Source organism: Corvus kubaryi, unplaced genomic scaffold, assembly GCF_017639235.1.
Source record: "Corvus kubaryi isolate FWS band 111438036 unplaced genomic scaffold, C.kubaryi_AGA036_p1.0 37383, whole genome shotgun sequence".
NCBI lineage: Eukaryota > Metazoa > Chordata > Aves > Passeriformes > Corvidae > Corvus > Corvus kubaryi.
Genome location: NW_024581125.1, coordinates 4,053,567 through 4,174,589, shown reverse-complemented (window position 1 = coordinate 4,174,589; position 121,023 = coordinate 4,053,567). Strand labels below are relative to the sequence as shown.

Genomic DNA, 121,023 nt, shown 5'->3' with positions numbered 1-121,023 from the left:
CCTGTAGTTTTCATATTCCCAAAATCTTTTGTCAGGCAATCATATTTATAAGGCTTTCCTGTTTCATCTTCCCCAACACCCACCCCTTTGTTTTCTTTATTTGTAATTAAAAGTTGTTGTGGCAAAAACCACAATAAAGTAATTTCTCTCTGGATACTTGATATAATTTGAAACAGCACTGAAAATTTCAAGCTGTCCTGATTGCAGTCCAGCTGTCTGCATAGTTCTGTTGCAGTATGATGTATTTGAGTCAACTTATCCAAATTTTTGGTGACATTTTAAAATGCATGTCCTGAAGGGTGTTGAAGGGTGTCAGTTCTGCATTTTGCTGTCATGTATTTTGGCTTTTTTGTCACAGTGCTTTGCTAGATCATAGAAGCAGTTTATTTCACACCAGGACAAGGTCCAGTTACAACTTTTATGCTGGAAACACTGTGTATTAACAAACAATTTATTAATCACAGGATTAATTCCCTAGTGGAAGCTGGATTCCCCAAACATGTTTTCCTGAGAGCCATTTAAGCTGAAAGAATACATAAATCCCTGCTCCATGTTTGTCAGGTTCCTCATCCTGCAGGGGTTTATGTGTATGTCTTTCTGCACTGTGGCTGTAAAGTCTAATGGAATATTCCAATTTTCAGGCTTGGGCTCTTGGTAAGTGAATGCTGGGTACACCTTTGGCATCCTGTTATCTCTTGACAACTGTCAAGATGCAGGTGGGATTTGGGTGGTTGTTTCCTCTCCTTTCTGTTTTTTTCTCTCTTTCTAGATGACTCCTTGAGCATGCCCAGTGTGGTAAGTGAACAAGAAACATACCTTATGGGTGCCATTGGGAGGAGGCGGTTCTCCAGCCATCTCTCCAGCATGTCTGCACCTCAGGCTGAGGTGGGCATGTTACCTAGCCAAAGGTAACAACATGGGCTTTTCCCCTTTCCCATTATATTAACAAGAGCATAAATGGCACAGGTACATCAGAGATATGGGATAGTGGAATTGGTGCCAACATAGTGATGCTAAATTTATTCATCCTGGAATAGTGTTGGACCAAGGGCGCAGGACTGGAAATAATGATTTTCCAGGATGATCTGTGCTGCGTAGGGTCCATAAGAACAAGCTGTCATCCACAGCAACCTTCCTCTCAAGCAGTTTCAGAAACAGAGTTATTATTTTTCTCTGCTACTACTGAATAGCAAAAGGAAACATGGTTTTGGGGTATTCATTAAACCAGGGGACCACACCCAGTCTGTGTAGGGGAGTGGGGAGGAATCTTGAGAAGCTGGGAGAGGGGAGCAGAGGCAGTTTGATTTACTTTGTTTTCTTCCGTGTGTTCTTTGTCCTTCCTAGAAGAGTAACTAGCTCATCGCAGAAATTAAACTCTATGTTCAAAGATGGGATGTAATACTGTTTTAAACCTGAAATACTTGTTGATACAAATAACATTGAATGCCTTATTCCTGGTTGACACGGAGTGGTGAGAAAGAGCTTGTTGGGAAATGTACATCTTTAGAAGATGTGGAGAGAAGTTTTGCATTTAAACGTGGGGTTTTTTTCTAAGTAAGCAATGTTTATTGTTTTATTTGTCCGTGACATAGTTATCCAAGGATATCTGACAATGGACAGATTAATTTGTGTTATTTCCTTTGAACCTTTAAAGAATATATTCTACATTATGTCTTGACCACCCCTGGAAAATCAAACAATATTGTTCCCTCCCCATTCTTGCTTGGAATTAAAGAAATAACATTGATAGATGAAGGAAAATTAACAGCTGTGGTATCTAACAGCAGAGATAGGAGAAGTGAGTTACAAGAGAGGAGTTACACAGATTTTATCTGTGAGTTTTCACAAAAGGACTTACAGGAACTCATTTGACTTTCAAACTCAGTTGATTCGGTCCCTTTTTTCCTTGAAAAATTAACATGCAAGACTCCATTTTCCTCAATCTTTCACTACCATCTTTAGTGCATAAACTTCATAAGAGTTACAGCTGACTGAGAGCAATGTTTGCTTTGTGCAATCCCAAATCATGGTGATGCTGAGAAAAAAAGACTTTAAGTACCACAGAGCTTCACTCTCTACTTTTTAAGTACATGGTATAGCAGGAGAACCACTTTTCATGTGGGTAGGGGAAGGACCAGCTCAGCAAGCATAATCATAGTCCTCGACGTCATGCCTTTTGAGTTTATGGATGGTCTCTGGGCTTTCAGACTGCCTCACAAATGTAAACTAATTAATGCTAAGTAAAGTTATTACTGCTTTCCTGCTGGTAACCCAGCAGACAGTCTTTCTTTCTTCCTTCCTTTCTTCTTTTCTTCCTTTCTTCCTTTCTTCTTTTCTTCCTTTCTTCCTTTCTTCCTTTCTTTCTTTTCCTATGGCCTGAGCAGGCTGCTCCTGCCTGATGGCTGCATTGCAGAAAAGCATTGGAATTGTGTACTCCTTGGCCAAGACCCTTGCCAGCTGTTTATTTACAGTTTCATTGCACTATGAGGCCTTGTTTTCCCCATGTTTGTCCTTAGAGTTGCACCAGAAGGAGAGTGGTCTATAGCTCATGGGAGATAGATCAGCCCTCCCTCAAGGAAGAAGTGGCTCATGGGGAAGGAAAAAAGCTTTCTATGATGCTGAAAGTAAATAGAACTGAAATAAATCAAAATGCTGCAGGAAAATAGCTTTGAAAACAGTTCCCTGCCTTATTTCCTTTAGAAACACATCCTGTCCAACTTCTCAGCTCCCCAAATCTCAGCAGAGACGTAGAAGGCTTCATGCAGTGTAAACTCCCTCTAAAGACTGCTCCTGTTATCAGATGTTCTTTCACCTCCTCTGAGTCATATATGTGCTGTTGAGCATGTAAGTCCGATTAATGTTACCGTCCTTTTTTTACTTTTTTATTCCATTGATATTTTCTTCCCTTGAAAACAGAGACAAGCGCATGCTTTTTGCATTTTCTTTCCCTAAATTCTTAATCTCCCTGCCCCTCCTGCAGTGAACCTAATGTCCTCGATGACTCCCCGAGCCTGGCCACTGAGGGCAGCCTCTCTAGGTACAGTGTTAACACTACCTGTCTGTCAGTGTGTGTGCTGGGAAACAAGCTGTTTCCGACCTTTTGTCTCTTCCCCTCACCTTTTGTCACTCTCTCCATCTCTGTCTCTTGTGGCTCATCAATATTCAGGCCTGCAAGTCAAAGGTGTAGTAACCCACCTTCAGTTTTCAGCTTTGATTGCCAATAACTTTGAGAAGGCTAAGGAGAAGGGGAAAGAAAAAGCTGTAGTGAATGAAGCAGCAGGCTGGCCTTTCCCCCTTGTTTAACAATTGCTTGAAAGGCATGAGAAAGATGATCCATGAGGCATTAGCTGTATCCTGTTATAAGCATTAGTCTGGAGGCCTATGTAAAATGGAGACATCTGTTTTTTCATTCATCTCACAATGCTGTCACCACAAAAGACTTAATATCAAGCTGAGTTCTTTACCATTCGCTGATAAAACTAATTATGGTAAGTCCTGTGGAATATAGTGTTTTGTGGGTGCTTTACAATAATTCTCATTAGTCTTGCAAAGCATTTTCAATTCTCAAATGACAACTTAGAAATCTTGCAGGTGGATGCCATAAATACATCTCTAAAATGGCTCTGTTAGTGCTGCAGTTCAGGTCTAGTTGTTCCCCATTACCCACAGACGGGAACAAACACAAATGGGTCAGGAGGGAACTTACAAGGGAAGCCTGCACCTTTAACACCCAGATCAGTCATGTTAATCATTCTCCCTGCTCTGCTGCTGTGCTTCCACCTCTCAACCTATCCTCTTGAGGCTGGAGAGTTGTTGTTAGTCCCAAGAGCATCTGTTTCCTCCCAGGAGAACACAGCCCCATACATTGGCAACACGGAGGGTAACTCACTATTTCATTCCTGCACCAGTGGAAGCAGTGGATATGTTGAGAGGCGTTTGTGTGAATGGTTTCTGTTTCATTAGCTTGGGTTTCAATGTTGGTAGTGGCTTTTTGGGATGGGGACAGGCTGCTGTGTTCGTTTGTTCACTCTCTTCAGTTGACAAAAGGAGTTTATTGTCGGTGCTATCACTGAGCTCATTCCATGCAACATGGTGTCCTTCATGTGTGTGAACCCTTCTCTGGCAGACCAGTCTCTGATCAGTTAGGAAAAGACACCAGCTTCTTGGCAGAGGCAGGGGTATTGTTACCTGGTTTTGTGACAATGTAAGATTGCATGGTCATCTGGGCTAAAGAGCTGAAGAGAAATCATTCAACCAAAGAACTTCCATGTTGTCCCTTTAGCAGCACTAAAAACTCACCACAGTTGAGGAAGAGGACAAAGGGGAAGGTCTGTGTCTGAGTTAAGGCCATAATGACCTGATACTCAGTTACATCAGTGTTGATTCTGAAATATTTTGATCTTGTTAAGTAGGGGCTAGCCACTCCTAATTACAGTGGTGAGGCTGAGCACTATGAGACACCTAAGTCAATGAACGTGTTCAAACACAATAATTTATTTTGAACCCTGAAATGTAATCAGCTGCACAACGGGTTCCTACTAATTCCTGTCACAAAAATTTTCTCCAGGGACCAGGACACTATCCTCCACCCTGCTCTAGGGTACAGAGCAAATGGGTGAGCAGATGTACTTGGGAATCAGTTCTGCTGAGGTTTATTATCCTTTTCAAGGAGCGGGCACATGTCTTAAGGACAGGCTGCAAAACCTTAAGAAGCCTTAAGAAGGAATGAAGACACTGCAAATGTGTCTAAAAAATTAGGTTAGATCTCTGTGAGGAGAAAAAGATGTTTCAACTGCATTGTTAAATGTAAAAATTGGATTCCTCCTCTAAAGGACAGCAGTAGTAAAGCAGATGTTGTAGAAGCTTATTGTGCTGTGGGGATTATAGGGCAGAGTTAATTTGTTTTTACATTCAGGAACATTAGTTTTGAATAAAGCAGGCTTCAGTTTTTCTTATGTAACTTTGATTTTGGCTGCCGCACAATGATAACTTTTTAGGATCACCTTCTGAATTCAAAAGCTGGTATTTAATCATAACCAAGATAAAGAAGTAAACAGTATTTACTAGGGACTAGACCCTTTTGGAAGGTAGGAGTCTTAAATAAACAAATTGTGACAAATACAAAAAAGAATAAAGTCTGTTTCCCTTTGTTCTATAGCAATTAGACCCAGCCTTGAAAAAAAGCAGGGAAGGCAGGAAGGGGAGAGCACTGAAGTGCTCAGACAGCTTGGAGTACAGGGCTGAGGAGCATCGTGATCTGTTGTGGTTATAATCTGAGAGGACAGGATATTTTCCCAAATCAGAAAGGAAGAAGGTGAAACCATTGTAATGGAAATCTATTGCACAAACACATTTCCCTGTAATGTTTGTGCCTATCCTAGCTTAATGGTTCCTAATAGGAAAAATCAGATTGAATCCATATTGCCAGGGCAATTGCAGCAGCAGGTTTAATGCTAACTGGGCTGGGATGTGTCTGGAAATACAATATATTTAACCCATTTCCTGCTGCCTTTGTCCACCAACCATCTCATTCATATGTCTAGGGACACAAAGTGTATGTGCTGTACCATGATGGTGTGGCAAGCATGTACATCTTTATAATAGACATTTAAACTCGTTGCTTCCTTTGTCTCTGTTTTGTTTTCTTCTTTCTTCATTACCTTTTTTGGGGTTTTTTTTGGCTGCGTGATTTGGTTTTCTTTTAATTCTTGAGCATTACTTATTTTACTTGCCAACCCGACAAAGTTTGTTTTGGCCCCCACTGTGTGACTGCACTGTCATTCCTTGTAGCACTGGTAACATGCATCCATAAACTTGGGTTGGTTTGATCTTTGGCTCACCTCTGCCCTACATAATGGGAGTAACATTATTGTGTAAATAAATCCCTGACAGAGATACTCAGGGAGCGACAGAGAGTGTTGGGCAGGAAAAAAATCTTGTTTCTTATTCCCAAATAAATCTAGATTATGTCCTTTAGAAAAACTATTCTTATAGATCACATTGCCATGGGGAGGAAATGTACTGTCAGCTGAAATGGCATCTGATTCAGTGTTCCTTTGCTGGGTCCCACGGGCTGTCAGAAAAACAGTATATTCCTGGTCAGGTCTGGTAAACAAGGAGAGACAGAAAAGGAGGGAGGGCAGGCTGCACAGAGCCAACCCTCTGCCTGCCATGCTCGTTTTCACAGAAACAAGATTGGTAGTTCTGTTCTTTGATGTGAAAAAAACCCCTCACAAACCCTCATGAAGAGAAAGCTTGTATCTGAAAATTCAGTCACTTGTCTGAAATTTGTGGTCTTTATGATTCTCTCTCTCTTGCTTTCCTTCTTCAAAATGTGGGGATACAGAGCAAAAAGACAGCCACAGCAGGACTGTGTTGTGCACAGGCAGCTCTGCAAAACGCAGCTGCTCTCAGGTCCACCATTTCCCTGCAATAGGTATCTGCAATTTCAGCTTGTAAGATCATCCCAGATTATACCAGTTTGTGTAATGATTCAGTACTGGAAGTAAACGTCCACCAGCTCACTTAATTCATTTCACGTATGTTATTAAGCCAGGCTGAAAATCCCAGACTCCAACCAGGAAGACACGAAGTCCAGCCTTTTTTTGCTCACCTATTGTTTGTCTTCAGTGCATGGGAATAGTTTTTACCTCGTGTATAGCCTATGTGCCCTCACGCAGTCCATGTATACCCTTTATCTAATGACTTTTTCAAGTGTTTTCATATCACATGTGAAGTGAGTTTGTTTCAGCACTGTAAACAGTTTTGTACTAAATATAATTGCAGTCTTTCTGCTGCAGACATTAATGTCTCCTTACTCACAGAACTAAGAGTTACCTTTCCTTCCTCAGAAATTGTAACAGTGTTCTCAAAGCTACTCTAGTAGAATTTTTTTTCCCAAGAACTTCTCCAGCTAATTCCTACTTCATTCACACATTGGTAACCACTGTAAAAACTTCTGGAAATTCAGAAGAATAAGTTTTATGTAATCCTAGAAGCAGAAGATTAAGGAAATTCTCCAAGCTGTAACTTCAGGTTGTCTGGATCACAAATATAAAGACTAATTTAAGTGCAGTCTCTTTGCTTTAATAAGGAATGATGTGATGCTTTTGGACTTACCAGTCATAGGTGCTGTAGTCAATGTCTGGGTCAAGAACATAGTCTTACTAACTTGGAGGTAACTCTGAGGTCTCTGCTTATCCCTAGGCAGGTGTTTGTGTGGTGTTTAGGATGCATGGTATGTAAAGCATGTCAATATCCTATGGAAAAACTGGGATATATGTTCCAGGGACTGGTGATTTCATTTGGAAGACCTGTCTGAGGAAGAAAGGGACTCAAATATATCTTGTTTGTTCTGGCTTTGAGCTTGCTGAAGCTTTTTCTCTTTTTCCAAGGCAGTGCAGCTGTGGTGAAATTGCTGAGGGCATGCCCAGCATTATTAGGCTGTAGTCTGTCAATCAAAAGATAAAGAGCTTCAGGGTCCCAAGATGTCTCTCTTCTTGAAGTTGCCTACTCTCTCCTCCCAAGATGTCTCTCTTCTTGAAGTTGCCCAGTCTCCCCTGCAGGAGTGACAGAAACATGGATATGGTTCAGTGCAAAGTCTGGCTTTAGCTTAAATGAACAGGAGGAAGGAATAAGACTTTCAGATCAGGTAACCAAACTTGGCCCCTGTCTTGGTTTGAAAGACAGGTGTCTGCCAAGGGAGGCGGGAACCTCCTTTGGAATGGAGAATACGACCCCCTTCCCTCCAAATTATAATAATTTTGAAATTAAGGGGCTTCCAGAAAAAGATATGGGAAAATGAATAACAGTTCTTTACTAGTATGTATGTATGTATAGCAAGGCAGACAAACAACCACAACGGCAGCGACAACAAACAAACCCACAAACCCAGTGCCAGCCTCTCTCGGCTGTCAGGCAGTTCTGGTGCAGTTCTGGTGACAGCCGGCAGGGGCGCTGGTGGCTCCCGGCCGGGCGGCGGGGGTGCAATGGTTCCCCCGCGCCTGCAGGGGGCGCTGTGGCGCGGGCTCGGCTGCATCTCCTGTCACGTGGTGATGGCGGACAGGTTGGATGGCAAACATGGGCTGCAGCAGGAACCTTGGAGCAGCGGCTGGAATAGCAGGGCAGGCTCACCCGGAGTAGCAAGCAAGAGGTAGCAGACACTCTGCAGGTGTAGCAGGGGCCATGGGGTGTCCCAGCAGGCAGGGGGGGTGTGTTACAGTGCAGCAAAAAAAGCCCGAGGCAGTGGCAGCAGCAGAGCTGGGCAGTGGCAGCTGGGCTCCTCCACAGCAGCTGCCACAGGCAGCTGGGAAGACGTGCCCTCCGGGAAGGGGGAGGGGGGTCAGGGTCCCGGTCTTCCCCTGAGGCACCTGAGCAGATGGCAAGGGTCCTTTCCAGTGAGACAGTGTTCCAATAAGGTCCCAGTTAAATGGCTGCTCTCACGAGCAAAGGCTTACCCGGGGTAGGAGAAAACAGGACAGGGCTGGGCTCTGGCAGCAGCAGCGAATCCCCGCCGCCTCCCCCCACCCCCACTAGCAGCAGCTCGGCCGTCCTCCTCTGAAGCCTAGAGAGCAAGAAAGCAAGGAGCTGTGCCTAGCCCCTTTTCCCCCAGCCCAATTCTCATGGTATCTCTGCCCCTCCAAGAGAAACCCCCAGTTAAGAGAGTGGCCAGCCGCACCTTTCTAGTGGAAACTTTTGTCTCTCCTAAGTATCGGTCCTTATGGTTTCTTAGCGACAGATGGGACAAAATTCCATGAGAGAAAGAAACAAAAGGAAAAATCCTAAACTCCAAGAGCCCCAAAGCAGAGCAGGAAACTCTCCATGTTCTGTTCCGCCAAACCTTCTAAGAACAATCGGTAACTTCTGCCAAAGTGAAGAATGAGCTGCTCAGGAGACAGAGCTTTTTAAGCCTCTCCACAGACATCCTCCATGTCTTGTCTGACCATGTTCCTAGGTTTGTCTTCTTCTTCCACCCCTGTGTGGTCAGGTGATTAACCTTCATTCTGTTGGTGGTACTGACAAACTCCAGGGAACTCCAAGAGAAGTATCTAGAAAAAGAATGTTGTTTTCCTTTAGATTAATGCAAACCAAAGACAAAATGGATTGCAATACTGAATCTTCAGCAGTGTGTATGCGAGATATAGCTGGAAGTTGCTTAAATAGGACATGTTGCTCAGTGGATTCCAGTCTGGCCTAAAAAAGCAGCTGCCTGAGTTAAAAGAAGTCTATCTTAAATGTGACTTAGTGACTATTGTAGTCATAAGTCTCTCAGACACAGTTTGTTCAGCTAAAGTGTTTTATGACTGCTAAATGTCCAGTGTTCAGAGTAATACAGTGCTTTGATAAAAATGAGGGGAGGATGGTATTTCTATATTAAGTAGATTGAATGGTCAGTTGAATGGTAGTATGAGGTGGTACATAGTAGAGTATGTTTTATTGCTAAAGTTTCTTCTACTGCAGGTTTTCAGATATTTTGTGCCAATATATTAAAAACCAAAAAGCAGTATTTATCTAGCTATCTAGCTATCTAGCGATCTATCTGTCTATCTACCTCTAATTTTCATTTACTTGTCTCTTTTGTTAGCCACAAAAATACTTAAGGCTGTAAGTGTTGAGTGTGGGGCCTTGTTCACATAACTCATGCATCCATTATGTGAATGGATCCTTTGTCACTTTGTGTTTGCTTTTTGTTTGTTGACTTAAATTGAAATTAAAACCAGATGACAAAATTGTGATGAGGCCATGGAGTCTTATTTGGGAAGAAAAACAATAGCTTTTACGACATTGTCCTTGAAAAAAGGAAAAGCAAACAAGAAGGCTTTTGAGCTAGGAAGCTGATGTTCCTGCCTTCACTGATGTGGCAAAGGATGCAGAGAAGTGAGTGCTGCCCAGTGGGATGCATCAATCAATGACTGAAAACTGAAATCTGCAGTTATTTATATTTGGATACTGTGGAAGGTATCTTTTCAGCTTTATACCGGCTAGTGCTTGTACTTCAATGCCTTAGAAAGCCTCGAGCAGCCTTGAGAGGTAGCAAGGGCGATCTAGCACTTAAGTAGCTCTAAAATCGGTACCTGTATCAGCTGCAGAGCAAATACCATCAGCCAGAAGCAAAGAGGGAGAAATATAGCTCCCTGCTCGCTCAATTTCCTGCGGTTAGAAGCTTTCAAATGAGACAGACAACCAGAGATGTTCACAGGAAGATAGCTGAGAGAGAGCGGAGCCTCCCCTCAAGCATCTCTTTTATTCGGAGAAGGGGAAAAGGGGAGGACTGGGGGCGGACCCGGGGTGACCGGCCAATCAGACACTGCTAAAGAGCTTGAGTTACATTTGGTTTTCCCCGCACTTAGAACAAAGGAGCTCAGAGCACATGCAGGAGCACGTATCTTTGGGAGGGGGAGGGGAAGCTCAGAGCAGGCAGCAACAGGATGCTACCTGTGTGTGGCCAAGTCCTGAATGCCATGACTCCACCTCCCACCCTTTCCTAAGCCCCGGAAGCCACAACCCAGCAGACATGTCTCCTCCCGTCCTTCAAAGATAGTGCTGCTCTTTGAAGTGACTGTGCCATTAGTGGTTGGTCAATCTATTATTTATTTATTTATTTTAGTCCCAATTGCCAGGAAACGTACTAGTTATGCAGTGTGCTTCTGTGCTTGGCCTAATGCTGTCAACATCTAACAGGGTGGGAAGTGTGCAGAGCGAGCCAGGACAACAGAACCTCCTTCTGCAGCAGCCCCTGGGGCGGAAGAGAGGCCTACGGCAGGTGAGGACACAGACAGTAAACAAAACTTCTCTCTTGCTGTGTGATTTGGTTTGGCTTTTCTCGTATGTGGCTGTTTGCACACGGTATGTGGATGTGATGTGTCCCTTCTACCTAATTTTTGCTATACTAGTGCAGTCTCTTGACTTAGCAGGAACCATAGCACAAATCATAGCTGTGAAGCCAGACAAATCCCTAAGAGAGGAGGTACCCTTTGTTTTAAATTCCTCAATCTTGTCCTCTGCAGGCTTTTTTCTTATTATTAAATGATGGTTATGCAACCTGCACTGCATTACATTCAGTGTTGAAACTGAAAAGGCACAAAGCCCAGAGGTTCATATGAAGGAGATGTCTGATCCATGGAAACCTTAAAACACATATCTGCTAAAAGTAGAGTGAATGGACATCTAGAGGTACAGACAGTGATGATCTGTTCTCCTTTCAGAGAAGAAGCTGTGCAATATGTGAACATACATTAACCTAACTCTCTCTTCCAATGTTTAGCTTCGACGACCGCTGCTGTCACGTCAGAAAACTCAAACTGAACCTCGGAGCCGTCACGGAGCTCGACTTTCAACCACGCGACGGAGCATCCAGCCAAAGCCAAAACCTTGTGGTAGGGCAATGCTGCATTTCCGAAACCAGCACTCCACACTGGAAAGTAGAAAAGGCTGTGGTTTTAGCTTAAAGGAATAGCAGGTTGTTACTAGCTTATATTAAAGTGAAATTCCGGGAGCTCTATACTTTTTCCTAGTACGTGGATATCCTATCAGAAATCCACCCCCTCAAAACACTTTAATGGTTTCTCCAGAAGTTTTCAAGGTCAAACAGGATATGGACAATGAATTACTTTGTTTCCAGGAGTTGTGGAGAATTTAGGGGATGGGTTTCCTCTAGTCAGGATGCCTTATCCAAAACCTCCAGATGTGCAAGTTTGAAAGATGCTATTGAGAGTAGTAGAAAGAAGAAAATGTCCCATCATAAGCTTAGCAGTGCAGAGCTTTAAGGATTGTATATGGAAGTGAATGTAGGACTGCTTCAGTCTGTGCTGTATGTTTCCAGGAGTCAGCACTGCCAAGCTGAGCAGGTGGCTGTATTCTGTACCATTTGGAGTGAGCTTTGGAGGAAACATCTGGAAGAGCAAAGGTTACTTGTGAACTTCCTGGGTTTCTAACTGCTCAGCAGGACTATGCTGGGGCAACAGCACTGCTGGAGATGTTTGAAACATAAAAGTTAGCCAAAAATAATTAAGAGCAGGAACAGGAATACCAGTTTTACTGTTAGGATTTTAGTCTAACTGTCTTTACTCTGTGCTCTTCTGTTACTCCTGGCTAGTGGACTTAGTCTGCAGGAATGAGGGGCTATCTGCTGCACTTTCTTTTCTCAGATGTTCTGCAAAACCTTGGGCAATTCTATCTTTTTGCATGCCAGTTTTTCTTTTTTATTTGAGGGCAGAAGTGCCTAACTCACATGGGATTCAACTCAGTGTATTCTTTTGGAATGGATAGATGTTATGGGTGGTATTTTTCTCACCAAACCATGACAAGGACAGGTGTGCTGGCTAGACTTCAGGTGATCCCAGAGTCTTGCTGTGGCTGTAGTGGAAGCCCAGGGTAAAAGGCTTTTAGATTAGATGCCAATTAGACAGCTTATATAAAAATTGGATGAATCCTGTCTTAGTTGTAAAAACTCCAGGGATTGTCTCTCTTCTTTTCTTGTGTTTTTTCCCCAAATTTTAACCCTCAGTTTTCTGGGCTTTGTACCCTCAGTGGAGCAGAAGCGGTCGGTGACATTCACGGAAGTCCAGCCTGAGGCACCCCCAACCTGTGCTGTGGACCCGCCGGTACAGCAGCCGGGCTGCAGCCACAGCAGCCCCCAGGCCACCAGCCAGCAGGAGCCCCTCAGCAAACCTGTGCTGACTTCCTCACCTGCCACCATTGTAGCTGATCTCCACAGCCAGGTAACGTGACTGGTGGGTTTGTAGCCTGTGTTCCTCCACTGCTCCATCCCAGGCACGGGGAAGCACCAGATTCATTACAGCACTGTAATGAAAGCTGGCAGGAGAGTGAAGACAGCAAACCCTCCTGTGTGTCTGTTTTTTAGGCTGTTTGCTGTCCAGCCCCCTGCTTCTGTAAAGCCATTCCCTTCCAGATCTGTGCAACAATTCTTAATTTGAAAATATATTTTCTGCATCTTCCCTTTCCATCTTCCCATTTCATACAGTGTACTTCTGGACCTAATCACCAAGGCAAGCTGTCCTTAACAGGTTTTCACAGCTTGCTCCTGAGAGATGCCTCCTTAAAGAAGGAATCCATCAAAGCCTCAGGACTGTTTTAGCAAAAGCATCACATTGCAAAAGAAATTGCTTGTCCAACATTTTTCTGTGTTGGACCCCACCGAGGGTGGTGTAGGGACAATCCCAGTCATCCATTTAACACATCAGTGACATTGAGATCACTTTTATATGCCCAGATATCCATTGTGTTTTGAGGTTATGTCCTTTGCCAAATGAACAAATGAATGATCTCTGACTTCAGAATCATAGAATGAATCACAGAATGGTTTGGACTCATTCCACCCCCTGCCATGTGCAGGGACACCTTCCACTAGACCAGGTTGCTCCAAGCCCCATCCAGCCTGGCCTTGAACACTTCCAGGGATGGGGCATCCACAGCTTCTCTGGGAAAGCTTTTCTAGTGCCTCACTATCCTCACAGTAAAGAATTTTTTCCTAATATCTAATCTAAGCCTACACTCAGTTTGAAGACATACGCTAAAAAAGATGAAATGAGAAAGTGTTAATGACTCAAATCAGATAACCTTTCTGATCATTGTTGTAAATTTGATTCACCAGCAAAAATATATAATTGTTAAGGTATAATTTTAAGGTATTTATAATCTGCAAGTGCCTAGTTCTTTGTGGTAAAATGTGTATCTGAATGAGAAAATACTTTATAGACCTTCCTCTCCTTTTTTTGCCCCTCTCCCTCCTGCTTTCTCTGAGCCTGACCACCAGCTCTCCTCAACTGCAGAGTGAGGCACTCTCTGCTGAGAAGGAGAAGGAAAAAGAGGAGGGCTTGGAGTCCTGGCCAACAACAGCACAGAGCACCCCACCCACCCAGCTCTCTGACACCGAGGACTACACTGGCCTCGAGACCACCAGCTTGCTGCAGCATGGGGACACTGTCCTGCACATCAGTGAGGACAACGGGATGGAAAATCCTTTGCTGGCCACTCACTTCAGCTTCACACGTGGAGCTCGGGGAGACGGATGTCGATCTAGATGAATCTCATGTTTAACTCTTGGGGAAGTTCAGTAATGGGAAGAGGAAGGAAACGTGTACCTTTCCTTAGAGTTCCCTGCTAAATAGTAACTAATTAAAACAAGAGCACTTTATGATCCAAAAGCAGGAAATAGCTATCAGCCAGTTGCTCTATATAGACTGGCAAATTTCTGTTTGTGAGATCTGTTTCAGTTTAGGACAGGACTACAGGAACCGAGAATTTGTACAGAATTCTCAGGAGAGGGGTGTGTAGGCAAACGTGGTCCCTAGAGCCCTTATCTGACAGCCATCTACTGTGATCAGCAGCCTCACTGGGTAATGGACTGTTGGACTGTGCGAGACAGAGAACTCTCTTCTGAGACTGTGCCCAAGATTTAATTTTGTAGTGTTTTGGAGAGGACAGCTATGTAGCTGAATCCAAGGCTCTTAAACCTTGAAAACAGTGAAAACACTGACAGAAAGTACCATTCTAAAGCTTGATTTTCTCAAGCCTGGGACCATTGTTTCTAACTTGCAGAGCAATGATAAGCACCATAAAGCAAGTAGACTTTTTTTTTTTTTGGCACTGCAGACTTCAGTTGAGTTTACTTTTGTATGTTAGCTCCATTCCACTCTGTAAAATACTGCTCTTGTGCTACAGAAATATTTGCTCTGTAAAACTAAATACAGTAAGCAGGAATGCATGTGCTATGCACAGACACAGATGGGCAGGGGCTGAGTGGTCTGCAGGTGGTACAAATAGCCCACACTGTCCTGCTTTAATGTACTGAGCTATTCATCTCCGCAGCTTAAAAAAACCCCTGAGAAACCACATCCGGAATGGGTGGACCCAAGCAACTGCTCCACTGATGTCATTGGATGTACTTAGAGGGATTTAAAGTAAATATTTATATACGGTATTTTTGTGTTCCTATATATATAAATACATATGTACATTGTAAACAAAAGATGGATATTGCAGGGCAGAAACTTGATGAAATCTATTTTTGGCATGCTGAGATTGTATTTAAAAGCTTCCATTTTATGTATATAATGTTCATGGCTGCAAGTATTAGATAAATGTATGTAACACAGAAGGTGAAGGTCCCTGGAGAGGGATCAGCTGAAGTCACAGCTGAGTTACAGGTTTTGCTGCAGCGTCATGGAATTACACTGAAATGGGAATTTAGCCATTAGCTGCTGATGGGCAAACTGCAAAACAGCTGTGAAACCATGAAATCATCAGCAATGCCCAAAGATACCCTTGGGAATCACACACTGCCTTTTTTGGCTCATGTTAGACTAACTGGAGTTCATAATTGTGTCCTTATTGTGCAGAGGAAGGTGTTTTGGATCATCCTGAAAGTATCTAAAATGCACTAATTACTACTATGGCTCCTGAGAGATTGCAGTTTGGACACACACATCATAAACCAGCCTTACTAAGGAGGGAAATTATATCCTTCTAGCCATCTCCAAAGAAAGGACTCCTCACTGGCTCTGAAATAGCTGAAGTACTACCCTATGAACAGCTGCCTTGCTGCTGTAGTGCAGCACACAGGTTTTCCTAGGGCTTTGACAATTAACCACACACCTGACAGCAGGTTTCAGCCTGCGAAGCCCATGGAGCCTTAGGCTGCACTGCCTGGCATTTGCCAAATGCTCACATTTGACAGGAGCTGTGCACACCAGTCTGGGCAGGGAACTCACTCACGTTAAACCTCTGAAGAGAGCAAAGGCCATCTTTCTCCCAGGTGCTGAGCATGTTCTGCTACCACTCTGTTGGTGAGAGATGGAGAATCTCAGCATATCTTGGGAAAAAGCAGGCCTGAAAAGGCAACTATTTTTATAGTACACCACCTATAGCCCCCACATATATGGGGCTATATAATGTACAGGTGGTGCTCTAATGCATCTCCAAAGGGTACCTGGTCTTGTATGACGGGTGTTCAGGTGGAGGTGACAGTGTCCCCATGGATATCCTGGATGACAAACTGTTTCCTCTGCTGACCAAAACATGCTGTACTGCTTCTTATCTCCTTAGTGCACTGGAGCCTGTGCCAGCTACCTGTAGGATGCTGCTTTAGATTAGCTCCTAGCTCAGATGTCACTCCAAGAATTGCTAAATTCCAGATATTAAGTTTTATTATTAACACTGATGCACAAATGAGAAAAAACCCCACAGCTTCATTTTCATGTCCCAAGGTAGGCTTGGTCACTGGCAGTCTGAGGGGCAGGAAAGCCTCAGACATGAGCTGAGTAAACAGCTGGGACACAACACATACAGAATTCATGGTGCAGTTTATAGTGACCTTTTCTGCTGAAAATGAGGAAGCATCTTCCTTAATGAAAAGTAGAGGCCTTCCCACAGTACTCTACTCTAGAGATGACAAAATAACTTGATTTACTTCATTTAATTCAGTGTATATAATAACTTTCAAGTTTCCACTGTCACAGCTGAATCCACAATAGAAAGCCATAGCAAGGACCAAAATGCCTCTTTTTAATGTCTACCCTACTAGAAATCAATGCATCTTATAAATGATGTAATCTGTAATTTAGTTTTATCCAGGTGGCTGGGCAGCTGGCTTTGGTTCTGTGGGATGATTGCTGAGAAATGGCACAGACAAGTCAGCCCATCAGCCTAACTTCCCATGTGTTTGTTCTACTGTAGTACCAGTTGCATTTAATGCCGTCCTGATGAGTGGCATACAAAGTACTTTAGCTGGTCTGTGCTTTCCTCCAGTATCTCTGTACCAGAACTGGTGTATTTCTGCTGTGGAGACAAACGATGCTGCTTTACATAGTGTTAGACGCCTTAAGTGCATGTCGTGTTCAGCAACGTCCGGCTGTGCCCGTCTTGTCCATGTGTCAGTCAGTCACGTTGCCTCAGCATTTTATGCAAACGTTGTGCCGGGGATTAAATACAAAGGAACGACGGCAAAGGACAGAGTTCTTCTGTGTTTGAATCTCTTGTGTAACACGGTCGGTCTCTTGGGCTCCGAAGGACTTCGATGTGTGGTTTTGTTCTGGGATACCGACAGCGCTTGTTAGAAGTTTACCCATCTGCTCCCAGGCCTGGCGTGGGGGGTGCCGCGGGAACGGGCTGTGGCAGTGGCTCTACCCGGCGTGAGGCTGGAGCTGTTCTTTGGGGGGGACAAAATACACTTCGTTGGAAACTTAAGATCACTTACAGAAGAGTTATTACTATTATAATTATTATTTCCTCCAGTTTGGGCCCGAGGGCACGGGCAGGCCAGCGCTGCCGGAGCCGTTTGTGCTGCGTCAGCGCAGGCGGAGCAGCGGCCCCAAGATGGCGAGGGCACCGCCCTGGCCCTCCCCCTGCCCGGCCGGCCCTCCCTCTGTCCCAGCAGGAGCCGCGGCGGCAGCGATGGCGTCGGGTTGTCGGATCGGTCCTTCCATCCTTAATAGCGACCTGGCGGCGCTGGGCGCTGAGTGCAGCCGCATGCTGGACTGCGGGGCCGACTACCTGCACCTGGATGTAATGGACGGGTAACGCCGGGGGCGGGCGGGAGCGGCCGGGCCGGGGGCGCGGGGGGCGGCCGGAACGGCCTGCCTCTCCCCTCCCGGCCGGCCCGGGGTGTAACCTGCGGGCGGGCGCGTCTCTCTCTTCGGCCCCAAGACACTTCGTCCCGAACATCACCTTTGGCCACCCCGTCGTGGAGTGCCTGCGCAAGCGGCTGGGCCAGGAGCCCTTCTTCGGTAAGGGCCGGGGGCTGCAGGGCACTGCCCCTCCGGCAGCGGAACTCAGCCCCACTGCCCGCTCGCTCTCCTCTTCCAGATATGCACATGATGGTGGCCACGCCAGAGCAGTGGGTGAAGCCCATGGCAGTCGCTGGAGCAAACCAGTACACTTTCCATCTAGAAGCGACGGGCAATCCCGGGGCACTGATAAAGGACATTCGGGAGAATGGGATGAAGGTGAGGGGAGTACACACTGTGCCCTGCTTAACTAACAGCTGCCTTGCTGGCAGGTTCTCTGTGGTGACCACTGACAGGACCCAAGGGAACGACCTGTTAACTGTGTCAGGGGAGGTTTGGGCAAGATATAAGGAAAAGGTTCTTCCCCCAGAGGGTGGTTGGGCACTGGACAGGCTCCCCAGGGAATGGTCACGCCCCAAGGCTGCCAGAGCTCCAGGAACGTTTTGACACCGCTGTCACGTACAGGGTGGGATTGGTGGGATGTCTGTGCAAGGCCGGGGAGTTGGCCTTGATGTGCCTTGTAGGTCCCTTCCAACTCAAGATATCTTGATTCCATGATTTTATGAAAAACTCATTGTTTCCACTTCAGGTGGTCAGGGATTGGCATATGCAGCCCTAACACACTGTGCATGAAGTTAGTCTTCAATTTTAGTGAAGAAAATCTGGAATTTTTAAATAAAGAGGCCTGTTCTTCCTGCCATTACACAGACATGTAATTATTTTCTTAGGAATCCACACTGAGCTCAGGCCAGTCTTGCCCTGAGGTGCATGAATCCTAAGGTGCACTTGGATTTGGCTTCCCTTCCTGCAGGTTGGCTTGGCCATCAAGCCTGGCACTACAGTTGAACACTTAGCACCTTGGGCCAATCAGATAGACATGGCTTTGGTGATGACAGTAGAACCTGGGTTCGGAGGACAGAAATTTATGGAAGACATGATGCCAAAGGTAAACTATGTTTCTCTTTCATTATTTATTGAGCTAAAAGCTAATTAACAGTAGGGAGTATAGTGGTGAAGTAGATAAACCTTGTCTAGATCTGTAAGAAGCTGTAGGGTGGCAGCTCATGTGGATCTCAGTGCCTGCCTTTTTATCTGGTTCCTCAGGTTCAGTGGCTGAGGACACAGTTTCCCTCCTTGGATATAGAAGTGGATGGAGGAGTTGGGCCTGACACCATCCATAAGTGTGCAGAGGTAAGAGGTTGCAACAGAGCAGCATTCTCAGTCACTGTGCTGAGAGACTTATCAACACCCAGAAAATAAAGCTTAGGAGAAATTTCTAGTTTTCAGAGGAAACTGTAAAACACATTTAATATCAAAATCTGTTTGAGATCTAATCTTTTTTAATAGTGGCTATTGTAGCCTGCCCTAAGATAGAGAACTTTGTTTCTTTTATGTTGGTGTAAATAGAAGCAATGTGATGAAGAAATTACTTATTTGGGGAAGAGCTGTGTTTTCTGAACTTGACTTGGGATTGTAGTTAGAGGTGTGTCATGTGTGTCCCACTTGTTTGCACACCAGCCCAGAATTCACAACCACCTCCAGTGTTTTACAAGCAAGCTGTAGGCAGTGGCTCTGTTCCATGTGACTAAGCGGGTGTTTGATGTCTTCCAGGCAGGTGCCAATATGATTGTGTCTGGCAGTGCTATTATGAAGAGCGCAGACCCGAGGTCTGTGATCAACCTCCTCAGGAATGTGTGTTCAGAAGCAGCCCAGAAACGCAGTCTGGATCGATGAGACCTGCCCAAGCCGTGTTCCAGAAGGCTCTGGGCACGCAGGAGAACCCTTTTCTCCTGCATAAGGGAGGGCTGGATGAACACCAACTACAGAAACTTCTTGCTGCTGAACAGAGGAATCATTCCTTCACTGCAATGAAGCAAGCAGCAGTGGGAAACATTCTTGCTGTCTTTCAGTGGTTTGAACCTGTCTCTTGATTTTGTGGAGGCTGATTTTGTGGCACAACCTCCAACAATGCTGACTGGATTGAACTACAGTCAGTTTGTTGCTTGCTAGAAGAGTGTAGCATCACCACAAGAATCTCTCTTGTGGAAGACTCTTAATCAAACTGCCTTCTGCTGCCTGTATTTGTCATTTGATCTGTGCATTCCTACAAAACTTTTCCACTACTGCATTAAACACCCCTTCCTTGGTGTGGTAAGTTCTTTTAAGCTGACTGTCACAAATGAGTGGCTTTGGGAGTAAGTTCGAGGAAAATGCAGCTTAAGAGGGCTAAAAAAAAAATCCCAGTGATGGTAGAAGTGTTCCTGTCCTTTGTCTCTATTGCATTGGAAGTATTTGGCCTACAGAAGTCAAGCATCAAATCAGTCAGTGCAGCATCTTTACCAGATCACAGAGTGGGGAATATCTTCTCATTTACCTTTCAAACAGCCAGTTAAGACAGCTGTGTCTGAAATTCCTGGAAGTGATGGAATTCCTCAGAAGAATGTTGCTTTAATACTCTTCAGATAACAAAACCTTAATCTTGCCTCTCAGTCTCCTTGGTTTGTACATATGTCTGAGTAAGTGATGGTATCTGCTGAAGAGATACGTAGGTTGAAATGCCTGGAGATGGGTCTGTAAAACAGCTTGTGGAACCAAATAGTTATCAGTCCTTCAATTTGCTGTGTCCACAGGCCTGGCCTGTTTGGGCATGTGAAAGGTGAGTTACAATGCACTAGAGAAGACCAAGCAGGCTATTATTAGGTCTCCCATGGCTACAATTAGGATTGTTGACTCTTTAATATTTCATGGTATTCTGTGTGGTATTTTTCCTTTTAAGTTGCAATTACAGAAGGGTTGCAAACAGTCTGCTGCCCTGGGGGGCCAGGCCAGGAGGCTCAGCAGCTGCAGCTAGGCAGGTGTCACCTGGCAGCTGCTGAGGCAGTGCTAGAGCTGGTGCAGCCCTTCTGAGCCTGGGACCTGTGAGGTGCCCCAGAGTGAGAGCCACTGCCCTTGCTAAGCAGGAGGAGCTAAGGCTAGTTCAGACACTAGACAAGTGTCTGAAATGGCTGAACTGCCACTTTTTTCTGCATGGTTAATTGTGGTTTAGGTGAACAAACGTTGCTTCCTGTTTCCACTTGCAACGCCATTTGGGAACTAGCAAAAGAAAAATGGAGCTGTCTGGACCTGTTGTACTGAGAGATACTTCAGAAGAGGTTTGCCAAAACAAGCTTGGCCATGAAAGGCTATAGTCCCAAGAGCTGTTCGGTGTGTGTTAGAGTAGCTTATCCATGCTTCTGGAAAGAACCAGCATAGAGTTTAATGTATGCATGGAAGTTTAATGTATGCATGGACAAACAGTCACAGCTCTGGTAGCTAAAATGCAGGCTGGACAGCCACCAGCTGCTACAAAAATGGTAGTTCAGGATGTGGAGTCTGGCTTTTCATGCTGTTGAAAGTAGTAGGACAACAGCTCTAGTATACTAACTTCCTGCAGTTGAGTGTAAGCTGGATTGAGAGGGTAATCAAACTATTTCTACTTTTTTCCTAATTAATTTGGGGGCAACAGCCAAGTTGTGCTAGTTAATTGATGGTACTAGGCTTTGTGGAACCGTACGGTATTTTCTCTGTTCATAGGTTGTAGTCATTTTGTAATTGTTTTAGAGATGGTAAATTTGCACCTGCATTGACTCTTGGGTTAGGAGTCGTGTGGGCGAGACGTTACACCCACAAAGTAAAATTTCTTAATTGCTTCCTTCTGTCTGAATCCCACCAATGTGGGTTTATGCAAGTGACTCCTGCTGCAGCAGCTTTTGCACATCTAAGGTCAAATCTGCTAGTGACCATGTCCATGAAATCACAGTAATGAATGATTCTTGTTCTTTAATGCTTAAGACTGTTTCAATTTGTCACCTCTATACATTTACAGAGTGATCTGTTTGGGGGCTGTTGTCCTGCTCAGTAACAAGCCCTGAGTTGCAGGATTGGAACTGAGTGCTGACACGAAAACCCAGAGAGCTACTTGCATGGTCTCCCCGGGGCTGAATAAACCCCAGGTCCATTAGATGCTGCAATCCTCTGATACGGTTTCAGCAACAAGGGAGAGCACAGCCTGTGGTATTGAGGCACGTGGTCTAGAGTGGTCCAGAGTGATCTGACAGCACAGGTCTGTCTGAAGTGGAAAACGGGATGAAAACAACAGAGCCAAGTCATGCTGGGCTTGCACATGTGCTGCACAGAGTGGTACAGCCCACAGCCCTGAGCGAGATAAAACACTACAGGAGACACACACAGAGCTTAGTTTTAGTAGGGTTTAAAAGATTGTTATTTCTACTTACATTCCATTAAGGTCCTGGATGCAGAGATGAAGCATTTTAAATCCTCACAGCAGCAGGAAGCAGAACATAAGAGGTGTTTAAAAAAATGCCTTGATTGAACATGGTAAATAAAGTACATGGGAAATGGCTTTGTGCAGCTGCAAACACTCACTTTCATGCGTGGGGGGGCCTTTCTGCATTATGTTTTAACTTGGTATTTCAGAGTCTTTGTAATACCTTCAGCCACAGCAGTAGGAGCAGCACTAACAGCTGTTCCACATCTTAACAGCCAAAGAGAGGTTGGGTTTTGTTGGGAGTTTTATTCTTTTTAAAACTTTGAAAAGGAAAGAAAATAAGTAGGGGATTCTGCACATTTTATGGCTTCAAGGATGAGCCTGGCCCTCAGCCCATTCCCACAACAGGTATAGCTTCCTCATTACGCCAGCATTCATGCAAAACTGAACTGTATGGAGGTGGGAGCCCAGCTGTGCCAGGACATGGGCTGCAGGCAGTAAACCAGAATACCAGTGCTGATTCCAGCTGCATGCAGTATAGGGAGAAATGAAAGGAGACGGCTGGTCCTGGAGTCAAGTTGAGTTCAGCAAGTTTTAGCAAGTTTTCTAACCCTGTCCCTGTACTGAAATGGGGCTGTTGAAAAATCAGGTGCCTCCCTGTCTGGAGCCAAGACACAGAGTGGAGACAGAGAAGGCAGGGCACAAGTCTGCAGCTTCTTGAGAAGCATCTCACTTGCCATGTGCCCACAGCACTGCCCACCCGGCCCTGCCAGATGGAGGGATGCTGGAGGCAGGCAGGTGATGGGGGAAATGCTGCCTGTTCCTGGCCCCGCTTCCCACTGGATTCTGCCTGCCACACGCACATATCCTGCTCAACTGATGGCAGAGCCCTGTGCACCACCACTGCATGTAACAGCCCTGTGCTGGCACCGTGGGAGGAGGAACAGCTCTGGCACGGTGCTCCAGCAGCCACAGTCTGCTGTCACAGGCCTAGCCAGCTGAGAAGCAGCTGTTGGAGAAAAGATTTCTGCCAGAGGTGGACTGGGGTAATGACAAAACAGATGTTTTGCTTCTGTCTTGTGCCTGTTCAGCCTAACTACCCTTTTTATTGCTGTCTCATGAAGCACTAGCAAGTTCCCACAAGGGCTGGCAAGAACATACAAGAGAGGACACAGCAACCACGGTTCCCCTTGCTTGGGCCACTAACCGCCTCTACAGCCCCTGTAATGGGCAAGGTACCCAGCAGCTGCTTTAGCCCACACCAGGGCTGACCTCACAACCACACGATGATTTGGCACCGCGGCTGGGACCTGAACTGCAGTGCAGCGATGCTCTGCAGTTTCCCAGGCTAACCAAACTGGGATAACCCAGCTCCTACGACACAGGGGGTCTTTGGCCTCCTTTTTAACACCCTTCTGTTTGCACCCTCCAGTAAAGAAAAACCCTCCCATAAACTGGATTGTATTTCCATTTCCTGGCAGCACTCTCAGGACATGGAAGGCAGCTGGCCTGGCTGGCTGGTTTACTTAGTCTGTCCCCTCTCCTGAAGTGCAAGAATTCTTCCCTCTGCCCCAGGTGTCAGACAACAAAGGAAGCCCATACCTTACAACAAAGCTGGGTGAGAGCTGGTCAGATCAGGCTTCCTAGGGAGTAGATAAGGGTATGGAAAAGACTTGCAAAACATCTGAGACATGAACCTTTCAGACACTGTTTCCTGGAAGCAGATGCACATGCAGGGCAAGAGAGAGGGCAACACACTGCTCTGTACGGAGGCACTGAGGGGGCCCTTGGCCTCACAGCATCAGTGGAGCATCAGTACCACAGCAAAAGTGCAGTGGGTTTGTAGGCCAAGCAGGGTTCTGTGCCAAGAGGAAGTATTGCTGCTACTTCTTCACTTCTAAAAAGCCATCAAATTCAGACTATATACAACATATATAGAAATAACTTTTAATTAAAAAAACAACCTTGCATCAGAGATTGTATCAGACATTGAGGCAAGATTCAAGTTTAAGACAAACCAGTGTTAAAAAAGTATTTTAAAAAATAATCAGAATGTGCAATAAACTACAATGTAGCAATAGGTCGTAGTGTTGAAACTTTACTGAACTGTTTTCATATGGCCTGTGTGTATTTCCTGTCATTTTGACCAAAAAAATAAATTGACACTAAAGCTGGGTCATCTGTCCAGTGCCATTCCAGATATTACACATGGAAGAAAACTGCACAAAAAACAGAGACTCCTATTAAATTGCCTTCAACTGTCCTACACAGAAAAACTGCCTGTTGATGGATTATACGTACATTCAATGTTTAATCTCTGTTAATACCTCTTGGGATTGCAGATACATTCCAAGCTATGCTATTAGGTGCAAGTTTAAACAACTTGCTTTTGTTTTCTCACTGTGAATACACTGGGAAATGAAAAATCTATCCAGAATCACAATGGAAAGCTTTGGGGCTTTTTTTTTTATTGCTCTTCAAGACATCAGTCATCTTTTCCTTTCCAGCTAGTCACCAAATGTTGGCATACTTACTAGACTCTTACAAGGCACTGTACAGAAATTGGAACAAGACTTTAACATATTAAAGCAAAGTATTATGAGCCTCATTAGCTACCCAAGGACTAAGGAAGTAAGATGAGCCAAAGCACAGTATTCCATGGGGTGTGTCACTGATACGACTTGACCCCTCTTTCTTCATGTCTCTCCCTCCCCACAGGCCCGAAGCAGAGACACTGCTTTCCAGGTGTGAGATACATTGACTATGGCAATGCAGCAGGCTACGTCTACCTTATTGCTTGAGGACATCAATATGAAACATGCCCTGGCACTACTGAGAGCCGACTACACAACTTAAGCTAGATGCGAGGCTTCCAGATCCCCTGGTTTGAACTGCTGGTTCTCACCTACCCTTACCTTACACATGCAGTTAGGTTTTTGCCCCATGGTCATGCCACACAAGAAAATAATCTGAAGCTATCGCTTATCCCCACTATTTTCAAGTAGTTTTTCTGTGTTCAGCTGAAGTTGTTGGATAAGGTAGGCAGCATCTCCTGGTGCACCAGAGTCCACTTGAACCAGATATGCATTTGAAAACAAACAAACAGTAAAGGATGATTATTGACAAATGTGGCAATATGACAACAGAAAGTGAATGGTGCCGGCAATTTATGTGCTCCCACTCCCAACACTGGGAATATTAGACTTCCAGCTTGAAATAATTACTTTCTCTTGGGGTTCAGGAAGAAGAAAGTGTTGTCTTTGGGATTTATCCTGCCTGTTACAAAGCAAGAAAGAAAATATATTATATGCAGCTAACATAAAGGTTTTGAATTGTACTGTCATATGCTGTGTGAAAGAGAAATTTTACCTTACACTTCTCTCCACCTTAATTGGCTTTCTTAATGAACCACATTATTCCCTGTCACCTTTGTTTTCTTGTACTGTTGCTTCCCAGGGAAACGCTTTTGCAGTCTTCTGACTCCTGGGTAGATTGTTTTCTTGGCGGATAGCCATTGTCTGGCAAAGCAGTGGGTGTGCCTGGAGTGCAGGGAGAGTCACTGGGGAAAGCTGCAGTTGACACTTCAGTCTGATTTGTTACTTGATCTTGGCACAGTAAAGCTTCTACCTCTTCATCTTTTAGTGGAAAGACTCGAAGTTCCCACAGCCCAGACTGAAAGGAAGAGTAGGAGTGAGGTGGAAAAGGGTATAGAGGATAAAAAGGGATTTCAGTTTAGTCTGAACTGATTAACTCTGTACAGAATCATCTCCTATCAAGTAACAAACAAGTGTCTTTCTTTACAGTGTTTGCAGGGCTCTTCAGATAAAGAATAACACTGCTAGGCACCAAGATGTAAGCTGGCTGCATAAGGTTTTGAACTAATAATAGACCCACTCTTGAACAGGCAAGAAACTCTTTTCCACAATGCCCAACCATCAGGATATCTGACCCCCTAACGACCAGGCCTGTCTGGAACCTTGGCCAACACCCCTGAAAAAACCCCAGCCTGAACCCAGTCCTTCCATACTCACCTCAAAAACATGTGCCATGTGTACTGAGCAATGAAACTTTTACCTGTTGACAGATCTGGCATTAATTTACAAAGCACAGCAATATAGTTCTAAACAGGAGTACTACGTTCAGTGCACATTAACTAAGATGACAGCCTGAGATTCTGATCAGTGAGACAGGAGAGTATCTTCAGATTTCTTTGTTGGCACTGAAGAACTGACCAGACCTGGAAGCTATTGGAAGCACCCACCTTCTCTTCCTGGCTCTCCCTGCAGAGTGGTGCCATCCCTGAACATACAGAGCTGTGGGCTTCCAAAGTTGGGACAGGAGCAGGGTCAGCAGCGCAATGGTCTTTCTGCACCGAGTCCTGACTGTGTCGACCATCAGCATTTTTGCTGTAAGATCTAGTGCAGAATTAGAAATGAGTTTTAAGAGCTACTCCCTGCCCTTTCACATTGCCATGAGCAGTTCACATTTTCTTTTCAGATGTTCAGTTTCTTCATACACGCTGCCTCCATTCTGCTTGTTTAAACCAAAAAAGCAGAGGAAAACTGGTGTGATTCTTGACAACCTTGTTGGCTGGAGCCAAAGCAAAGCACTATGTGGAGGAACTAAGTGGATAAAAACGGGTGGGACAGGCACACTCTGGCTGCAGACAGCTAGTAACTGGTCCCACTCCTGCATCTTGCTCCACAGGCTCACCAGAACTGTGATTTTGAACAAGAGGAATCAGTGAGCCACAGGCTGTTCCACTCGGGAGAGCAGCATCACCCACTGGAGCCAGTGGGGGGGGTCCAAACTGCACTGTCAGCACTGTGCCAGTGCAACTTGAGACACAAGTCCTTGGGCTCTCCCTTATCACTTCTGCTCTGGACTCAAGTCCAAAGCACTCAAAAATGTAGTAAGATTAAAAATTTTGACCTACTTCTAATAGAAATTTAAACTAGATATGAAATAGTGGCATGCATCTGAAATGCCAGGTGGAAGCTTGACCTTGCTCATGTCAATGAGCAGTTTACTTCTGAATTCAAGCAGCACTAAGATTTTACCAAGGAGTTCACAGTTTCAAAATTAAGGCACATACAGAACTTTTTACTTTTCAGTACACTTTCTGAAGTTGTGAGGTTTATGTTCAAAATTGCTTAACAGAATTCCTCAATATGGCTTAGCTCTAGTTTTATCCTGCATTAAAAAAAGCTATCTTTGACTATTTATTCCTAGTGTCATGGTTCACTTTCAGCCAAGAGTAGACACAAGCATATGATAAATAGCAGAAAAAGTTATCCCAACATTTATAGGCTGCTTTTTGTCCTGGCAGATTGTGAAGTGATTTATGGGAATCATTGTCTCAGGGCCAAACTGCAAATGCAGCTTTATGACATTTGTTCTGATATACACTACTTTTTGCAAGACTTTTAGTGGTTCTGTTTAAATCTGATGAGTTCTGCACCAGATGGCAAGCCTGTGAGAATGAACACAATGACTTTCTAAGTGTAAGGCCCCTGGCACAGCCCAGAACCCTTCAGTAACACATCTTTGAACACTGTGGAGTTTCATCTGAGTCAGGAGAGGGAAGAGGGACTCATGATACACTGGGTGGCTAAAGTCATAGTAACTGGGAGTGGCACAGTCTAGCAGAGCTCTGTGTTCAGTGAGGGAGGAAGGTATTTGTTTAGTTATGCCAGGTCACTAACATGCCCAATTTCTGTTAGTATGCATGCCTCAGCACTGCCTTCCCTTTCCAGCCACTAAGTCAAACATACCTGGTACTGTCCCTGATGAGTTAATTAATGAATGGTGCCCTCATTTTCAAACTTCTCTGTGGCAGCATTTCTGACATTGCTGTACTACAGCCCACACCAGGTTCAATAGGAAGGCTCTTATCAAAGCCAATACACCTGCCTGCTGTTCCTCCTGGGCCAGCGGCTCTGCTCCCAGAGTGACCACCTCGCACGCTCTCTTTCTTCGTACTTTGTGTGACGCAAGGAAAAAGCTTTGTCTGACAGGTCTTCTATCTGTAACGAGACACAGGGAGAGCTGTGCTGTCATGAGCATCACTAAAAACAACACCAGCCAGTATTCTATATAATTCTGCAAAGGTCTATTCAACAAACAAGAAGAGGCAACACAATGCATGCTTGCACTACAAAGGCACACTTACATGCATTCAGTTTACGAGAGCTCTGGTGTATGGAATGCTGTCACATTAGCTTTATTTCTTTACATGTCTGTGGTTGCTCTGAATGCATATAGAAATTACACACTTTCCATGCAACTAACACATTTTTCTCTATGGTGAGAGGCAGAAAATTAAGAGGACAGGTATTCATTTGCAAATCAAGGCAGTGTTAGAAGTACATAATAAAGACAGGCAAAAATTCCAACAGTTTCCAGAGATTGCTTTAGGAGGAGGCTGGGCGGCAGCAGGATTTGCCAGGTGCTCTTTAAGCACTGAGAAATAGGTTTGAGATCACCAAGGACTTTGATAACTCCACAGAGAGGAAGTCGGCGAACCTGAGGTGCCACATTCCTGCTGCAAAACCAAGCAGAAAATGGCTTCTGCTTTGAAGAGACTATTTCTTACCCATGACCCCCAGTACAGCTTAAACCAGCCTTAATGCAAGTACTTTACCTGCTCATAGTAAAACAAGAGCCAGCTTTTTAGGTAAAAGATGTAACTATGGCACCCGACCTTCCCTGTGAAAGTACCATCTGTGTTTCTCCAACGGCAACACACCAGGAAGTTTGTTCCTTAGCCAGGGCTGGCCAAGGAGCACTTTGCCACCCCTCCCCCTCACTCCCCGATGGCAGGGGAAGCTCTTGGCTGGACCCCTCCAGTACAGCTCACAGTTGTTTCAAAGTGCTCCAAACCATTCAAAGTTCACCTAAAAAAGCTGAGGTTGGCAGGAGCATTTGAGTGCTGCAGCCAAGGAGTTTATGCCAGCTAGTCCTAACTCAAAAGCTGAGAAATTCTTGGAAAGAACAATTCCTGATCACAGGAGCTGTGAAGATGCACTGCCAGATCAGTCCTAGATAAGAATCGTGCTAATAATTGGAGGGTCATGGAAAATAAACTGCATTTCTTTTTCTAAAGCAAAATCCTCAGTGGTGTTGTACATGTAACACCATTAATCATCCAATTGAGCCTACAAAATAGAGAACCAAATGCACGGTCCTCACTGCAGTGCCAGTTAGTGCCATCAAGACACTGGCACTGCTCCACTTTGTCATGTTTCTGTGGAAGCCATCCCCGTATTAAGTCTCTTAGCACCAAGGTGGTTGGTTCACAGTCATTGGCAAAAAGTACAATGGCAAAGTATCCCAACCAATCAATATGATCCCAAAGGCTTCATTTTGGTTGGAATCAGACACAAGACCTATTTGTAGAACTGTGGCTGCCCAGGTCCTCCTCAGCCCAGCACTCGACAAGAGCCGTCAGACAAACAGGGTGCTTTGTTTGCTCATTTCATCACTCCTTGCTGAAGGCTCCTTCATTGCTTTTATTTATTTATGTTAAACACAAACCACTTTGTTAGCTGCTGGTTTCCTTTCATGCAAGTGAACTTAATGGGCTTCCTCCTCTCTCTCAAATTCACCAGCTCTGTCACTTGGAGAGCATCCAAATGGGGCTACATCTCAGTTCACATTTTGTCTTTCCAAGGTCAATGATGTATAGCATGAAAGTGAGAATTTTATGAACTACAAAAGTGTTATTCCCTTGGGGAAAATTCAGGATTTTTCTGTGCTCAGACTTCCTTTAGAGTAGAAACAAAAGATAATTTAAAAAAAAAAACTTAAGAATTTTAAAATGCTTTTCTTAGCAAATTGCCAAAACTTACCATGCTGGGAAGAAATTTCATTTTTAACAAGCTGCCATTCAAAAATCAAAGTCCACATTCCTCTCCAAGTAGAGAGTTTTGAAAAATACAGAAATAAGCCTCGTTTGTTTTCCATAGCTGGTGATGGCAGATTTAACCACTTGTTTATTTAAAATGAGTTTACCCTATTCTTTTGAACACTAAATTTTCTTATTTAAAAATTATTCTCTGTTCTATGGATAAAAATTTCATGTTGTCAGATAAAAGGTCTCTCTTCTTGGTTCAGTACAGCCTCTGCCCCTCCCCAGCTTTGTAATGCTTTATGTATTTCCTCTAACAGCTTTAGGTTAATTTAAAGTTCTGTAACGGGAGAAATTTGGTGATTTTTCCTCACTAAGGTTAGTTTGAAAAAGGACAAAGGAAGTGTCATTCCTCAGTGGATGGATCTGGCAGTGATGTTGAGAGAAAAGACTATGGGGAAGGCCTGTTTGTGAGGCATGTCTAATGATTTCACCCAAAGAAAAATAAGCTCTGGATCCCCCCATGACACTACAATACACTGTGCATTAATGTTGAATAGCACCAGGAATATTTCTGAAAGGTTCTCAAAACAACAAAATCTGTGTTTCACTCTTTGGCTCCACAGGAAACTCTGAGTCATAGGCCATGAAAACACTTATACAAAACTAATTGCACAAGGAATTACTCCAAAGAACTTGTCATTACTAAAACAACTACAAAATAAACTCAAATGTTACAACTGTGCCTTTCCAGAAACTTTAACCTGGACAAAACAAATCAAAACAACACAGGAAAACCTGTGCCATACCCTCCCATGCCTTAAAGCAGTAAGACTGCAAATTCATACACGCAAACCAGGAAACTCAAATGTTCTATTTTCAGAAAGTATTTTTAGAGCAAGTAATAGAGCAGACATTGATAGTAGATTAACTTTTGCATTGCCAATTTTGTTCTTATAGGGCAAAATTTCCAGAAACAAAAATGCACCCACGAAAGGTAAGCTTTTTGTTCTCAAAGAAACAATGAATATGCCTGACTCCCAGCAAGTGCTGAGATTCCATCCTTGAAGTGTGGCTCATGTGGAACATGATGAACTGGGGACCCCGCATTTTTTTGTAACTTAGTAAATGTTGGGTGCAGGTCTATTGCATGGATACGGGTTGTTGCATTGAAAGCCTCTAAATGAAGACAGAAGAAGAAGAAGACAAGGAAGACAAAGAAGACGAAGGCGATGAAGAAGAAGGCAATGAAGAAGATGATGATGAAGACGACGATGAAGAAGACGACAAAAAAGAAGACAAAGAAGAAGACGAAGAAGAAGAAGGAGGAGGAGGAGGAGGAAGAGGTTATCCAGTGGCCGAAATTCCTGACTACTGCTTGACACAAGGACAACTCTGAAGTTTTAAATTTAGCTATGCAGAAGATAGAGAAGTAAAGAAACGATTATGTAGTACCACAAAAAATTTTTTGAAGTTGTGTCATTTCCAACACCACCATAGGCTGCTATGCAGTGAAATAAAGAGCATTTTATATAAAAGCAGAAAGTATATTTTGCCTTCCCTTGTGTTAGATGAATGACCTACTGAAGCTTGCCTTGACTTTAGCACATGGAGTGATTTCAAGAGTGTCTGCATGAGTGCAGAAAATGCCAACAGGTGATGGTGCTGTTTCCTCATGTCTTTTTACTCAGTAGCAAATGTAACTCGGCTCAAAGCTAAAGGAAGTTGAAGAATTATGATCAATCACCTTTTCTCAGTACTCTGAAAAACATCCAAACTAATTAACATGATCCCAAAAGAAAGGGGGAAATTGGTAAAGGATAATTTACACAAACAAGATCTTTAGCATTTTTCTCTTGTCCAGTATCTCTCCTCCTCATTCTACCCAGCAGCTGATAGATGATACAGAAGCAGTGGGCCACAGTGGGAGGCAAAGCTGCTGCATTGTTAAGTTATTTCCTGGCCAGAGGATGAATCACACAGGATTGAGTCATGCCAAACAGAAATGTACTGGGAGGGCTACTAATTCAGACATTAGGCCATGAGCTTCAGAGAGAGACCTTGAAGTCCCTTCAGCAGAATACATTAAAAGCACGAGACAAGTCATCTTTATGGGATCTGAAATCTAAACAAGAAATCCACTGAGTCCAAGCAAGCAAGTCTTGAAGCCCTGAATGCAAATCACTTGAAATTCTTCACTCCCCCCCAGATACCAGGACAAAGAGAGCAATGAACAGTAGATGCTCAAGGGGCAGTGTGCCATTGCTACCTTTATTAGTTGTTCTCCAAATGGTTTAATTAAATATCCTTGCAGGAGAGTTCTCCTGTGTGTGGAATTTGACCTTCTTGTTAAAAGGAAGAACAGGCATGTTTCCTGCTAGCTGGGATGGTACTAACCCAGAAGCCGGTGGGTGGAAGTGACATAAATTTGACCACAGATTTCACAAGAATTTCTCAATTACATTGGAAAAGGCAGGGACAGAGTAAGCTTTTCTCTTCCTTCCAGCCCAAGAGTATGCTGCCAAGTAAGTGCAACTACACCAGGTAAGGCACTGAGACCATGATGCTCTCCTAAAGGAAAGGTTCTGGAGCAGGTAGCTACAGACCTAGTAAACCTCTGAGGAAGCTTGTGCTTTTGTGGAGAGTATATTTTCTATCCCAAAGGAGTGACATAATGATTTGTTTATTGAGTTTAATGTAACCTTCTGCACTGCTACCTAAATGGCATCTTTTTCTGCTGCTATGGCAACTAAACTCCTGCTGTGGAAGTTCTCTCAAATAGCACCTCAAGAACAGATATTGTGGATAAAGGCAGGAATACAAGTCCTACAGTTACAATTGGTGATAGTGGCAGAGACTGGAGGGAGATTAGAGATGTCCAAAGGACACCTGAGAGATTTCTGGAAAAGTAGCCGCAAAAAGATTGAAGGACAGAAAATCAGCCTGGAGACCAGACCTGCTGATATATTCACCCTGAGGTTAGGAAATGCCTCAAACCCCTGATTAGGGGAGAAAGGGACCCCCAGCTGCGAAGTCCATGGACATTCCCTGAAGAAAAAGGTAGATTCTTATGTCTGGAGGAAGCAAAAGTAGCCCATGATGTGCAAATGTAGCTCAACAGGCAGGCAGGAAATGCTGAAGGTTATGTTGTTCCTGACAATGCAGAAAAGTTTGCTCCCAACAGGAGGGTTGCAGGAAAACAAATACTGAAAAGGAAACTGAGGAAACTTGCTGGACCCACAGGCAAGATGCCTAATTACCATTTGAAGAGCAACATGCCATAGGAACTGGCCATGGAAGGAGAGGATGAGAGGGAAGGACAGCACTGCACCTGCACTGTAGCAGGTGGCCCCAGAAGACAGTCACACTGGAAGAGGCAGTATTACAGCGCTCAGGAGCACGGTGGCAGAGCCTGACCCAAGGGACCCTTTGGGAGTGCTGACTGCGCAGCAGCAAGGGACAGAAGAGCCAGGCAAACAATGAACCAGGAATATTAGTGGTATACTTGCGTTTCTATCTTCCACTGTATGGATAAGACACATTTTCACAATCTGATACTTAATACTTTATTTTTGAAACTTGAAATTTACTGGGACTTGTATCAAGTCAGTGATTTCAGAAAGTATGTACCAATTACCCCAATTATATATTGTATCTTAAATAAACCTTGTGGTTTAATTAAAATACAGCCTACCTCTTCTTCATCTGTTTGCGATTTTTCTAAAGGTTGAAGTTTAACAACTCTCCAGCTAGAAATAAGACAAGGAAAATCAAATTAAGTTTAAGGTGCGGATAACAGATGGCTGAAATTTGTATTCTTCTTTCCCAACTTGGTATCTAACCTTTCCTTTTCCTAACACAGTCTTTAAGATATCCAATACAGTTGTAATAATATTTTTCAACTTAAAAGACAATTAAAAAGCAAATACGTATTATGGATTTAAAGAACAGAACAAGTATATTTAGCACTTCAGGCAATGTGCTACTAAGACACTGAAGTAAGCAGAGGAGACCAATTACCCTGCTTTTGAGATCTAAAGATGTTCTCTTTCTAAAACAAAGGAAAAAAAGGTCTATAGAATAATGGATTAAAGGCCTACACTGTATGAAAAGAAATAAACCTATTCTACTGCATCAGAATGGCTAGATTTTTAGAAAATATGCTAAATCCATTTCTGTTTAATTCACTGAAAATAGTTTACTACTTTCTTATGAATACACAAAAAAAGACAGCAATCTCCAAACAACCATTCACAGCTTGTCAGCCTGATGTCATACTAAAGGCCCTAACTACAATTAAGATTATATAAATCCACTTCTATTTTTAGCCAGTCTGTGCATCTGCCACACCCCTGTGTATTTCAGACTATTTATCCTGTGCTATCAGCTATCCAGTGTTCCCACCACTTCAGTCACATGAGCTGAAGTGCACAGATAAAAACCCAAGTGCATGAAAGATCATCTTAATATTATAACATTTTCTAACTCCGTCTTAATTATATTCTTAGTTAATGTTCTCATGTTCATTTTCATGTCTTTGCAATTAAGGAGGTTGTGAACAAACCTTGGAGTAAGGATTTCTTTGTACTGTAGTTTCTCCAACTTTGATGGTGCTACCAGCGACATGGGAATAACAATGTTGTCTATATCATAGGAGCTCTCACTTCTCAACCTCCTCCTGGAGTTGTGCTGAATAATAGAATCAACACAAGAGAACATCAGCTCAAATCATAGGAAATACATGCTAGCAGAGAAACATTAGAACTTCTGTCTTGGGGTGACCTTATGATGTGTATCCCATATCGCTGCCTATGCCCAGAAATTAATTATTGGCCTTTCTATGCCTCTGAACTGAGCCTGAGAGGGGGAAGAAAAAACTGAGCAAAACTTTCTCAAAGCAGTTTGAAACTTGTTCAAGGTCACATAAAGATAGCAGGTTTTTTTTTTTCAGCTGGGGCGGGGGGGGGGGAGCGAGGAAGCACCCGGCTGGCAGCTTTTCCAGTCAGCTTTTGGCCAGTTTTTTTTTGCAGTTCCTTGTTCTCTGGAGAGAGGCTGAGAGCTGAACTTTTCCTTCTCTGGAATTTCAGATTTTCTCCCTTTTCTACTGGACTGCCTGATTGCTGTAACATCAGAGCACATCGGGAGGACTTTTCACCGGGCACAGAGGGCCTGGCCCCGGCCCAAGCCCCAGCTCCGAGGAGACCAAAGGGGAGGACTCGAACACTTTCTCAGGTTTTTCTTCTACAGCGAAAGATTTTACCATTTAACATTATTTTCCTTTCCCGTGTGCTTGTTAAATAAATAGTTTTATCTTCTTCACTTTCCTTCGAGGAAAATTTATTTTTTTCCCGAACCTGGTGGGGGGAGGGGTGGTTGTGCCTTCTCTCAGAGTATATATATATTTCTAAATTTGGTCAAACCGGAACAACTTCACATGGAGAAACCCTGAAATTTAGAACAGTCTGTTTCCATTAAAGTAATAATTTATCTGTTCTTTGATGATGGTTGACTCAAGGGAATAAAGGAGTGTGTGTTGTCTGAACTATGTGGAATGCACATTTAAACTCGACTCTGCATTAAAACATGACAACTTATAGAGCACCAGTATACCACCAGGCCTAGCAAAACCACGGGACCTAAATCTGAATATTGTTGTGAATTTTGCATGAATTCCAGTAAAAGAGTGTGTTTTTGCAGGGACTTCACTGAGCCAGAGTTCTGCTGCTCCTCAGCAAATCTATATACCAGGGACTTTGCCTGTATTTTTGCTCAAAGAGTTTAAAATCACAAACTGAGACGTAACAAATTCTGTGACTCTATTTATATGTATTTTATATATAAAATGAGGCCATTTTCTATAGCTGCACCAACAGAAAGGGCCATAAGAGCCCTAGAATTGTGTACATAAACTGTTCCCAGTCTAAAACTGGGAACATAAATCATGGTGTATTTAGTGAAATTTGGGGAAAAATAAAAAAAGAAAGGCAAAATGCCAATAAATCAAACTTACACTCCAGTTATATGATCTGAAAAATTCTTTTACAGCAAGTATCTGTTTTAGAAACACCACATACTCAATCTGGAATCAATTAGTTAATGTAATCCACTTAATTCACTGTAAAAATGCTCTGCATTGTCATGTGACACTGAATCAGATGTAAAAGATATGTGGCTTTGGATTAATTTGCACAACTCTGTGTTGGTATTTCAGTTGAGACAGTGACACATTTTTGATTTACCTGTGATGAAGTGCTATGAGTGGGCCGAGACATGGCACTGACACTGCTCGTGGAAGCAAAACTGTTGTGGGACTCAGGCTCTGCATGGTGGAAGGAGAATGTCTCAAACTGAGTGCTACTTTCACCTGTCATAAAAAATAGCAATAAACAAGACATACCAGCTGTTGGCTATTAGACTGCAGATACTTTTCCATACAGTTATAGTAGTCATTTCTAGAAGCCCACAGTGAGCCACTTACCATTTACTGGATACTAAAAAAGCCATCTAAATGAACACTTGCTATTCATCCTGTCATTGTTGTTCCACAAAACTCATCCCTCTTATTCTACGAAGGATTTCTTCTCATGGAATCAGCTTCATATGAGCAAATCCTGACTCTTTTTCAGGAGCTGTCATAGACTAACAACACAGCAACTGCCATCTGACTTAGATGCCCCCTGTTCCCCAGCAGCACTTCTCTAGTTGGGGTGCATCTCACAAGTTTTCCCTATTTCTTCCTTAATAAATGATAATTCTGGCAACAAGAGTAACAAACAAAATCAGTTTAGATCTCCAAACCAATAGCGGTTTCTTCTGATTCACTGCTCCAGACAAATTGTAATTCCTGTTTACTCCCATTCAGTTCCAGCATAAGCAACATTTAGGGGGATTCAGAATTTAACCACTTGTTCTGCTTTCCTTCTGTATCTTAATTTCCAGTAAGAAAGGAGAACTCAGACTTAATATACCAACTAACAAAAAGAATGAGTGTATTCCAACATGGAAAAAGAGGTAAGACTGATCCTAAAGACTGTATTGCAGGCTGGGTCAAGGTCATGAACTCCCGTCTCCCTGACAACACAGCTTTTGTTTTTGGCCTTGTTCATGAGGCTGACCTTCCTCACGGTTAAATTCTCCTAGACAGAGCCCAAATTAGGAATAAATATGTAGTACTACACCCATAGGACTAATAAGCTAGAACTTGTGCTCCTACTCATGAATGCACCACAGAACAGTTTTCTGGCATTGGGAGACTATGATCCTCATGATAAAAGACTACTTTTTTGGTTCCATTTATAAAAAAACTGAATACTATTGTCAGAAGACTAATGGTAACTTCAAAAAGTTTATAGCAAGACGTTTTCTCTCTTACTAGTGCTCCCAAGTAATTCCAGTTGTTGATCTCAGTGTTCATGACTACACTTACAGAAACTGAGAAACACTGTGTCAGCATCCACATCTTGGGGACCAGCACCCTGTTGGAGACAGGCACAGAGTGTAAGAGAAGCCTGTACAGCAAAGGCAGGGCTGTACCGCACAAGGGGAAGGATTCAAAGGACAACCCTCATCTAAATCCAAGGCAGTTTTCAGTGCGCCCCCGAACAGCTTTTATTCTGTCCTAAAACTTTCTAATTAATTGGGTGGTCTTGGTTTGGGATTGTGGGTTTTGGGGTTTGTTTTAATCCTAGATCATAATTTTTTATTAATTAATCTCTGCAGTAATTCCTGTATCTTCACCTCTAGTGAAAGATTACACTATCAGTTTTGCCTGGATATGCACCAGCAGTTTATTTTTCCACAATGTTAACTGATCATTTATACCTTTTAATTCTTTCCTAAGAGAAATTTTAAACTGATATGGTTTCCCCTCTTTCTCAGTAACTTATTTTCTTCAAATGTCTTGTGAAGAATTTTTCCAAAGGTTTTCCACAAGTTACATAAATGAATCTGTAACAGAATCTGTCAGGCTTTACATTCTAACAGCCTGGAGAGGTAAGATGCCATTTATCTTTGCAGTGGTAAGCTAAATTTTTTATCCTTACATTATCACATTATTCTACAGAATTTCAGGGCCCTTCCTATTAATTTACCAAGTGCTGAAGTAGAGGCTTAAAATAGAAAGGCAACAAGGGTAAAAACACAGTAATAACTGGCTATCCTCAAGTCCTCTTAACAGTCTGGAAGGGATCCAGAACCACAAATGACAGTACACAATGAATTAAATATAGTGGACCAAAGATGCCACAAATAGTAAATGTTTCATTGGGCATATGATTTAACAGGTAACTCTGTAATTCAGTCTATTTCACTGACTACTGTAAAAAAAACCCTTTCGTATTAAGAATGACACCCAGTATTAGAAGAACACAGCTGGACTGCTGAGCAGTTTCCTTTAAGAGTACTCCAAAAATAAAATACAAGAAGCTTGTCTCATTCTGTATGTACATTTATGAAGAAAGATGATTACTATGCTTTAAAATAGCAAATTATTTTCATGATGTTCTAAGTCCATTTCTTCCTAAGTTTCGTAACAGTATCCTTTTTGGAGATAACTTAAAATTAATTCTCAGAGCCCAGTGGTATTCATACAGTACATATTTTAAAAGATGTAGTGCCCTCTTACAATACTGTTTTTCTCTTACCTACTGCTGTCTCACTTAGATGCCTTTTCTTTCTTCCTTCTGACAGCTGGTCAGGTGTTCCTAACACCAACTGAGATTTGGAATTAGACAAACAGCCACTGCTCCATTGTTTGACAGAAACATGTGGATTTTGGTCTATAACAGAAAAAGCACATATCAAGTTGAGAAATTACTTTTCGTCGGTACAATTTACAGGAAATCCCAACTGCTGAACTATTTATAATGTAAAAACCCCCAAACTTCTGATAGGAATCCAAATAGTAACAGGACTGCAGTCAGGCACCTGGTCCAAACTCCCCCCATTTGTAGTGTCCTCCTACAGCTCTGGTGGGATCACCTCAGTGCAATAAAGGAGAACCTGACACTGTGGTCTGAGAAGAGACTCCTCTTCCACCTAAAGCTACCTTCTCCGATAACCTGCTTTGTGACAAGTTTATAAACTTCACAGCAGAAAATACTGACAAATGAATGAAAAACGGCCTTGCAAATACTAAAATATTTTGCTTTACATACCATTGTCAGCAGATACTTTAAACTCCCCTCCCAAAGATGAGGTATCAGCAGGTTCTCCTTTGATGTCATCCTTCCTTAATAATGTTTCAAAGTATATGTGAAGAGGAATATCTAATCAAAAAAACAGAAATCCAAAGGAATAAGGTCTCTATTAGAAAGATGGCAACCTCTGAGCCAATGAATTATGCAACATCACTAGAGGTCTAGGCACTGATTCACCCAACACATTCAATATAATCTGTGAGCAATATTGCTAAGGACTGAACCACACTCTGGAGGATGCTGAGTGAGAGTAAGACTCCGGTCTTCCCTCTTGACCAGCTCCTGAACAAAACCCAGCACGGCAAAGAGCAAACAGTGCACTTTTCCTGTAATGTGAAGAGGCTTCAGGTCAGCCTTTTGGGTTCAATTAATGCTTTTGGAAATTGTTACTGCTGGGAGCCTATAGGTATTTTTAAGGTACATTCCTTCTCTGTCTCCCTGGAAAAGTCTACAGCAGGGCGTCAGAGTTCTAATGCAGAATTAGCCTGCAAAACATTTCAAGTGAAGGAATTTACCCCCTGTTGTAAGGCAGGAAGGCTTTTAAGAAAAAAAAATCTCTCTCTGAACAGCCTTTCTGGAAAAAAAATTACAAGAATGAAGAGAAATTTAGTTGAAAAAAGTGTCAATGTAAGAAGTAGGCTTGACAGCTAGTACATTCAGAATGAGGACTGTGGGCAGGGCCCAAGGGTGGGCATTAAACTACATATATTTATACACAGTCTTAGCCTCATGTGCCTTCAGGACATGCCAGGACAAAAACTTGCAACATATTTTGCTAAATAAAAAGAACAATTTTTTTCTATTTTATATGGATCTAACTTGATTGTTTTGTCACAACACCTCAAGGTTTTTGCTGTGTTTCCTACTCTACTTCCAAGTAAAACAAAGAAGGTCTGAAATCTGTATTAGTCACAACATTTAAGTAAAGAGAGAACCAAAACATTTCTTCTATTTTGTTGGGGTTTTTTTTTGGTTGGTTTTTTTTTTTTTAAACCTGGGGAACCACCTGGGTGACTGAGAGAATTTTTATTACATCCTCCTGTATCTTAGTCGAAAGGGCAGGAGTACTTGCATCAATCAATCCACCGATTAGGTGCAAAATACCAGAAACCCATACTTCTTAGATACAAACTACAATTTTCCAGTTATCAAGGTACAAGTGGAAGGAGGTGCTGTTATGTTAAAGGGATGCTGCAACCACTGATGTATCTTTAGGCAAGATCCTTGGTAATCTGGAAACCGTGAAAGGAAGACTTGGACGTAGGGACAACTATGCTTCCAGAAGGGACTACACTAGTGAGCCAGTCCCACTGCACTATTTACTAGATTGTCTGCAAATTATGATTCACCTTTAAAGCAAACCACATGAAAAAACAAGGTGAGAGAACTGCATCTGAATCTTGAACTTGAATTCCTCCTGGCACACAAAAAAAAAAATCAAACTCCCAGAGTTCCAAAATGAAACAAATGCCAACAATGTATTTTAACACACAGAGAAAGCGAATGCAAAACCCTTTTCTTTTACTCTGCTGACAATTTTTATATATAAGGATGTGGGCAGAGCACAAGCAGTATTTTAAGAGAAGTTATTGCTCTGGAAGGGGATAACCAAGAAAGCTGCAAAGAAAACATGAAATGGCATCAGGCTACAACTTGGAAAATTTCTACCATGCATTTATTCACAATAATTCTTTCACATGAAAGAAAATGTCAAATAGACTAGTCTTCATGAGGAGGTAGAGACAGCAAAGCACACAAAGTAAAGCATAAATCTAGCCTCCTTCAAAAGTGAGAACTGCACTTGAACAGGACATAGTAGGTCGGTCTTGTACTTTTTCCCTGTCTCAACTATTATTAACAAGGCTCCTGGAAAAGAGAATGAATATTCCTTGAGAAATATGTCCCTGATACTGGCACGAAGCTAAAAACAGTCTTCCTCCTCCATCCTGGCAAAGTATCCAACAGTAGCCACAGCACAGTCCAAAGCTTTTTAGGTTTTTTATGATGACAAAGTTTTTTTTGAGAAAACAAAAGGTCATTATTCTTGCTACACACCCCAGTCTCCCAAGGTAAGAATGAACACAAGTGGCACAGACTGTCATTGAACAGATGTCTAAACTCCTGGGGTCCTGCTGGGGTCAGAGTCACAGGGGAAGCGATAGAGAGTGTGTGTAAGGGAAGAAAGATTTAGGTCATGTTTTTCTTACCACAATAGAGTTCTACTGACTGGGATGTTTGCTGTTGCACTCTTGGAATGAGTGTTCCATTTCTCCTATCTGCTCCTACAAGAATCTCCTCTTTAACCCATACATGGGATGCAAACTGCCAGAGCTGAGGCTTTCTCTGGATTTCCTGTCCACACATGGGTCTTCTCTACAGGCCAGTGACAAGTTCTCCAAAACCAAGCCTTAAGTTAATTCCTGACTTCCCAATATGAGGCTGCAAGTGTCTACACTGTCATTCTGAGAAGACAGTGGGTTTGATTAAAGATTCAAACAATTTCATGGCAGTCCCAGCCTCATCTTCAGAATGATTTTGTGGCAAAGAAGCCCCCCAGAACAGCATAATTCCTGTACTGGTCAGTAATTACCTGGAAATAGATTTTTCCTAAAACAAAAAAAATCCCACAAAAATTCAATCCCTTCTGCTGATAACAGCATTTAGGCTGTTATTTTCAAGTACCAAGTACTGTCAAGTTGCACCTGCACTAATTTTAGGGCTGAGTCACAGACAACATCATCTACATTACTGTCCAAGAAGACTAAAAAATCAGATGACAAGAAAGCATAAAACTTCAAAGATAACCAAAAAGGCTGACTATCACAAAAATAATTAGAAAACCTAAATAAACATTTTTAGACCTACTCCAAAGGGCCTGAACAGAAAGAAAGTTACTTATGAAAACAACGCAGCCATGGTATGGTGGTGTGTTGGCAAAAGCACCATCTCTAAAGAACTAACACTGACTGAATTAGAGACACCATGAAACACCCAAAGCACACCTTTTTTCTGACCAGTCTTTCAAGGTTATATGCATACTGCTGGTATGGGAAACCTAGAAGGTGTGTTTTTCAAAAGTCAGGGTCAAGTCAAGATTTTCATTCAGTCTAAACTCACGTATTTTGTCAGTGTGAAGTTTTCTGTTAAGAGAACTAAGTCCTAAAAATCATTGAAAAGACGTGTTAGTCCATAACCTCTATAGCTGTCACAAGCACAACCACTCTGTTAAGAGCCATGGCACTACTTACCCGAAGGGAAGGATAAAACTGGATGGAAGGAAGAGTCCAGCTCTTGCACATAATCTAGGATTTTAGATTCTGTGCTGTACTCACTGCTGCTGAAAGTGGAGGCTGGCACCACATATGGCAACTGAGTTTTATACGGAAAGGAGGTATCTCTAGATGGCAAAGTCTGCAAGAATACACAGAAATAAAGGTTAACTTTTCCTTTACTCACGTCCTTCAAATTAGACCAGAAGAGGAAAAAAACCTAACAAACCAACAACTCAGTGAGCGACACTCTTTAATATGTGAACGGGAAGAATATTCCAACAATCTTCTGATAGTCTAAATATGACTTACTTCACTTCTTACGGACAACAGTGCACAATACAAAGGATACAAACTGCTCCTTCAATTAGGACCAGGAAACAGCTGTCAGAGCTTTCAGATAAAATCTAACTGTTTCCAATCATTATTTTGCTCTATCTAATGACAAACTAACACCCCTTAAAATTTGATTCCAGGATAACAGGCATGATACAAATACAGAAACAAACCTAACACCAGACTAAATAGAGAAGTCTTGTTCATTTATCCCCGTAGTAAGATTCTTAGTATCTCTAGACATCTTGAGCTCACACATTTTAATGCAAGAAACTATACTGAACATTTTGAGCACAGTGTGTACTTCCACAAACCAAAAAGGTAAAGTCTTTTCCTTGTTATAATTTAAACATCAGATAAGCAACAAAACAAGATACACAGCATGGAGAGGGATGCATTAAGAATTGATTAATAGGTAGTGAACAGGAATTACTAGAAAGAGGAGAGGTGAAAAGAAAGATTAATTTAGCTGCTTGGCTGCAAGGCTTGTTAAAGTATGGAAGGTAAAAGGATGGATGGCACAGAACTGGTAGATGTGAGGTAGCAGGACTGAGGCAAAAGGCAGGGTGAAAATGGACAGGAATAAGCAGCAGAGTCCATGCCATAGACTGAGCTCTGGAAGACTGAAGGAAAGAATTGAATGTGATGATACAAGACAGCAGCAAATAGTAGTCTGTGCTTCAGAACATGCTACAAAAAGTACTTCAGGGAAATAATGTTGCATAAGCTACTTTCTTACTGGATATTTGTGGTAGTAACCCCAAAGATACTAACATTTTTAAAGGCTTTTATAAGTCTCTAATATTTTGCCAAATGCTACAGATCCTGCAAATGGGAAGGGAGACATAGGGACACTGGAGTACTTCAAGGGTCTCAAGCCTATCACTGTGCCAACAATCACATTTATCATCCCCCGGCAAACAGTTCCAGTGTAAAAATCTGTAAGAATTAATATGACATTTTCTTGTGACTTTTTATGTAAACATGTAGCACCAAAGGTAAGACTATCAAAGAACATTACTTGTATTTTCTGTACTTCTGCTTTCCAAATCTAAGAAAACTCTTTCTCCTGCCTGAAATAGCATTTTAGCACTGCCATTCATGCATTAGTGATGCAGTGATTATATCTACCACATAAAATCCCCTCCACTTAGTGAAAGCAGTCCTTCTGTCACATGGCATCAATATTCACAACCCACATTATCTCAGAAAACATTACATTAAGAAGTTCCCCTTTCTATCTCTTCCTTTCTTCTCAGTTGGTAAGTTCCCTATGTTGGTACTCTATCTCAGGAACTACTAAAATCAAGTAAGCATGTCATGATGCTAGAGCAGAGAACACAGTGATGGTGGGGGAGGTTCTTGTATTTAACTTCTTTTTCTCCAGGAAAACATTAACAGTCCTAAATCCACCTTGATCTCCATCCACAGGTGTATGCACAAGTACTTTCAACTTAGCTTGTAAAGATTTCTTTTCTAGCCCAGGACTCCTTCAAATTAATGTTATTTTCCTGTGACAGACACATGGGACTTTTCATCTGTTAAACTTTAAACACCCACAAAGTGTTGGTAGAACTGAGTCCTGTGTTTGGAATTACTAGAGGGATAAATGCTAAAGCAAACTTAATGTTTCCCATTATATGGATCACTACATTAAAGCTTAAAGAGCTTTTAGGTAGTTGCTCTACCTCAATGCACTAAGGGCTTGCTTTTCAAAAATGCACAAAAGCATATTTCCTCTTGATATTTGGGTTTTAGAAATGAAGTAACTTACTAAATCTCTACTCTTTAAGCTGCAACAGCACTTCTTCTGCCTGTCCTTTTTTTTTTTACAGAAGTGAATCCACATTACAGTAAATAAATCTCTCACTCATTCTTTAAAAAGAAATTCCCCAAAACTAACGAGTAAAATTACCTATAAAGTATATAGATAAGACCAAGACATTCTGACATCCAACTCTTTAGTCCTGTAGTGGGTTGAACCTGAGCTGATGGACAGTCTTTTAGACTAATGACGCTTCTCACAATTTACATATTTGAACTGCACGGAAAGGCGGGAATTTCCTTTCGTTTGAGCTTGCCTGCTGGAAGGTGGGGGTGCCTCGGAGCCTCTGGGCCCTGCCGGGCTGGGCCGGGGCCCCTGCCCCCCTACCACGCTGTGGCACGGACCCTGGGTCAGTGGGGCGGGGGGAACTGTCCCAGAGCTGCAGGCAGCTAAAACCAGCCATGGACTGCCACACAGGTAAATCCATCTGGCGCGGCTTCCTGGGACCGGCGGGCCCCTCTCCTCTCCATGTGGAGCCGGCAGAGCCAGCAAAAGCCGGCGTAGCCTCCTGTCTGCAGCCAGCACACCTCACGCTGAACTGAAGAGGACACCGCGCAGCCCGCAGCACACAGGGAGCGAGGCTTTTCCCACCGTAAAGCCTGAACAAGAACACCCTTCAACATGGCGGCTTCAGTCAGAGAGAAAGAGAAAGTGAGTCACGTGGGACGAAGCTGAACATGGCGATGGGAGAAAAGAGGGCGGTGCCGCGATTCTCGCACGTAGCTTAAAAACCTTCTTGCATGCCGTGGTAAGAAACTGTAATACCACAAACTGTTTGTCTCTTTAATCCATTTGAAGTACATGGGGGGATGAAAAATTCACGTGACGAGTGCCTATGCCAGGCTACATAAAAGCGGTGAGAGGTTTTTTAGAGACGAAAAAAAAAGCCTTTGTGTTCAGGCCACAGTAACTCATCCTTAAAAAGATAAATAACCCCATGTGATAGCCTGTGTTTGTGTGAAGGGACTGTGAGATTTTCATGGAAGAGACGTCTTAACACCACAGCAGATTGTTTCTTTCTGGGCGGGTCTGCTGTTGGTGGCAGTTTGGTAACCAGGTGCAGCTGAAGAAAACCCTTTTTTGCTTAAGCATATGAAAGAGACTTATCAAGAACTGCAACACTAACTAAAATCTCATGTTCTGATACCCTTTGTGTGAGTTGGGTAAAAGGAGGAAAGTGCTGGAAAGGGGGAGGGGGTTTGCTTTAATTTCTTGTTATTTCTCTTTACTTTTAATTCTATTTCTTTGTACTGCAACTGTTTAAGGTTTGTGCCTGCTTTGCTTTCTCCTAATTCTTATCTCACAAAAGGAAAATAAGTAAGTAATGGATATTTTGAACCAAACTCACTACAAGTCCTTACTCCCTTTTTCTTGCTTTAATTCACTTTAGCCCTAGATTCACATCTAGATTATAGCTTAAAGCTGAGCCTGCTCGAAAACATGCATACATGGTCAAACAGCCTCACAGTCACAATCCATTTTGAAACTATATTAAAATCCATTTGCCAATATCAGTAAATGGAAAATTCTTTTCTTCACCTTGCCTGTGGTGGGAACTACAAAACCTAATGCCTGAATTTGTGCCTTGAATGCTCTGGCATCCACACCTAAGTAATGAAATCTTTCATTAATACAAGTTTTTAATCCGAAAGAAAATCCAGAATTCATAGAAGGAAGAGCAATTTTATTTAAATGCCTGTGAAGCTATTAGGGAAAAAAGCTAAGAAATTTGTCAGTGTCTGTGTTCCTAGCTACTGGATCTGGTTTAAATTTCTGGTGGAGTAGTTTTCCAATGGAAAATGCTGAATTAGTGAAATCAAGTTGTTTGTCAGAAATATTGACTTAATCAACTCTTGATGAAAAAATTTCAGAAGCTCTTAGCACTGGAATGAAAGCATTTTACTCAAAGAAAGTGCTTCAATTTTTATTGAAATAAAATGGAAGAATTGTTTACTGGAAAACTAAACTCTCCCTGCTTCCAATTCCAAATAGAACACAATCTACAAACCAACTGCCTTTTACAGTAGTCAATTATTGAAATTTTAACATAGCAACAAAAAAATCCAACAAAATCCAACTGAAAACAAGCCTACATATATATCCATTCAGCCATGGCAATGACACAGGAACATCATGGCACACACCTTTTAGGAGACAGACCTCTACAGCAAACCCAGCCACGATGCCAACCCTTCAGAAAGCAAGAGAGATTACAAAACTCTTACCAGTCTTCCCCTTTCCCCTTGCTATACTACACCTCATACATCTCCTGAAACATTTTTCTTAATTACTGAAATACAAAACCTCATGCTTCCTGAGCTCGAACAGATATGAAGAATAATATTACATAAAATTCATTGTATTAGAGAGAATTCACTGTATTTAAAAGGAAGTGAGGAGTGTGCAAGTTTTAAATATTCAATTAAAACAGCCGCTCTGGTTTAAACTTATGAAACGGAATGGTGTCAACCAACAGAATCTAATTTTCTAGAGTATTATGAATTTTGAACTTGGATTTTTCCCCCTTAGTACTGTTTTACTGGGTTACAGAAAACATAGAGAGCAATTAATTTTGATATTCAAAACACTTCTTGTGCTTGCTTGTGACAGACTGATGCATTAGACAAAGCACAATTGGCTCATGCCTCTGTTTTGAAGGGTCAGAAGGCTGAACTCTACTGACCATCCCATCCTCCCGCAGAGAAAAAAGTGTGAGTCTATGAAGCAAGCCATAACTGAAAGGAAAAATGTTTTGTGCTCCCAGTTAAAAAATTGTGAAGTAAATACATGGCTTCAGCTACTGATCACTAAAACTCCTACATTTTGTCAGAGACTGAAATATTACAGTTTATGACTTAAACATTTTCTTAAAGGACTTTTAAAACTGTATTAAAAAAGCTGCAGAGAAGACTGCTGCACCCCGAATGGGGCCCTGACTGAGGCCTTACACCTCTCGCTGATGAAGATAAGATAAAGTAACAACTCAGGGCTGGGGACATTCACAAAGCACAGGCTTAACACCTCCAAGGTGGAGACCACAGCCCCAGGACTATCAGCTGCCAGGCTCACACAGACCCCTTGCACCAAAGGGTGGAGGGAGGAGAGGCTTTGGGTATCTTGGAAAAGCCTCTGGTCAGAGGTGCAGTGACTGCCCATCCTCCACTGTGCAGAGGAGCTCAGCTGAGGGGCCCTCACCCAGGGAGGGGAAAGCTTATCCACAGCAGAAAGGGGTGACATGGCCCATCACAGGGGCCCCTCTCAAAGGGGTCCCCAGACCCAGCACCAGGGCACCAGAGATGATGCAACAGACCCTCAGTGTTGCAAGGGACAGTGTCAGGCTAGCCCCTGCAAGAGAGGCACGTGGGCGTTCCCACCTGGCCCAAAGTGTGTATTAATCCACGGGATTCTGTACTCTTTGGCATGTGGTGTGGCGGTGTGTGGTGTGGCGGCGTGGCGTGTGGCGGCGTGGCCATGGCGGCGACAGGGGACCCTCACCACCACCAGAGCAGATGGAGGGGAGCAATGAGACATTGTTGGGACCTTCGGATGGGTGATATACTTCTACCTAACCCCTGTCACCTCTCCCTGTCCCCTCACCCCCCCACGCACGCTTCTTTCTCTCTTTCTTTCTTTCTTTCTTTTCTCTTTCTTTCTCTTTGCCTCTCTATTATTAAATAAAATACATCAATTTTTTGGCATCAGCATTTAATCTCGTTTGGTTTTAATCTCGTTTCTGGGAATATTTTGAACCTTCTAAGTTCTTCCCGGTTTATGCACAGAGACTTAGCTTTCTTTGCTTTTCTGGGTTTAAACAGGATCGTAACACATTTTTGGAAACATGCCCAAGTGTAACAGTACAGAGAGCCACAGTTCAATTATGCCACTGTGTGCAAATCCAGTAAGTTAATTAAATTAACTCAAATACACTGTGCTGAATACCTGTCACATCTGCTTGTGATTACTCTTATTAAGCCCAAAAAAGCAAGGAAAAATGCATTTATGCTCTCTACAAACACACTCTCAAAAGTTTTTAGCAATATCAAAGAAGAGTTATCTCCATCAATATTAAAAACTTCATTAAGTTCTTCAGTAAATGGGTAGCCAACTATACTGCAGAGATTTAATTACAGGATTCAAGAGAACCTCTGTGTGGGGTGGCTGACAACTCCCCTTTGAACACCAAAGACACCAACTTTTAATCCTGTGGTACAGATCCAACTAATAGAGCAGCCTGCTTGCCTCAGTGCTTTAGCATCTGCCTTTAGGACAGCCCACTTCTCCATGGCCTCCCTCTTCTGGACTCAACAACCTGCTCAGAGCAGAGCTATTTCCCTCTGGCAGAACATACAGTTCCATGAAACCTTGTGTTTCACAAGGTAAATGTGCAGGTCTTAAGTGCAGAGTGCTTTTGGGCAACACACAATACACAGACAGTGAAAAGTTAATCTGAAAGCCCCCAAGACTTTCTTATTACCAAGTAGTGGGAGAGAAGGTGTGCAAAGCATCTAAGACATCCCTACATGGGAAGGTGCACAACAGATGGTGCTTGCACACACACCCCTGCCGTATGTCAGACCCTCCCTTCCAGATGAAGTTTTTTTCTAGCAGTCAAATGGACAGACCATTCCCATGCACGTCAGGTACACGCATGCAAGCTGCCCCAGGACGTAAACAAATTCATCTGTCTCTGGCCCCTCTAAAGCTGTCAATAAAAATGAAGTGGCAGAACCTATGGCAGAGACCAATTTTTTTCCAGGAAGAGAATGTGGAGTTTCATAAAACACTAATGAAAACTTACTCACATCCATGTTGTCCCAAATTCAGATTTTCTGCTCAGTGTCCTACAAGGAGTGATAGCTGCTACTGTTCTTGGAGATCACCCACCTCTCCTAAGTATACATGGAGTTTAGTTTCTTTAATCCTGCAATAAGCCAACGGGACTTTCACCTGCTCTGTAGAAGTGCATGCTGTCTTCTACATCCTGAAACAAAGATGTTTTGTTCAACTAGAAAATCAATTGAAAAATCAAGGTTAGTGCTCAATCTTTGACCAGTTAAACCAAAAGAAAGAAAGATATGTTAATCCACAGGGATATCTTCTCAAAAACACCATGCAGAAATTAAGAGTAGATGTGATCAGTAAAACACTACAGAAATGTCACTAAGCTAAAGGTGTAAGACTGTGGAAAGCATGAAGGTTTTTCATTCTGAAGAAAAAAGAATTCACAGGCTTACCAGCTTGCCACAAACCTCAGAGAGGATGGATCTAGCTCTGCTGGAAGTATCACAGAATTGCAAGCTAGATGTGTCCATCCTTCCTTCCTGCCTCCCTCCCTTGTAGACAAAAGCCTTGTCATATATTCAGAATAGCTGAATGCATAAGAGAACTTCTTTTCCCACTCAGGTCTCATTGATTTTTAACTAACAGAAGGCCTTATTTTTTAACTTCAGGGTTAAAGTAGCAATTTCATCAACTACTATTTTCACTTACAAACTTGGTAACCATGGGATTCTCCTCCCCAGACCACAAGACTGACATATCCACAGAGGTACCACACCACTTGCATTGAACCAGTTTGCAGGAGACTTGGCAACCAAACAATGTTTTTTCAAAAGTCAGCAATGCCAGGAAACTATGCTGAAGCAGGTGATGGAGCCAGTATCTAGGGTTACCAAAGAAGAGGATGACAACCAGTAGACTCTGGTCAATGCAACTTCTTTCCTCCCAGGTACAGACCCCTAGCAAATAGCAGACATTTAGCAAGTAAGATAAAGGCTATGCATGGATATAATACAAATTATATGTGTGTGCATATATATATATATATATAAGTAAAAATATATACACATTCTTTCCAAAAACCTGAAAATTAACAAGACTGGGGGAAAGACCCACTTGTATTTATCAAGTGGTGTCAACAAAGAATACCACAGGTACTAGGCACGCACTGGGAATGCTTTTGAACACAAAAATCATAGAACCAGCATGAGATTTAAATGAAAATAAGAAGCTCATACCCTTGAATTTAAATACTTTTCTCCTGTCTCCTTTCAGAGCCTTCTGGACAAGCACTCACTTTTTTTCCCCCCTTTTTTTTTCAAACCACTAAATGAAAACAGATACTCTTCTGCTCTTACTTAACTCCAAGTTGAGACTGCAAAGAAGAAAATGTGGCAATATGCAACTGCAAGAGTTGGCAACATTATACCAACTGTTTGCTTGTGGTGTCCAAAATGTAAGCTTTTGCACCTCAATTCCCAACTTTCAGGGTGCTGGCACCTTTGCAAATTTGAATACTGTTTTCACCACATGCCTCGGTCCCCACAACCAACTCTTTCTCCAGCAGGTGGGGATACAAATACAATGAGAATTTTCAGATTAAAAAACACCACCATGCTCTACAACTCTGCAAAAAACCAGACAGGAGCAAAATTGACAATACTCCAATCTCACTGCTCTTTTGTCTCTTACCTTTATTTAGAGCTGTATAAAGTTTTTATAGATTAAAAGTCTACATAGCCTCAATGACATCTCTTGGCAAAACATGACTTGAAAAAAAGTGGAACTAGTATCATTTGGTAGGACGTTAAATGAGAAACTAATAAAATATACTGGCAAAACAAACTCCTTGTTATTAAAAAAATCCTGCAGCAAGTCACACAGATAAAATAGCAAAAAAGAAAACATCTGGGCATGTCAGCTAAGCAAAGACCTCTCTGAGAGTTTCTGACTAGTATGACACTTGTCTGCTTTTAGAACTTTTAGCATGTCACAGATAATTCAGTTCCTTCAAGTGCAGACAAAAAAATAGCAGGAGACAGAGCTACAGTTTTCCTCACTATAGGAAAAGCATTTGCAGAAACACCAGGCATTAGACTGGACAATCTGGGGTGGGGGAGGAAGGCAGGTACAAATGCAACAACCACCGAGAAATGTTTCAATAGGTGTTTCTGTCTTACAGTCCTGACACCGATTTGCTACTTACAGACTTTCTCTGTTTTAATGTTTAGATACTTTTGACCTTCTTTCTTAGCATTAAAACTACATTACATACATTTTATAGGAGACAACGATCCAGAGATTTTGACTTGCCAGCTGTAACAACACAAATGAGGGGCAGATGCAACATTTTGAACACAGCACTCTCAAACTTCCAACTCCCAGCTGCAAACGTTGTCTTCTCCTACTAGACACACCTGCAGCTTACTTCTTTGTGCTGTCCTGCATGCAAGTTTTATCACTCATTCGAACATCATGCTGAAGAAATGCACCACTACAGTCATGTCCTCTAGACTGAAGCACAGACTGCAATCCAAGGGTTTGTTGTGCATGACTCACAATCAAGAAATGGCCTAAGCTCTTACCAAGCTATTTAGACAAAGAAGAAAGATACAAAACAGATTCCAGATCCAAATGATGACTCAGGGATCATCTTGTGGTACTTAGTCCTTCTGAATGAGGGGATGAGCAGATTTGGCCCCAAAGGATGTTTCAAGGTCCTGAGGATATTGGATGGTGACACATAAACCAAACACCTTGCATCCTGTTTTATTCATCTGCGGTCTATCTTGTCAGTCTGGAAAGTCTTCTAGAGTTTCACAGACTTCTGTATTTTCTTTTACATACTACCCTGTGTAAGCATTATTTAACTAGCAGAGCAGGGGAAGGTGTAGTCCTCTTCAGAAAAGAAACAGCAAAGTAGAGGACAATATAGGGCATCTCTCCACAGGCAATGAGAGGCTACTAGGTCATAAATACTCATTGTAAATGTATGTAGCATGGCAGTAGATAAGAGAAAAAATGTGGCTGTCTTCCCAGTGACCTTATGAACCGACAGATTGCATAGCAGTTCACTGTTTCATACTTTACTTTTCCTAACATGGATGTTAAGGGGGTGAGGGGGCAGAATGAGCTTCTCAAATGAATCTGAAGAGATGTGAGGGATGACACTCTGAATGCCGTTCAGATGCATAAAGGCTACAACCAGTCCTCAGAATGAAAACCCAACTGCAAATTCCTCAAAGCTATCCCAGCATTTCTTAATGTTCCACACATAGAGGCCTGCATTTTGCTGTGATTCTCTGGTCATAGTTCTTTAGTCACCATCTTGCTCAAATTACTCTGCAGAGCAGCATATTCCCTCAGCACTGCCAGGCACTGCTTGCTGGCTGTTCAAACCAGGCACCACCAGGAGCTGCAACACTCAGAAGATTCAGTTTTCTCCTCTGATTCTGGCAAGCTGGAATCTGATCTCCACATCTGCTGCAAGACTTCCAGCTTGTTTTCAGGCCAGTGACCTTAAGGAAATGGGGGTCCTCACAGATTGTGGTACCAGGGGTTATATAAATATGTCAAATCTGAGGAAATATGGGAGAGGCACTTGCTAGAAAAGGCACACTAATACATTAAAAATCCAACTATTTTCCATGTGCTAAGAGGTTACTTATTTTTTCTGTGAACAACCAGAGGAAATTTGCTGGATTTCTCTGGGGAATATAAATGCATTTTCAGAGAAAACTAGATATCAATCCCAGAAGCCATTCCCCATTTTGCATCCTTACTCTTAGACATCTGCCTAAGCCAGCCTGGGCTGATGGCCAGTGCTCTTTCATTACAGGATGAGGAATCTAATCAACAGCTGGGTAACCAAGTGTAGCAAGTGCAGGACTAAGAAAGTGACAGGGCCTGTTAGAATTTCTAAGATTTGTTGAATGAAACGATACATGGCTGATGACTCTTAATTCAAAACCTCAATACCCACTTAGGCTTGATTGTCAGTATGTGCTGGAAATGTCCAGTCTAATTTTGTCACTTACTTCCCCAGCAGAATCCCTGATCCTCTGTTTTCAATCAACACTGTGTGAGAGGCTTTGTTCCCTGCTTTACCTTAATTTGCAAAACTTGAGTTTGGCACTTCCATGAAGAAAGACCGAAGCTGACAACTTGATTGCTGCCATCATCTCTTGTTTTCTCAAGGAACAAGAGCTACAGAATCTCTCTGTAGCCCATGATGTAGTTCTCCACATTGCCTCTTGGTTAACTTCTCCATGGAAAGGACATTCAAAAGCAAAGTCTAAACAAGGCTTTTGAGCTGAGAGCTGCGGTAAGCATAAACAGCATACAAGGATGTTTTACCCCACTGTCTTTGGGACATCTCTGCACTTTTGGTACAAAGGCACTGAAGCTGGGTTAGTATAAGGTAATCCAGCACCAGAGATATCAAGAGCATGGAGCAGACACACAGTTGCACCAGCTCCAATACTTGAAGCCTTAACTAGTAACTTAAAAACATACTTTTTTCTTGCAGTCTGCAGCCACAGGTTAATTATAAATTTTTCTTTGCAGCCTACAAGTCAAGGTAAACTATCAAGCATGCAGATCTGCTTAGCTTTATGGCTGGTTGAAGGTAAAAATGTAAATTCTGTCTTGAAGTCCTGCTGTCAGGCTACAGAAACAGAGTTTCTGATCATAAGCCTTTACCGATATTCTCTGAACTTCACTAAGTCTGGCCCACTTCTCAGAACACAGGGACATAGGCAGTGCTTGTAGAAATATGAAATACTTGAGCCTGCAAGACAGAGGCTTCCAGAAAGGCCTGTTATTTAGAAACTGCATCTGGAGTGAAAACCCTTAATGTTTAAGTAGAAGGAAGGGAAGGTCCTGGAGTCTCTCGCTAAGGAGCCCTCTCCACAGCTGCAAGAAGCAGTTAGAGGCATCAGCCACAGCACAAGGCCTCCAACCTCTGTGACAGGATTGAATGGGAAACATTAAGTCCAAGTCCATAACAGTCTCCTTGGTCAATGCAAGCAAGATGAAAAGGCTACGTACCTAGGAGAATATAGAGCTCCGAGACTCACTCTCCACCCCCATCCCCCTGGCCCAAACCTTCCAGGAAGGCTGCAAAGTCTTTAAGCCCCACTGCAGGGAAGCTAGGAACTTAAACTAGTAAGAAACTGGACAGTTTTCCAATAAAGTATCTTGCTATAAAACTAGGACACTTCTGCCATTTTGCAGAGAATGCTGAATCAGTACAGAACATCCTTGCACGGGAAGTTGCTCCCCAGACCACGGGCACACTTAGTAGATCCTAGACAGTTAGCTGAGGAGATATGGAGATTCCCTCAATACTACACTTACTTTTAGAAAGGCAAAGTAAAATCAAGAAATTAAAACCTCTTGGGATTAACACTGCTCTGAAGAATGAATTCATACTGTCTCTGCTCCCAAATTAGACTGTTTCTTTAAGTACCACAGCCAAACTCATTATATATTCTCACCAGCAATATGCTATTAAAATCAGATGCAGGCCGATAGCCTTGCTCTGCACAACAATGTGTTTTTTTCCATTTTAATTCCGCTGTAATGCAGAAAATTCTAAGAGTATTAAAGCATTCTTAAAGTGTCATGAAAAAGGCAATATAATTAATCAGAGACAGCAAAAATGGAAACAAGATTAAGATACTGCAATTCAATTTTCTAGAAAACTATGTGCCACCAGCTGTGTAAACTTTCCTGTAGCTAAAACAAATATTCTGAAAACAAGGAGGCAGACGCTTTACACTGTAGCCTGTCTCTTCAGCAGTCAGGCCTCCCAAAGAACTCTCAAGTTGTCTCTTAGATTCTACAAGGACTTTAAAGACAGCCATACAACAAACTGATTTGATAAGCAGGGCTCTGACCTATCTTTAATTTTTATGTTCAACTCATTAACTCTGAGCTACTGCAGACACATCCAGTACCAATGCCGCACACACTCTGTGGTTCCTGACTGCAACAAATAACCAGCACAGCATGCACTATTCCTCTGGCACACCAGACAAGACACATGCTGACTCAAGCAGCTGGACTCTTTGGTTTTCTCTCCCAAACAGAGAGGCAAGGGCCTACCTGCTGATTCCAGTGACAGGCACCATGCATTCTGTAGAGCTTCCTCTTCTGGAAACTATGAAGTGGCCTTGTTCGGGCAGATGTGCTCACATTATTCACAGAGACAGATCTGAGTCTTGTCCTGTCTCTTCTTCTTTTCTTGATGTGCTGACGATCAAGCAACCAGCTACCTGAAGAGGATACCTCTCTGTTGTCTGAAGCTCTGAAGTTTCATGAATAATGAGGAAAGGAAATACAAAATGTTAAATATGTTCCACATGCACAGGCCAAGATTTCACACACTGATTAGCATTAGCTATCTAATTCTAAGAGAATTTTATAAACACCAAGATGTTTTAGTACGCTGTTTCAGAAAATTGTGTATGTGCTTTGTTTGCTAGTTGACTACTTCTGCGTCAGGTCAGAAAAGGGAGTTTATCATTCTTGTTTACCCTTCTGCTCATGGAAACAAATGTCAAAATGAAGTTAGACTTCAAGCATATATTGAGTGTTGTTTTTTACAATTTCAAGAACTCTCTAACATTTTTAACACATATGAGTTTCAAGTTACATTAATATTTCTCTTCAAACTGACATTCCATTCAAGACAGCAGTCATGCTAATGCAAAGGAGACCTAGAGTTCTGTCCTCATACTTTCAAGATTTTCTGGTTTTGCTCAAGAACTGAAACCTAAGTAAAGCTTTACAAACCAGTGATCATTCAGCATAGGGGTTGCAACTCCCCGTGAAGCATTTGTATCAGAATTAGGAACTCTACACACTTCAAGCGTAGAGAGTCAAAATCAAGTGCAAAGATGTGGCCAAGAGCAGTAGAAGCCCCTATGCGTATGTGTAGAACAACCTCACACTATTCTCACCAACCTACAGCCTGTCTGGTGACCAGAAGAGGCAATACCACAAGGTAAGAATTTAAAACACTCTCCTATTTGGGTGGGAATGACTCAATGGGAAGAATGAACTTCCCTGTTATAGGTATTCCTGATTTGATTTTGTTGCTGTAGCAACACCTGCCTGCAAAGTTGAAGGCTTCCTGCAAAAAGCACTCAAGTGTGCTTTTATTTTTACAATACTGAAAACCTTGATCACAACTCTGAACTGTCTGAGCACTGCAACTACACAGGGTATTTTGGCCTTGGTTTGTAACAGGTCATCTATCTGCATGAATGATTATTTTGCCTTATGACGAGTCACAGTTTTATTAGTAGGTTTATTAGTAGAACATGAAAGTAGATTTATTACAAGGCCATTATAAATTTTTTTTGATAGGTGATTCTTTTAACAGTACATTTTTATTAAATAAAAGGGCTTGTTATGGAAGTGTGATTAAACACCATCCCATGCTATACTGGAGTGGTAACAAGGCTTAACGGGCTTGAATTTGAGCTGTCTTTCTGACACATCAATACAATCCAATAAGCAACACAGACACATGAAAATAACATGCTAATTAACAGAGGGATGGTACAAAGTATTTTAAGGAACATATCAGTAAGTGCCAAGAAAAAGCCCAAAATACTGAGGCATGACATTCTTAATGTTAACACTAAATTTTAAGGCTTGAGAAAGAAATACAAGGCTTACAGTCCATGAAAAAGATTTCTTAAAATACTTTCTCTGAATTCTCAAAAACATTTTCCAAGTCAGATGGTCCCAAGCTCAACTTGTGGATTTCCACATACCTCTCTCTTATGTGAGAGACAACTTGGACAGATAAATTAGAATAAAAAGCTCCTCAGCCTGGCTCCTCAACTCCTGTGATTCCTGCCTTTGTTCTGGTGGTCTGCCCAGGCCCTTGGTAATTTCTCTGCAGTCTCTGACATCTGCTCTATTTACCTTCCGGTGCCTTGCAGCAATGCACCGCTTTAGTTTCAGATGAAGAGAGATCTCATCTTTGTGGCCTGGAGCTCCTGTACATGGCACTGTGGTTTTCCTGCCACTTGTTTAAATGGTTTCCCAATCAAGCTTTGAGTTACCCATTTAGTTTGATCTTAGTCTGAATGGTTTTCAAAACATGATTCTACAGAAGAACAAAATGAACCATAGCCAGATGTGAAAGTAACGAATTTGCTAGAATGCTCCTTTCAAAGCTCATGGTTTTCCTTTCTTGCTTTTGACCTTACTTCCAGATGCATGCCTGCACAGGAAGCCGTCAGACAGGCACTATTTGTCCTGAAGTAATCAATTTTTCCTTCCCCTCCCCTCATAAGAAAGTGGTAATCACTAGCTTAGGGAACTGCTTCTATGAGCATCTACCTTCATGCAATGCTTTGGGCTAATCTTGGCACCTAGATTCAATTGTAAGGAAAAGCCACAAAAAAAAAGGAAGGCACTAATGTAATTAGGCCTTGACAAATGGCAATTCAAGGTTACCTATATTCAGTCAACCAGAACTGTACATGCACCTCCACTTCCACTGCGAACAGCCAATGTAACCAGCTGTACTGCAACCCCACAACTACCAACTCCAAAGCATCTCATGCTTAAACCTACTTTAAACATGGACTATCGTGTTTTTCACATCAATAGCCTACAACTAATTTCAAGAACTTACGTAAGTGAAAATTGCAATCATCTGTTTCTTCCCCCTCACAAAAACAAAAAAATCCCCTTATTTTCCATTTGATTTTGATTTCTGCTTTCTGAAATACTGAACACAGTCAGAGTGAGGTTTAGAAAAAGCAAGGGGAGAAGCAACCAAGAATTAACTGCAGCACGTAAGTTAATAATGAACTATTAAGTTAATTCAATTGATTGAATACCCAGCTACTACAACAACAAGATATCACCAAACCCCTGAACATGCTCAAAAAACCCCAAGAAGTAGGAGGCAGTGAATTTCCCTGCAGGATTCTCATGATAACTACTCTATTTCATTAATCTTTAATGAAGAGTATTTATTTGCAGATTTCAAAACACTTCATAAGTAGTGAAAAATTGAAATTAACTGTTTAACTCATGTTTAAGAAAGCATCTAGAAAGCCCTGAAGTCTCTCAGACTCCCTTCCAACACCTAACTTGCCAAACTCCAGTTTAGAGTTACAGTACTGAGAAAATCTTCCAAGTCCTAACATTTTTCTTTGGACTTTTTTAGGTCATGAGTAGAAAACAACCAACCTTAGAACATTAGAGAGCAGTCCATGAGCAAACAACATGTTACTCATGAAATGGAAAGACTAACTTTGGACAGTGCCTAATAAGTAAGAAGAGAATTGGCTTGAAGTTACACCATTAGAGTCTCTCATCATGAAGTTAACTTCATAACTCCTAAAAACATTTTTAAAAGCAGGAATTCTTCCTCATCTGTCTCTGAAAAAGTCAGATTTAAGACACAGCCTAAATTACTCTCTTTTTCCACATACCCATCTCTGTTAGCAACTCCTATTTCAGGGCTATTTTTAGTCCACATCTGACAGGAACCTTCTGATTTTCTCCTACATCATCTATAAACAACTGATACATCAGGAACAGGGATGTTACATGCCAGGACCCCTTAAATTTAGGGCAGAATCACACAACCACTGTGGAACAGACGGCAGCTAAAGAAGCTGCCCATCCAAGCTGCTCATTATAATCTCTTTGTGGGAGGCTACAACCTCTGCAGCAAAGCTGAAACAGACGGTGTGGACAGCTCTTCTTGGAGTCAGAAGCCAGGGAATTATGTTCTGCTGCACACTCTGCCATGAACACCCCAATTCTTGGGAACAGTTTCTTCATCCACCTGATCTTAATTAAGACCTGTGAATAACAGCGTCCTCAAAAATCGCATTACAAGTAATCCAGGAGAAATATCCAGCATACCTAGATCTTTTGTAGCTGTAGTCAATTACCTTAATGTTGTTCTGAAACTAATACTTACTACAGCCTGTACTGTATTTAAAATCTTTGAATAAAAGATGGAATTACTAAGTAGTATGGACTAGCACTGAGAAACATTTTTCTAAAATGTTAATTTTAACCTACAGTCATCCTGGAAGGTGTGTCCACCCAGAACAAAATACCTTGAATGGGAAATGGTATCTCCAAATTCCTGAAAATGTAGGTGGCAAAGTTAAACTCGGCTTTTTACTGACGACTGATCTGCTCAAAATTAATGAAGTTACCACCCCGCCACTGACCCCTGCTGAGACACGCAACATTGCTTACATATCCTACTAATCTAGTTTGTCAGTTTTCCAGAAATAAAGCCGCACTTGTTATGACAGAATGCATTGTCTCAAAACAATCAGAAGAAATGTGTTCCTATATTCTTTCACTACTTCACAGATCCATCTTCCCAGTATTTAAATGTAGTTGCAGTGGCTATACTTTTATGGTATCTTTAGGAACAACACAAAGCCCTACTATTTTCAACCTTACAATCAAGACTTGATTTCTCTTGAAGCCTGCAGAAAGCAGTTCTCTTTTCCTTATTTAATATTGTAATGATTATTAGTTCCATACAGATAACTTTACTGCAAGTTATTATAAAAAAAAAAAACAAAAAAAAACAACTACCACACTGTCACCAACCTGAAGGAGATGCCATTGACCAACTGTCTGTGTCTACAGGTCTTGGAGGAAAGAGATGAAGAAGCTGGAGACAGACTGAGTGGAGCAATTAGGCTGCTGATGATTTCACTTAGTTGTGCACTCTGGAAAAAAAAATAAAAATTAAAGGTAGTCAGACTTTTATCCAGACTCAACAGCTCAAAGGTCCTGGGTTCTTGTTTTCCTCCTTAGGATTTCAGTCCCGTACATCATGGAATAATCATATTTAGTTTCTTCCTGTGAATAACCGTGTTGGCATGGTTTTACTTTCACAATTATTATGTTCAACTCTACCAAAGCCCAAATAAAACACCAACACAACCCTGAACATTGTTTATACATTTGAAGTAGTACCCCAAATACATTAGTGACCTTAGTATTGTGACCAAAGGTCTTTAAAAGGAAAATAGAAAACAGAACACTTTATAGCTGATATTACAACAGCTGCAGGCAGAGCTGCTAACTGGTCATTTGACAAACATTTCAATGGGGGAAAAAAAAGGTCAACTGTCCATTCATCATACATTTTATTCGCTCAAAGTTTTTTGTTCTTAGAAGAATCCTCTTCATTGCTTACTGTAGTTTGACAAAGGTGTTTTTATAAAAGGAAGTGTAACTACATGAGGACTATTCCAAAGACAGACAAAATGGATAAAATCTTCTGGTATCCTCAAAAATAGCAACAAGAGGCAACCAGCACCCCCTCTCCTCCTGCAAAACACCGTGACTTTCAAAACTGACCCAAAACAAATTAAACACATGTAGCCAATTTGTTAAGACTAAGAACTACTCCTTACAAAGCAATGAATTGTGGACTGTCTCCAAAAAACATTTCACAATGATTTTTTGTTTTAAATGTCAGACCTTAAAGGCTATTCTCACAATAAATGCTTAGAGGAGACTGTGTTCTGCACACTGAACAGAAATTAAATGGATCTGGAACGGCATATTCATTTAAAAACAAACCCAAACAAACCTTTTGTATTACTCTGTTGGATTTTCATTCAGAACTAAGATTGTTTAAAACATGAATTGCTAAAGGTTACTCAGTAAGTTTTCTTTACATTTTGATTTTACATTTACATTTTTCATTTAAGCAGAAATAGGAAGAATTTTTTTCTGTTTTGTTACAAATCACAGATTTTCTGTTAATGTTTAAGTGATGTACTCAGGTAAAAACTTCACATCAGAATAAAAAATTCAGGGATGGATATTACAGAACAGAAATAGCAAGTCAATTATAAAAGGACTGGACAAAGCAAACAAGATGCCAGTAAACTAGTTAGCAGACTGATTTAAAAATCTCAACAGAATTCATTCTGTAAAGAGCAGTCTCTACTCAATGTAAGAGCATGAAAAATAAAGGCAGACTTCCAAAACACAAGGAGAAACATACATGTAGCTATGAAAAGGACTCGAAAACCGTATTAATAAAAATTGCCAGCCTTAGTCACTTTTATTCTATACGACTTTCCTTTTGGTTCACAAGAAAAATTACTTATTTTTAACAAAGAAATACTTTAACAGCGGACTGAAGAAATCTGTGGGAATATCTGTAGATGTATTTCAGGCTGCAGCATTGTTGCTCCTGACACTGAACAAGAAACGCAGCCTTTCAAGAGTTAAGAACAGAACTGGTGGTCAAAAAGGAAATCAAACCCCAAAGCTTTTAGTGGTGTAAAAGGGAAGAAATCCAATGCGTCGTGTTTGATGTGTTAGTTTTTACTTCCAAGTAATTTTCAGATCATCAAAGTTATTGCACCCCTTGGACCAAGTTTGTGGCTACTTGGGGACCAGGAAACAGACCACTATCACTTTAATTGTCAAAAGTCTTACTCAAAAGTGCGTTTAATTCTCCAAGCCACCACTTAAAGAGGGGCCATTCACCACATTCTAAAAATGCTCTTTGGGTTACCTTATGCAATTGCCAGCACTGGGCATGGAAATTTCCTGTTACATTGCTTCCTCAGTCCTGCCTGTGGTGGATAAGATTTATCAATGAGGGGAAGCATTTTAAGAACAGGAAAGTATGACTATCGAATAAGAAAAATTGGCACAGAGATTCAGGAACAGGCACTAGTACTTAATGCTACTACTTTTAACCCTTTAAAAAAATGTTTGTATGACCAGGAATTTATGTAGAGCAGCAGAGCAACAAATTAATGCCCCACAGTGGCTTTGTCAGGTTTGTTTTACACAAACTGCATAAATTCATTCTGAAAAACAAATTTCCAGTATCTCCTTCAGCAATGTGATCCTACCACATCCTTTATGTACTTTCAAGCAAAAGAAAATCCTGCTGGAATCGTATTTCCTGGAATCAACACCATGGAAACAGCCATTCTGCACACTGTGAAGTGAAACTCTGCTCACAACTATGCCTCCACTGTACCTGATAAGTACCTGGAATTCCTCAGCTCCAAACCAGAGTCCTACAATGTTTGAAAAGGCAGATTAACAACTGTGTTCTGTTTGGGCTTTTACTCTTTCTTCTCACATTAAGTATTTCCTGAAACAACCTGTGGAAACTCTACACTGACCCTGACTATAAAGCAGGGGCGGGTTTGTGGATGGTTCTTAGAGGCTGTTATGTGTCCGCTTGGAGGGAAACAAAGCAGTAACACAGACACGTCAGAAATAAGAGGTTAATTTGTAAACCTGATGTGCAGTGTAGTTAATTTAAACCCTTCAATTAATCAGCACCCACTCCCAGGACTGCAAAATATCTTTCTTTTTGGAAGTCATCACCATGGAACCTCCCTATTTCTGAAGTCAGTCATTTGGCTTCACTGACAACTCAGTTTTATTTTACTTTACCTGTTTTTCTATGTTTCGTAAAAGCAGAGTAGGACTGCTGGGTGACATTTCAAAGTCGTGCTCTGGCAAAGAATCCTGTCTCTCAATGGCAGCTTGCGAATTCCCTGTGGCGCTTAATAAAGCTTCTTGGTCTGTCAATTGTATTTGCTTCTTCAAAATGTCTTTTGGAAACGGGAATTCTTCTAAGACCACCATCCCCTAGACAACAGCAATTGAACACAGTTGGTCGACAACAGATTAACCCTCCTAAGTAATTTTTAAGGGGCAGTCAAACCCGGCACATCCCTCTTAAATCCTCCCAACAACTTTCGAGCACGTTGCAGTTAAAATACGGAAATAGTACGCATTTTGTTTAATAAAAAGCTGCATCAATTACGCTACTTCCTGTAACAGCAATCACTCCAGTGTTATACTACTGCTTAAACATCTGTGTCAAAATTGAATCAGAAATTCATACTTATTAGAATATTATATGATCATTTGCCTGCTGATTTAAGAGGAGGTTTTAGATTTTTTAGACTCCCTAAGAAATGACCACCAATGATCTGAACTTGGTTTTAGACTTTGCCGTCAATAAATTTTGCTGGAGTAATTTTAAAGTGCTCTATTTCTCTTATTCCTATCCATGTTCTATGCAAAGCATCAAGGCTGTTATTCTTATGTAGCAGAAATTATACAATTATAACCAAAAGCCTTTTACAATTTAATAACCGATTTTTTTAAGGTGAGCATTTTTAGAGTTTCATAATTAGACGTAACTATGCTAAATATATGCTTTTCAAGACCATCTGCACAAATACGGTATCAGATGCAGTGTACCATCTAGAACACCACCTAATAAGATAAATATAACTTTATATGGTAGGGAAATAACAGTGTTTCATAAATGGAACTAGGAAAATGATACCCCTATTGTATTTTCCGCATGAGAGATAAGAAAAATAGAAGTCTCTAGTACAACCGTAGGTAATGTATCAGTTGGTTTAAGAACTTAAAATGTTAAACAAAATAAAAGCAAAAATGACCTTGTGACAGTCAAACCCAGTCCTCAAATAGTTCCTTGGTTTGTCATTATCTTGAGCAAATAAATGTAATACCAGAAAAGGCTATCAAACCTCTCCAGGCTTTTTCCAAAGAGAAAGGGAAAGAACTTACTTGCTTTTAAGTATTAACAGTTACTCAAATATCAAGCAGATATTAAAATAATGAGATTATTGTAATACTGCCTCAAATCTGTCTTTTTAATGACAATATTTCACTCAATCAAAGAACAAGGAAGACTGTCATAATGTGAACACAAGAAAGCCGTATTGTTATTTCTTTAAGCAAGACGGACTTCACCTAGGTTGTGGCTGTGAAAACTAAAGGTCCTATAGTTTCAGCAAGACCTTTACTTCTGCCTCAGCAGCAACTGGCCTTAAAACATAAAAGCAAGTCTCAAAGAGATTTCAAAGAGGAGACTAGGAGAAAAAGTGAAATTGTCTTGCTCTCATTGTGCCTAACTTATTCCACTGTTTGAATTTTAAATTCAAAGCTGAGAACAAAGATATTCTCTAAAAATAAACAAAGGTGCTTGAAAACTTGGTTTAATGCCTAAAAAGAGCACAGAGATTCTGAATGTCCATCAAGTCAATACTAGATTTTTCCACATATATCATCATCTGCACTTTTCCATTTACAGCAGATGGACACAAATCCAGACCAGTAGCATACTATGGGCAGTATATTCAAGGAAATTCAAGTAGAGAACTAATTTTTGTGTGCCACAGCAGGAGGACAAGCTACCTCAACAGCTTTAGACTCTTTTAGAACTTAGAATCTTTAGGTCGTTTTAGTAAAAAGATCATAGGTCATGACCACAGAGAGTCTAAAAAGTCTAAAATCCAAATTCTGAGGTCAGAGGAATGGGAAGACACACATTAAAAGTGCTGAAAAGAGGGACATACACACAAATGCTTCCAATGGACTTTTATTTTTTGAAGTTTTGGAAACCTGTTTACCAAGCATGGAAAGAGGAAAGCAGAAAAGGAAGAGGAAAATTGACAGAGCGTATGGAAAGGGAGAGATGGAATAGGTACAGAAGATGAAAAGTAAATAATTGTAAGACTAATATGAACTATATTACAAGTTAAATGAGTTACAATCAGTAGGTTTTGGCAATGACTGCCTTCCTCCCCAAATGGAATGGTTTTGTTTTGCAGATACAGATTTTTTTTTTAAATGAAAGGACTCTCAAAGATCCAGAGGCGCTACTTCTGTGTGTGTAGAGATGGTGAAGGCACAATGTAGTAGGCCAGGAAACAGACCATAAGTTACTCATCTCCCTTCCTATTGCATTATGGTGCTCAAGGAGTGGCATTTTGCTTGAAATCCTTGTTCCCTTGCTATGAATCACATTTTTTTCCACTCAAAACACATCAAAACCACTCTAAAACCATTAAACAGCATACAAATTCTAATGATATTGTGTAACTCCTTTGCAGCCAGTAAATGAAAACAAAGAGCTCTTCTATCAGCCCACATGTCCTTCTGTAGCTGCTGCACTGGTATAATATAAACATGTACACACACAAAAAAAAAATCCCATCTGAAGAAAATAGGTGCCTGCCTTTACTATGGGACACAATGCCAAACACTAAATACCACAGCTGGTAAAATGGGCATGGAGTTTCAGAAAGGAATGTCACTAACAATCTCCACCAGGAAGATGACTTGGCTCCAAACCAACATACCACCTTATGCTAAGATAATGCATGACTAAAAGAATGTTTTTCCTCTTATTTCTCTGATATTATTTCTCAGTCTTCTGTAGCTCATCTGACCTACACCATCATAAAGGCTGACAGCTTTTGTGTATAAGAGTGTGTGTGTATCTGGTATTCAGGACAACACTAAAACATAGGCATTCTAACCCTTCACCAAAATACAAAATCTCCTTTCACAGACCCTTAAACAAAGGCTCTTCATTTCTTTGTAAAGAAAAACCTGACTGGGGACAAGCTGGATATGAAAAGAAGGGCTCTGCGGGCGAAAGGAGAAGACGTAATAATTTTTCTTTATGTGTTCAGAGGGAAATGCTCTCTGAGGTGATTTTCTTCTCCTTTTAAACTCCCTCTAAGTCTCATGTTCAGCCACATAAACTCTGAAGCATCTTCTTGCTCTTCTCAGTTGTGCTTATCTGACACCAACACAGACCAGAAAACCTACATGAGGCACACTGATGAAGAGTCAAAGAGCCCTGCTCTAAAACCCCTCACTATCACGCCACCTCACACAGGTTTGGCTTCTTTTATGTGAGAACGACCTGGGGAACCCATTAAATTGATAGCTAGATTACTAATGGTTTAGGAATGTCACTTTCCCACTGTCCAGCCAGTTCAATTTACAAAAACTAGTACATGAATTACACACATTGGAATTTTAGTAATTATTAATCCTTGACCTGTTCAAAGTGCTGTACAAACATTAACCATCTAATCCTCAGAATAAACATGCACTGCAAGTAACAAAAAAGCCCTGAAAGCCCAAAACACAAAAATGAATAAATAACCAACCATCCCACCTGAAAAGGCAATCTCACCTCTCCTGCAGAGGGAAAAACCAGTGTGATAAATGCAGTACTGTGCGCTGGGCCCCTGGAAGCCACTAACAAAGTCACTATCACAGATACAAAGGTAAGAGTTCCCAAATCGCAGTCCTATACTGGTGCCTTTAAGGTACAATAGTTTTTAGCTCCTGATGTTTTTCCCATTAAACTCTGCAGGTGATAGCCTGCACAGACACAAGAAGTCTAGGGCAAAACAAAAAACAACAACAAGAAACCAAAGACATAAATATTACAAGAAACACTGTCAAAAGATGATTCGAAAAGCCGATTTATGAGGTTACAGACAATACCTTGGTGGCACGTATTCGCCTGTGAAGGTCAGTTAGCTGTTGAATTTTGTATTCTAGTTCTGAAATCTGGGCTTGAAGCCATGTCCAACGGCTGCCAATTCTAGCTCTGTCTGCAAGCCACTTCGATTCAGAAGTATAGCTGCTGTGAAGACAAAATGCTGGTTAGTCCAAAAATAAAGATAACCACATTTGCACAAAAACATTTTTCACAGCTGCTCTGCCTCATGTTGCAAGCATCTCAGCTGCTTTCAGAAGATATCTGATTATACCCATCCAGTTTCACATCAGCTTATTTCTGTAGCAACAGAACTTGCCCAAACCAGTACAATCCATGCTCACTGGCTATTCCCACACTAAGCTAGTTTTTTGTTCTGGATTATAAAACTCAGCCCTGGATAAACTACCAAACTATATCAGTTAAGGCTAATTACAGATGTGTAAAGAATTCCAGTAACTCCACCAGCAAGAATCCAAACTCTTACACCATGCCTCGTCCCACAAGCTTTGACAAATATTGTTTGCTAACAACTGGAATCTAATAAAACATCAGCCAGCAATGACCAGCTAGATATCAGGTCATTGCCCAAAAAAACCCAACTAAGTAGTTTAAATTTCTTTTATTCAAGCTGTTTTATAAATATCTGTGTCAGTTTAGTATAGTCAGGTCACTCTTACTGCTGTTCAAAATAGATGCTTTTTGTAATACAAAAAATATGCCTCCTGGTACTTGACATTGTGAATACCTTCATTTTGTTATGCTAAATTCATCACTGGTAGCAAACATTACTCAACCTACATAGTAAAGAAATTAATGATGAAACCATACCATGCAACAAACAATCTTAATATCCAATAAATTTAAGCAACACAGAAAACACAACGCAGTATTTTAGTATACAACTTCCACTATTATCCTACCATTAACTGACATTGTTTATTTGTTTACAGAAAGTAACTGGTGTTTGTAGGAACCCAGAGTGCCGAGAATATTTGCAAGGACTTTTAGAAAATTCTCTCCCATCAGGAGGGATTTGATTTATGGCACAGTTCAGTGTCAGCGTTTTTTTCCCCAGTGAAGCTGTCAAGTAGTTTGCCACAGCTGACTTAGAAGAACGGTAAAAACAAAAATTAAACTTCTAGAAAAGAAGTGCTTTTCCTCAAGTTATTGGGATAATTACTAGATCTAGATCCTTGATGACACTGTGCACATGCAGAATACATGATCTCCTGTTCCCCAGGCAATGAAGAGCACTGAAGTATCACAAAAGATACAAGAAATAGCAGATGGTACGATCTGGCATAGGAACATTATACAAGTGCAATTGTTTCATGCAGAATTTTGTGTCAACTACCTCAACAACAAAGAAAGGTAATACAGCCCCCTGCAGAAGATGCTAGACACGTCCTGGCATGAGCAGGGAATCATCAAATTTGAGAATCCTAATATTTTCAAGGCTAATATTATAAAACATAATATAACTCAAAATTTCAGAACTTTCAGTCTAGTTTAGCTATCATAAATGGTAACAATAAACACAGTGTCGGGTCGGTCACCTCTAAAATACATAATCCTCTCCCTTTTAACATAAATTATCTTCCCACATAATTTATCACCAGTTTAAACTCTCTTGTACACAAAAAAAATGAACATACAAAATTATGGAGATTGAAACACCCTATTTAAATCCAAATTCTATGAGAAAGCAATGTGGATTACTATCAAAAAGAACTCAAAGAACTCTGTAAATATATATAATAATAAATTACTTACATTTTACATATTCTATTCATAATTTTCTCCTAAGAAAAAAAGGCATATGAAGTCATCTTGTGAAAATCTATCTTCTGACCTCTTTTTATTTCTCTTTATCTTCCCATCAATACCAGCAAAGAGTAAAGAGTCACAATTACTTATGCTCTAACCAGGTCTTCCTAACAAAAACTTCTCTGGGATGGACAGCTTTTGCATGTTTGCGCTCCTGGAAATCATAAAATACACTTTGCGGGGAAAGGGAGGGAATCTGAATTCAAAGATTTAATTTTAATGTGTTCACACAACCATGGTGGCTGGAATAGTTAAGATTTGTCTCAGGACCCTGGTCTGGCAAAAAGCTAGTCCTAAGAAAGAGCTGCTTAATGAGTCTATAAAAATCCCTTAGTTAATAATTTTAACAAAAAACAAATTAAAGAGGAATAAAGAGGATAACTGAGAAAAACCCAACAGGAGTACTGAGGTGTTTATTTCTGCTCCTTTCTCAAAAGGCAAATGAACAAATGAATGATGAAACCCCGCAAACCAGGACACTGTAAAAACAAAGCCAAGGTGAAAGGAAATAAATCACATGGACAGATTCACCTCCCAAGCTAGATGCAACAGTTTGGGGAGAAAGGGGAGCTACCCTCAAACAGACTGAGGAAGAGTGGGAAGGAAATGAGGAAAAAAGTAAGGTGTCCTGTACACAGCTGGGAAACAAGAAGCAGAATGGAAAGGGCCAGAACTGGTCTTATGTCACCTACACTACATGAAATCAGTGTGGCATAAGGGAATCCACAAGCAATATTGAATCACAGCTGACAGTAGAAGGAATGTTAAATGCTATAACCCCTGTACATTACTGTCTTACACATACCAGAATCCTCTGCAAAGTTATATCACAAGTTATTTTTAAAAAATGTTTGCATTTTTTTCCCCTTAAACACAGTATTTAATCTTGAATCAACTGCATTCACTGTTAAACATATTAAGTACATTTTTGCTTCATTCTAAAACACTATGCAAGTATTTCCTAAGGCTTTAAATTCTATTACATAATTAAAATAACAGCATTTAATTAGTGTGTAACAATGTCCTTAGGTCCCACTCTAAGGAAAGGTTTCCACCTAACTAAGCACAAACATTTTATGCTCAGGCCAAAGGAAGCAGTTTTAGCTTCTCTGTCTTGCCGGCCCAGGCTGCCCCAAGGCCAGTGCCTGCTCAAAGACTTGGGCAGCTACACAGTGACATGGATTAGAGTTGCTCCTGGTTAATTTTAACTTCAGGGGCAGCATGATTGAAGCAAGTTTAAGTCTAGATCCCCTTCCTAGCTTTGATGCATTGCAGACAGGATAAGAGACAGAAGCATTGCTGAACTCTGTTCCCATCCCTTTCACTCCTATTTGTTTGATCTTGCATTATTTTTTACCATCTTTTGCTGTAAGTCTATTCCTCTAAAAATCTTTTAGTAAAGCTTGTAACTCCTAAGAGAGATAAAATCGTTATGAACTATCCTCACACTCCTAAAGTGAGCTGTTTGCATGCAAAGTAGGATGGTTGCTCAAGTGACAAATGATAACCTATTTCTGCAACAACAACAACAAAAAAAAAACAACCTGAAACAAAACCCAAACTAGTAAATCTGTTCCTGGGATGCCAGACAGTAAAGCTTAACATTCACTCAGTAAAAGGATGTTGTTTTAATGAGGCTCCAGTGAATTCATTAATTCTGCAAACCCAGAGAAGAAGAAAAAAAAAAAAACCTACCAAAAAACCAACTACAAACAGTTATAAAAATAACCAGACCTGTCACTGAAGGAGGAAGTCAGAAGCAGGTGCTAAAGTATAAGCTCATGCTCTTGTTTTCTGTTGGGAATGAGACAAGAAAAAAGACGTTTCTGTCTGTCCTGCTTCCTGTGTGCTCCTTTTGCAAAGCATCTTTACTTGGTTTCCGTGCTTTTGACTCAAAGATCATACATCCTCCACAGGAATTCCAAAATCATTCTTCTGCTGGCAGCTCAGTATAAACCATGCTACACTGGGAAAGTTTCTCATGTTCAGTACTGTAGTACAGTGGAATATTAAATTTGCATATAAACTTACTGCTCTTGCAATGACTCTAAATCTGCAGATGATCTACATTCATCCAGGACTATTAGAATTGGAAAAAACCAGAGCAATGCTGATTTTGTATGAATAAAACATCTCATTTAAATTGCCCTACAAAAACATGCTGGAATTGCATTAGGGGCAAAACTTATTTCCATGTGAAATACCCTCCTGCATTTCTATTTTGGTTTGACTGCAGGTCAATCCTGCACAACTTGCAAGAGAAGGAAAAAAAAGAAATGCAGAAGAACAAACAATGTACAAGGAGCACATACACAAATGCAGACAAATTATGATCAAAAATGTAACTAGGAGCAGACATTCACGCTGTACTGGGGCATCCCAAAGTACGGAAAAGAATTCAGCAGGGGATCATCAGCAACAGCAGAGGCAGTGTATGTATTTCATCAAACCTACTTGCTTCTGCTGACACTGAAGAGGCAAGTAAAGACCACTAAGTACTGCTATTACAGTTGGTACTGTTGCTGGAACTGAAGTAAGTTTTCAGCCATGACCTAAGGACAGAATGCACAGAAGAACCCTGTAGCACTCTCACCTTCCCCCAAAGAGAAACACTGAGAACAAACAATGTTTTTACATAACCAAACCAACATTGCAGAACACAACAGGACCCTCAGAAGTATTTCCAGTGCTTCCATTGTGTTTTGGGTGAGATTTATGTTTTTCCAATAGCTAAGATCAGCCTGTGCCAAAAAAACAGATGCAGGCAACCTAGCTGAGTGCAAAAGGGAACTGCTGACCAAGATAAAATTGCTGTGCTACACACACTGCTGTTTGGGGTTTGTGTGGGGGTTTGGGGTATTTTGGTTACAGGAAAGGAGAAGAGGTGGAATTTAAACCTTAAAAGCATATTTTATTTTTATAAGCAAACAAAACAATAAGCCTGAAAACAGTTCATAAATGATGGAGAAACACAATGGTGTTTAAAAGGCACAAAATACACAGAACCTGGGATTGACAGTAAGTATCCAGGAAGGCTGGTTCAAGAAAGTATGATGAGCACAGGAAAGAGTATTTTAGAGTGTGCAGCCCTGTGACCATGGCAAGATTCTCCACAAGTATCTTACACGCTGAAAATTAAAAAGAAACTAAAGCCTTCCACCTTTGTAACTCCCAGTGAGAACAAGTAACATGCCCTACTATGACATGTCTGCAGGGACAATGGCAGGATGCTTCCTGCTACACAGGAAAGGAGCATGCTTGCAACAGACCCACATCAAAACTCAAAAACCACATTTGCCAACCCGTAACAGTCACCTTTCAAAAGGCTTTAAAAACACCAACATTTTCAACTAACAACACTCTTAAATGCATGCAAGCCAGAGAGCAAGGCACTCACATAGTGTGGGTGGGAAAAACAATCCTCCAATTCCAAAATTCTTCATTAAACGTTAAGAACAGCAGTTCTTCCTGACATCATCTCACACTTACATTTCTGCTCAGTCTCTCAACATGGGGTATTTTGCTCTTTCTGCTAGGTGATGTTCCCTTCAGTTTAATCCACAGTGTTCTGACATCGAGTTTTCAGATGATACAATCCTAAAGTGACCTCTACCACATCCCTGCTGGCACATCTCTTGTGGGGAACTCCCGGGCTAACAGAGGCCTATTGCTAATCACATAGCAGTGAAGCACTTGGGAGCAAGAAGCAGCTGATAAACCACAGAGTGACTCTACCCTCAGGATAAAGAGCCAATCACCCTCCTTAGTGGGAGTCACTGAAAACAAGGGCAGAAGTTTATTGCTTTTATGAAGGACTGATCTCCAGAAACTGAAAAGCAAAAAGAAATCAGATGGTTTTCAAGTCTTTAAATTCCATCCAGACATCGTATTACTCACCATGAACTTCATGAAACATTGAGAAAAAAACAGTCATCCCCCAATTCTCTTGAGACACTCAGTTGTACAAAAATACAAAATATTCTCCACATGGCTCTATCACAAATGCTCCACAGCACACTAGTGTGGTGGGAGTTCCTCCAGGACTGGAGCTGATAGCTGTGAACCTCCTCAGCTGCCCCTAATTTTACACCAGCATTACAGTCAGTTCTCTGACTACATATGTTAAAGCCCAAAAAGCAACTGTCCTGAATACAAGCATTTTCTTGCAAGCCACTAATGTGGGCCCAGGGCTTCTCATAGCTTTGGTCAACATGGTGGAGATCTTCAGCATGTCCATTTTTCTTCTCTCTGCAGACACTGACAGTGAGAGATTACCTATGAAGACTAGAAGAAGATATAAAATACTCTAATTAGGTGAATTCAGATCTGCTCATATTTTAGATAACCTTATCTAGATTTTCCTTATGCGATAAAAGTGCATGCCCACTCCCAACCAAAACCTCCAACACTTGTAATGGCTGAACAAATATGTGCAACTATGAAATGACCCGTAAATGCTTTCTCAAGGACTAATTCTTCCAGCACACCTACATAATGTTTGTTTTCAGGATGAACTTCAGTTGCTGTTGAAGTATTAATTCCCCTGGATCAGTTAACTGTTAAACCCATAATAACTACATAACTAAAAATGCCAGTGCGTGCTGTTTTATGAATGCAGTCTCTTCTATGCACTCCTGAGTGCAAAAAAGATTAAAACAAACTGTAACAAAATCTTCCCTCTAGTATTACAGCTGATCAACATTACACAAAAAACCACTATTTACTGTGGCAGTTCACGCTCAGCCTTTGCTCAGACTATGCCGGAGCAATATGCTGCTGTTTTGGGATAACCAACACCAAACCAAGCTATGCACCCCCCGTGCCCCACTCCTACTCAAAAAAAGTCAGTCGAGAGAATTTCTCTGGTGCTCAAAATTAGCCTGCAACCTCTATGAAGATCTGCAGCCAGGTCATTCTTCTGGAGCCTTCCAGGTCGCTATCTCCTTTGGTGTTTAACAGAAATTTTTATCTGGCAGACATTTTCCTCTGGAACACTAGACAGCTTCCCAAAACATGGGTTACAGTTATCCCTATCATCTACAGACATCAGCAACTGCTTATCACAACAATTTCTGGCACCCATGCTTGGCCCCACCATCTCTGACACATTGAAGCCATTTAATACTTTCAGAATTGAATCCATTAACGCATGTTGATACCAACATATAATACACATCTTAATCTTCCCAAACCAAAAAACTGTATCCAGCTGAACATTTCTGCTGCGCCATCAGGCCTGAGGAATTTATGCACTAACACCTGAAATTATCAACCATAGCTGTGATTTTTCTCTTGAAGAGAAAATTCATGGGGGGAAAAAAATTAAGTAGCAAGGAATTAAGTAGCAATGGAATCAAATTTTTACATCTTCCACAAAGAGAGAAGGGACAGTGGGTAGAAGAGGAAAACTAATATTCAGAAAAAAAGGCTGCAGAAGAAAACTGAAAATATGAAAAGGAAAAGTCTCTGTGCTTAGATACCCTAGCAAAGGAAAGATTTAGTAAGAATTTCACTGGCGCTCTATATATGCTCCCTCATCTGAGAAATGACATCCTCCAGACTGATGAGATACCACAGCCAGCATTTGCCTGGGTCCCTGCAAAGAATCACACTACCGCTGCTGTTTTATATTAGAAACTGAATTGTTAAAACTTGCACTGAATTGTTAACTCAATTTGTGGACAGAATAAATTAAATATTCAGCTTCTTAAAGGATCTTTTAGAGTGTTGAATCTTTCCACTGGCTGGCTTCACAACCCGGTACATGCCTTTCATCTCCACTTCTGTTTACTTAATTCTTTAGAGCTGTGTTAATTATAAAAGGCCAAACGGGTTAGTGAAGGTGGAGTCAGTCAGAATATTAACCGTCCAGGAAGTAAAAACCTGCAAAAGGTAAACAACCAGCAGCATTTCCTCTTAAAATAAAAAAACCCCAAACATGCTGTAAATTGATTATCTGCCAATGGCTTTTGTTAAAAATACTTTAATAATAATTTTTAAGATTCTACTGTCTGCTTCAGCACCCCAGTATGCTGTAAATCAGTCCAACGTGAAGCAGAGAAGCAGGTAGTGCTAAAATGCAGAGAAAGAAACTTCAAGAACAGCAGGGCTGCCAAGAAACAAGCTTCTCTTCTTGCCTTTGAAATGGCACAACATGGATAGATTAACAACAAAACACCAGGAACACAGGCCTAGAATTTCTCTCTAAGTGTGACACAACTGCCCTTCAAAACGAAACTAAGTAGTGCTACATCTGTAGCCCATGCTCAACACAAAATAAGGCAGAACTTACAAAATACACTCCTTTAAAGATTTGTGCAAATGGAACATTATACACAAGCAGCTTATCAATGCTGTCCAGCCACTGAAGTTTATTCCAAAATTCGTATTTATATTCTTACAAGGAAAAGATGGGTATGGTTTTCATATAAGGTCCAACTCCATCTTATAAATCAGTACATATATATATACACACACATATATAGTATCAGATTCCAATGTAAAATGTGTAAGAGCCATATTCTTTTTTGAGACATCTTGGACAACTAACAGTTGAACCAGGAAGGTTCATGCCAGATACACCGAAGTCAGCAGCAGGCTTTCGGTAGTGGAGGGGTTGTAGCCCAAGAGAAGCAGTACAAAACTGTCCCAGCAGGGACTGCCAGGAGAGTCAGGAGGGGCTGTGGTAGGTGTGGAAGTCCACGACAGAGAAACCAGGTTAGAAGGAGCAGGAGCAGAAGCAAAGGTATCACCACACACTGCCATCCATGTTCCACCTCTGGGAATGTGCCTTATGTGGGGAGTGCTGTGGGGAAGGGGCTAACAGGAGAGCTAGCAGAGTGCTCCTCTGGCTGGTAGGGCAGTTGGGCACATCTGACAGGGGTCCCGCTTCAGGCCTGACACAAAGGAAGGTGCAGAGGGGCTGTGCTGACTATGAAACCTCTGGGCGGGGATCCTGCAGCAGCAGGGCCCCAGCAGGGACCCAGGCACCTGCGCTGAGAACATGGGACACCCTGGTACACGAGAAATCCAGTTGCTGCAGGTGTGCTGTGCTGTGAATAGAGGAGGAACCACAGAGAACTTGGCTGTCTGCTTCACAGGGCAAGGATGGAGGTCTTTCTGAGGTTAAACCCCGCAATTCAGTCAGCAGGGACATGGGGTGGGGAGTATAATGAATGTAGGTTTGAACAGTTTGGTATTCGGGTGTTTTGTAGGAGCCTGTGATTGAATTTCACTGAGTTTTACAGCTGCTCAGTCTACCTCAAGGGCTGGGAAGAAAGGGAGTTTATAGTCCACATATATTCAAACTTAAGACCTCCAGATTTATTTTTTTTTACAACACCACAATCAGAAATTAGAAGTTTGCTAATTGAAAATTGAATTGATTTAAATTCCCAAACAGAATACTTCTTTTGACTCACAAGAGCTAGGCAATGTGTGTGGATGAAAATAAAATAATTTACAGCCGTTTCAGTAAAAAAAGAGCACAGGTCAATATATTTAAATCCAACATCTAACATCACATTCCTAACCCATATTTAGCAGTATGAATGAAATTCTGTTATAGGAGAGCATTCCTACTTTGGGAAGTCTTTATGCACACTTTTTACTTCATGTAAAAATGAAAACATTTAAATAATTTTCTCTATCAGGGGCCCACGTATGCTGATTTTCAAAGGCACTGGATGTATAACTTTGAAGTATATTCTCACAAATCAGTGTTAGCTATAAACCAAAGTAACAGTGCCCTTGCTTTACAAGAAGTTATAAAGACAGTTCATTGTTGTTTGTAAACAAATCTTTTAATTAAAACAAACACATTTCACAGCTTAGTGAAAGAAAAACGTTAGCCATAAACCACTGATTAATCAGCAGCTGACATCAAGAACCAACTTCTTGTCTCCAATTTAATTAAGCAGAGAAGGTTACATATGTATACACATGTGCCTGCTTATTAGATATGCTACGCTACTACACCATCTTGACTGTGTATTAAACAGTTATTAAGACGAGTAATGCCAAGTTTTCATTTGAGTTCAACACCCATCTAACTTAATAGATTTGACATTCCCAGCTCCAAGTTTCCCTTGCAGGTTGAAACCTGTCAAACCTTCTGCCCTTCACTAAAACCTTTCAGTGTGCCTTCAGCAGCTGCAAAAACATTAACGTAATTACAGGCTGGAAATCAGGATCCCCACTCACAAGAACATTACTCTGGTATTGTGAGAACAAAGTCTTGTTCAACAGTAAGTTTTTATTGCTGCACATGAGATCTCTAAAGCAAAACAGCAAATGCATGTGGGACCCTAAAGAAGTTTTAAATCCATTTTACAGAAACCCAGCCAAGTGAGGTTAAACATATTCTGAAATAATACATTGTTGTATGTATCCTTAGAGTTAAAACAGAAGGTAATGTAAAGCTAACTTTTCTTTCATTCTCCTCCCACATCCTAGTGATAGGAGCCTTTCCATTTCAAGAAAATGGAATTCTTGAAAAAGCAACATATAAAACATTCTTAAATCAGCATATTATTAACACCAATGAATTTATACTTATTCAAAAGCCCTCATACTAATCTTCTATGCAAATAAGACATTTCCTGGACTCATAAACTAAAAACGTCTTAAAACCAGGAAACAAGCTGGAGTTTGTGCTTAAGAGCAGTATTTAGTCCTAGCAGACTCTCCTCCTCCCCTTTCCAAACTCATAATTCAGTTCTCATATCAGATATGAAGTGAAATTACAGCTCAGTGTGGAAAATTAGGACCTGACCTTGCAAAAACAAACAGCCTCCCTTTATAACATGGCTCGAAGACTTGCAATAAACCCTGTCCTTTAAGCAGTACTGTATATAGCCAGGCCTGCAGAACTGCATTGATGTTGCTCAGTCAGCCACAGGAAAAAATGCTAGGAAAATGGAAAATAATGTAGAACAAACAGATTAGACTGGAGATACTAGTCACAATGTTTTCTTCCTTCCTGTGTTTTCTCTGCCTTAATGCTCCCCTCCCCATCACATGTTTGTACTAAAAGCAGATTTCCCATCTTCTCTTTCCAACTATCAATCTAAGGGGGAAAAAATAAAGAAGGAGAGAAAAAAAAAAACGAGAAAGATTTACTATCTCTTCACATTCACGATGAAAGTTTCCAGGCACAATAAACCCTGTGGCCATGGAAAGATGTAACAGTGCGTCCTTGTCAGGTGTGAGATTGCTGGAGGATAATCAGTAAAACATGTCTTTCAGAAATCAGAGGAAAAAGCATGAAAACATTTCAGAGGGAAAAATCCCACCAAATGATGCAAAAGGATTATATTTGGATAGGGAAAGGAGAACTGGGAAAACGAGGCACAGGACTTTTCGTGAGTAGAAAGAGCTACTTATTTTGCAGAAAAATCTACTGCATGCAGTTTTTCTGTCTAATTGATTAGGTGCAGGTATTACTGTTTGATGGAGTGAGCAGCTGTTTCTTCAAAGAACCACAGTGATGTATCTTTTGATTCTGGAATATCACACATGTAGTGTACGTAGAAGAAAAGCTCTGCAACTTTAAAAGTTTCCCAAATGACCACCTGAGCATCAGAGTTCTTTGTGGTACATTGTACTTCTTACTACATCAGGAAAAGACACAAAATACATCAGTAAGAATGTGGAGTTGGCCTAGCAGGATACGCACTGCTCCCAGAGTGGACCTGTGTTTCTTTGAAATCTATGACTATGTCTGTGTATAATCTTTCATCGTCATGAGCCACAAAGATGAACAGGTTTCAAGTAAATTCAGCTGGTGAAATGCTGTCTATGTTGCATATCAAGTGTTAGTTATGAATCCCTGAAGGAATTACTAATGGTCAGCTTTGTGTCGCCTTCCTTGGGCACTGTCTGCTCTGGTTTCTAACACCTAACAGGGAGCCAGTGAGCAGCACCAAACAGCTGCCTTTGAGAAACTACAGAGAAAGACTAACACATCCCCTGGGTAGTGGGATTTTCCTATGCCTAAATGATGGAATGGTACTAAAATACACCGAAAGTTACTGCTGGAAATGTGGTTCTATGACAACTGACAGGTTAAAGACACTCATGAGCTGACAGTAACAGCAAAATGACAAAGGCCCTAAAGACAGGCAACTGTTTTTTCATATTTCTTTTTAGTAGACACTCAAAAGAATAAAATATGATTTGATTAAGCTCTTGAAATGGGATGAGCCTTTCCAATTACTCTAGGCATTAGAGAAGTTCGGTAAGTACTGTGAATTGCCTTCAACAGCAGACCAAGGATCTCATCTTGAGGACAGAATCTATGGAATGTAGAAACAATGGTTTAAATATCTTACAATAGCTATTTGCAACTAAACAACAAAGGTATTGAAATACAAGGATAAAGACAATCTTACTTGAGCCACAAAGCATTGAGATACAGCTCAGAAGAGCTTATGTCAACACTCATTGGGAAAAACTCTTTTCAGGATAATGAGAATGAACAGGTTCAAAATGCTAAAAATAACTCCAGGATTTTTAACTAGCATGAGGAATTGGAGCTGGAATCAACTTCTCCCTCCTGATGGGAAACACACTGTTCTCAGCATAGTAACTGCAGGTTCCTCCCTGCCTTGCACATTTTGATACCTCCTCCCCCCACAAAAAGGATGAAAAACACCACAGTCATGACAGTGACCAGTCACAAGCGTGATTATACCCTCAAGTAAAATGCAGTCAGTCTACTGAGATATGGGCAAAACCAAAACATTCTTTTCATTCATCACTACATTACTTGAACCTTATAGTATCTACAGTTAAGTATTATGAAGAATATCACAGAGGAATTCAGAGTAAAAGTCCTCACTATGAAAAATAAATATTTCCACACAGGTGAGGAAATGAGTATTCTCTCACCTATATGATCCCATTGTTTCTGGAAAGCACTTAGAACCAATTCCTGAGGAGAGAAAGCCATTTCAAAGCATGTAAATCCACTTAGCAGAAATAAAAATGGATAGTAATTTTGTTTCTTTTGTCCAGATGAAAGGCAATCCAAATGGCCTTAAAGTGGCAAGGCTCAGGAACCAGCAAATCTCATCAGCTGAACTGGTGAAAAACTGATTTACCTTTGTTACCTCGAAGGAAAAGGGCAGCATTTTAGCCACAAAGGCGAATCTTAGGAAGGTTGGAGAAATAGAAGAAAAACATTGAGCTGAAGATAATGATAAATTCAAATAAGAGACAGTCTGTCCTCAATGCAATGTTAATTCAAGCACTGCCTTAGTCTAGGCACAAAGACAAGTCTTCTGCTTAAATCAGGCAGTACTTTTAACTCTGAGCTTGCTGGTCCAGCAGCACACCTCGAACGCCAGTGGTTATTTCCCTACCAATGCAGCAAGGCTGTTGCTGCTGGAAGAAGGAGGGAGAAGAACAAACAACCCAAAATAAAGGGCCACATTGAGTCACACTACAGATCATCTACCTAGTTCTCCTGCCTTTTAGCAGTAGCTGAGATAACACTGTGACAAGACTGCAGGCATGGAGGGAGCAGTGCTTCTCCAGAACATTCCCCCAGCTGTCAGCAATAGCAGCTTGGGGATTTCCTGAGCCAAAGGTGATAGGTTTGCTCTTAATAATCCTCTGTGGATTTTTTCATCAGCGCAACAAAGCAAACTGAGTAAGCCTTAAGTGGAAAGATAACTTAAGGAACCCCAAAAGCCACAAGAAGGAATAAAGGCAAAGGACTGGCAGGCAGAGTTAGAAATTCAAGTGTCCCTGGCAGGAAGAAAAAAGAAAACCATCACACAGAACTTTGGTCCAAGTTTTACATTATCCACTACCCTTCAAGAATTAAGAATTTCTCAGGAGTTTTCCCCTTCAGTTCATGTAATCACAATCTCCTAGAGGCAGAGCTATTACTCAGAAGTTAGGAGAAGAAGGTGGATTCTTCTATGCTGGGGAGAGCCCAAATTATGTTTTTCATCAAAATATTTCAAAAGAATAATTTGCAAACTCAAATATTTAAGGTGATCCTAACTTAGTTGGCAAGTCATTATGCTTTGGCTGGACTTCAGCATAGTATTTACCATTCTGACAATACGTAAAAGAAAATGAAAACCTTTTCTCCTCTGTTTTTGAGACCCACAGAGCTTAGCAGAACACAGCCTTGCTGAACTGAAGCTATAAACATGTAACAGGGCACAGCTTTTTCAGTTTCAGAAGCTTACTTGATTTCTTCTGAGCATTATGCTTTTCAGGAAGCAGAACTGGAAGTAAGTGTTTTAAAGTATTTTTTAATTTATTTTTTCTAGACAACCTATAACAGCAGAGGGTATAAGGAAAGTTTTGTGTAAACACAAACCCTGTCCTGACAGTCTGTAAGAACCCACCAGAAATGTGGGCGTCATGAAGCTCCTACCAAGCTGCTGCATTTGTGTGCAGCTCTCTTCTGTGTATAACAGTCCTGACTATTACATCCCAACAAACCTTAAGACATGCTCGTTTCTCCAGCTTTGGGAAGAGGAAAGCAGCAATCCTTTCACTGCTTTCTAAAATTTCTTGACTTAAGAGATTGTGTTAATAGTGTAGCAAGGCAGAGGTAAAAAAAGAAAAAGAAAGAAGGTTGTACCATCATCAGAAAGCAATTGTACTATCTCCTCTTACCTACCACTGATTTTCAAAGCCACAGTGATTAGTATTGACAGGATTCCTGCCAACTCAAGATGCTATTAGTTAATGATATGAATTTCCCTCTGGTTCTTCTTGAAAAAGATACCAGCAACAATAAAAACACCACTGCTAGCTACATTTATAGCTGCAGAGTGACTTCAGTAAGTAAATTAACATTTTAAAAATTAAAAGTTAAAGAACCAAACTTTTTCAATATACCAACAACCAGATACTGGATGGCTTGATACCTGCATCAGATGACCATTTTGAATTTTTACTCTTTATCACATCATACTGGATTTCAAGATCCTAACATTGACTAATGTGTAATAACGCCAAGAAAAATTAAAATTATTTTCATTCTGGACCAAAGTATTTACAGCTATTACTATTTGATTTACAGTACCATTTGAGTATGAGCAGTATTGATGTAATGCAAATTGATAGAGTGCAGTACAAACTCTAGTTCTCTGCAATCTAGTAAAGCAACTGCTCCTTAAATGCATTAATTAGAAGTTCTTACTTTTTGCCAAACCTAGCTCACACTGTCAGTCTTGCTGGTTTCAGTAACACTATCTACTGGACAAAGTCACTCACACAAGATGGAATCCGTAGGTCTAGACCCTTCCATCCTGATTTATAAGTAAGAAGTACATGAGTCTAAGCAGGAATTTAACACTTACGCTTCCACAGTTGTTCTTACAGTCTGTTCCTCACCATCTTCATCTGAGCTGCTACATGTTGCATCAGAGTCCAGGTCCTTTTCCACACGAGACAGCAGCCCTCCAGTAGAAAGTGCAAACCCACGGATTTCACCTGGTGCAACACTAACTCCGTTCTGTACGTCCACACTTGAACTACGCTTTGAAGTACTTGTGCTGTTTTCTGGCCAACCTTCAGTGCATCTGAGGGAGCTATTGCTCAAAAATCTAGTTGGCTCATGGAAAACCTTCATTCTCTGAAGCTGATGTTTCACAAAGCATTTCAGCTGCTGATCACAGTGTTTGATAACATGTTTTGCCAGGAGCATTTGTAAACGCTTCTGAGTTCGTTTGGCGCGACTGATTTCCATTTGTTGCTTAGTGACACACTGGAGTAAACGAGCATACACCTCCTCCTGGGTGCAGGTCAAAATCCCTTCTGAAGGCCCATGAAGAATTTGGTGTAATAAATCCCCTTTTATTGTTTCAGTGCAGACTTCCAAAGCCCTACCCAAAACCCCATTCTTCTTGTACCATTTACCATTTAAAAGCTGCATTTCTTCTGCATTACTGGATTCAATTACACTTGAACCTGAAAGTCTCTGCATCCCTGCCAAGTTCGGAGATGTGGTCTCTGAAAACGTTGCCCCTTTGACCTGTTGCTCGGGTTCTGAATGACTAATCTGACCAAATGATGTGTCAGCACCATTATGTAATGTTTTTCTCATCTTGGAGCAGCCGGGCTCTCCTGCTTTCTTTTGCTTACCAGTTTTGTTGCTAAACGCAGAATTTGTACTCATTAACAAGACAGACTGATAGCACTTGGAGGATGGTGGGGAACCAAAATGCTGCACACGGAAGATATCATTCCTGAGGTTGGGCTCAGCAGTGGGGAACCCCAGGACTGAGCAAGTAATCTGTGTGATGGAGTCCTCTTTTATCTTCTCTTCCACTGCTCTGGAATTTTCCATGCACAAAGCTGTATCAGACTCCATAGCTCTAGAGGACAAAGAAGGTGACAAGTGGATACCATGACCTTTTGTTGTTGCCTCTCTGAGGGCTGGTGTCATTATAGCTATGACAGGTAGTTTACAGCAAACCTGAAAATAACATGGGCCATGTAAATTTTCTCATTTTCATGACACAATACAAACACAACAACTCTGTTAGACATTTCATTCTTTCAACATTTCGACATCATTCAGAGATTCCATACAAAAGAACATTATCTAAAGAACACAGACTATGTTGCCTCCCAAGTCAAACAAGAACACTCTCTCTGCTGTTTTTTTTTTTTATTTCATTCAGAGGCTGATCCATGTGCAATGAAAGCCTTTACATCTCAGGGGAATAACTGTTCATATCTCATTTCATTTTTGATCCTATCAGTCTGAGAAATAAGACCCAAAAAGTTCAGGTCTGTCATCTAACCTTGCCTAAACTGAAAAACATGGCCATGAACAACGTGACTGGCACTATTGAGAGAAACATATTTACTCTAAATCTATATAAAGCAAGCATTTGATTAATTATGATATATTCTTATACATACACATTAAAAAACAATCAACAATGCTAATGCTTTCAAAACAGAAACTCTTAAGTTCTGAAGTTTCCTATCAAAAAGGAGTTCTTTCCTGAGCCTTCATATCCCACTCTTTATTCATCAGGCACTGTCTGTGTAACATACAGAATATTTTTCATAATATCTTTTTTCATAATGTCTTTTTTTGAGGAAAGACAGTTCTCCATGACAACCCTTTTGCTTGTGGCTTGCCATTTAACAAAGGGTTCCCAGACTCTGGGATCAAAAGACCAATGTCAACCTTTAACCCTTCTTATCAGCAGCTATGCTGCCAAGTTATACTGTATCTATTTCACAGCATACCACGCAGGAATCACTTGCACAGTACTTACAGCTTTGTTTAGGAGATGGTTAAGTAAACCCAATGAATGATTTAATTGAACATGGCTTGCAGAAGCCTGAAAGATAAGTTCCTGTCAGTTCTTCATTAAGAAGCTAGAGAAAAAACCAGAAACAGTAAGAGAGCAGTAGCAAAAGTGATTGCAGCACAGTAATGCCACAGTAAATTCTGCTGAACCATGTACTAGTTGAGCAGCACTTCCACTGCCCTCCTTTTAATGTCTCCAGTTTCCTTGAGCTCCACAGCAACTGCCTAGCTCAGTAATTTTCAATACACAGATCCCCACAAGGGGTCAATGATTCTGAGACTGCTACATATGGACTGTAAGAAAAAATCTGTCTGAAGCCTTAGCTTGATTATAACTACAGGTTTTTTACACTGAAAGTGCAAATATTAAAGTGAGATGTGGAAACCTAGGGAGCTGAGAAATACCAGTTTGGATACTTGATCCTTAACCCTCAAAATGGGAAGCAAAACACAGAGAGCCACATGCTCCAGTACTGCCTTACCACTCTCTGTATACTTTATTCACCTTTCATTGCTCCATGTGTACTTCAACCATGAGGTTTTCATCTCTGTACATCACCTTCCTAGCATCACTGGGACCAGGTTTGGTGGTCCTACTGTTAATCCTAAGTGATACCACTAAAATCCACAGGATTTTAACCTTTATAAATAAGCCAATAACTTCAGCCTACAGAGGAGCTCAGCACAAAGCCCTCCCAGTGGACAGCTGTTCAGGAAGAAGCCCATTCTAGGATCAGACAGGGAAATGCACTGCTGAGAACTGGAGCTCCAAACCCTAAAGGCTCTGGTGACTCAGCGATGCTCTCAGCACCTGGCTGACTTGTGTCTTTCTTCTTGTAAAAGCTAGCAGACCTGTGAATTTGTAAATCCAAAGGAGTATGGATTCAGACACCAATGCCCCCCTGCCCCTAACACACGGCAAATAACTATAGCCAGTCAGCGAAATTTTGCATGGCTAAAACACAAGGGGAGAGAACTGAACAGTTCTGCTGTGGGGTTAATGTAAGCTCAGGAGTCCCTGTGTTGGACCTCTCCCTAGGAATTCCAAGAAGCTCTCCAAGAAGAGCACCATCAGCCTGGTATCTACATGCACCTAGCAATTTGCTTATAACTTTCAACTTTACCATCCACCTCCCTTAGTCTGAGTGGTTTAACAGGCACAGGTTGCTATTCCTGAAACCCAGGAAACATCCACACACAGTGGATGCTGTTCAAGCAAAAAGTAGTTTGGAGATGTGCATCACATACCTGTATCAAGATGGAGGTTACTCAAAGAACTGGCAGCACAAAACTTTAAAGTGCTGTGTTTTAACTTGATCACATTCCCTCAAATACCACACACCCTTTTGGTACAGTTCCAAATCTCCAAAATTTCAATTAATACTATTAGCAAATTATTAACTTTTTTTTCATCTGGGGGACTTCTTTTTAACTTTTCTAGGGGAAAGAGGTGAAGAAATCAAAGTCCCCTTATGTGGAACACAAATATTGCACTAAAGAGCATTGATAAATCACTAACTAATTTGGAGTGCCTGACAGAGGATGCTCTACAACATAGTTAAAAATAAGTAAAATGCTTTTGAAGAGGGAAATCACCCAATTAACTCCTTATGCAGCAACTTGGAAATTTCATACAATGTTTCTGCCCTGAAGTCAGCGTGAGACATTCTGGAGTGCTTATCTCGTTACAGTGACATCAGAAAGACCTTACAAAAGCTGGTACTGCCAGAGTCTCCAGCCCTTGGCATTTCTCTAAGAAGTTCTCCCACACACACACACACACACACACGTCATAGGTACAGGAGCAAAACAAAGTATCGGCTTCAAAAAAATTACAAATATATTTTAGTACAAGTACTTGGCTTGACAAGAATTCTACAATTTACATTTTGACACATTTTCTTTCATTTTGGCAGAAAGCTGCAAAAAAAATTTCACTCCACCCGTATGGGAAGTGAGTTTGAGAGCAAAACCTACTACCTTCAAGGGGAGAAAAAAATAAAGGCAAATAGGGAGGGAAGACAAGTACTGCAAAATGGTATACTGGAAGAGTATTTTCTTTCTGGGAAAAGCTTTTTTGTCATAGGAAAACCATTTAATGGATTTTTTTACATTGTGTATTACTTGAGGTTTCAAAACCAGAACAACTGAAATGCTGCTAAATGGGATAACAGTTTGCTTTTCATCTGCTGAATAAACACTCCACTTGAAAGACTGAGAAGTATTGTAAAAAGAAAAACTGACACTAAGTAAGTACTGGGGAAGGGAAGAAACAAGTACCAGACATACACAGTAGAGCAACTGATGTTTAAAGTGACTTTATGCTTATCCTCCCCTAATGCCTTAATTACCCAGGAGGATATAGCTGGAAATTGCAGTTTACAACAGCCCGACCTGCACCCTGCTCCCTTCCACCACTCCATCTACAGGTTCCTAATCCCCCACTGACTCCTGCTCCTCTGCCTCTCCTCTCCCTCTGCTGATTTCTTAGTCCTCCCTTGACACTTCTGCATTATACCCTTCCCCAGCTAGACTTACCTCAATGGAATTTGCCTAAATCCTGAAACTAGTGTCTTCATGTTGGTGATTAGCAGCACCCTATTAAAAGAAACACAACAAAACCCAGCCATAACCCAGCACACAGGGTGGCATTCCCTCCATTTCCCAGCTTTTGTTTATAGTCCTTTCACTTTTTGACTCTTCTCCCCTTGCATAACACTATCACTTTGGTTACACAACAGTGCAGACAACGTTTTGGGGGATTTTTGCTTGGGGGGAGGATTGCTTTGTCTTTTAGTGAATTTTTTTGTTTATGATCTTTTAGTTTCCAATGACAATAAAACTCCACTTGCATGAGCTTTTTAAGGCTCCTGTGTAGCAGCCTTCTCTCCTTGTATATTGAGTCATCTTTCCTCATCATAAACATCTGAAATTTTCTTCTTAATAATGAGATTCCTCGAGACTAGGAGGAGATTTTTACAATTATTATTTCTTTTTGTTTTGAAACTCGGAAACCTAGAAGTAACATTTCAAATTAATATGGTGGTTTCCAGTTTATTCACAGATTAGCAGTGTTTCAGATAAGCCAACTTCCACTGTTTATTCCTTGCCTAGATGGCATTTCAAAAGCAAAGCAAAGTCCCTGACAGCAGACAGCCTCTGGTGAAACACCCAAAATTAATCTCAGCAAGAATGCTCAAAAATACTGTATTTCAACCTGTTTTAAGGTCTCTTAGAGAAAACCTGCAGAAGAGAGGGCAACTACAAAAGCAAACTACAACACAACTGCCAAAACCTGGTTTCCTACAGCTTTGTGCTGTTTGTCCTGTAATCCCCAGCTCCTCCTGGGCAGCCTTCCTGATAGCTACTGGACAAAGATAAAGTGCTCTGGCAGATAGGCACCACTGTGGCACTGCCTCAGCTGAGTGCAGCAGACAGGATCTGACCCTGGCCAGCTTCTTCAAGCCTTGCCTGGGAGGCATCCCTCAGGCTTTAACTACCACTCCCAATTTTCAGAAAATCTACAGGATCATAGTGATTTCTGAGAATAGCAAGAACAGCTCAATAGCATAGTCTGCATTTTCTCATGGAAAAGTCTGCAGCAACGACCACAAAAAGGATATTGGTCCCATTGGGCATGTCCTGCTTAGGAGTATGAAAGAAAAAGGAAAGAAGTCCATATTTAATACACCTGGGCCTAGCCTTTAAGAGAGAAAAAAAAGATCCTTTCAGCAGGCAGCTTTTGTTTTCACTTCAAAAGCAGACCAGTTACTCATGATGTGCATTTAAGCATTTTAGTATTTTGTTCTATTAATAGCTTGGAAAAAACCCCATAAACCCAAACAGGATTATGTGGGGAGTCTCAACTTTCAGCAGCGCTCACTGTGCAGGGACAACTAGCCACATAAAACTGCAACTCCAGTGTTTTGTACACCTCAGAAGATATAAGTACAAAGTCCTCCTATCTGAAAAAAACCACCACCAAAAAACAGCACAACCCCCCACCCAAAAAGGATCTCTCTTTGAACACTAAGAGAACTCCATTTAAGACAGACCACCCGAAGTTTCAATCATAAAAAACAACAAAAAGGAGTCATTTCATGTGGAACTCATTAGCATTAATTTATGTTAAAATCCATGACTCATTAAAATCTCTCAACAGGTTTGTTTTCCTCCTTGTTCAGATCTGCTTCTGAACAGAGAATCAATATAATTTCCAAATTTACTACCACATCATCAACTAATTCTTTTTCAGTTTATAGCAGTATATTTGCAAAGCAACGTCTGAAGTAATTTTTAATATATGTTAAACACTTTTCGTAGTACAACAGATACCTCTGTAAGTAGGTCATACATATGTCTCTAACATAAATATCTGCAATACTTTCTGATCCATAGTAAAGTCCATATCAACGTTTCCCTGATACTTTTGAATTTCAGCCTTTGAAGAGAGGGCCATAAAACCTGGTCTTAAATGAGACCCACTCAACTCCTAAGATACTAATTAAGATGACTGGACTTTAAGCTGCTCAGACCATTTCCCAGGATTTCAAACCATGGACCAATACAGCAGGAGTCCTAAGGCACACAGACTGCTTTCTGAGCTGGTACATCCACCAGGCTTTATCCAGTGTAATTTTTAATATATCCTTTTTATCAAAATAAGCACAAAAAGGAAGTATTTACCCTTTGACAAAAGGTGTACTTTAATAATTTGGATTTTTTTGGCTCACATTGCAAATTGGAAATTGAAAATTCCCATTTTTAATTTGTTTCCCATTAGAGAGGGGTAGGTACAGAATACTTCAGTCACTGCTACGTTTTTGGGGAGAGAGATACTTCAGCATTTTGGAAGCAGGAAGCTTGCAGAAAGTGGATGGAAAGACTAGCTCAGGAGCACAGAACTCTCAGGGCAGGTTGCAGGACCTGATTCTGAGCTGCTGCCCAGAGCTTTTCTAACTACTTCGTGTTAAGTATCCAGCTCTGTAAGCGGTCCACAGTCTGAGAAGTCTCGCCCACGGTCACTCCGAAGCAAAGGAATATGTGACCGTAGGTACACGCTGATTACCAGAGAGAAGTTTCAATCCAGTGTTTAAATCCCGGGTGGGACAGGCGGGGCGGCCGCGGAGCGGCCCCGCCCCTGCACGCTCGCGGGCCCCGCCCCCGCCTCAGAGCCGCCGGCCCCGCCCCGCCGCGCGCAGGGACCGTTACCCCCCACCCCGCCCCCACCCCGCGCATGCGCCTCCGCCACTCCCGCCGCGGGAACCAACCGCCGCCCGGCCCCTCCGTGCCCCCGCTGCCTCACGGCGCCCCGCCGCGCCGCGCCCCGCGCTTGCCTCCGCGTCCGGCGGGATCTCCACAGGGGCGCCGGCGCCGCCGCTCAAGCCCGCACAGCCCCGCGCCCACCGCGGCTCACACTGCCGCTCTTGACGAGTCCGCGCCCAGCTAAAGCACAGCGCGGCGGGGCGGGGCCTCCCCCGTTCCTCAGAGGGAGGAGCGCGGCCAATCCGGGCCGCCGAGGGGCGTGGCCCCTTGCGGGGGCGTGGCCGCCCGCCATTGGCGGGGCCCCGCCTGACGCGAGGACACCGCCCGCCCGCGCCGAGGCCGTGTGGGAGGGGAACGGTCACAGCCGCTTCCCGCTCCGGACAGGTTCAACTCTTAACGCCCTGCATAGGTAAAGAGCTAAAAAAACACCAGAAACACATACATTCCAAGTTATTATCGCAAATAAAAGCCCTCAAGTTCACCTGCATCACATTCCCTCCCTCCGAACTCCCCCTCAGCGCCCTGAGGTGAACACGGGCACAGACGAAGAAACCCCTTTCCCCCGCGGGCTTTGAAGTAACCGCAGACAAGCATGAGATTGCATAGAAATGCTTTATTATGTTTATTTGACCAAAGTAATTAAAATAAGGCATTCCAGGTTAGATGTAAACATAGAGATCCGCTGCACAGCAGGTGGCTGCTGCACAGTGAGCAGGTGTATGGCAGCAACAGTAACAGTGTCAAGTTCTACTTGTCAAGGGGAAATACAAAGTTATTTATAAATTAAATATTAATTTAAATATTAATTAATTTAAAGTAATATTTAATTTTGTTCATTTGTTAAGAATAGGGCTTCTCTCAAGATTTGATTCTGAAAAGTGAGGTTTGGATTCAACACAGTGGGTTCAAGTCTGACAGACCACGCTCCCCAACGTTCCAGACCTAAAAATGCCTTTCACTAGCAGAACTCTCGACACCCAGAGAATTACTCTGTTCTACAGAGACATTTAAAATTTAAGTTGATTAAATATTAGATAGCCTGCATATGAGCACACTGTTACTACTAACACATGCTTTAAGTGTCACTTCCTTTAAAGAACATGATACAGCACATTTATTTTACTTACATTCTGATGTCTGATTTTATGCCATGGATTAATATATAAAAGGATTCTGCAAGACTCTGCAAAGGAGTAAGCATCTGCCCTACTTGTCACTGACAATGTCTCTAGCAATAAGTTCTTTCATTATTTCATTGGTACCACCATAGATTGGCTGAACGCGGGCATCCACAAAAGCTCTGAGGGAGGAAAAAACCAAAACAAAACAAGGAAACATTACAAACAACACCTCAGAATGAACATACAATTTAAAAAAAAAAAAAAAGAGTGTTTTATCTTTAGAGATCCCTCTTTTCAAAGTATACTATTCCCATTGATAAAGTAGTTCTTATTTTCTAAGAAGCTTCAACTACCTAGAATATTACAACTTCCCAGGGTGCTGTGTGCCAAACCAGGAACTGGGTCAGTGTCTCTTCCCTGTTTGTTTATAGCATGAAGTCTCCACTATTGCCTCTAATTAAACAAAAATTAAAGCCCTATAAACCCAGACTCCTGCTACTACTCCACTCCCAACTCTTGTTCCTGGTGACAGCACACAGGACGATGACAGAGAACTTTTCCATCTTCATTCTGCTTCATCATATAGAGAGCAGCCCAGGAGCAATGTGGCATTCTCTGGAAATCTATATACTGTACACACAGACAAGCAGGGGGACACCCTGAATAGGGCTTACTGGCCTTCGTATAAGACAGTGCAGAACACTCACAAATTACACTCATTCCAAACATCGAGGAACAAGTTATTTTAAATTAACATTTCATACTCAATGTATTTAAAATTTTAAAAAAATCTAAACCTACTCAGTTAAAAAATCAGCTTACTCATTTATGAAAACGGCACAGCAGTCCTGTTTGTGCTATTTCTACTGTCAGATTACCGCCTCTTTTTTTAATAAAAACAGTACCAAAATCTCTACTTAGTGTCTGTCACATGGCTTGTACACAAACTTCACAGATAATACACAAGGATATATACAAAAGCTCCATAAATGTCTCAATTCATAGTCAGAAAAAAAATGGGAATGACAAATCCCTTTTCTACATATAAATCTCTCAATTTTTTCATTTAAAAAGGTATAAAAATGCTGAATGTAGCCAGTTATGCTCTTGATTTGACAATTTGATACTCAGTGGTATCTGATCAACATGCTTTCTTCATACATATGCAATTAATTTCAGATAAAACAAACTAGCTCCTCTCTCATTTCTACTTTTACAGTTTTCCTTCTGTTTTTTCAATTAACATTTTCTTCTAAAAAACCAACTTCTCTTTTGTGAAAAAAAAACAGACAAAAATTGGTGAACAGCTTATGAGTTATTTGGAGAATCAAAACAAAGCTTTCCTGCAGACTTCTGTACAGTAGATTCCCTTTCAATTAAACATGATGAGAAAAGGAACAGTAAATCACTACTAACACTAAACAAGCGACACATAGACATAAAGAAGTGCCTCATTTGACTTTGCTGGTAATCTTTCATCATACAATCTGAAATGTTACACTTACTTTGCAATTGGATACTCCCACATGTACCCCCATCCTCCATGCATTTGTACACACTGAGTAGCTATGCTGTTTTGGAGATCAGAACACCTTAAATGGCCAAAAGGAAATTTGCTTTTAGAAGGACATTATGTTGCAAAACCTTACAAAAGATAAAGATATGTTAACAAGACAAATCCATAACATGATTAGTAAGAAATAAATACTGTTCAATTTAATGCATTTAAGTTTTGTTCCCTTTATGGGACAGCTTTCAGAAAATGAAAGGTTTCAAAACAGACAGGCTTGTTTACCTTTCTCATAGGCCAAGAGAATCCTTTTGTGAAGCAAGTTGATACAGTCTCTTTTCTTACGAAATCCCTCAGCTTTGTCAGAAATTAACAGTAAACCAGGCTTCCCCCCATCATTCCCATTAGCAACACACCAGGATGCTCTTTGAGCATAACCATCACCTGGGCATAATTTATTTTCCACAACAAACTTTATAGCCTTCAATTCTAAAACATACTGTAATTCTTCAACAGCATTTGTTGACTGCGAAATTTGGACTTAATAGCAAAAAAAAAATTTAACTGCACTGGAAGCTCAAGTTGAAGCTAGAACACATGAAAAAAACCACTTTCTAACCGTACAGCTTTCAGTGGGCACAGAAGAAATGAAAATGACAAGTCAATTGCTTCTCGTGGAATAATGGCCTTTTCCCCAAACCATCCCCTCATTCAGTTAAATCCTTATCGTTTATTACACCAACTTTAATTCTGCAGTGAGTTACTGCAACTATCTTTCCCAAATATATTCTCAAGTTCTTTTAGGTACGTAACACAACCTCTGACCACAAGAAAAACCAAACCAAAAAAACCCTACAGACCTTTCTCCAGATATGAAAAAAAGAGATGCACAAACCAGGTTTTAAAATCTTTCAAAGCTCTAACCTGAGTCATTGGCTATACAAAAGGTTTGAAGGAAAATTAGAGACTAGACAGAATCTCCTAATACATTGGGAAATAAAGCAATTCTACATTCAAGTATTTTCTAAACCATTTAAGAGAGTCTTATGGAAGGGTCACAGGGACACCACTAGGGAAAGAGGAAATCCACAACAAATCATGATGGTAAACAGCTGGGAAAGCAAGGGTGTTTCAAATGCCTTGTTTTGGGAAATTTGTTGAGGAAGTGAGTCTGCATATCTCAGCTGGCATTAGTTGCTTCCTCCTCCTCAAAACTGAATGCCTCTGCTTCTGTACCGGGTACTTCTAGGTAATCGCTGCCAGGAATAACACTCAAAACCCTTCCTTCCATTGTAAATATTTCTGCTCATTTCATCTATACTTATTTTGAAAAGCCTAAAAACTGTAAACCTGTGTATCTTCCATAAATGTCTTTGCTCATGTCTCATGTGCTTTTTTTCTCCCATCTTTGCAACAAGCTAAAACTATACAAATTCATGTACCAGTTGTTTTTCTCTCATAAAACTAAGTTAACATATAACACCATCAAGTATGGGATGAGGGAAAAGAAGTTCTGGACAATAAAGGAAAACACTGTTCAGTCTCAGTTACAGCAACAGCCATAGCCAACTATTTCTTCCTAAAACCAGATAGCTTTGAAAACTGGCTGGGCCTAACAGCTACTGTTAAGTAACATTAATGAAATAATATCACAGAGCTTCAAAAACATTACAATTTTTCTCCAAATATTCACATTTTGCTTTTAAAGAAATCAAACCAAGCCATACACCCCATTAAAAAAACAACAAAGGAAACAGAAAAAACACCCAACAACAAATTGCTAACAGTAAAATGTAAATTTTTCTCTAAATACCAATGGAGCACTCACTTTTACTTAAGCTAAAGCTGAGGCATGATCTTGTTATTAATGGAAGCCTATTTTAAAAGTATGCCTTTATTTTGAAATTGATCTGGTTAACCAACCCTGGTATTCAATGTAACTGTGATTTTTGTTGACCACATCATTAGAGTTAAGAACATGCAAGTAACACTTCTAGATGACTGTTAGCACGTACCAATACTTTGCCATCGAGGCTGTTGCGGAGTCCAGGCGTTTATCTGCATGGAGCTGCAAACAGCTGTCCATAAAAGCTCGAGCCACACAAATCTGTGTTTTTATTTCGGCCAACTTGTGCTGTACTGTCTTGTTTTGGAAGTGGATAGAGAGGGTAGAGGAAAGAAGTATAGGGCAGTTTAATACTTTAGGTAGAAAATGCAGCATTTTCCGAAGGACTGCTGTTAGAAATAACTATTTCAAACAACTTTGGCTCTGTATGTCAGAAGAGACACCTTACTTTCCAGACAATAATGTCTTCACCAGTCTTATTAGACAAAATGAGATCGTTCTTTATTTCTCACGGTCAACTCAAAACACGAAGTTAAGAGAAAAAGCACAGGAGAAAGGGAAAACAAATTCCTAAAGAGCAGGAGGCCCAGAGTGCTCTGTCACTCTTGGCTCCCTCTTGTGAAGGAACATCCTTTCACTCTGTAGAGCCATGAATTTTCCCAATTCATAACCATCTATTGAATGCTTTTTCTATGTATTCTTCAGAGTTTAAGCTACATGCAAAGAGACCAAAGCAAAAAATAAAATAAATTTTAGACTATCAGAAAGTTTTTCAGCACTGAGTTCTGTCACATTGGAAAATGGGTCTACAGAGAAGAGGTAAAATCCATCATAAGGTTATGTAAAACCAGACTAGGAAGGCATTCGACCACCTTCTTGTAATTTTGGTAGGGAGGGGATAAAAACATCACCCACTAATAGAAGTTCTTTCTTATTTCAGTTCTAGAAATGTATATAAAAAAATCTTGCTTCCTTTGACAATAAATATACTGGACCAGTGTACTACTATAAGGAAAGAATTAATTTCAAATGCTGTAATGTGGCATGACTAAATGAATTAGCCCAAGACAGAGCTCTGATTGGAAGGGATTATTTATAATATGCACACTCGAGTCATCAGCAACAAAAAAAAAAAGGAAATTGAAGAGATATGCAGAAATTCATTATTTTGGCAAAAATAATATACTTTATGAAATTTACTGTCCACCTACTGGTGGCCTAGCCTAAAAAAGGAGATTATTTTGGAGATCTCTGCACAGTGAACTACTACAAATAGGAGGCATCCCCTACCTACATTAAAAAGTTAAAATATAGCTCTTTTGCTTTACAGTCGCATAGTGTGCATACTAAATTCCATCTGGAATTACAGATTAATGAAAGTTAACTTTAAAAACAGATGAAGATCATAGTCTCCTGAAGGATACCTAGCATTCCAGCCTCTAAAAGTTCCAGTTCTGGTTTCTTCACAACTAAAGATTTGAGTTTGACAAACGAAGTTTCAAGACACAGAAATGGATTTTTTTGTTAGTTATTTAAAAAAAAAAAAAATCAAAATTTCCAAAGTATATAAAAAAAAGAGGCAGCCAACATCTTTAGCCCAGATGAGTCAGTTCTATCCTAAAAACCAAATATGCAGAAGCTTGGCCTGCCTCAGCCCTAACAGTTAATGTCGATGTCAGGAACACTGTAGTATAGCAATCCTGTGGAAAGCAATGTATGTTTTATGACTGCAGCTAAAGACTGTAGGCACAAACATCTCAAAACTCAACTACCTACCCCTGTCAGGAGTGAGCTCTGCCCACAGAGCATGACCCAACAGTTTCACATGCAGTCACACAAACACCCAGAGTGCTGCTGGCTGAGGATTCTCATTACAGCATTCATGAACACCTCCACAGCACTTGGGCAGCAAGGTCACTCCTGGGAGTCCCCACGTCCAGCAACATCCAAAGTAATTTTTCTGCAATGCTCTGTGTGCAGAGGAACACAATACCTGCACAGGCAGTCCCCAGGATTCCAGGCACAGACAAATACATGTAGGTGTGATGGACCCTGTGATTAGGACCTCCAGCTGTAAAATGCAAGCCTAAGATCAACAAGGGAATTGTTCTTTAGCAGCAGCAAGGAGCCAGTATACTTCCTGCCTACCTATTTCCCTCTCAGAAGTAGCGCTGCTGGGAGGTTACCTACCCAAGTTATAAAACACAAACATTAAGGCTTCTCTGGTGCTTTTTAAAAATTATTATTTTTGCATTTCAAAGATGAACGATGGTCATGGAGGCAAAAAACAGACACAATACAACAGTGAAACCTATGAAAATAATCCTTTCAAAACAGCCTAGTGATTTTCATTTAGCAACTATTTCACATACACAGATGTATAGCAACCACACGCTAGAACTTGTACACAAGTGGCTCAGTTCTAACTCACCTGCAAATGCGCAATTGTCTTCCCAAAAGCTTTTCTTTGCTTCACATAATTTCTTGTTTCTTCAAACATGAATTCACAGCCAGCAAGAGCCATATCAGCAATTAGCAGTCTTTCCTTTTGAAACACAAATTACAGAATCCAGTTGAGTTAGTCCTACATTCCTCCGCATCAGATGTACAATTAGGACACAGATGTTCAGTGTTGTTCATTAAGGGAGTGGGAGCAGAAGTCACATAAAATACCAAACCAGACATACTGCATTACTGACATTAACAAGTGGGACAAATGCCTTGCTGCCTAAAGCTCACTTTTAAGTCTTTACTGGGATAATACTGCATCACAGTGACTCAAAAAATAGCCACAGATTGACCACAGGAATCTTACCAACTGAAAAATTCACATCAGATTCTGTTTCAATTATTGGCTTTCACTGCTCAGCTTAAACAACAACTGTGTTGGAACCCTGGGTTCTGAGAATTTCAGCCTTTCAGCGCTGGCAAGCAGTGATCCTCAGAAGCACACTGTATTTGATCTGAAACCCTGGGAAAGGCTCCCTAAATTGTGTGATAACACTGAGGTTGTTGCTGTGTAATTAAAAGTTATATCATTGGGTAGAATATGTAGAGGTGTAAAAAATTAGGTTTAGGGGATATAGGCAACAATATGGAGGATTTTGGGTGTGGATCTTCTTCCTTTCTCCTTCTTCTTCACAAATCTAGGGGTTCTGGTGTTGCATTAAAAAACCCGCAACTGTGGGTTGCGAACAGCTAGTTATTGGATTATAAATAAAAACAAGTTACTTGGCTGGGCAATTTAGACCTTAAAAAGCCTTGGAAGTTAGAATTCATGGCCATTTTCCCACCTTGTTACCTTGGAGGCACACTCTGTGCAGCTGTGTTATAGATAAGATATAATAAACAACTAAGTCTGAAGAAATTCCCAGTGTCCTGCATTTTAACTCAAACTCTGAGTAAAAGAACTCACGAAATAGAAGCAAAAAAGAATAGAAACGGTAAAAAGAGTAAATTAACCCAGGGACACTAATACAACTATTTAATAATTTCAATAGTTCAACTCTAGGGGGGAAAAAAAGCCTACAAAAATTGGCTTTTCTTTCCTCATTGCACAGTGAAAAACAAAAACTACATGCAGAACAATTGTTTCTGGAAGCATTGAAACAGTCTGATGCATTGCATTGAACCTGTTCATGAGCACATCTATTTAAAGCAGTAAAGATTTCCTTTGATCAGGTTTTTTATTTACTCACAGTATAAAATTAAAAAACATGATCCCTACCAAATGAGGTAAATACAACATCAGAGCTTTGACAAAGCACAGACACATTTTGAAAAACCACATTGCCTCTTTGTCCTTCCAAATAATCCCAAAACTTCATAAAGTAAGTTGTAAACTGGCAAAGTATTTTGGCAGCTAAACAATTTCTTTACTTTGTTAAATGAACAGAGTTCCATGTAACTTTAATATGCTTCTACTTACAGAAGAGCTAGAACAGCAGCGCTTGTTTCTTGGAAGAGAATGCCAAATGAATCAGACACGTCCAAGCTGCACTTAATTTACTAAGCAAAGTGCTTCCATACTAGAAGTACACAAGAAATATGTGGTATGTTCTTTTTAATACACTACCCTCAGGTTCTTCAATAGTTGGGTTGTTGATCTGGCTTTGAGCTGCTGCGATATCAACATTTTTAGCAATGCCCAAAGAATTCTACACCTAGCACTGTGTGCTTCAGTTTAAAATCAGCAGTATCAACAAAACATTGCACACAAGACTGTCAAAGACTGGAAAAGCTTGATGCCTCAAGACATTTTGGGATGCACGTGTGGGGGTAAGGGGGCAGGGCGGGCCCTGCTCTGATGAGGTGTGCCCTGCTCTGCACACCACACCCCCAGCCCAGCCCTAGAGCATCCCAGCCCTTCAGTGTCTGTCAGTTGCGGCACACTGGAGGCAGTGCCCCAGTCTTGCCTAAGCCAGCTCCTGAATGGCCAAGTGATTAAAGTCCCATCGGAGGAGGGCCAGGGTAGCTCTGGGGTTTAAAAGGCTGACCACAAGGGGAGCATGTCTTGATCCTATCAGCCTCTTGGAGTTTCTACCTCATTGTTCTGGTTTGGCCAAATTTAGAAATATATCCTCTGAGAGAAGGCAGGTTACAACCAGCCCTCCCCCACCAGGTTCAGGAAAAGATAAATTTTCCTCGAAGGAAAGTGAAAGAGATAAAAACTATTTATTTAACAAACACACAGCAAAAGGATAATAATGTTAAATAACAAAACCTCTCGCTCTGCTGAGAGAAACCTGGGAAAATTTCAGAGTCCTTCCATAGCTCTCTCTCTCCCCCTCCTTGGAGCTGGGACGGGGTGGTAGGCCCACCTCCAGGGCCAAGGCCTCAGTGGAAATTCCTCCTGATGCATTCCAATGTTGAAACAGTCCAGCAGAGGGAAAAAAAAAGAAAAAACAAAGTCCCAGGAAAAACAAAAGTTTAACTCTCCGTCTCTCTCCAGAGAAAGAAAAAAGAGCTGAAAAACTGGCCAAAAGCAAGCTGGGTGCCTTCCCCACTCCCGCTCTGCTGCCACAGCTGAAAAAAAAAGTCTCTCTCTCTGTGTCACCTTGAACAAGCTGCAAACTGCTTTGAAAAAGTTTTGCTCAGGTTTTCCTCCCCCCTCTCAGGCTCAGCTTAAATGCACAGAAAGGCACAAAATTAATTTCTGGGCATGGGCCAGCAATATGGGATACACATCACAAAGTCACCCCAAGACACTCATCACTGGAACTCAGGAGCTGGTAGTTGTATGTGTGGTTTTCTGTATTTTTCCTATCTTTCTCCTTTTCTTCTTCTTCTAATTCTCTTTCCATGGAACATTTTCGGTAATGACACATGGGACGGGTTTAAATGTCGCTAAGTTAAAACAACTAATTTAATGCTGTGATAAGTGTGTTCTATGTTAATTGGATGTTGCACTACATCCTTTACCAAAGCTCCTTGATTTTCTATATTTTGCCAGTAAACCTGTGTAATTGTGACTCTTGAGAATATCTGGTTGCTACTTCTCCTGTGAGCTTAACCCACAGAAATGTTTTGGGGTGTTACAAACGCATCCCGCTTTGGCAACCCAGGTGGCTCACCACAATACATAAACTTCAGGACTAATGACAAAACCTAACAGCAAACACTCACATTCCTTTTACCTGAGGGAGCTCTGCCATCAGATAGTAGAATCCTTTGTTTTCTTTTCCAAGCAAGGCACTGGCTGGCAACCGCACATCTTCAAAAAACAGCTCTGCTGTGTCCTAAGAGGATTTGAAATGCAAGAATTGAGAGTCTGACATTCTCATCTCATTACGCTAATTTTGCCCTATTTTTTTCTTGCTATTGTGCACTTTAACTTGAAATCCCAAAATTATCTAGCCTGGAAGGATCCTCCAGAAGTCATCTAGCTTACATCCTACTCAGAGCAGCTCCAGAAAAAACAATCAGCTGAGGGCCTTGTCTAGTTAAGCTTTCCAAAGCTCAAAAGATAAAGGCTCCAGGACCTCTCTTGGCCCCTGTGCAAGTAACCAATCTCTTTCCTGGTGGACTTTTTTCCGTACTACCTAGTAAGAATTTTCCTTAATGTAACTTGCCTCCTTTGCTACTCTCCCCTTCACTCTGCTCCTCAAAGAAGAATCAGGCCCCACCATCTCTATAGCTAATGGCATAAGTAAGATCCTGTCCTTCCAGGCTTCTTCAAAGTAAACACATTCAGCTTCCTCAGCCTCTCCTTGCACATCATATGCTTCAGACTTCCACAGGCAAAAATCAGGATACATATGTTGCGTGTTTGTGCTCTGAAGTCTAACAGCTACAATAGCACCATAGTTCCATCTTATATTTATTTAGCAGTTGCCAGGAATTAAGTGGGTTTAGACTTTCTCCAATTCTATTGCATTAGAGGTTGTATGAACTCACTTGAGCTTTCAGGCCAATTTTGTTCAGTTTGCGTCCTTTGATGAAACCTTTTGTTCCATTTTCCACCAGAAAAAGGCTGATCCCATGAGCAGGGGATCGGGCCTCCCGGTCTGTAACTGCAACCACGATCACTACATCGCTCATCCACCCATTAGTGATGAACACCTGTAAAAAAAGGCAATTTAGAATAAAACAAGGTGGATAGAGGTTAGAAGAGATCACCAAGTAGCAGAAAGAAAAATTACATTGATACTTTCACAGGTGAACTGAAAGGCAAGGTTCAAGTGTCCAGAAGAATTTTAAGCTTTTGATATTAAGTGTTCTGGAACAAGGCAGACATTAATTTGAGAAGTATTGTGAGGGGCGGAAGTGTGAAGTTAAAGAATGCACAGATTTGTTTCTTTTGTCTGTCCCATGATAAAGAAGGAATACAGTATCAAATGTAAATAAACACAGAGGTTCTCTTGTCTAGAAATTAAATTAGTGAGGCATAACACTCAAAACTATCAATGCTTCTTGTCACAACTGCTTACTATTATCCTGTAGAACAACTCATGAGCCTGTCAAATGGATCCATCTTAAGTCCAGCAAAAGAAAGCTTTCTGTCCTGCTTGGCTTCAAATGAGCAGCATAAGCATCTTTTTTAACACCTATGCATATGTATTTGCTTGCATACATTCTCACCACTGAAATTCTGCTAAGACCAGAAGTCTCTATCAGTACTATGTTATCAGCAGCAGTAAAAAAGATTAGGACATTTCATAGCTTTTTAAAAAATGGTCTGTTGAACCCACACTCCCACTTCAACACTATTTCTGCCTTCTTGTTTTTCATTATGGTAATGCATAAAGTGCTTTGCCACAGCTTGACAAGACAGTCAGAGCATCTGATGCAGCTGTTTTGGTTTTTTTGTAACATGACCACCGAGCTCCTGAAAGATTCCACAGCTTGCATTGTGGCAACACAAGTTTTTACTCAGGCCACAGAAGATTTCATGGCAGTAGTATATATATTTTATTGTTAAACATCATTACTAACAACCATCCTGCTCATACTACACAGCATATTTTTTCCCCTTTTCTTCACAGTTTAAGGGAAAATAAGCCTTTTAATAGGGTTATTTAAAAGCTACAAAAAGAACCTATACAAGCCCTCCCATAAATCAGTTTGTAAATTGCCTAAAACAGACCTATTTCAAGACCTATTAAAAAAGTAACTGGAACAAAAACGCCACCTACAACACAACCCACACAAAAACCCCAAACCAAAAGGATCGCGAGGAGATGCTGAGAGTGGTGCACATCCTGCTGCATTCAGCTAAATGCATTCAGTTCCTAGAGCCTATGAGCAGTACGTATGTCAGTGCACTTACCTTACTCCCATTAAGAATCCAGTCACTTCCATCTTTTTTTGCATATGTCCGTATTCCCTGCAAGTCACTAAAACGAAATTCAAAAGGTCCTTCAAAAAACCATTCTGGAAGCTGCAATTTGTATATTGAATTCTATCCAGTACAAAATAAGGTAGATTTTATACCATCCAGGCATGGGCTCAGTGAAAACAGATGAGGATAGTGAGACATCATGAAATAGCTGAGTGTAACAGAAACCACAAGCATGCTGTGGAAAAGGATGATAAATCTATGCAACCATACAGGCGTGTGAGGTTCCATTTCCTCATCTCTGCTTGTGGGAGGTGGTGTAACACAAGCACTGACATCAACAGGTCAGCATGCACTTACACCAGTATGCCTCAGATGACAAATGCCACACAAAACCACATCCTCTAAACAGGCTCAATTCTGATCAGGAGGCTGTGTGAAAAGCCATGAACAACATCTACCATTTGTAGAAACATGATGCCAACAGGTTTTGCACTTCATGTGTCCCTCTCTCTTTTGGAAACTGGTCAGATCAGCAGTGTCTACTCTAAACACTGGGTGCTGGGCAAGGAGGAACACTTCTCTGAAAGGATTCAGAGGAAAGAAAATCAAGGTGTTCTGTTCCACAGAAAAAGCTAATAGTAAAGCCAAGCCTTCTTTACCAATGTGTCTTAGGGTGACTTTATGATGTGTATCCCCTATCACTGCCCCATGCCCAGAAATTAATTTCGTGCCTTTCTATGCCTTTAAACTGAGCCTGAGAGGGGGGAGGAAAACCTGAGCAAAACTTCTTCAAAGCAGTTTGCAGCTTGTTCAAGGTCACACAGAGATAGAGACGGCTCTCTGCACTCAGCTGCGGGAGGAGAGCGAGAGCAGAGGCAAGCACCCGGCTTGCTTTCTTTTCCAGCCAGCTTTCGGCCAGTTTTCAGCTCCTTTTCCTCCAGAGAGTTGAACTTTGTTTTCCTGAGACTCCGATTTTTTCCCTTCTTCTCTGCTGGACGGTTTCAACATCAGAATACATTGGGAGGACTTTCCACCAAGGCCTTGGCCCTGGAGGTGGGCCCACCACTCCATCCCAGCTCTGAGGAGGGGGAGAGAGAGACTACGGAATGACTCTGAAATTTTCCCAGGTTTTCTCTCTACAGCGAGAGGTTCCATTATTTAGCATTAGTATCTTTTTTTTCTGCGTGTTTGTTAAATAAATAGTTTTTATCTCTTTCACTTTCCTTCAAGGAAAAAGTTTTTTTTCCTGAACATGGTGGGTAGAGGGGTGGTTTGTAACCTGCCTTCTCTCAGAGGATATATTTCTGAATTTGGCCAAACCAGCACACTATGTATATTATTTTTACACTGACTATACTTCATAAGTATGTTCACAGGACAAGCAAGTTGGTAACTATAAACTCAGACTGCAAAAGCAAATACAAAGCATAATTGCCCACAGTAGGACAAATACAGAAATGGATTCTGAGCTACTATCTTGAAATGACAAAGCTGTAATAAAGTAATCCATAATAGGTTTTTTGAGTTTTACGTATAATGCAGGATAGTCTTGTCCGTACAGTAACTAACCAGGAGGTTCAGAATGTTTTTCACTGACAAATCAATAGACAGCAAATAATGTTAAGACCATTGTTTTAATATTTGGCTTACCTGCCAGCCCCAGGTTCTGTCATGGCAATAGCTCCAATGCACTTGCCTGTAATCATTTGTGGGATAAAGTGTTTAATCTGTTCTTCAGAGCCATAGTTTGCAATGTAGGGCATGACAATATCTGAATGAAGGCTGAACCCTGGGCCTGTACAGTTAACATACATCCTGGAAAAAAAATAAGGGGGAAGTTCAGAAAAAAGTACTACCAAGACTTGAACACTGAACTTGCACTGTTACAACACAGACCCAATAACAAAGAAAACCCCACTACACAGAAGTCTCAGATATCTTCTGGCACTTTTACCATTATTTATAGAATGTAATTTCACAGCCAAATGGGTACATAACCTACCAGGCTAAATAAAAATGCTTTCCCGAGTTACAAAGCCAGTGGAGCATAATGACACTTGTTACTCAAACAGTGATCCAGAATACTTAAAACACAAGGGATTTACATGTATCTAAACCATCCTTTCCACAGGAAAGATAAGATCATTTTCTGTAAGCAAATGTAGTCCATAATGAGGATAATTCATGGAAAAAAAATACAGGCACAAACAATATGATCACTGAAATTCTTCCTGAAGCATCCAGTACTCACTGCTCCTCCCAGACGATGGCTGAAGAGAGAATATCCGCTCCGATGCCTCCATGTTTTTCAGCGATAGCAACACCCAGCAAACCCTGCTGTCCAGCTTTTTCCCAGAGCTCCCTGCTCACCTGGCCATTCTTCTCCCATCTGCAAAACGAACACAAAACCAGCACTGAACCCCTCATGTGCTACTGTTTATCTGTCATGGCTGCTGCCTCACACTGGAACACCAACAGATAGTGTGAAGGTACACAGACAACTATATGTCACAGCCAAGAAGCAGCAGCTTCATCAGAGTTTCTCATCTTCAAGTCCACAGATGCCACTGGCACTACAGAGACACCAACTGTAAAACAAGTTTGAACTCCTGCTTCCAATGTGTAACCTGACAGGATTTCATTAAGACTTCTTATGACTCTTATACCAGACTGGGATTTAGGCAATTTAGCCCCAGCCATCTGGATCATCACAGGCAGGTCTTTATCCTCCTGACATTTACAAATGTACATTTAGCCACATACAAAATGACTATAACACATCAGTATCTTTCACAAAAGACTTCACCAGTGAAAACTCTACCAGTGAAAAATGCTTTATCAGAATCAAATGATACCATATTAGTCAGTTTTGTATAAAAATCTGTCTCTGTGCACTTCTTACAAGTCAGTACTGTATCTTGGTAAATTACTGCTTTAAGGTACTTCCAAGTTTGTGTAAATAGATAGTTGAGGCTTATCTGCTGATAGTTTGCAAACTTTAACACCACAGCAATAATCTATTCTTGGAAAATTAGAGCCTCTTTATGGGGTTTGTCAACTCAATAGAAGGTTGGATGGTATTAATGCTCCAGGTTTTCTTTTTTTAAAGCTTTTATTTTCTAATGCCACAATTTTTAAATTACATGGTAAACAACATTCCTCTGATGCACATGTGTGCAGCAGAGCTATATCATAGCTGTTTACCCACATTTAATCAAGTATCTTATCCTACATATAAAACAGAATCATAGAAACACAGAATAGTTTGGATTGGAAGGGACCTTAAAGCTCACCCAGTTCTGACCCCTTACCATGGGCAGGGGTCTCACTAGCCCAGGTTGCTCCAAGCCCCATCCAATCTGGCCTTGGACACTCCCAGGGATGGGGCAGCCACAGTTTCTCTGGGCAACCTGTGTCAGTATTTCAGCTGAGTCACAAAGCTTTTGCTCCTACACTGGAAGTCTTAGATCTCTTTTTACCATCTTTGCTTTGCCTCTGATACCCACTTTCAGGGACATTCCTGTCCCTACCTCACCCAGCATGAAAGCTTCTCCTCCTCAAAATAATCCACAATTGCATTCACTGATGCTACATTTGTCTCTTCATCTCAGCCCAGACAATTAATATACTGTGCCTGAAGCCTCCTTGTTTACTTCAGAAGTGTGAGAACAGAGTGGTTTATTGGTCATTGAAGTGATGCAAAAACACAAGTTCAACTTGATTCAACCTCCCTAAGAAGTTGTTGTGTCAGCAAGATGGCAAATAGGATCTTCAGCAACCTCAAGCAGAGCCAATACATGTACACAGACCCGCCCTGGAAGTCCTAACACAAAATGAGGGACAATATCTGGTTTTATGGACAGAATATGACTGTACAGTGGAAAAGCATACTACTATGAGGTTGTGGTTTGAGGATAAAAAAAAAAACAGCTGTCACTAACCCTACTGTAAGCCTCCTGCTGCTCATTCTTGCCCCAGTCATGATGCTTCATACACTCAACTGAGGCACCTCAGCTGTTGGTGGATACACACTTGAGCTGTATCAGGATATTCCTATCTAGCAGGGCAATTTCAGAGTAAGTCCTTCAGTACCACTTGCTGTTTTTACTTCAAGTAAACTAGAAATTGCTTAAGACACTACTACAGCTTGACACTTTTGGTTCAAAACCATATCCTGAGTTAATTTCTTTCCTATCCACCACTATAATGTGATTGGATATGGCTAAAATAAGGGCTAAAATTACCCTCCAGCTCTACTTCAGTGGAATTACAACACCTCTACCCTGTACAGAAAACGCACATATTTCCACAGAAACAAAAATTAAAGAAATTCAAACAGAGATTTTGTGCAAGTTTCTTGGTAATACATGATTCACCTCACCATGCTATATGTACTTGTATGTAGCTACAAAATCTACTGCAAGAGAGACAGTAACCTAGACACATGATCAAAGCCTTTTTCACTATTTCCCAATAGTGTGGGAACTGAACTGTCCACCAACTCTCCCAAAAGCATCTGTGTCAGTTAATCCTACAGGAAGGGAAACTTTGCTGCAACTCTGCAAACTGCATTTGTCTGCTCATGGGCCCAAGCTGAGGATGCCAGATAACATACACTGGAGCTCAAAGGATGCATTCAATTTGATTATGTGTGATTTTCCTTCATGCATGACTTTGTTTTAATTTGGTAAATTTGTATATCCTATTGTATCAGGAGTAACACTGCAAAAAGCATTTTGGGGAAAAATTAATATTGGCAAACCAAAATGTTTAAGAGGTTATCTTACTCTGTGTGAAAAGGCAGCACTTCTTCCTGAAAGAACTTCCTTGCACTCTCCCTGAAGATATCATGCTCTGATGAGAAGATCCTCCGAATGCCTATATCAGTCAAAGTCTTAGCAGAAGATGGTTCCAGGCGCTTTGTGCCATGCTGTTCTGTTTGCAGAGGACTAAAAAAAGACAAATTAATGCATCTGTTAGGATACAGGCACCCTATTTGCATAACTCTTTTAAAAGGGAAGAAACACCCATGTTACTAAACATAGTTCACATCCCAACTCTGGCACACCATTAGGTCTCAAGGACACCCATGATAAATACAAAGAACTAACATACACTGCACTCCACTGGACTATTAATGGAGGTAAAGCAAGGCTGGTTTGTCCTTAACACTTCAAATAAATTAAAAACAATAACAATACATATATAGGTAAAAGAATAAAGTTACCCCAATGAAAACATATATAAAAACAAAATGATGCTGTAACAAAAAAAAAAAAACTGAAATAGTGGTAAATGTCAGTAATAGAAACCACACAAGGAAAGTATAATTATGAAATAAGAACAAAGGGTTTATAAAGCTTTTGTAGGGGTTTGGAACATCAAGGATGACATAGTACTTTAAGGCTTGCTTTTATTGTATTCCCATGAAACATCAGAAATTTTAAGTACAGAGCTGAGTACATGGAAGAGGCATTCACTCTTCCTTTCTCAAACTATTTTGTTAATCTCTCAGTTCCTCTGCACATCAACTGTGTGTAGTCCTACAGAACTCAGCTCAGCCTACGCTTATTTACTCTGCTGTAGAGACACAAGTCTTTATTTACTACCACATGTAGTTACTCAGGCTCTGCCAGTGAAATAATCCCCCTGAAACAAACTATATTTACTTCTAATAATATTTGGGAAAAATGGGATACAGCAACTTGCTGGTTGAGTATTTTGTACCCTCAAAGCTAGGCACACAGTGACTCTGAAAAGCTCTACCTTATTTTTAAAGCTAAGATGATGCTGAGCTTCATTTAAGCCCACCCGTTTGTTTAATTGTGGCTGACGCTGCACATGTCACACAGGGAAGGGCCTGGCTACTCCCTTATTCTAAACGACAGTCCTGGGAGAGACAACTCGAAGGTCTGGGAAGGTGTGATCCCACTCCTGCCTTTCTGCTCCCCCCAGCCCCCAAGCCCGAGCACTGCTGCCAAGGGGGAACGCGGTGCCCGGGAAAGAACACGCCCGGCTGTCACCTGCTGCCAGCACAGGACTCACTGTTCCCGGGAAGTGGAGCAAAGGTCGGGAGATCACGGGGATGGATGCGCTGGGGCTCCCGGGCCCGCGCGGCTCGGGGGGCTCGCCCAGCCCCAGCTGTCTCCTGCGATGGGGGCACGGCCGCGCACACACACACGTATGTGCACATACAGCACCTGTAACCCCTCCGCCACGCGTATACAGACCACGCGCATCCACGCCCTCCAAACACACACAGAGATGCGTACACACATCCACACAGAATGGATAGCACACACAGACAGCCCCGTCAGCCCGCACACACACACCCCCCAAGCAGGTGGGCAAAGACATCCACCCCGGTCTTTACGAAACCCAAGCTGAGGGGCGCTCACCCACCCTCACGGATCGGTCCCTTCCGCCCCAGCGCTGCCCACCATGGCCAGTTCCGCTCACCTGGGCTGGGCGGAGAAGGGTCGGGAGCCGGCGACCCGCAGGAGACCGCGCAGGCGGAGCACCCACGCCGCCATTTTACGGGACAGGGCGGGACAGGACAGGGCGGCACTGCCCCTGGAGCCCCGCGAGTTATCCCTGTGCCCGCCCACCTACGGCTGTAAATCTCTTCCGGGCTGGAGGCGGCAGTGTCGTGAAACAGCTGTATCATTAATAATTTTCTAATGTAGCTTTGCAATCACGTCATGGAGAGGAGCGGGAGCAAAGGTGACAGCCGGACGAAGGGGTTGTGCTCTGAAGGCAGCTCGTGTGATGGCACCCGGCATGAGGGACGACCTTCCTGGCCATGGCTCCGTCCTCCTTTCAGAGCCTTCAGGGAAGGGGCTGTCATCCCCTGGGGTGGCATGGCTGGAACCTGAGCCCCCTCCCCTGAGGGCTGCCCCTCACTGGGCCTTTTGGCCATTTTGCCTTCGTGGGGCTGGTCCTCCTGGTGTCAATGGGTCTTGATTTGCAGAATCTGCGCACCAAAATAATTTAGCATGCTTTTTAGGGGCGGTGTGTGTGTGTGCTTTTTCTTTTTCCCTTTTTCTTTCTGTGATAAAAAGCTATTATAGCATTGGCTTTCGCAGGTAGTAAAATGTAAGAAATATTATGTATTAGAATACATTAGGAAATATGTGCAAATATGCTAAGAATAACTTTGCTATGCGGATATTAACTAGTTAACATTATAACTGGGGTCAAAGTTACAAGATGCTGATACAGCTTGAGTTATAAGATACCAATATAACCTGAATCATAACTTTCTATGCAATGTAATAGCTAGTATATGGTTTACTAATTGCTTAATGTTTAAATAAAGGAAAACTCGCCAGGTGAACAATCTCAAGAATAGACAAGTATAGCTAGATACTACATCCTGCTGCTTCCCTAATGAGAAGTTGGCAACAATGAAGCCAATTAGCCACAAAGTAAAGAATTTAAACTGGTTGGATCCAGAAAGACCCAGGACCACCATGACTGCGCATGCTCCAAAGACGAAATTGAAAAGTTCAAGATGTGAGGGAGACCTGAGCCTTCGTCGAAGAAGACCCCTGAAGATCCTCACGATCATAATACGCCTGCTCTAATAGGCAGATCGGAGGAGGAACTGTGTTACTACCTTCTAAAGTGAAATGTAAATTAGTTCTCAGAAAAACTATGCATATGCATTGTGGTTTATTAAATATGCATAATGTTAAAGCATATAAACGGGAAATTTGTGTGTGTGTGCCTCTGGCTATGAGCCACACACCCAGTGCTGTGATTTTGCTTTAAGTGACCTTTGTCCCCTGTTGTCCCTTATTACATTTTAAAAAACCCAAAAAGAAGGGTGGGCTTCGTTTCTCACACTTTCCTTTTTTATTTTGAGTGCTGGTTCTCTAAACTAGGCAGTTTATGATTATCGTGTGCAGGGGCTTTCCAAAGGATGGAGGTGTTGTTCTGAACGTTACCCATCGCACAGCACCAATTCACACACAGAGGCAAGGTATTTCTATTTTTTTTATTCTAGTTTGCACAAAGTAGGTAGCTAGGTGGTAACCCATAAAAGGCTAGCTCCCCATTCATCAACACTTTACACTATCTATCCTCTTTAACAAGGGCATACATTTTATTACATAACCTCTTTATTAATTAGTACTCAACCCCCTATTTGCTAGTTATATCTCTCACTTCTCATGCAAATTAGTCCTCATGTGCAGTTCTTCCCTCCCTTTTAGTCTGGAGTCTTATTTTGAGTAGGTGGTCAATGAGTCAGTGGTCACAATCTCCCACTGCCAGAATTACCTTTCCTCCAGTTACTGCAATGCTCATAAACTGTGCTGATTAACAACTAAAAAAACCACAACATTCAAAGTTTTACTCAGTTATTCACATCTTGGAGGGCTCAATATCAGAGCAGGCATTACTTTAAGGAAGAGCGAACCACTGGAGGTGGGGAGAAGGATAAAGATTTAATAGTCTGCTCATAGCTCTTCATCCCTTTGGCCCCTGAGGTCAGCCTGCTGCATGGGGCATAGTCTTGACAGGGGATACTCTCCCACGTCAGCCCTTTTGGGAGATTTTTGAGCCATAAATGGGCATCTTTCACCAAGAAAGGAGCTCCTTTTACCAACAATACCCTGACCTAAAAAATGATACATATAACTAGATATGCTATAGAGATCTGATAACTAGATCTGATATCTAGAATATAACATGTTACCAATCATTATTAAGTATGGGGTTAAAATGATGTACAGTTCTCATAATTGGGGTTTTACATACTTCCCTCACTTCCTGTGTAATGTTGTTGAACTCTCAGGAATTACCCTCTGGAGTCATAAGATGGCACAAAAAAATTAAGCAAAAAGGAAATTTTGAACCTTGGTATTTGTTGAGAAATAAAACAAATGCTGAAAAGGCTCAAATTGCAAAGCAGATTGGACCAGAAGATATTTTTCAAACCTTCATCATTTTAAACTAATACTTTATTGGGAGTGAATTGTACAAAATCCATTGAAAGAATGCCTGTGGTTTGGGTGGGTTTTTTTATATTGATCCATAGTCCAAACCTGCTGTAAAGTTTTTTAACATATATAAAAAGTATTTTCAGCTATTGTGTTCCTACACCGTAAACCAGGAGATGGCACTACAGGAATAGCTATTCCTATGGATGAGCCTGTCTGAAAGCAGCAGTGCCTGTAGACAAGGGACGATGTTTTCAGTGTGACACACTGGCAAAACACAGAGCTGTCTGTACTTACAGAGAGACGCATCTGTATTACAAAACCAGTTGCAGCCTGGAAACTTGTCCTGCTTTTTCATTTGGGAGTCTGATGTCATTATATCAGAGTAGGCAGGAGGGAACCATGCAGGAGCAGTTGACAGGGAAGAAGTAAAAAGGAGATTGTTGGGAATTACTGAACTCGGATGTCCAGAGGTAAAATTTGGCTATGCTTGTGAGGTCCGGTCAGGTAGATCCTCCTGGAAAGTGCCTTCCTTAAGCTGGTGTTGGCTCCTGGGTAAGGCCAGCGTCTTGGTCATAGGTCTGTTAGCAAGCAGGAGGCTGACAGGGAGATTTGCATTCCCAGGGATGCCAGGTCACTCAATTTACAGTCTTGGTAGCTTTGTTGTAGCAAGAAAATCTGCCAGGACATATCCCATCACATGTACACCTGTGCACTATAACAGAGTTGAAAGATGGTAGATCTTGTCCTAAGCCACAGAAAAGTAAGATTTGTCCAGGCTTCAAGGATCAGTTTCTGGGATCCGGAAATTCCTTAAACAGAGAGTGGCAATCAGATTGACATTTGGCATTCTTTGGGAAGGAAGGCTACAAAAAATAAGACATTAAGAACAATTTTTTTCCTTTTAAATGTGCTTACAGAAAACAGAGTAGAAGTAGATACTGCAAAAGGACAGAGAATGCAAATGATTGTTGCTCCTTACAGATGCTGTTTCCAGTTCAGGATTGTGCTTTTCTTGCAACAGCCTAGTGGATCTTTACAGAGACACAGCAGAGCCAGGGTTAAGTGACAGTACTCTACTCCTTCCTAGCCCTGTCTGGTCCCTGTACCTCTGTTCCTCCTGGAGGCATAGGCACAGGCTGAATCTCTAATTCTTATTTTCTGCCCTTCATGGTGATGCTTTCTCTTTGTTATGGTCATCTCCATACCAGTACATGGCCTGTCCCTCCTTCCTGAACTCTGGTACATATGGCTCAGGAGAGGATAAGGTTTGCTCTAGCTTACTGGGTGTAAATTGTCCCAAATTAGTAGTTCTCCGCTGCTGGGTTAGTGGCAGATTTTTTTCTTTGACACTCCAAACTGCACAGATCTCTGTTACTCTGTGATAAACACTGTGATCCCTGTCATACCCAGAAGTAGCAATATCCACTCCTCTGGTATTAGAACTGTTGCCAGTGTAATGTAAAGACACCAAGTCAGAGGGCTCCCCTACAGTGTGTACAGCCCTGACCTGAGGACTTTGTGACATTTGGGCTTTGCTATGAATTGGTTTGGTTGAGCAGTCTCTTCTCAGTCATGCATTTATAGTTGTTTTTTCATTATTTCCGGTGTTAGTAAGTCATTGCTACAGCTGGAAAGAATCTGCATTCTCTTCAGTGTTCTGCTTTGCTGTGAGCAATGTCTAACATATTTACTACAGTGAATGTAATTTGAAGCATTATCTTGCTGAAAAAAAATGCACGTGGCCTTGCTAGATACCAAGTTAGCAAATAAAGGAATTGTACATTACTTGGAGATAAAGTGTTGATAGCTCTGTTGGTAAGACAGGTTGAAATGAAAATTGGGTTGGTTTTTGTCAAACTTAAAGTTCATCTGAGAAACATGTATTCTGTAGACATGAAGACTGTACAAGTATATTCAGGTAAGAACAGCCGTATAAAAGGAATGATCTGTTTTTAAGAAGAGACAATTTTTGCAGTCTTTCATTCCCACTGCAGAGTAAAAGAGCTTTTAAAAGAATTGAGCAAACAAGTCTCATTGTATGCATTTTTTTCTGTCAAATAATTCACCTGCAAATTTCGATGTGTATTCCTGAGCTGGGATATCATTAGTCCTCTTACGTCTGCAGCAGCATCTGTTGTTGTGGAAGGGTGTTCTCCTCCAGCGATAGGCATGTTGGATTTTATTTTGATGACAGACAACTTAATGTGAAAAACTACCAGTTAATGTAGCCCTTGGATGCAACTGTTCTAATTTTTCTCAGAGCTTTATTGTCACGTGCTTGCCTTTGAATAATGTTTGCTATCCAAGGTACAAATCTGAAGTGGAAGATCTGCTTACAGATATGTTCTTCTTGAATGATCAGTCTTTCTGTACAGCTCCCCTCACAGCTGTTGCCACCATGTCCCAGCCCCAAGGGTGATTTCTGACAGATGGCTGTCTCTGTAACTGGGTAACGGAAGCTCCTGCTCAAAAAGCCTGGTTACCTGTGCTCCTCTGTTTTGCCACGTGTGGTGGTGATACTGTCTGTAAAGCCAAGCTGCAGGATATGACCAGAGGTTTTGAAAACACAACAAGGGACAGCACTGGCCTCTCTCACAAAGCCCTTTATTTCCTTTTTAGACTTTCAGTCTGTGTTGCAAAGAATGAGTCCAACTGTTCATGTCTGACATTCATGATATGAATAGCCTAGAGGTTTGGTTTCTGGGCAGGTTGTTTAAAGCTGATGTGCTGTCTTTTTTAAGGAAGAATACAGTGCTAATTTAGCATGTGTGCTCATCAGGGGACCTCCATGTTCTTCGTCCAACTTTTTAGTGTTGGAATTATAGTGCAGGGAGAGCTAGAATAAGATGCAGAGCTCTCAGCTTACCTTCCCCCTTGATACGTGACTCTCCTTAGTGTGCCTTTGCATGGGGTCACACAGTGTCAGTCATGTGGGTGTCAGATGATATGACGGACAGAGGCAAGCAGCAGCTAATGGTCATATCTTCAAGTGGGCATGGACCCCTGGTAACCAGCTTTTGTTCCTCCATCCTGGCAGAGCACCCCAACTGTGCTCTCACTCTCTGACCACATGTAGCATATAGACACACAGCTGTCAGGAGAGCCATCTCCTTCAGCATGTGCCTAGGAGCACCAGAGAGATCCCACAGCCCTCCAAGGCCTTTGTGTGAGGTCTAGCATTAGCTGGGAATCAGCAGAAAGAGGCACATGGGAGTCAAGTGTGGGACTCTCATGAGCTGAGAAAGAGACTTGACGGGTCTGAAGGTGTTGGTGGCAGGTGATATCTTACCATGGGTTGGATTTTGTTTTCCCTGGGTCTTCCAACATGAAACCTCAAATGAACGTGTTTTAAAAGGGTTGCTAGTCTAGGATGCTGGCCCATGCAGGCATATCTTTGTCTGTTAGATAGCTGTCAGCAGTTTTCAGCATGCAGCAGGGCTGATTTGGAGCTTGACCATATGATTTGCTCAGTAAATTATTTCAAAATCACTTCTACCAAAGCTCAAGAAGAGCAGTAGTTTCAGGGAGCACTCCCAGTGAAGATAGATGTTACAGACTGAAGTCCTGGTTTCCTCTGTGGGCAGAATTTGTTAAATCTGATACCAAAGAAAGACGCTTCAGCTACTCAGGTGTTCATCAGTTTGCGTTTACTTTAGCATGTGGCACAGGGTAAAAGCTCTCAAGGAGAGCTATGAAGAATTCAAATTATCAGTGAAGTTTGTTGATTGGTTTTGTCCTACGTAAATCAGCTGCAGACCATTAAAAATGCACTTGATTTTTGAGCAACATAGAGCAGCAGTTTGTGAACATAAAAGGCACATAAAAGCACTTGCTGAACACAGCAGACATGAATATACTTAAGGTGTTGCTGAAGGTTGAAAGCATTTCATGAAACAGGGCTGCGCAAGTAAGGCATTATCTCCCAGAAAAGGACTACTCCCTTGATGTGTAATAAGTGCTATAGTTGTGTTAGGATGAAACTATCCTTCTGTACTTTTTATTGTATCAGAATCAAAATGAGCGACATCCTGTGTTGTGGTATTGAATACTTCTAATAGTGTTTTACAGCATCTCTGTTCAAGCAGTATTGATGCTTACAGTTTCAAACTTCATGTTTGTTATTGGTTTGGTATTTAGGAGAAAGCTGCTCCATTTGGCTGATTTAATAGAGCTGAAATGATAAAGACAACATTGAGATCAGCCTTCACAGACTACTTTTACTTCAGAAGTGCCAAGTAACTTTGAAGCTAGGGTTTCCTAATCCTAAATTCTGTAGCTTCTTTTAACACTTTTTTTAAAAAGGTGCAGAATACATATGTATCATTTCATGTGCCAATCACTGGGGGTTTGGATACAGTAGCTCTAATGAGCTACTCAGTATTTCCTCCACAGGTCTTTGGCTGAAAGACAGCTTACGTCAGCCCTTACCTAAAAACATTCTCACCAGTTCTGAGTTGGTGGTGTGAAAGGAGATTGAGAGGCGTGTGTTTAAGGTATCCTTCATGGTATGGACTCATTCCCATGTTTTGCAATAATTGTGTTAGATACTGAGACCAATAGATGTTTATCAGCTGTGGCTGGACCTATTAGTCCAGGCAAATAGAAAAGTATGTTTTCTTATCCCCCATTTAGCAGGGGTTGAGAGAGAATTTGTCTGTGTCTAAGAAAGTAGCACCAAATTTGACAGGAATAACATGATGGAAGCTACTATCAAACTGTGTAAATTAATGTAATGGGTTTAATCTGCACTGAGGAAAGAAGGATTTCTTTGCTTTGCTGCTTTCAAGAACGCAAATTAGGCAAGCACCACCCTTGCCCAGGGGTAGGTGTTGAGCTCAGAAAATGTAGGAGGCATGCTGGAATGGCTACATTCCTACTGTGGTGATTAGCAAGGCTCCTTTGTGATTGTAGGGCTGTACTCAGCTTGCGTAGATACTGGCCTGCCTTCCTTGCATGCCTGGTTTCACAGCCTTAGCAGCCTTGCTAAGAAGGTAAACAAGTCCTGCTCTTATGAAAATGTGTTCTTGCTGTGTGGCCTTCATACCATACTGGTATGAAACTGCTGGTTTTTATTCCATCAGAGGTGAGCAAGAGGTACAGTAAGAGCATCAACCTTTGCTCTGAAGATCGAATACACTCCTGAATGACTAAGAACAGACAAGAAGAAACCTTGTAAGTTAAGCAAAGGCAGAAGTGTTTTATTTGTTGTCTTTTAGAAACTGACTTAGCTTTTGAAAGAGACAGGATGGTTACAGATGAGAAACTCTGAACTGAAACCACTTTTTAAACTAATGAGGCAGTTAATAAGCACCGTCACTTGCATGAAGGGGAACAACTTGAAAAATGGTAGTGCTCAGTATAGCATCGAGTAAAAAATATGTCTGTTTTTGTGTCACAAGGAGCCAAAGAAAATGCCTTCCTGAGCAAATAGTCTGGAGAGCTGATACTTCGAAATATAAGAGAAAACTTATTTTGGTTTTGTGTCTCTGAGTTGATAAAGCTGAGGAATGTAATAGCCTAAGAGGAAGCCCAGACTATGGTTTCAGTTGTATACAGCATGTTATCGTACACAATGTTCTTCTTGTTCCTTGAATGATACAGAATTCTAAACTGGGTAACAAAAGCATGGGAAGCGTGCTTTTACCTGGAAGGTAAAAGGTTTTACCTTCCTTTCACCTGGAAGGAGGTGTATCTTTCTCTTATTTTTGCTGGTTTTGGAATTCAAAAATTAAAATATTCCAGGGTTTTCTTGAGCCCTGGAAAAGAATTCAGTTAATGGAATTGGAAAGAGCTGCTTCTCTTCAGAGAAGAGAGACTTTTAATGAGTCCTGACTACCAGGAACTCTGGAAAACAATCTAGAAACTTTGTTTGCGTATTGGATCTCAACACTATTTTGCACATTAATGATAGGGTGGATAGCAATTCCTTTTCAGCAGCTATTTTAAGGCTTTATTCAGTCATAATTTCTTAGTTTTAAAATTGTCTCACAGGCTCTCTGTAGCCTCTGCTCCAAGCATTTAATACTAAGTGGTGGCCCCAGACACACTTAATGTCCTGCAGGGTGGATGAGGGTTATGTTCTTAGGACTGGCTAATTAGCTAGGCTCTAGGAAATTAAATACCACCATCCTCACTGTAGTTGTGGGCAGAGACAATCACTGTCATGCACTATATGCAGAGGATGTGACTGAAGGAGACATCCAATGGGGTTTTCTGTGACATCAGTTAAACTTTTTGAGGTTGTGAACTCTGTGCTGTACTGACCTTCCTATGAGGTATACCTGACTACAGGGTTTCTTCATTATTTTCTCTTCCTTTATATCCAGCCATGAGAAGTTAAGCATAGCCATGCGGTTGAGATTTTTTGAAAGGGGCTTGTGCAGCTCTGCTAGTTCAGAAGGGCTTTGAATTCAGTAACACTTTTATCATGAAAAGGAACTCTTTTTTTAAAATGGGTTGTATCACAAGGCCTTCCCTTCCGTGCAAGCATTCTGTGGCTGCCAGCTGCAAATCTACATGAAGTGTGAATCAAGTTTCAAGACCAAAACCCTCAAAATGTGATTGGCTTAAGTGCATGAGATTTTTTTTCCCCCAAATGTAATGAATTATAGGTGCTTTGTTTCTTTGCATCCAAGCCTGCTTCACAAATCCCATGGCAACCACGAGAGAGATATTTACTCTCTTATTCTGTGTGGTACATGGGGTTTACTTGTGATTTCTTGGTTCTTGTACCAGAACCATGAAAAAACAACCTCCAGAGTGGCCAGACTTGGTGAGGTAAAAGCATGTTAGACACTCCTCCTCACTTTTGGTTTTCTTAAGGATCTGCCTTCATGGAAAATGGATGTGACCCGTGCTACATAGCCCTGTCCTGCTATGTAGCACGTAAGATCAAAAGAGGTTTGAAATTGTTCCAGCCTACATGCTCTGATGTAGACCAAAGGCACAACAGTCAGTTCCGTTTGCGGCCTGGCAGACAACAGGGAGGTGAGAAGGAAAAAGTCAGCACAGAGAAAAACACACCACGGAGAAGTGTTCCAGGTGGCTATGGAGAACATAACTGCAGAGCCACTGTGAGGTACTGCCTTTAGCATTGGCTTTCTCAAGACTTTGTCCTGGTCTCTCTCTTATTGTGCTCCTCATTGACCAGTTTTACTCACGAGACGATGAAGAGGCCAAGTGAGCTTCAAAGGATGTTTGTGAGGTTGAACAGGAGCTGAATTCCTTGCAGCCACTGGCTGCAATTCACCTTGTGACATTTCTCTGTGCCTAAATGCCTTTCATCCAGCATAAGACTGTACTCTCCAACAAAATAAATGATGCATGTAAACTATGGAGACATGGTGAAAGTGAATTTTTCTGTTTAAAAGTATAATCACAAATAAATATTATCATTGCTATTTCTTTTAGTCAGTGTGAATAATCCCTCTTGAAATAGTTTTCATGCTACTGAGGAAATACATAGATGTTTTTTATTGCTTTTATCAATCTGCCTCATTCATTTCTTAATGCAAGGCCCTTCCAGAGGGTTGGCAATAGCCTTTCTTTTACAACAAAAAGTTTGATTTAGGAGTGCTGCTACCCATTATTGCTACATTGGTGGAGAAATGATAGTTTATGAACTAATACATACCATCCTCCCAAATCATAGATTTAGATAATGGAAAATTCAGTTTAATGCTCTAATAAACCATGGTCTGATATGTACTGTGCCAATTAGTCTAGAAGGTAGATGTGTGTGAAATTTGATATTTTCAGCAACATTTGATACTTCATTTTGAAGTAAATGTAAGAGCCTGGGTAAATGAAAGTATTGCATTTTTTTGTTATAAAATAAATGAGAAATAACAGGTTAGTAAAGAAGTATCTTTTCTGTGTTAAATGTTTGAGCACTTCCTTGTATCCCTGTAAAAGTCAGCCTCCCTGGCATAAGAAGGAGTAGATTTAAATCTATGGGAGGATTGCATTGACAATAAGATAGTACTTGTGTGGTGGTTTAAAACCAGCTGGAAATTAAATTTCAAATAAGCTGCTCCCCTCCCCCTGCCCCCTCTGGTCAGAGAGGGACAAAGGCAGACACTATGGGTCGAGATAAAAACAATAGGATGAAAAAAACTAAGAGTAACAGCAACAGTATTAACAAAAGTATGCAGAAGAGAGGGTGATTTAAACAGAGGCAGAGTCCAGAGTGCTGGTCATTGGCAGTTTCTCTGAGGAAGAAACAGAACAAAATGGTACATATTCACCTTTTTTTTCCCCCCAAATGATTTGAGTGGTATAGAATAGCAACCTGGTCACGCCCACTTGGCTCCAAGCTCCACCCACTTCTAGACACCTGCAAGCAAAACTGAGACAACTTGGAAGGAGGGTGCTTAAATGTGTTGTGTTTGAAGTCTGAGATTTGGTTGAAAACATGCTGAAGTGGGACAATTGTTCTTGTAAGAATGGTGTGCAGTGCCATAAAAGGGTAGCTATGTGAAACAGGAAAATACTTTGCTGTTGAAGCAAGTTTATTTCACTGGGAGGGTTACATTTGTGGAGTTTGTCCAGACAGGAGTGTTGTGTGTACTGTGGCTTTTTAAAAATACCTCAGTACTAATGTAAAGAAGACAGATATGAAGGCTGAGAGGTCTTAGTGATGTGAACAGTCGCGTTTGCCTGCCAGCAAGAGGATGTCTTTCCTGGGTTTGCCCTTGTACTATAAGGGTCAGGTCTAGCAGATCTGTGTGAAGGACCCAGGTCATGTTAATAGGCTGTTGTAGTTCTTCAGTTTTTTGGTCTGTAGGTGGGAGGGAGAAATGACCGGTGTCTAGCAGCTCCTGGAAATGAGAAAAGAGAGCCATATAGGGAGGGTTTTGAGGAGACATGTCTGAACAACCTTTGCCCAAATGGGTTTGGGGCAGTGGGTGGAGCTCACTCTGCTCAACACTCTGGTGCTGTGAGACCAGTAAACAACTCTTGACACATCAGGCACGCCTGACCTGCTGTGCTTTGTTGTCCTGGATAAATGCCCCTTTCTGTCCATATGGTGTCTGTTTCTGCACAGAGCTGCACCACCCACTGTCTGGAAACCATTCTTCTAAAATAAATTAAAATACAGCCCAAGACTAGGGAGAATGTTGATAGAGTGCAGAAACAGTTGTTCCTATTAAGTATAGCATCTGTGTTTCTCATATTCAGCTCCTGCATGTAAGAGATCTTTCTGTTGATAACATGGTTGACACTTTTGGGTCTAGGATACCTTCAGAGAAAAGCACTGTGAGTAGTAGAAAACAGCCTCTGCCTTTTCCTAGACGGGGACCTGGACCCTTGAACAGTGCTAGATTGAGAGACATTGCTCCTCTTGCAGTTCCCTGCTGTCTGAAATCCATTCTGCCCTGTGCGCATGAATCCTGTTCTTCGAGAGGCTTCTTGGCTATCCCTAGCCTGGCAGAAGCTGCTGTGGAGATGTGTGATAGTGGCTAACTCAATGAATACAGCCTGCCAAGAGCAGAATTACATCCTTGGAGCCAATGACCATCTCTCCTCAATCCTTCTGACACTTCCACCTCAGTTTTGTAGGCTGCCTGCTCCCCGTGCCAGTTGCTGGATCTAGTGCTGCATACCAAGGACTGATGATTCACATCTTGACCTTCTTCTGGGAATTTAGCCTTGGTCCTAAGGAGTTAAACTGTCATTTGGGTGGAGCAGTGGAAAGTATGCTCATTAACCATGTTCTATTTAAAATACAAAGCAAATGTAGTGATGGCAAGAGGTGTCAGATGACAGGGACTCAGAATTACTTTTTCTATTCAGAGCCTGAACAGATGCAGGCTGGCTTTCCTTCCCCACCTGCTGGGGTCTTCCGTCACTCTTGGAGGAGTTGGTTGTGCAGAGTATTTCTTTCCTTAGGTGAACACAAAATATAAGAGAAGGCAGCCTTTAGTGAGGTGCATTCCCCAAAATCAGAGCTCTGAGTGATGCTTGTTTTACTAGTATGGATGCAGTAGGTTGAAAAAAGTTCAACCTTTAAATGGTTTTGAGGTAAAATAGGAGTTTTCTCTGCTCTCCTACAGATGAGGTACCAAAGCTGTTTATGCATTTCCAAACTGTGCTTTCAGATTGGGTATCATTTCAGTGGGATTTATTGATGAAATTAAACCTGATTTTTAGACAGTTTTGTGTGTTTCTCAAAAAAGCCCCCAACCCCCCTTATCATTAGGTTTCCAAATCGTCTTGTTTCTTCATTTTCAAAATGGATAAATAAAAACCTGTGTTGAAGCTGTCACTAGGTGAAAGAGGCTAGTAGTATATAAAGTATTTGCTATTCTTTATAAATGACTGAGTTATTTAAGATCTTAAGAGAATGTGAACATTTTTTTCAGGTATTTGTCTCAATTTAGGGCGGAAATTTTAAAAAATTACTAAAACCTTTGGATAGCATAAAAATCCATTCCCTGCACAGCTCTATGAAATACTCTGAGGCTTGACGTCAGCCTAGTTATGTCTCATAATCTGTCATTTTGTTTTAAACAAAAATGTGAATGTGAGTTTTTAAAAACTAACCAGCTTAAAAATCTGTCTGCTACAGTGATGAGAAGTCATCCCACTTTGTTAGTTGTCCAGGCTTGAGTCCCAAATATTTTAGAAATCAATAAAAATAAAAATAAAATAAAATAAAATTAAAAAAAAAAAAAAAAAAAAAAGTGATGGAAAATTCAACCTTTCCTTTAGGCTGTGTCCAGCCTTGGACTAGGCAAGTTCTGTGACCACACATCAGTGCAGCATTGACAAGGGTGAAAAAGAGGCTGACAGCATATACATATATACATACAT

At 41.3% G+C, this 121,023-nt stretch overlaps 4 protein-coding genes and 2 long non-coding RNA genes across 14 annotated transcripts in view; 4 read left to right on the top strand and 2 right to left on the bottom strand.

Annotated features, from left to right (window-relative positions):
• The first annotated feature begins 439 nt into the window (after nucleotides 1–439).
• On the top strand, nucleotides 440–16,959 carry UNC80 (unc-80 homolog, NALCN channel complex subunit). 2 transcript variants are annotated; one of them, XM_042035450.1, is made up of 6 exons: nucleotides 440–908; nucleotides 2,981–3,037; nucleotides 10,681–10,762; nucleotides 11,264–11,375; nucleotides 12,529–12,719; nucleotides 13,791–16,959. In XM_042035450.1, exons 1-6 carry the CDS (start codon nucleotides 784–786, stop codon nucleotides 14,043–14,045), a joined length of 822 nt encoding a protein of 273 aa, XP_041891384.1. In that variant the 5' UTR covers nucleotides 440–783; the 3' UTR covers nucleotides 14,046–16,959. The 2 variants fall into 2 exon arrangements, with proteins under 2 accessions (XP_041891384.1, XP_041891385.1); XM_042035451.1 differs by lacking the exon at nucleotides 2,981–3,037.
• Nucleotides 16,960–17,374: 415 nt separating this feature from the next.
• Nucleotides 17,375–19,899, top strand: RPE (ribulose-5-phosphate-3-epimerase). 2 transcript variants are annotated; one of them, XM_042035452.1, is made up of 6 exons: nucleotides 17,375–17,534; nucleotides 17,665–17,744; nucleotides 17,824–17,963; nucleotides 18,556–18,690; nucleotides 18,849–18,935; nucleotides 19,356–19,899. In XM_042035452.1, the coding sequence occupies exons 1-6, from the start codon at nucleotides 17,413–17,415 to the stop codon at nucleotides 19,476–19,478; spliced, it is 687 nt and encodes a 228-aa protein (XP_041891386.1). In that variant the 5' UTR covers nucleotides 17,375–17,412; the 3' UTR covers nucleotides 19,479–19,899. The 2 variants fall into 2 exon arrangements, with proteins under 2 accessions (XP_041891386.1, XP_041891387.1); XM_042035453.1 differs by having other exon boundaries at nucleotides 17,383–17,523.
• Nucleotides 19,900–23,944: 4,045 nt separating this feature from the next.
• Nucleotides 23,945–89,213, bottom strand: KANSL1L (KAT8 regulatory NSL complex subunit 1 like). 7 transcript variants are annotated; one of them, XM_042035445.1, is made up of 16 exons: nucleotides 89,075–89,213; nucleotides 81,769–82,886; nucleotides 66,616–66,757; nucleotides 62,719–62,916; nucleotides 59,884–60,005; nucleotides 55,375–55,576; nucleotides 42,306–42,468; nucleotides 39,016–39,126; nucleotides 38,503–38,637; nucleotides 36,100–36,224; nucleotides 34,425–34,549; nucleotides 33,555–33,609; nucleotides 27,925–28,037; nucleotides 26,273–26,426; nucleotides 25,381–25,683; nucleotides 23,945–25,287 (listed from the first exon to the last, which is right to left on the bottom strand). In XM_042035445.1, the coding sequence occupies exons 2-15, from the start codon at nucleotides 82,854–82,856 to the stop codon at nucleotides 25,435–25,437; spliced, it is 2,982 nt and encodes a 993-aa protein (XP_041891379.1). In that variant the 5' UTR covers nucleotides 82,857–82,886; nucleotides 89,075–89,213; the 3' UTR covers nucleotides 23,945–25,287; nucleotides 25,381–25,434. The 7 variants fall into 7 exon arrangements, with proteins under 7 accessions (XP_041891379.1, XP_041891381.1, XP_041891378.1 ...); XM_042035447.1 differs by having other exon boundaries at nucleotides 81,769–82,785; XM_042035444.1 differs by lacking the exon at nucleotides 89,075–89,213 and adding an exon at nucleotides 86,277–86,529 and having other exon boundaries at nucleotides 66,616–66,754; nucleotides 81,769–82,785.
• A 383-nt stretch (nucleotides 89,214–89,596) lies between these two features.
• ACADL (acyl-CoA dehydrogenase long chain) lies at nucleotides 89,597–107,839 on the bottom strand. Its single transcript, XM_042035394.1, has 11 exons — nucleotides 107,720–107,839; nucleotides 106,048–106,209; nucleotides 103,512–103,649; nucleotides 102,911–103,075; nucleotides 101,249–101,315; nucleotides 99,877–100,041; nucleotides 99,117–99,218; nucleotides 95,912–96,025; nucleotides 93,650–93,777; nucleotides 91,630–91,716; nucleotides 89,597–90,303 (listed from the first exon to the last, which is right to left on the bottom strand). The coding sequence occupies exons 1-11, from the start codon at nucleotides 107,791–107,793 to the stop codon at nucleotides 90,210–90,212; spliced, it is 1,296 nt and encodes a 431-aa protein (XP_041891328.1). The 5' UTR covers nucleotides 107,794–107,839; the 3' UTR covers nucleotides 89,597–90,209.
• A 34-nt stretch (nucleotides 107,840–107,873) lies between these two features.
• Nucleotides 107,874–108,914, top strand: LOC121668016. Its single transcript, XR_006017221.1, has 2 exons — nucleotides 107,874–107,983; nucleotides 108,579–108,914. It is a non-coding gene; the product is annotated as an uncharacterized LOC121668016 (long non-coding RNA).
• A 6,290-nt stretch (nucleotides 108,915–115,204) lies between these two features.
• The window catches only part of LOC121668031, a 32,726-nt gene continuing 26,907 nt past the window's right edge, over nucleotides 115,205–121,023 (top strand). The window contains exon 1 of the long non-coding RNA XR_006017228.1: nucleotides 115,205–115,380. This is a non-coding gene — a long non-coding RNA (uncharacterized LOC121668031). The remainder of the gene's footprint in view (nucleotides 115,381–121,023) is intronic.

Coding starts and splice junctions, on each gene's coding strand:
- UNC80 (XM_042035450.1), top strand. CDS start 784: ATGCCCAGTGTGGTAAGTGAACAAGAAACATACCTTATGGGTGCCATT. Junction 10,763..11,263: donor GGAAGAGAGGCCTACGGCAG/GTGAGGACACAG, acceptor TCCAATGTTTAG/CTTCGACGACCGCTGCTGTC. Junction 12,720..13,790: donor TAGCTGATCTCCACAGCCAG/GTAACGTGACTG, acceptor CCTCAACTGCAG/AGTGAGGCACTCTCTGCTGA.
- ACADL (XM_042035394.1), bottom strand. CDS start 107,793: ATGGCGGCGTGGGTGCTCCGCCTGCGCGGTCTCCTGCGGGTCGCCGGC. Junction 106,210..107,719: donor CCCTTCTCCGCCCAGCCCAG/GTGAGCGGAACT, acceptor GTCTTTTTTTAG/TCCTCTGCAAACAGAACAGC. Junction 100,042..101,248: donor GGATTCTTAATGGGAGTAAG/GTAAGTGCACTG, acceptor CTTTTTTTACAG/GTGTTCATCACTAATGGGTG.
- RPE (XM_042035452.1), top strand. CDS start 17,413: ATGGCGTCGGGTTGTCGGATCGGTCCTTCCATCCTTAATAGCGACCTG. Junction 17,535..17,664: donor CACCTGGATGTAATGGACGG/GTAACGCCGGGG, acceptor TTCGGCCCCAAG/ACACTTCGTCCCGAACATCA. Junction 18,936..19,355: donor CCATCCATAAGTGTGCAGAG/GTAAGAGGTTGC, acceptor GATGTCTTCCAG/GCAGGTGCCAATATGATTGT.
- KANSL1L (XM_042035443.1), bottom strand. CDS start 86,368: ATGGCTGGGTTTTGTTGTGTTTCTTTTAATAGGGTGCTGCTAATCACC. Junction 82,786..86,276: donor TTTAGGCAAATTCCATTGAG/GTAAGTCTAGCT, acceptor TTTGTCCTCTAG/AGCTATGGAGTCTGATACAG. Junction 36,225..38,502: donor TCTAAGTGAGACAGCAGTAG/GTAAGAGAAAAA, acceptor TTTTTATGACAG/GTGAAAGTAGCACTCAGTTT.